This window comes from Acanthochromis polyacanthus, chromosome 12 (assembly GCF_021347895.1).
Source record: "Acanthochromis polyacanthus isolate Apoly-LR-REF ecotype Palm Island chromosome 12, KAUST_Apoly_ChrSc, whole genome shotgun sequence".
Taxonomy (NCBI): Eukaryota; Metazoa; Chordata; class Actinopteri; family Pomacentridae; genus Acanthochromis; species Acanthochromis polyacanthus.
This window is the reverse complement of record NC_067124.1, coordinates 21,998,424-22,120,319: the sequence shown is the minus strand read 5'-3', so window position 1 is coordinate 22,120,319 and position 121,896 is coordinate 21,998,424. Positions and strand designations below refer to the sequence as shown.

General features: G+C 40.4%; 4 protein-coding genes and 2 long non-coding RNA genes across 7 annotated transcripts; 4 read left to right on the top strand and 2 right to left on the bottom strand.

Moving 5' to 3' along the window:
• Nucleotides 1-253: 253 nt before the first annotated feature.
• Nucleotides 254-33,927, bottom strand: LOC110958794 (protein argonaute-3). Of its 2 annotated transcripts, none has more exons than XM_022205490.2 (19): nucleotides 33,136-33,927; nucleotides 20,962-21,133; nucleotides 20,563-20,683; nucleotides 20,184-20,392; nucleotides 19,264-19,400; nucleotides 17,075-17,209; nucleotides 16,767-16,854; nucleotides 15,969-16,116; nucleotides 15,596-15,715; nucleotides 13,812-13,955; nucleotides 12,180-12,313; nucleotides 11,403-11,587; nucleotides 10,880-11,039; nucleotides 10,608-10,698; nucleotides 10,196-10,390; nucleotides 9,568-9,702; nucleotides 8,859-8,960; nucleotides 8,134-8,333; nucleotides 254-7,985 (listed from the first exon to the last, which is right to left on the bottom strand). In XM_022205490.2, the coding sequence occupies exons 1-19, from the start codon at nucleotides 33,152-33,154 to the stop codon at nucleotides 7,877-7,879; spliced, it is 2,604 nt and encodes an 867-aa protein (XP_022061182.1). In that variant the 5' UTR covers nucleotides 33,155-33,927; the 3' UTR covers nucleotides 254-7,876. The 2 variants fall into 2 exon arrangements, with proteins under 2 accessions (XP_022061182.1, XP_022061183.1); XM_022205491.2 differs by having other exon boundaries at nucleotides 13,833-13,955.
• A 335-nt stretch (nucleotides 33,928-34,262) lies between these two features.
• On the bottom strand, nucleotides 34,263-53,757 carry ago1 (argonaute RISC component 1). Its single transcript, XM_022205494.2, has 19 exons — nucleotides 53,730-53,757; nucleotides 49,574-49,760; nucleotides 46,995-47,115; nucleotides 45,785-45,966; nucleotides 45,070-45,206; nucleotides 44,598-44,732; nucleotides 44,363-44,450; nucleotides 42,851-42,998; nucleotides 42,547-42,666; nucleotides 42,297-42,419; nucleotides 42,030-42,163; nucleotides 41,535-41,719; nucleotides 41,262-41,421; nucleotides 40,644-40,734; nucleotides 38,602-38,796; nucleotides 38,287-38,421; nucleotides 38,075-38,176; nucleotides 37,705-37,904; nucleotides 34,263-36,966 (listed from the first exon to the last, which is right to left on the bottom strand). Exons 2-19 carry the CDS (start codon nucleotides 49,753-49,755, stop codon nucleotides 36,858-36,860), a joined length of 2,547 nt encoding a protein of 848 aa, XP_022061186.2. The 5' UTR covers nucleotides 49,756-49,760; nucleotides 53,730-53,757; the 3' UTR covers nucleotides 34,263-36,857.
• Nucleotides 53,758-57,195: 3,438 nt separating this feature from the next.
• Nucleotides 57,196-63,825, top strand: dhdds (dehydrodolichyl diphosphate synthase). Its single transcript, XM_051956928.1, is given in 10 exon segments — nucleotides 57,196-57,297; nucleotides 57,634-57,714; nucleotides 58,787-58,840; nucleotides 58,842-58,904; nucleotides 58,996-59,138; nucleotides 61,058-61,174; nucleotides 61,288-61,389; nucleotides 61,521-61,635; nucleotides 62,325-62,432; nucleotides 63,089-63,825. Coding segments are annotated over 9 exon segments (1,008 nt in total). The 5' UTR covers nucleotides 57,196-57,297; nucleotides 57,634-57,651; the 3' UTR covers nucleotides 63,332-63,825.
• A 1,598-nt stretch (nucleotides 63,826-65,423) lies between these two features.
• LOC110951619 (uncharacterized) lies at nucleotides 65,424-69,020 on the top strand. The gene is made up of 6 exons (XR_002595757.2): nucleotides 65,424-65,617; nucleotides 66,915-66,929; nucleotides 67,169-67,195; nucleotides 67,568-67,615; nucleotides 67,804-67,860; nucleotides 68,375-69,020. It is a non-coding gene; the product is annotated as an uncharacterized LOC110951619 (long non-coding RNA).
• A 6,983-nt stretch (nucleotides 69,021-76,003) lies between these two features.
• Nucleotides 76,004-82,445, top strand: LOC127536468 (uncharacterized). Its single transcript, XR_007945461.1, has 3 exons — nucleotides 76,004-76,576; nucleotides 79,517-79,615; nucleotides 81,313-82,445. It is a non-coding gene; the product is annotated as an uncharacterized LOC127536468 (long non-coding RNA).
• A 17,651-nt stretch (nucleotides 82,446-100,096) lies between these two features.
• On the top strand, nucleotides 100,097-104,512 carry LOC110948435 (uncharacterized protein C1orf232). Its single transcript, XM_022190368.2, has 4 exons — nucleotides 100,097-100,486; nucleotides 102,128-102,205; nucleotides 102,423-102,529; nucleotides 103,538-104,512. The coding sequence occupies exons 1-4, from the start codon at nucleotides 100,406-100,408 to the stop codon at nucleotides 103,908-103,910; spliced, it is 639 nt and encodes a 212-aa protein (XP_022046060.1). The 5' UTR covers nucleotides 100,097-100,405; the 3' UTR covers nucleotides 103,911-104,512.
• The last annotated feature ends 17,384 nt before the right edge of the window (nucleotides 104,513-121,896 follow it).

The window sequence follows — 121,896 nt, the reverse complement described above, 5'->3', positions numbered from 1 at the left end:
AGAGCGACCCATTCTTTCACAAATGTTTGTAAAAGCAGTTTGCATGCCCAGGTGCTTGGTTTTATACACCTGTGGCCATGGAAGTGATTGGAACACCTGATTCTGATTATTTGGATGGGCGAGCGAATACTTTTGGCAATACAGTGTATGTGGTGGTACTATTTGGTTGCATAACATGAAATATTTCTTGCAACTTTTTTCATCTTTTTTTTTTACACCAAATATTGTACTTCAAACACTGAGACAACTCCGATAAAGCAAAGCATTTTATTGCAAGTATTAGTCAAAGATGCACTTCAAACTGAAGCAAAGCAACACTAAAGGGCCAAAAACCTATAAGAGAGAGTTACAAAAGAAAGAGACATTTAAAACTGAAAGGAATAGAGCTGTTGGTACAACAGAGCCTTTGCAAAACACAGAGACTGAGACATGGATCATCTGGTGGTGAAGGTTCACTGTTCAATGTATACATCTGTTTGCTGGTGCCTCACTCAGAGGTATCAGAGTCCAAGATCTTCAGATTGAAATAAGACTGACACAGGAGTGATGCTACATTGACAATACGATTATTTGAACAGAGTACAATGAAGTGTTTTCAAATCCTTGGCCGCTGTCAAATATCTGTCTTCAAAACCATTATGTGTATACATGAACCGGCATCAGGAGCCTAATCTCTTCTGCAATATTTGGTTTGAGGTCGTTTGGAATGCAAATGACATGAAAACAGGTTAAACATCTGATAGCCGTGGGAGTAAACGTTACAGTAAACATGTATGAAACCAAAAAATGATTCAGTTTAAAGGACAGAGGGTCTACTAGCTTTGGAACAGGATTGACAACACTCAAAAGGTCCATGTCTCTGATCCTCTGATGGGGTGAGGGACAACCAACAGAAATTTTAAAAAAAGAAAAAAAAAAAACAACAGTTCATCACAACACAGTTCATCCTTGGTTCATTATACAGGCACAGGTCTCTGAAATCCAGCACGCTGGGGAACCTCCTGGTTCTAGTCAGGCCTGGGTCAAAAAGTATCTGAAAATACTGTTCTTTGGATACGCCATCAACGACAATACGATGATAACCAATTTACACAAAACACAGGCAAGTGTGTAAAAGTCAAATTAGCATATTCACAATTTCTAAGAAGATATCTGCATTGTCCTGAGGCAGTAGGCACTGCTCATCGGGTTCAAACAAATGCCAAGAATTCTTTCCAGATACCATTTGACCCTGACCTGGTTTCTGTTCTGACATCAGTACAAATGAGATGGAGCAATTCTCAAAAACTTACACTTCGTTTCGTACGTCAGAGTTCACTAAGTTCTGTTAGTGGTTTACATGGGAAGTGAGAAGAGATGAGGATGCCGGTTGGGGAATCAGGCAGATCAAGTACGTAGGCTAGTTTTCTTGGTAGGCCGCCCAACACAGGCATTGCAAAGTCACATAGATTTCTGACAACTATTTAAGAACGCACTTAAGGCTGAGGCATGTCTTTTCTTATGGAATGAGACCTGTTCCTGCTGTAAAATACTCTGGCACAAGAAGAAAAAAAAAAAAAACTTGACAGGAGACAATTAGAAGAAGGAAGCAACGCCTACACACTAAAATTTTTCACCATAATCCAAAGAATTTTGCCTTTCCAACGTCTTTTCTTCTTTCCCCTGCCGTGTTTTTTTTTTCACTTTCAAAAATGTTATATTCTACACTCTTCCACTTGCCCTTTACTGGCTCGGGGAATTTACATGGCTAACGTACCAATTAGCAGCTTGGGATGAAAAGTCAGCTATTCGACACTCAAGTCAGTGTGGTTCAGAAATGGTTCCCTTCGTCAGAGATGAGCTGCAACATGTGGGGGTTGGCGTTTGGCCTTCTCAGGTTTTAAAAGAAGAGTGGAGGCTAAAGAATATCAAGGAAAGGAGGAGGGAGAGTCGACCTGTGGATATTAACCAGCGCCCGACACACCGCGCTCTGCCACAAGTCAAGTCCGCCTCCCCTCTTTCCTCCACCTCGCACCCCCCTCCATATTGTTGTGCTTGCGTGTCTAGGAGGATAAGGCGTCAACATGGAGGGGGAGGGGCTAAAAAAGGCCTCTTCCTCCTGGCTCCGCCCCCACCATGCTGCAAAAATGATGCGGAGACTCCAGCCGCTTTAAACGCACTCTCAATAAATACACCATAAAATATTCCGCATATATATATTTCATATATATATTCAAAGAACAACACATTTAAATAGGACAACAAAATAAAAGTCGGCTCAAGAACAACTTTTCAAAGTCGGATAAGTGTTAAGACAAAACAGAATATTTTTTACAGTTATACTTATTTTGACTCTAAAATAGTTACTGTATAAGAATATCGCAATCAGGCATTACTCAAGCATTATATGTCATAATAAAAGCAATCTGCAGTTTTCTTTCATGTAGTATAACATATGCAGCATACCAAGGTAAGTGAGGTGCAGTGTTTTTTGAGATTTCTTGTAATAGAAAGATTTCACCCCCTGGACTGAAAAGGTACCCACAGAACTACAGACCGTCCTCGGTTCTCAGTCAACACCCTACCGGCTCACAACAAGGATACTGCTGGGCACACATTCCCTCCATCAGGGACAAGACACATGGCAGGGCATTGCACTAGGATGAAAGAATGCCATGGGCTGCTACTAGGGCTGGGCATCGTGAGAAAAGTCTGAATACTGACACTGGCTCTGTTAGTTTCATGTCTGTACCTGCTGTAAAATGACACTCGGATGAAAGCGCACTTCACTACGCGACAGATTAAAGTATTTTCCGCCATTCAGGCTTTTTTCTTTTGCTTTTCTTAGTGAAAAAAAAAAACTAAATGCCATATTCGTCAGTGCAAAAATCTACTGATGTAAAAAGTTGTGGGCTGCCTTTTCTTCAAAAACTTGCGGCGCCTTATTGATGCCAAAAAAACCCACAAAAAACTGGGAGATGAATGGTGTTTTGACACCCAGCCCTAGCTGTAACAAAGTGTGGAGTGGCAGTTCCAGGGAGAATACCGCCACCCGAGAGCAGACTGACTCAACCGAGCCAACAACAAAGTCACAAGAGCATGAGGCACACTTTTAATGACAGACTGCTTTGTTTGGTAACACACATCCCTTCGATTCCTCGTTTACGCTGAGGCTTTGGATCCTCTCCTCCTCCCAGACAAGAGGACGAAGAGGACTGGAGGGACAGAGATTGAAACCTCTTGGCTATGTGTCTGAGCGAGAGTGGCAGTCTCTAAAGTGCTGTGCTATGTTTGTCATTCGTGGGCTGGGCTGTGTCACACCACGCTAGTGTCAGCTATGACCCCCAACCACCCCTTCCCCGACCCCCCGCCAACCCACCCAAATGCACATTCCACTGTACCAACAACACCATTGGTCCAAGACACTAAATGCACTAGGAAGCAAGAGCTCAACCACAGCCATATACTTGGCATAATGTTCTATTTCTATGTAGGCTTAATGTCTAAATACACGAAACACAAGTTTGCATTGCCGTCTCTAAAAAACAAACATGTACAATGAGAGAGTGTGTGTGTGTGTGTGTGTGAGTGAGTGTGTGTAAAATGCAGCTATTCCCGCATTGCAATGTGTTTTTTGAAAAGGAGATTCTATTTCTTTGATTTTACATTTTATCTTTCAATTTACAGCACCATCGAGAGGAAAGGCACTTTCTTTCTGTGGACTTTTTTGTTTCTCACGTCATTGCTACTTTCCACTGCAAATAGAGACCAACCAAAATCAGGGACATTGATCGATTACTCAAAATGGAATTACACCTTCACTTCCATTGAAAAGTGGAGACGCTGACCTGTAGGGGTTAACTAATTCTTCGCAAGACAGTTTGAAGATTTTAGGTAACATGTTTTTTTCCTCATCAAGCTGCGAGCTCTGCGTACCTTTATATGTGAAACAAATCTAAAATTTGAAATGAAATGGGGAGGGCAAACAAGAGTTTTCACCCGCGGTGTCTGTTGAGGAATAATTGGACGAATAAATATTGTCTTGGTATCCCATCGAGTGTTCGCTTCCACAGGCCCAAAATGGTCTTGCTCATGTTGGGTTACTTCTCTACAAGCTAATATTTGCAAAGCAGAGCTGATGGCATTTCAAATGCAAGCAAGGCAAACACATCTGCTATGTAAACATGTGTTCAACTGCCCTCAGGGGTGGAGTTCACACACAACCTGTACATCGATTACACACAGCAGAGATATAGTGAGTCAATCATCCTCCCCATCCCCGTCAAACACGTTCAACTTTCGACATAACCTGCCACATAATGCTTTCATTCCTTCTAAAACACACACACACACACTTGAATGAATCACACTATATCCCACTATTTTGTCCTTCAGCTCTAACCTTTCTTAAACCTCCCAGGGGGATTGGGAGAAATTGTACTGCCATGGAATGTAGTCCTCTGGCACAGGGGAGTAAATGTTTGGGAGTGAAGGGGGGGGGAGCAAAAATAAGATTACAGGCTTTGTCACACCACAGATTTACTCAGAGGCCAACTCTTTGTATTTGTGTGCACACAAAGTGGCTCGAATAAGGAGACCCGGTCTGAGGAAAGCAGCAGAGGCTGCAATCTGACGTAAATCCCCCAAGGCTTTAACACAAAGGAATGGAGAACTACTACCCCTTGTTATGTTATTCTTTGATCACACATGACTTTGAAATGAATCACCAAGACTTTCAAAACCACTTGCCCGTTTCTTTTCACTCTCCCTCTTGATAAGGAGCAGGCATCAGCACCAGTTGAAGGAAACCCGAGAACATTCAAGAGCAGAGGCTCAATATATCCACCGATCTACTCTACCGTTGTCACAATGGGGTTGTAATGTCTTAATACGAAGGCTTTCAGAGCACAGTACGTTAATCTTTTTTCTCCTCAAAGACAAACATCCAATTGTATGAACATCTACAAATAAAGGAGAGAAATAAGCATTCAGCATCTTGCGAGTTTTTTTTCCAAACATCAAAGCAAGAGGTGGTTTGAGTCCACATCCCTATCAATAACAGTATGACAGTCCAAACACACATCACTAGTTTGAACAACCCCACCACTGTTCACACATACACTATACGTTATACAGTGACACAGGAACAAGTCAACAGTCTATTGCAATAATAAAACTTTGTTATACCTTTTTAACCATTACTTATCATGATACATTTATTACTAAGATTAATAATTAGACTACATTTTTTTTCTGTTAGCAAAAATAAGTGGTGTGCATTACATAATTTAAAATGTACAAATATACTTTCGATCTGGCTTTTTAAAAAAGGCTTTCAGATACTAGTGAAATCATGAAGGCTCAAACCCACTGGCTTCCACGCTGGAAGGCTAGCCTGTGAAAGGCAGTCAAATGCAACAGCAGAGGCAGGACCCTACATTATACCTCGTCTGCCATTGTACCATTTACAAGTTCTCCATGCTGATCTAACCCACATGAAATCATAAACCTATACCTCCCTTCACCAACCGTAGCAGTGGATCCTTCTCCTGTCCTTCAGAGTGAGGTTAACCGTTTTTTTTTTTTCCTACCATACCCATCTGCCCATACACAGTCTCATATAGAGGTTCAGCTTCAAATTCTATTTCAGACAGAGTAGCACCACGCTTGTGTTCAGTCCCGAAACACATGCTTCTTTTAGTGCAGATAACTTTTTAAAAACACCCCCCGAACAAGCTTCAGGCCTTCAGCGGATGAGAGGAGCTACATGACGACAGTAATCCAGAAACACGATTCACATCAACAGTCGGCTGGACATCTGTAGCAAATGTCGGTCATCCACTCGACTCCTCGACTCTGTTCTGAAGCCAGTCCCAACTTTGGGCCAGCTACACGGGCAGGAGCTACACTTGGTCTTGGACTAAGGATTTCCATTGAAAGAAAAATGTTATTGAAAGAATTAGTTCATGACAAGTGTGGTTCCATGCCCATGAATCTGGCCCATTAGTTCCAAACACACTGTAGCAGCTGGATCCACGTCTGGTGAATATTAAGCAAAAAGACAACTTTGGCCTGCTTTGCTTGAACGCTGCTCCGAAGCAAAGCCAACAGCTAACACTGCTGTATAGGCAAATACAATAAATATATTGATCTTAGGTTGATTTGAATGAGATGTATAGAAAAGTCAGTAGACGGTTGTTGAGAAGAATAAGAGGCATCGGGTGAAACTTTCTTGCTTCAAACTATCTTATGCTGTCCATTCGTTGGAATATGCTTTTTGATCATTTTTACTCCGCTGAAATAGGATCCCTATAATAAGTCAAGCAGCTTTTGACCATTATATACTTAACTTCCACCAGGCACTTGAATACTACCTCTTTATGGCCTTTGTACTCCGCTTTGCTGCTGTCAGGTGAAAAGCTTTGTTATTCTTAATTCTTAAGAAAATCAGCCTTTGAAGCAAACTGATGATCAGGAATTCTGAAGTCATGCCCACTGATCAAAAAGTATTCTCAAACCACAGAGGCGCATAAAATCCTTCAGTTCAAGTAAAAACAAGAAAAATCACCTAAACTGCAGTTGCACCATTTTTGCCCAACAGCAAGGGCAAACTCATAAAACATGCTGATCAATCGACTCACAGAGGAGCAACACATGAAAGGGTCTTGCAAACGTTACTCCTTTCGAGGACACGTGCTTCCAAATGAAAGATGTAACTGTACTTTCGAGTCGTCTAAGTCCCCTAAAATTCACTTCCCTTCGTTCAATGGATTATTGCACTAGAGGAAACCATCAACATAATCTCTATTTACCCGCCATCTCGAGCTCAAGAGGGAAATGCAAAATAAAGCACTGAGGGAAATGAATGCACGACGATTACTAAGGTTAAAAACAAAAGCTTATGTGATTAAGTAATTTTTAAAAGTTAGAATTGTAAAATGTTTGACATAATATAGAAGAAACGTAACAACCAGAATCAAACAACAGTGTTATACTTTAAATAAAATCCATAGATGGCTGCAATTCAGCAATTGATATATCAGCCAATATAAACTGCCCCGGTTCAAATGTGACAGCTAACCGTGAGAAGTAAATCAAAACTGATCCGAAGTCTTACATGACAACAACTACATGCTGTGACTTTTAGGGGCATTTATACCTCGTCGCCAACAGGTGGCAGTGTGCTCAAAAGAACATGTAGCTCCATACAAGTAACCGGTGATACCACACACTAGGGGAAAGTGACAGAACAAGAGTGGAAACAAGAGGGGAAAATAAAAGTGGCAACTGGGAGGACGCTCTGGTCCATGAAACTAGAATCCAAAATAAACCCAACACCTCTAGATAACACCAGAGAGTTAGAGTTTAATTGGTGCGAATCAACGACAAACTACAGTAAAACTGACAGAATGTAAAAGTGCTGCTGCTCAAACTGACTTGAGGTACTAGAGATGGCAAAGGAGCAGATTAATAGACTATCACGAAAGACTGTGCCGAAGGAAACGTAAAAAGAAAAACAAAAACATCCACTAGGTCACAAGAAGACAAACAGGGAAGAACAGATAGGAGGGGCAATGAAAAGGGGGCCTGATAAGGGTGGAAATAAACTAGTTGGCTGGTTTAATATTGCATAATAGTGCTGAGTTTCTGTCTTGTTTGTTTTTAAAGCAGCGTTTGCATCCTCAGTCCAGTGTGGGGATGCCCCCTCCCCTCCCCTCCCTCCTCCCTGCTTTCCTCTGCACAGTGTCAGGTCCGGATTGACTAGGCATGTTGGGGGGCGGGGTGGGACTTGCACCTATGAGGACTCCTTGACTGGCAAGCCAGGCGTGCATGGTTGTGTCTGTGTGTTTTCATGTGTGTGTGAAGGGTGGCAATGGTCGGGGAGGGGAGGTGGAGCTCAGGCGAAGTACATGGTCCTCAGGGTGTCGTGGTGAATCTGAACAGCTTTGGCCAGCGCCTGGGGGTCCCGACCGTTACTCTGACCAGACACATGGCTGCCCTCAGCGCTGCAGAATGAAGACGATAGAAGCAGTTACGAAACAAACACTAAACGATAATGGCGAGCACGCAAAAAAAAAAAAAAAAAAGAAGTGGATAGATTCTGCGAGTAAAACAAGAAAAACTTCGCCTAATCTATCGTTTCGCTCTTCTCACCTGTCATGTTCTTTGTCCACCAGATGGTAGCGTGCACGGAAGGCCACCAGGTGGGCATAGTAGGCTGGCGCAGGGATGGAGACTGAGCGGGTACAGCGCACGTAGGTGTGGCACAACTGGTAGGTGAGCAGCTGGAACTCATCGGCGGTAAAACAATTGTCGTCCCACAGGACATGGTAGTGGGAGGGTCGACTGGTGCCCTGAGAGTAGGGAATTAAAAGACACATTTGAATGGCGATTAGATTCAAGTTTAAGAGTGAATAGGCCACTGCAATTTCTAACATAGTCAGTGGGAATTTGTTTTGGTGGGTTCACATAAAATGTAAAAAAAACATGGAAACAACAGGAGATCACAAAACTACACTGAACTGATAAAAACATAAAATGACCACAGTCAAACAATTAAACCTTTGCCTAAAAATACAATAACCAGATGCCATCAGCTATGGTGTACATCACTGTAAATACACCTTATCAGTATCTTACAAACAATAATTGCAACAGCATAATGATAATTTAGGAGTTAAAGATGAGTTCGTCAGAATCTAATTTGAAATAATTTTCTCATGCGAGTGCTTTATTCTTAAATCCTGTCCATTAGTTATATTAAAATAATTCACAGTCCTGCAAAAGCAAACAGTCTTTAGGTGTTAAGATTTAAGGTGTGGTGAAATAGGCTGAAAAAGGCAGAATTCTGGGTAGAGAAGATAAGAGTTTGATCAGACCTGTATTCCAGCGTGACTGCAGAGGTAAAAGTCAAACTCGTAGGGGTGCGTGATGTCCGTATCCACGGTAGTACCAGCAGGAATGTTTCCACTACGTCCAACCTGACAAAGCAAAATGAACGTCACTCTCTGCTAATGCCTCCGACTTCTTTTTTCTTTCATTTTTTACCATTGAAACAAAAACGATTAAAACAAAAAGTGGAAGATGTCCGTCAGAGGCAGGAAAAAGCAGCGGTGAGCAAAGCTTTTAAAGCATTAAGTGATGTCAGGGAGTAAAAATTCTAATTATTAAAAAAATTACTAGTTGATAGAGTGACCCAGGCAAAGGTTCACCAAGTGCCTCCCAATCAACCAATTAAAAGTCTAATACCCCAGAGAGCCTAATGCTCCGTGAGAGAGTGCTTGCACTGAAAATCAGGTTGTTACCGGCTGGGTCTTACTCTGGGGGGCCTTGAGTGCCACTCCAGAGCTCTTAGTGTGCATTGGGCCCTAATGCTTTAATCGAATGTAATTACAGGGGTTAAGAGGGTGAACAGTCCGATTGACAACAAAAGGTAATTAAAGAGGCCCATTTTCAGTACTTCATGTGCTAAAACAGAGCATAAAACAGAATATGGACTAACATATAACACACTGGACTGACTTCAATGGGGCCCATTACTGTGTCATAGCGTGTATGAGGTGGCGTTTGTGCGTGTTGGGGACTCACTCTCTCGTTGCGGTCGGCACAGAAGAGGCGTGTATGGTGGCGTTTTTGCACAACAATGTAAGTGATGCCTGGCTGGTACTCCTTCTCCAGGCTGATACAGGCCTCACGGATGGCCAGCAGCTCATAATACAGCACCTGAAGAAGAAAAAGAAAAATTCTGCTTGAAGAAGACCCTATAAACTATTTCTTCCATACACTTTACAGTATAATCTTGTGTCCTTATTCATGTCAATTTAGTTTCATGTTGTACTGTCATGTGGCTGACATGGCTCTTTAAACTGTAGGCCTATTAGTCAATCAGTAGCAAAAATAACTTAATAGTTCAAATACAGGGTAATGCAGGAGTATTGTCTGCCACTGTAAAAAACATTTCCCATTGTCATCTCCGATTTAAATGAGTTTTTGAATATGCTTGTACATTTTTAGTCAGCAAAAAAGCAACCAAACTACCCAAATGTATCATCTCTGTCTAAAATATCTAGATTATGACTCAGAGTCAGAAAACAGAGTAAAGACAATCGAGTAATCGCTAAAAAATGCAAAAATGTCGCAAACACTACGGAATTTTGGCTGGTGTCTGATATTTAACTAACTAAAACTGCCTCTCTTAGTAAAACTTTAAGCTGACCTGTCTGAACTGGCCTTCTGAAACTCCATCCCTGTAGAAAATGATCCTGGTGGGCTTGTAGCGGGTCGACTTATAGAACTGGATGAGCAATTCCCGCACCATGGAGGCCAGGTCCTGGATAACCTCCTGCCTGGGCCTCTGGACTCGCACAGTGGCACAATACCTGCTGGGGTGGGCGTCCATACTCCCTACCACCTGGAAGAGAAGAGCGAGGGGCAAAAACGGAGTCAGTAAAGAGCAATGATAATAGGTGACAGAAAAGATTAGAGGAGGAAGAGGAAAACAAAAAAAAAAAGAAAAATCTCATTAAAATCCCAATCAAGAGTGAAGGGGAACGACATCAGGACAAAACTTATAAGATCATAAATTCAACAAACAGAAGAGGTGAGGTTGAAATATAGAATAAACTAACTGCTGCAATTGAAGGCTTCTTCCCATCTCCAGCTGGCGGATGAGTAACATCTGCTCCCAAGAAGATAACTGGCTGCTGAAATACTGATGGCCTGTAAATTGAAAAACATAGCAAAGACATTAGTTACAACACACTGCATAACAATGTACATAATGTCATATAACCAACGTCTTATTAAGACTCTTAAACAAACTGAACAATTCACTGAATTTCAAACAAGCATTACTAGATATGGATGTGACATATGTGATGAGAGAGAGAGCATGGCTTACCGTTGGTGAGGCACCAGGATGTTGTTGATGCCTCCCAGCTTTACGTTGATCTTGAGGCAGAGGTTGGAGAGGGTCTGAGGTGACGTTTTCACCACGTTCTTAACCTGAACACACTGAGTTGCCATGCCCAAGAGGGTGTCTCCCACACGCTTTACCTCCGCTATAGGTGGTTAAAAGATGTGAGCAAAAAGAGTGATCATTAAAAAAATAATAACCCAAACTGTTTTGCAACTTTATTTATTTTTAAAACAGTTGTATAGATCTTATGATATTGTTGTAAAATTCTAGCACTTAATATGGAAAGTTTTCCTTTTGATTTAAAACGTCACAGTCTAATGAAAATACACAAATATAATAAACAACTGAAGCAGATTGTATTTCTCCCATACTGAGTGCAGTGCTCCCTTCACTGAAACACTGAAGAAGAGTAAATTGCATTCAGTCCCAGAACAGCATTAGTGTCTTAGACAGAAATGTATCTCTCTACTCCAAGATATTATGTGTTTCCAAGCAGTTTTCTAACCGTAGACTGGAGTCTTTCCCGGCAGGATGACGATGATGAGCTGAAGTCCGGCGTAGGTGTTTTTCAGGTGTCTGAACATGGGCTCCACGCTGTCCGCTCCCTGGGCGTATTTACAGAAGCATGGCTGGCCCTGGATGGGCATCCCAGCGTCCTTAGAGATTTTACGAAGCTGGTCTGTGAAACCCCTACATGAGGAATGAGAGAGAGCAAAGGGTGAACAAGACTTCCATTTGGAAAGTCTTGGGGTTGAGAAATCCTGGCTGAGTACTTAAAATTCCAGCTTGAATAGTTGTACTGGCACTGCATTTACCCACGCGGCTGTCAGAATCCTTTCTGATTCATTTTTGACATTACCAGGTATTTAGGGTTTCGAAATTACAGATGCTACAGATGAAAATTTATTTTTTCATGTAATATCAAGTGGTAAAATTAAGATAACACACAATGAAAAAGTCAGGCTTCATGTAGCAATAACAACACCCTGAAGGATGATGCCATTCTATTTGTTGCTATTTTGATAAGAAAATATGAATTCATGCAAATTTGCAGTTCAGGAGACAACAACAAACAATGAATAATAACCAAATGAGCTCATCTCTAATATCTAGGCAGCTTAACAAGAAAGTCAGAAAAGACAGGATTTGAAGAACATATATATATATATATATATATATATATATCATAAATGATCATCACTGCAAGCTCTGTGGCAAAATAATCTACAAAAAGGAGTTTTAAAACCCCACAGAAAAAAAGTATATTAGCAAAGGATCTCACTTGAGGATTTCTTCCCGACACTGCCTCTGTGTGGCGAAGCAGGCAATGGCCCACATCTTGATCTCCACCCCAGTGTGGAACTGCTTTCCCCTCATGTCCCACACCCCGTGGCTGGGTGTGGCTACAGTGCGGTTCTGAAACAACATCGCAGTCTCAACACATGTACTCATGATTATATGGGCAAACACTCACTTTCACACTGTCCACACAGACTCACACTTGACCAAGTAGACTAACAAATGTTCGCACGACCACACACACACATAACACTGTCTGAGTGTTACTAACAACATGCACCTTTCATTCACTCCATGCCTGCACACAAATTCACGCTTTGACATAAAATCACTCCAAGAAACATGCATATGTAAAAAGGTTTAAATGTCAACAGAACATTTTACTTCAACATCAAATAACAACAAATGTAAGATATCATTAACAACAGTAGGAATATAATGTTTTAACGTGATCATTTAATGTATTTGAAAAGCTAGTGTGATGCAGTATTTTCAAGAGTACAGATAATGTAGTTTGGTGTGTGTATCACAAGCAGCACCAGGTGCACTGTGTCATATTTCTCTGTAATACACACACCCAAATGTACAGGTGTGTCTCCTCAAAGAAGATAAACAGACAGATGTTAATCAATACTGGAGTTCAGTCTCAATAAGCTGCTCATTTGTTCATTTTTTTGAAAACCTCTTAAATTCAATCTCAAGCAGTTGTTGGCAATGTTTTTGGCTCTATCTTCAGGACCAGCTGTATGCCAATGAGGACGGGCATATTCTGGTGGCCAACTACTGCAACTCTCCTCGCGTTGGTGCGTACCTGGATTACGACAACAGGCATCTCAGTATCTATGGAGAAAAGCCTGTCTACCCTTTTTTTCAGCCCAGGGAAGAATGACCCAAGCAGCAGGCTGCAAACATGCTACTACTATTGAGAGGGCTGTTAAATTTTGCTAGTGAAGACTAAACACATGGCAGTGTTTTCAGATTTGCTCACTGGCAAGGCTTTATCTTGAAGTTCAGGCTGGAGTGGTGGGGTGATGTCAACCCACGGAGCCATGTAGTGTACGCATTAGAGCAGTTACTTGTTGGTCGTACTGGTTTTAGAAAATAAAGTTTACATTGAATAAGAAGTACCAGGGGTATTGCCAGACTGAAGTGAAATTTGGTATTTTTCAACGTAGACACACTTGAATATTGCGGCAGGGGGTTTGGAGAGGTGCTCTTCTGTCTCCATCCCTGTTTTGACCAGGTTGCAGATGCCCCAGATGCTCTTGTTGTGTAGAACATGTACAGCTCATTTCCTGTTAGCTTGTGAGAAGCTTGCCAATCAAGAATTGGATATTTTCATTGCATTCCAAATAATCCTTGTGGTAGATGGACACATTTTTTTAATGTCCTAACTGTCACCTCTTTCCCCCCCCAAAAGAACACTTTTTTTTAAGGTGGAAGCAAAGGCAGCACTATTGAGACTCAACCACAGAAGCCAAACAGACTGACACCATGAAGTACAAACAGAAGCCAATGAGTTAGTTCCCCCAAAGAGACAGTGGAATAAAGGCTGCGGAAGGGGAGAGCGTGTCAGACAAACAGAGAGAATGGGCGTGATTTAAAGGAAGGGTACCATAAAGTGCTCTGTGCTCACCCTGCCGCCGTACTGCAGCATGGGGGCGGGTAGCACTCGCCCCGTCACGTGGGCCATCTCGTCGCGCACTTTGAACTGGAATTCCTGCACAAAAGGGTCTGCCTCATAGTTGGCACTGCGCACCTGCAGGGAAAAAAGGGGTGAGAGAATTAGGCACAGGTTCAGGCAGAGGACTGTTATGGCAGCATGACCAAAAGACAGTGCAGAAGTGTAAGTATAGTTTACGGCCAAGCATGCCTTAAGTCTCTGCTACCTACGCACTCGTTTGTGGTTTATTTTATTTGAAGGAATAGCTCCTCATTTTACTTATTTGCTTTCCTGCCACAAGTAACAATAGAACACCACTCTCATGTTTGTCCATGAACTGTAAGTTTAAATACAGCAGATGAGTGGAAAGAAGTGAAAATAGCTGGCTGCGTTCAATCTGAAAGGAACAAAACTGTAACAATGTTTACTGCTTAAGAATATAAAATAAATGGTATAAAAATGCCATGGTAGGTTTCAGACATGTTGAATTGTAGGGGTGAGCACATTAGTCCAACGTGACTTCAAGCATACAGAGCACAAGATCAGCTTAACTGGCACAACATCCAGATCTATTACAGATTTCATTGTGTGGTTCTCACAGACACAGCTTATCTGCTTGTGCTGTCCTTTCATGACTTTCAGTCTCTGCTATTCCACCCACATTTCCCTGTCAGTTTCAAGTAATGGTGCTTGTAAATGAAAACACCAGCACAGTGATTTCCTGTATGCTAGCCCAGTCTTTTTGCTCCAGAGTGAACAGATAAGGATGGTTTATTAAGGCAAAAACAGGTATTAAATGTGCTTTGCTAATCTGATGGGGGCCAGAGACAGCGAGTTTACAGTTTGTCAGTCTGTCCATAAACAAAAGGATGCAGACGCTGCAGCAGCTTCACATTAAACCCATTACGGCTGTGGCATGTTGTTGACCCGAAGTCGGTCTGCACTATAATTGCCAAACGCTATGAAGAAGCATGCCGACATGCCTCTGTTAACAACATAAAATGAGAATGTGGGTGAGGTGATTATAAAACCAGCAATTTGATATAAAGATAAGCAGTACAGCAACCAACACAACACGGCCAAAGTGTTGACAAGCTGAGTAACATCTCAGTTGTATAGAATTGTTACTCAGTACAGTTAACATATTTGATAAGGTCCATAATTTTAGACTAGATAACCTGTGTATATTATATTTCTGTTTACTAGGACATTCTATCCCTGAATTCTGCATTCTTGGTGGCATTATGTCTTAAACTGCATCCTCATGCGATGTACCGGGCTTTGCAAAAGTTCTGTTACACTTGTTGAGACATTCACGAAAATGAACACAAAGATTTTCTGGTGCAATAAGATAAAACTTCTGGGTGGCCACATTTCTGATTAATATTATCATTAACACATATATTGAAATATTTGGAAAATAAAAAATTATCTTATTGCACCAAAAAAAATCTTTGTGTTCATTTTGCAAGTGTAACAGAACTTTTGCAAAGCCCGGTATATATAAAATATATTTTAAATGAACAATTTGATCAATTTTAAAGTGCATATTCATTCAAAAATAAATGTTAAACATGTGAGCAAATTAATATCAGTACTGTATATTTAGAATAAGAAACTGGTGAAAGAATTTTTGAACTTAACTAACCAATATCTTTTATTTTTATTTTAGTATTTAAACACTGTTTGCAGTAGCAATAGGAGCCCTTGCTTTCAAACATGTGTCCAGTACTCACCAGCCTGCTGATCTCCTCCTGTCGGTCAGGTGCAGAACGAGCTGTGGCTTTGATCATCGTGGAGGTCTGATTATCTGTCAGCTTCTTAATGCACCGTTGACCAGCTACAATGTTACACACCTGAAAGGAAGCAAAAGCCAAAGCTTGAACATATTTTTTTTCTGTATTATTTTAGTACTTGTTTAGCCAGAAAATGATTTCTTGTGCACACTTGAGCTCTTTCTACAGCTGCTCGGCATCTATTTATAGAGCCGATACAGAAGCACACCTGCTAGCTGCCCAACAGACCATACACTGCAGATTTAATCATGCTCGACATATGGTTAATGTCAGCCACCATAACTGAATGGAATAGCATCTTGTTGTCTCTCACCTCCAGAGGCAGGTAGGTGTGCTTTTGCTCCTGGCCCACCTGTAGACAGGGCAAATGTGGGTACTTGAGCTGCAGGTTGTACTTCTCCCTGAAGTACTGGGCTACAGTACGCTCTACAGTCTGACCGTTTTCCAACTGTAGTGGGAACCTGCAGAGGAAAAAAAAAAAAAACATGTCAAATCTACAGATCACTTTAAGGCAATTTTTTTGTTTCTAATTTCTGTATTTTAATCTGCTTCATGTGTGAGAATATAAAATCTCCAGATGGAAAGTGGTGATGCAAGCTGTTTGTTTTATAATGCAAACCTACGCAAATGTTTAGCATCTCTTACATAACATAAGTTTGCTGACTTGGATATGCTTCAAGTATAACTACATTCGTCAGGAATATATACATATGAGGTCAGAACTTTGTATTGCATGACACGCAATCAGACCAGGGGCAAAAGCAAAGGATTAGGATGATGAACAATGGTTTTTAAGTCATTTTTTTATGTGATAACTGGATCACTTAATGATAGTTAAAAGGTTATTTGTCTAAATACAAGTGTAGCCATACCACATGGCACAATTCTACTTTGAAAGACTGAGCAGCAACAACCACACAGCTACGCCACTAATGGATGACTAATGTTGACTGCATGGTTGTCAGGTGAGTCAGCCATTATCTGGTGTGTTTGGTAGTGAATTGGTGATCGCATCCTCTTTGGTGCGCGTTCCCTCCCCCCACCTCCCAATCCCATCCGCACACTTCGCCCAGAGTCTCCGGTTCCCTCGCCCGCCTGGAGGCTGACTCACGTTTGATGGCTGGCAGGCCGACGGGTCACGTTGCAGACACGGTACTTCCTCCGCATGGTTCCACAGTGCGTCACCTCCACCTTCAAACCTGGTGAATAATATAAAGTGTCGGAGTAGCGTTAACAATGTCTTCGTGTGTGTGTGTGTGTGTGTGTGTGTGTGTGTGTGTGTGTGAGGGAGAGAATGGCTGTGAAATGCTCTCTTTCTGTTCTTGCTCAAACCGTTTCCATGCCCACACACACACTTTCACACATCTGATTGAACCCTGTTTTTCTTATCCAGGCACCACCTTATGACAAACGCGTCACCTTTGATTTCTTTGGTGAATTTGACCCGGTGCGAGTCTGTGAGAGGACGAGGCTGCTCATCAATGTTGTGGATATCCAGCACTTCACACATGAACTGGATGACTGGCTGGGCTTTGTAGAAGGCGGTGGCAGACACTGCAAGGCAAAACATAAACACCAGTCATTAAGGACAATTTCACAGGAAAAACTGACCGCTGCTGCGAGACACAAAGGTGACGCAAGAATACCAGATGAGTTTTAACACAGGGACAGAATGTATGCTGTTGAATGAAAGTCTAAGAGGTATATTCCATGTGTGCGTAGTAAGACCACAATGTTATATATATGTAGCAGAAAACCTGACTGAATAGAGGAAGTGCAAGTCATGCAGCAGGAGATGTGAAGATTCTCAAATTTTCAAAAATGGGCAGGATCTGTTTTTTCTGATACAATGCTTTCTCATTAAATTGAAAGATTGAAGCACCAGATGACAAAGCAGGGCACGCAACATCAAAGAGACATTAAAGGTTAGAGGAAAAAGGTATGACAATATGGAGCAAGAAAATCCAAAACTGGTCATAGACAGACAAGGAGAGTGCAGTAATGAGGTTGGGGAAATTGATGACGAGTACCCCAGCTCAGCTGCTGTGACGTAAACAAAAATTCTCTGAAATCATTGCAAGCGCACATCTGAGTGATTCCATAACAAGAAGGCAGACTGCACTGTAGATGCAGTGTCTATGTGAGGCATGAGAGTCTTTCATCACAGACAGGAAGTGACGCTACTCCTCATTGTGTTCCCCACGCATTGCGGTTTCATTTCTGTGCGTGTAAAACTGTCTGAGTCACTCATGTAAATGCAACATTTAAAAGGTTTCGTTTCTTCGTAATTACAATTGTTTGATATACACGCTTTTCATTATCCATGATACAGAGTGTGGGAGGCAGTGTTTGTTGCCTTCATGCTAAAGCATTTAAATAGGTTCACTATTCTGCTTTGCCAGCACACAATGCCGTACTGAAAGCTTTGCAAACAGTTGGAGTTCTGGTTTGTTGATGGAGAGCAGACGAGAGACTTCAGGCAGCAGTAGGATTTCCAAAGGACGAGAGGGCGGGAAAATAAGACAAAGAAAATCTGAGAGTAGCGAGGCAAAGACTCAAAAAGAGACAGAGGCTTCAAGCACTTGCAGAAAAACAAAAGCCATCTCAAGGAAATACTCCACACAGCTACCCTCCTGACCTCAGCAACACCCACCAGTCTCCCTCATACAAATACGCACACATACACAAGCTGCCCCCGGTCTCCACAGCAACAAACCAGTCAGTTCCCATCCAGCAATGAACCCACCTTCCTCTGTGTTCCTTAAACACACTCTCTCTCTCACACACACATACTTTCTCTCTCTCTTGTCAGCAGCTCAGGCTTGGTCTCTAACAGCTTCTTGCAGCGTGCATATGGCAAAACACATTCTCAACCACCTCTACTCTCATATATTTCCCATCAATAATAACAGTTTGAAATTGTAGTGCACTATGTCAGGTTACCAAATCAGAGTTCTCCTGTTGCTGAAGCTAGAGACACTTGCCAAACAAGGTCTTGAACTCTTCTCCTCAAAAAATAAACCAGTTCCCATCCAGCAGAACTCACTCAGTTCTGACAAATAAAAACAAAAGGCAATTATATCTGAGAGTTCACTCTTTAGTCCACAGAAGGAGTGCTGCTTCTTAAAATTACTTGGTGCCCCAGCACACCACCAAAACCAAAACCTGGATAGTCCTGCAGATCCAATGACACAGTCTGACTGGCAATATCAGGTTAGATTTCTGTTAAATACAGCTATTGCATTTCTTCTAGTAAAACATCTCCGTAAGTAAATTGATCACATGCAAATCTCTAAAAATAGTCTGCATCATGGCGGCTCCATGTCATGGCAATCTATCTGTTTAATTATTAAAATCTCATTTCCCCAGCTGCGACAGAGGAACAGCAAAATCAATTTCTGTGTGACTGTACACAAGACGACGTTTTTATTTTCAGTTTATAAAACAAAGATTGGATTACAAAGGAAACTTTGGGAATTCTGTGCATATTGGAATACTTCTCAAAATGGATACCTTTATTTACATCATATATCTCCGTATTTCTTACAGTGTTCGGCAATAAGCGGCTAAAAATGAATGCAAGGTAAACAGCGGAGTTTGCTCCTCACCATCAATGTTAAGCATCATCTTCCACATGGCTGGGCGCACAGACTGGTGGAAGCCAAACCAAACCTCTCTCCCACCTCCCAGAGGATGGTCATAGCCCTCCGGAGCTGAGAAGAAGGACCGACCTACTGGAGTGTACCTAGATAGAGGAAAAAATAGTAAATAGTAGTAAGGTGCAAAGAGGTTTAAGTAAGAAGGTGCAAGCGCATAAAGGGTACAGAGGATGACAGGAGACGTATGATTAATTGACGCATCCTGGACTGAGAATGCAGGTCAGTGAGTCTGTGTTTACAGCTGCTCTTAAACAGTAGAAACTACATCAGTGAAATGAGAGGGAGGCGGCACTGCCTGGATCCATCACATTCTCATTACTCTGTCCAAAAGACACATTACCTGTTATAAAATAGGCAACATTTTTCTTAGCAAATCCTACATAGACAATGTGTCAAACGCGACAATGTGAGCTCCCAGCTCCTGTGAGCAGTGCTAAATGAAAGGTGTCGACATAACCGCTTTTTAATAATGCTGTGTGAGAGAGATTTTCATTAAAGCTCTGGCAATATTGCGTTCAACTTGCTGAACCTGAAGAAACAGATATTGAGGGGAAGGTATTACGGCGCATTGTGAGAGTCCATGTAAGCTGGGTTTGATTTCCGCTGGGGTAAGAGTGCTGATATTGGTGCCACTAACACAACACAAATATTTACTATGAGCATCGGAGGAATCCATTTTACAATGTGTTTGATTTTTTCATCTTTTGACTTAATGTTTGGTGACTGAAGATGGAGGTGGGGAAATTCAGGAAGTATGAATAGGATGTTGAAGAAAGCTCATTCTTTAATAGTATGTGCTAATGATTTACAGATAAAACAAAGATCTCTTTAAGGTCCTGGCTTTCATCAAAAGTAGCTCAGCAGCTCACTTCATGGAGGGCAGGTGTCGCAGCACAACGTCTACTGCGTGTACAGGGTTGGTGCTGATGGGCTTGTCCAACTCAAGGGGCTCAGGCATGCTGCGTCCAGTCAGCACCTCATGGAGCATGTGCCAGCTGACCAGAGACACAAACTTGATGGAAACTTTGAAAGGTCGATCTTTCCCTCCCTCACCAGGTAGTGTGACATCCAGGTCCACCTGTGGGACAAAATAGGAAGAATATAGATGATGTCATGTGCTGGCAGAAATACAGTATTTTTCACTTAAAGGTAATAATGAACAGTTGTGAATATGTCTGTGTGCATGTACATGGTTTACATTAAAAGAAATGTTCATTCAGTTAATTTGTGTCTTTGTTTCCATCTCACCCCCGTCGGCGCCACAGGCAGTGGGTTGGCTGTGTACAGACTTTTCTTTCCATCGTAGACTGGCCTGCGATCCCCAAAGATTGTCACCTTGAAGTGCTGCACCATTGAGTCAACCACCTCCCTGGAACAACAACATGGAACTGATTTTCATTTGGATTGTATCTTAGGAAATACTGACATGTTTTCAGAAAGAATGTTTAAGCTGTCAAATCATCAACCTATTCATGATCCATGTATCAAAGGTCTAATGTGCTGATCAACTGTTAATTATCCTTTAACGAGCCACTGAACTCTTCTGTTGTCTTGGACTGCAAGCTGCTCACTATTAGATATCGCCTACATCTAATGTAATGTAAATATTAGAGATTTTACAGATAGCAGCAACAGGATCCATCCCACCTGTTGACTCGCCGTGGGCACTTGTCAGGCTTGATGTCCACCTCGTAGAGGTAGACATCCATCTTGGGGATCTCCACCTGGAAGCAGTTGGCCAGCAGCTTGATTGGCTTCCCCATGGTGCCATAGCCAGGCCGCCGAGGCATGGAGAACAGGGACTGGGCCCCAACGGCTCCTAAGAGAAGAGCAAGAAGGGGAGGATAAATAAAAGAACATTTTGTGTAGCGCCGACTCAGGTCCCTTAAGATGAGGATGTGTGAATAAATACATGCAATGAGCAGTTAAGGAAATGTAATAATAAATAAAGCTAAGAACACTGATCAGCATACTGAATGATATCAGAGCACCACAGACACAGTATATACATGTTTAATGGTGTCTTCTTCATTTTATACTTCTACTTTCCGTTCCAGCATTTCTTACTGTTTAAATATATATGTTACAATATCCTAACTCAGCAGGTATTACAATTTTACACTCAAATATGATGAAAAAAAAAGAGCCAAGGCCTATAGCCAAAAAAAGAAAGTGAATCCTTCATGACTTAAAAGGGTACTGTACCGTTTCAGTTTTTAAAATTCTCAGTCAGTGCTTTGTTGGTGCTGGTTTTAACATAGTATGACAAGGTTCGAGTGTCTGATGGTAGATAGAAATAAACATTAAAACTTCAAATGTCAAGATAAGGTGGTGTATAGGGGAGACCCCAAAAATAAACACATCTGACTGACATTTGTAACATCATACAATGCAAACACTAAGTGCACTCTTTAAGAATCCATACTGTCACATATCCACGTAACATTGACTGCAAACTTGACCTGTTTTTTTGGGAGAAGTACAGAGATGATACAGATGTATCAAGGGGGAATGTCAGTTTAAAAATGAGTAATGGTCATGATCAGAAAAAATACACACACACACACACACACACACACACACACACACACACACACACACACACACACACACACACACACGCTTTGTAATGTGCTCGGGCGCAAGTAAACAACATTTAAAATATTTGCCACATCTGAAACAGGAAGTGCATGAATCGCCAAATAAAGTAGTCTTGATTGCAATAAAACTAATTTATGAAAGAAGAAAAATGTTGATAATAAAACAATTCTGATCCAAATAATGGTATAAACATCTTCATAGACAAATACAGAAAAAAAAAAAAAGATTTTCCATGAAAATGTGGTACAAATAAAAATTGCATTTTGTGATGTAAAATTTTCAGATGATGCAGTCTCCAATAGGATTTTACAATTCAAGAACAAGCAGGAAAAATATGATGCAAATGCTTAAAAAAATAAAAATAAACCACTGCACAGTTGCTCTTGGAACTGCTTGCTGCAATATAAGACAACACCACTAATGAACGGTAGTTTTCTAGCACTGACACAACAGAAAATGCACTAGAAAATCTACTTTCATATGACACATTGGTTCTACTAAAACTGTGGCACTGCAAATGCACTCATACAAAGACCAAGAGATGCTTTAGACGTGAGTCACTTTGATCCAGAAACAGTGAGCTCTGTTCAACTTAATGTGTCACACTCATGTCAGAGCTATTTTTGGGTCTGCTTAGGCTTGCCTTCCACATCACACTTGAGAAAACAAACGGTTTTGCTGACCTGCCAATACAGTGTTTGGATTAAATTCATGATGCTATCGTGCATTCTGGAGCAGCTGCTTTTACACAAAAACCCCAGTGAGACTTACTTGCTTGAATGGCTTGTGTTTCTTTGTTTATGCCCCCTTCCCAACCCGCATGGCCTTTTTTTTCCAGCTTCATTTTCAGTCTATCAAAAAAAAAAAAAGTTCCTAATGTGTCATTGATAAATGAGAGTCATGCTTTAGTGTGATTCATCACCGGTTTGACTCATAGGCCCACATGTGTGGGTGATTCTGGGGTTGAGCACCCTGCTGAAAGGAAGTTTAAAAAAAAAAAAAAAAAAAACTCCCCACAACTAAACAGAATCCGTCTGCGACATTTTCACAGACAACATGGGCTTGTTTATTTACAGCTGGGCTTTGGAAGTTAGTGCTTTCTGTCCTGCTCCATTTTTCGGTTACTCCTCTGGTGGGCTGTGGACGGTGAAGGCCCCTTGTTTGAAATAGCCAGCTTGGATAAAATGCTGAAAAGAGAGGAAAGTCTGGAATTCCTGCCACGGCTGTCACTCTCACACAAAACCATGGGCACACAAACTTTGTAATGGTAATTCCCTTGGGGCCCTCGGTGAAACTTGTGAGGTACGTCCAATTTCACACATACCAGTGACAAAGAGAAGGAAGACTTATATGACGGTAAGTCTTCATTAAAGCTACAGAAAAGGGGTGTCTACCACAGATTAATAGGAGTCCAAATTCAGTGCATTTCAGGGCAGGGCTCACTCAAGACACTCTTGACACAAACTACAAGAGGGTCTTCATTACTAAGAGGATATTTTTCTGTGCCAAGATGGTCCTGGGGAAGTTGGCGAGTAGGAGAAGGATAGCAGGGAGTGGCAGGATTATAGAGCGGGCAGAGTTGGTGTTTTCCAACTTTCATCTGCCTCTTGGAACTGGCTTCCATTCAGTGTGAGTCAGAGAAGCACCACAGGAAGAGAAACACACATGTGAGCATCCTGCTTCTGGATTCTGCAGTGGACGAACTACAGTAAAAAATGATGGAGTCGTACAGCAAAGATAGAAAAAGAAAGAAGAAAACACACTCACACACCAGGAGTAAAGTACTGGAATTCCACCCACTATTCCACACACTTAGTTTTGTTTCAGTATGAAAACCACACAGAGACATACAGTAATTTGTAGCTGTGGTGACGTACAGAAATACCGGAAGAATGGGCTTTTATTTCCCATATTACACTGACAGTTAGTATTTCTGGCATTCTACGCAAACACAGGCACATGCATTTCTGGATGTTTTTCAAATCAGAGACAAACTAACAAGCTTCCACTTTCAAATAAACAAATTATTACTGACACAGAAACAGCAATCTTCGAGGCCAAACCTCCAAAAAAGTGCCCCATTGCACCAGCTAATCCAACACCTGCAGTTACTCCTGTGTGTGCTGATGGTTGCAATCTGACAAGATGCAAACAGGCATCAAAACAAACGAGATGTACAGCTCTAATCAAAACACCAGCATTGTCACTGTGGTATTTGGCTCGTCCTGCCTCTGCATTCTTTAGCTTCCTGCAAATCTTGCTGATGAAATCTTGGGATATTTGGGTTTCCTGTGTTAGGATGGTTACTGAGAGACAATAAATGTCTTTAAGAATCAGTTCTCCATTTGGTGAGAAGGAAAAGATTTTTGCTTTTATGGAATATAGTTGGATTTGCTTTTTGATAGTGACTATCAAAAAACTGCAGCTTAAGAAAACTCACAGCATCCATCTACTCTGATTACTGCTTACTGATGGGACATTGTAACATCATGCACATAGCAAGCAACATGCTGAGAAAAATCCAACAGGCATGTGACACAGATGGGTTTTCCAGGATTTTCTGAATAGCCAACCTGACCCTGATCATTCAGCCACGCATCAGATACCTTCCCCACAATCAGCTTTTCTTCCTTTACAGACAAAACAGTCATCAGCAGGTTCAGGTTCAAGTTACACACAGGTACCCGTAAAGGTAAGAGACACAAAGGCAGCTTATTTAGTAATTACTGAAAACTGAATATTCAAGACACAAAAGCAATGTTATAATATGACGACTAAGACCTTGACAGTCGAAATGATCACTCTCCAGGCTTGGTATGCTATACAACTATAAAGACGCAAGCATGCCAACAAGAGTTTACATAAACATACAAATTCTGCAAAACCAGACACAAAATGCCAATCAGGACCAAGACTGAGAAGCAATGACTCCGACTGCTGATGGATGACGTGTTATATTTGCCTGTGACAAATAGTGAAACTGCAACTGTAAATCCATAGATTACATTTTTATTGATTCTCTGCCTAGTCAACATAAGAGTGCAAGGAAATTTCCCCATGTTGATGCACTGCGTGTGAGCGTGTGTGTGTGCACTTTTAGATAATTACAGGAAGGACATGCCTTAACAAACAGAAGAGAATAGATTTAATCCTCCCCCTGTCTATCAGTATGTTCTCATTTCTTGAGCCTGTACATCCACATAATAAAAGCTGGCAAAAAGCCTGAAAATATTTCTGTGACCACAGTCAAAATGACTCCATTAGTGTATTTTGGTGAAACTGCAAAAACCCTAAAAACTGTAGAAATGTGTGGATGAGCAGTGCCATTGAAACTCTGGATCTAATGCATCCTGCTGCAAGAGAAGTTTAAGCACCCCCGTTACCCTTTATAGTGGGAGAAATAATTTGTTCTATAACCTCAGTGTAGTGATGGATTATTACTTTTTATTTACTGCCAATGAAAAAGATACCCAGAGGAAATGTAGACGTGTCATTAACAAAGCAATTATCAACAAGCGAAATGCAGTCACAGGTTAAGCAGTATGAAGCTGTTTGCAATAAAACTGTGTGAATGTTACAAATCATTTGCATGTTTCTTCTTGTTTTCAGAGATAATATTCATAAAGTAAATTAATTTAAATTATTGGAAAAATATAGATTGAAAGAAGATAACATATTTGAAGGTTGCCAATATTCTATTTGAAAGTAACATCTAAAATCTGTGTATTAATATGATGCAACACTGCAGGCTCCTGGATGGCTCTTATTGGTCGAAAGAACAGCCGCTGTGTTCAGCTGTAATTGGTATAATTTACACTGTATTCCAAAAGTAATATTGTGTCATGGCATGAATACGACACGAAACCTCAACCTATGCTTCCTGCAACATAATTCACTTTTATGCTGTTCATGAACATGCCACATACACTCCACTTTGCTGTGTGGCACTTCTGTGGTCGGATGGTCATACTTCATTTGTACATACACCTCTTATGAAAGGTGGCCAATCTGTTTCAAACAAGTCAGCTGTTCTTGGTGCCTTTTGCACATATACAACATACCAGTGAAGACTAAAATGCTTTCCTGGTGTCACTGGTCCTTAGAATAAACCTGAGACTCAGCATTTTTCTGAACATGTTCAATATGATCCTCATCCACTGCTGGCTGTGTGCTTTCAACACAATATTACAAGTATTTTGAAATTATCAGCCTTTCATGAGTAATTATATTAGGGCAACTAGACACACATTCATATTCAAATCCATGTTATGTGCAACCGGTGACAATAAATAGGTTGCTTTGAAGGTTACTTTGTATCAGTGGAAAATGAGTGGCACAGAGAAGGGTAAATCTTAGCTTTATCAACTGTAAACAAAGCTGAGTGATACCTTTCAGAAAGAGAGGTATCAGTGCTATGCTGCATTGTTATAGTGCACATGGACCAGTAAGTCAAATAACCTTTATACAACACACCAAGAATTAACATGCCTTTCTTAGCATCTGCGTATTTTGCAGAAACATCCCAGCAATGTGAACTCATTCCACTCCGCTGCTTTGCAACACAACACAGTCACACTGTACACAGTGGGCTAGGAGCCAGAATAACTGGATGGTGAGAAGCTAGGCTGACATCCAGTCCCTGCTAACCCCCTCAGCCACATCCCCCCCAGTACACAAACGTCCACGCTGCTAACGAGTCCACATGTCCACACAGGCCCACACACCAACACACTCATATACACACACAATACAGCTGTTGTGTTTCTAATCCAGAGAGGCCTGAGCTGTGGGAACAGGGCGAGTGCTCAGCGACCAGGCACAATGGCGTCAGTCACAGCAGGCAGGAGCGAGAAACATACACTCACAGCCATGCACAGAAAGACTGATAGCTGGCGAGGGATGATTGATGCACGTCACACACTCGCAATCGGGGCTCCTTCCTCCAGTTCCCTAGCCTAGCCGCGCTAGACCCATGTTCTGAAGACACAAGGGTCTAGGCACGCTCGACAGGGAGGGAGGCGGGCTAAAAGGTTGTCTATCAAATCACTCTGCAGCAATTGGGTAGGTATACAACCAATCAGCGCAACGAATAGGCTCCTAGAGTGCCGGAAATCGGAGGATGCGGTAGTTCGGTGAAGCCTTATTTATACAGTCAATGGGTGAAGCTCAAGTATATTACAGACATGTTAACAGAAAGATTATTCAGAGTCGGTGCTAATGGAGCTCAACGACTGTTGTCGTTTTTGTTGTCGACCCTGGCAGAGAATTAAATTCGTTGCCGTGGGTTGTCTAGCGCGGCTAGGCTAGTTGTTTCCGGTTGTTTCTGTCAGAATCGTCATGCCTCTGTCGTCACTTAGTTACGCCCGCCTTCTGACTCTACACTTCATGGTGATTGGTCCGGCCAGTTTTAGGAGCATCCAACCTGGAGCCTTATGGAGGGTAACTAGACCCACCCTGGCAGAGAATTAAATTCGTTGCCGTGGGTTGTCTAGCGTGGCTAGGCTACCGGTTCCCCTCTTCAACCTCGAGCGTGTTGCATCTGGCACCCGAGAGAATCACCGCCACTCTCTACCACGGATAAACACCAGCAGGTCACCACACACCGACAGCCTGAGGAAGGCCTGGTCAGTCACAACAACATTCAAAAATGTAGAACTACCCCTCAAGACAAACCTGAACCAGAATGAGAGCGAAGGAGTACACAGAGACATCACAGAAAATATTTCGGGAAACATGCGGGTGGGGGATTTGGAGGGGGATAAGAGTCATCTGTAGTGAGAAGCCAGTTTTGACTCACTGGTAAGAGAGAAGGCCCAACTGTCATACTGACACAGACATGGATGGATACACCCGCACACACACACACACTCATACATACATACATACATTCATACACACAAAGTGCTAGCTCTGTTAAACTGAGCAGGAGGTTTTATTCGTCCAGGTTAAATGGAGCTTTCTGTCTTGCTACTCCAACCTGAGTGGAACAGTGGACAGCAGCCAGGGCTTGTTGACTTAGAATGTTGACTTGGGCAGGATGGCTGCTCTGTCTCTCTGCGGGTTTACATGCACTCTAATAAATTAATTAGAATCAAAACAAGACAACACTCGATGCCATGTCAATACCTTAATAAGAACATCTTACTTGCATCGAACATGAGTCGGTTTCACCAAATCAGAGAAACTGAAATTTAGCAGTCAGGATAGTTTCATGTATTTACAGAAGTTTAAGATGATATGCTTCAGACAGATGAGACACACCCCCAATATAACAAAGTGAACTTTTATCTGTCATAACCCTAAAAATAAGCATCAACAATCTTTCCAGAAACAGCATACAGTTTTCACTTGGACTGCTTTCCACATTGGAAAATATAATCCCATAGTTAGTTTATTATAATTTGTTATCTAAATTGTTTTTCTAGCACACAGTGTATTACTTATTCAAAGCATATACGTATGTTTTTAGTGATTCCTAATTGAGTAGGAACAAAGTGGCATCAGAGACAAACAAGACGCTGTGTGAAGAAAACGTCACATAAGTAAGGAAGCAACTTACTCTCTGGCTTAAAATTTGATAAAATTGACAAATATAAGAACTGTTCTTATTGTATAAATGAAGTTCACTCGTCATTCTGCCAAAGTGACAGCTATTCGGGACGAATCAACTGACAGATGGATGAGCAGAGAATCACGAGCCTCTTAAACGATTCCCTCTGGTTTTTGTTTGTTGCTCTGTATCCTAAACATAAGAGCAAAACCATGCCGATATTTTTTATTACATCAGCTGAAAGACATGTAAATCCACCACTTCTGTTGCATACAAACAAACCTCTCACTTACTTGATTAGACCTTTAAATGTGTGAAAGTTCAGTTGCTGTTGAACTCTTATTGACATTTATCTTATTGAGACTGCATGGAATAATGAAGAGAGAGTGAGTCTCAACACAAAACACACAGAGATCTTCAGACTTCCCCATCCTGGTCCCCATCGTCCTGTCCATAACCTCCCCTGAAAATGAGCCCCTTGCAGCTCCCCCAAAAAACAGATCTTAGGAAGGGGGAAAGCAGAGGGAGGAGGAAGTGGAAAAGAACCGTGGTCTGGCTGTTCTGGCTTCTAATCTCTGTGACACATCACATCCTCCAGCCTTCCTCCTCCTCCTCCTCCTCCTCACAGTCCACTATATCTCCCTTCTTCCACACACATATGCTCCATCCCTTCACTTTTCCCTCCGTCTGCCTTGTAGGAGTTTGCTGTGAGCCTGTCAGTCAACAGAGCTGCTTCCCAGTCTACTACACTGGCACACGATTAAAACTCATTATTCACCTTGAAAATATATATTCTATGCAAGGCCAAACGACTCAAATTACAATGTTAAAAAAAAATGTGTTTTTAGCTTATTTGGAGGTTGCACTTGTTGATTTTTACATTGTTCCAGTTGCATGAAGCAATCATGAGACTGTTAGGTGGAAGCAGCCCCCCCCCCCCCCCCCTTTCTATTTAATAAATGTCAGAAATTAGAAGTAGAACACTGAGAATGATTATATATGAGCAGAGGCTAAAGATCAAGCCGAATGTTAGATTTCGTGCCATTTTGAAATTTACTGTTTAAGAGATGAACTGAAGCTTTGTCATCTAAACCATTTGTAAACACTACAGAAATTAAAGATTAAAAGCTTTACCTGAAAAATCTTGAAGCAGCTGTAATAATTAAACATACACACAATTAAGCAGTTAAGAACATCCTGCTTTTTTGCTCCTCTTGTCATAAAGAATGGCATTAAAGCTTTAAATCAACTCTTCTAAAAAACAAAAAAATAAAAATTACTAAATAGCCACATTTTTTTTAAATCATCACAGTACACACTTGCAATACTAAAAGATGACGTCACGCGGTCCCCTGCAGATTCTGTTCTGATTTCTAACGCTTGTTTAGCTAAAATACTACTGCCAATGCCAGATCTTATGCCAATTATGACATATGGTCTGAATGAAACATAAATAAATTAAAAAGAATGAATAGAAATGTTTTGTTACTTCTTCCATCACTACAATAAAATAAATGGTAAACTTCCCTCTCACGCAATGAGCCTAAAGAGCAATGCCAAACTGCCTTCTCCATAGAAACCAACAACAATATGCCAATGGCCAGCCTTATGGGTGGCTGGAGTTGCAGAGGTGGGGGCTGGCTATTGTCAGCAGCCTGTTTGAATGAACTAAGTATTATGAGGAGAGACTACAAATCAAGTACTAAGCCCTCCCTCAAAGCCGACCCCACTGTCTGACCAAAATCCACAGAGAATCGGCCTACAAGGAGAACGACAGGGAAGGCAGAATTTCCCACTGGGGCACAGAGAAGGAAGCAGAGGCAGTAACCAAGGAAAGGAGCAGGGGGTGGTGGTAACTGTCTTTGAATCCAAAAAAGAGCGGGAAACACGGGAGTGGGAAAGAAAAAGGGGGGTACGGGATGGGGAGGCAAACTGGCAGAGGAGCAAGAACGCGACTTTGACAGAACAAACAAACAGCAAAGCTAATTTCAGATGTTTCCAAAAATACCTCAAAGACCCGTTTCTCATGAAACAATAGTTCAATTTCTCTTAAGCGGTGTGTTAATGGACAGCAAAACCCACCTCCACCAGGGCAGCTTTTCATACTGAGCTGAGTCATCTCCAGCCAACTCCAATCCCACCTGCTAACAAAGTGTAGCGTGACAGGTGGGGGATCCCCCCCGTCGCTCTACTGTATTTGCCACCTCATTGTCTTCCAGTAAACAACATCTCTCAATATGTCAAATATGTTTATGTGTACAGCTGTCACCATCATCATTAGGGGTTTTTATGACAACACGACCTCTTGTATATTAAACTGTCACAGGTCACTCATTTCACTATACTCAGCTGGGACAGGAACACCTTAATATGAGCAACAATGTTACTGTGTTCATTTGCTTTTTTGTAGATTTATGAGAGTGTTAATCTGAGAATATTAAGAAATCCTAGTAAGCACATTTAGCCATCTTTGACAGAATTTCCAGGCCTTATGCTAAGCTAAAAGACTGCAAGCTGATGCACAGCAATGAGAGTTCACATCAGCTCACAGCAAGAAAAGGAACCTTAAAACAACCGCATGTATGTCAAAACTCTATGAAAGAAAAATGTATTTTTAGGTTATGTTAAAGACGAAGCTGTAACAAGGTTAAGTCCATAACTGGACTATTCTGACTAGTTCTGACTTAGCAACTCAGCCATAATGTAACATCACATCAGTATCAAGTGACAAACTGTCTGTGAGCATACTGTGGGGTTAACACATCAAAATGGATTGGATTTGCTTAAGACTCGAAAGCCTTCCACTCATTATATCCATAGTGTTAAGCTCCCCAAAGCCTTGGTTTCCAAGCCACATGTGCTGCTGCTCAGACCAGTGCTGGGGGAGAAGAGTGACTGTCGGTTTGTTCGTGGGCCATGCAATCAATTTGCATTTTCTCACACAAGTCTACAGGCCACTGACTGACTGATGGAGGACCTCCTTTTAATCATTCACTCAGGCATACAGCTCAGTGACTAGCCCATAGCGGTTAGTGATATGTGAATGTGAACCAACACTACACAAACAATATCAATAGCCTGCAGCCACAAAATTATACAACAAAACTTGCCTCTGTATGACTGTATAAATGCATTAATGTCGTCAAAAGTGAGAGTATCAATCACACTCCGTAACACACTTAATGTAAAGCTGCCTAGTAGTATACATGGCATGAAATTGCACTTGCTGAGTTCAGAGTACTGTGAGCAAATATCACTCATGGCAAGTTTCCAGGCCTGTTTTATGGCATTAACACTGTATCAGAACCTAGAGAGCTATGGTGGTGGCAGAGAAGTTGAGTTTCTCAAAAGAAGAGGTAAAATAAGGGTAATCAAATACTAAAATAGCTACAGAGAAAAACCTAATCACAAAATACTATTTACTGTTGCTGCTGTGCGTTACAAGGGGGAAGAGTCGGCCAACAAGGCCACATTAAATGTTTGAGCAAACAGCCACTTGCAGAAACTTCAAAGATAACAAACTTGTCATTTGTCCCATGACAACACACCAAATTTAATCTTGTTTAGAGAACATACTGTGATAGACATTACTGTAGGTGCTTGGTTGCTGGGAAAACACCTTGCAGTCCCTTATGTTGCCAATGCTGGGAAGAGTCCCACCTGAGAGGAGGCGAGATACTAATAAGACAGTCGGCAGCAGAGAGGGCTGTCCTCTCGAGGACGAGGGGGTGGGTGAGAAACCAACTGCTGTATCATGTGTCACTGGAGTACCAAGGATTCAGTTTATGGTCTCATAAGTGGAACGCTTCCGTTACAGCTGAGACAAAGCCAGGTGGTTCAGACTGTTTAACTGCCACTATGACCAAGAAAGAGACAGTTTACTGGGCATGGGCTGGGTGGCAACATGTATCACAAGGCTTAAATTTACAAGATAACATGAGGTCACTGCTGCAGAAAATTGGGCAGTTTTCTCGTTTTTTAAACTCAGACTGGTATGCAGTTGAAAAATGTAAGCTAAACCTCTCAGCTTTAACTCACAGCTACAACCAAGGCCTATCTACTTACTCATTAAGAGTGACACAAGTGAACAGCACTGGCTTCATTTTATTCAAAACAGGTCAACTAGCAGTGGAAGATGATTGCTACTAAATATGACCTACATCTGGGGTCAGTTTTTGACCAAGACCCAGGAGACTTGAGGACTGAGGTTTCCTACTCTTACAGGTTCTCAGGTGACTAGCAAGTTTGAGACACAAGTTGTAGAGGAATACCAGGCTTACTGCATCTTCACCAGTTGTTTAGTGAACCCCACACGCCTGGATGAAGATGATGAGTGAGAGAAAACCATCTCCTCCTGATAAGCATCCTTAAGGGATGTCTCATAAACTGATATTTTATCTTTGAGTTCCAATTGAGGATGGCATGTCTGCTGATTTTCAATGAAATCATTTCAGTCGTGACGCATGTTTAGGCAAAAAAATAGAGCAGAAGAAAACTCCCAGGACCAAGCTGAACACCCTCACTACAAGCAGTGAAGCACAACTCAAGCCCACATCCCGGTGTTTCATTACACTGAGGTTAACTCATAACATTACATTTCTCAGCGAGCCTAACTTCCACTCAACAGTCTACTGTAAAGCTACCAACGAGTTCATGAGAGGAAAAATTACCTGTAGTTCCGATTTCCATTCATGAGGTCCCTGCCCGGTTCACTTCCCGGATCACAGTTGTCAAACGTTTGGGACTCTTCCTCCGTTCAATCCGGTGTCTCCTTCGGCAGTGCACCGCCTCTGCAGCGCTCAGTGGCCGACTGTCCTGGTGTCTGCTAGCTCCCCTCCCTGCGTACTGTCAGAGGGGACCCTTCGGTACGGTCGTTTCGCCGGCCGAGGGGTCTTCGACGTCCCCGCAAGCCGCCGTTTGCACACGGTCAACGTATCCAATCGGATTTCACTGCCACGGCGAAAGCTACTGGTTGCTCAACGCGACGCTGTGGCAGTAAAAACCTGCTAGTTAGCTAAGTTAGCTCGCTAGCCAGGCATAGGAAAGTGCCTCGAACGGACGAGAGGAGCTGTCAGGATATCATCACAGCGGGGTCATTGAGTCCGAATGAATACCTTCCGATATATGAACATTAAAAGAGACGACATAAATTCGTATCTTCGGCACAGCGAGCGTTCAGGGGGGAGCTACTGTAATTAGCTAGCTGGCTAGCTAGGCTTGTTGGATAGTTGGAATTCTGACAGACGACGGCTACTTTTATCGCGTTAAAAACAGCTGTTGACACGGCCCCCTTTCCCAAGCACCATATTCCAACGACGTCGTCTTCTGTAGTTTGTGTCCAGTTGCCAAAAAAAGCTGTCAACGCCGCGCTGTATCCGCCGATAAGTGTCAAGATTTTCAGGCTGCTTGACAGATCAACTCTGCAGGTCTTCGGCAAGCCAGCTAAATATGGTGAAGTTGCCTTTCTGACACCGACAGGAAGAGGTGGGCTCTGTGTCACCAGACGTCAGAACAATTGACTCCGCCTTCACCCAAAGGTAACCCTACGTTTATGAATAAATCAGTGGATGAGATGTAGTTTTTGTAGCTCATCATGCATCAGAATCTATGAATTATTAGCGAGGTTAGATTTTAGGCAGAAAGCTTAGGGCTGCATCTCCTCTGTTGTAATGTAAAACAAAAAAACCTAGGTAGACTCCATTGTTTCTTCTGTTCTGGCTTTTCTGTTTAGTGTAAAGTAAAATCTAAGTAAATATTACAGTGGTGCTGATACAAGCAAGAAAAATCACAACAGGAGTAATAAAAAACCATTTTATTTTCTTTAAAAAATAACCCTCCCCAACAGAGTTCCCATACTATCACATACAGAGCCAAAATAGTATGCTTCCATGTCCTTTCATTCAAATCTATTGGGAAGTGCTATGACAAGGACTGTTCTTGATCAGTGGCTTCAATATTGCTTAGTCAGACCGTGAGGCTGTGTGGAAAGGAGTGGACTCTCCAGTGTCCACATGATACATTTCCAGGGTGACTGCCATTTCGTCTCCCCCCTTTGCAAGGTGCTTTGTGGCTTCAGTGAGTGAAGAACTGCATCTGGTTTCAGTGGTGCTGGGAAATGCCCCCAGACTGATTTTTTTTCTTCTTTTAAGCACAGAACGAGGGGTAGAACACTGGCCCCGACTGTGAAAGGCCCGACAACTGGTGGGCCAAAATACATAACAGGTTAATATTATATATTTATATATACAAATCACCTTGGACACAATGAAGGATCAGTAAAACGGTGTACAAAGGCATTTGATTATGCAAGTTCATAAACATGATTTAAAAATCAAACTCATCTCATCTTTTGATCCCTTTCAACTCAAAGGGGCTCTGACCATCAGACAAGATTTGAGGCGCTTAAAGGGCAACTGAGGTGGAATTTTGAGACCGTCTCCACAGTGCCCTCTTGAGGATACACTCTGACACTAGTCACAATATTCATAATAATAATAATGACAAAAGAAAAAGCAGTCTTTGTAACCATTACACAATCGAGGCAAAACGACTGACAGGCAGTGGTGAGCGCAAGGCTCCTACCTCTAAGAAAAAACAGAGTAAGGTGGCTCAGAATATCCAGTCGTAAAACATAATTACATGCATTTTTTCATAAATCCAGAAAGTGACTAGATGTAAAGGCAGGGCATGTTAAGTAATAGTAATAGAGGCCCACCCTGTCCAATGTAGCAATCCCCTATCTGTGCCGCCCATGCACACAGAGCACCAATAGGGATTGGCTAACACAAGCTAGGGGATTGGGATAGGGGATGCTGCAGGTTTGTGATGCTAAATGTTAGAATAGACAGCAAGGATAGAAGGTGATGATGGGAAGGCGGATGAGTTAGTTTGGCTTGAAGGGAAATAAGGGGACAAGTGCATTTAAACAGGTTTGTCTCGACATGCTAAGAAAGAGACAGAGAGGGCAGAGATGTGTGCTTCTGCTATGCAGGCTACGGGTTGTAAATGCCTGCAGAGGGAAGAGCTTTGTCTAGAAACGGAACAAGTGTAGGATAGGTGTGTGTATATGTCTGCAAAGAATTGCGTGTGTGGGAGTGTGGAGTGCACGGCGTGGCGTCATCTCCACCGATGCATGTTGGAATGTGCAGAATGATCAGAGGAAGGTCAATCGCTGAATGCGAATTCAGCTTTGCAGCACTTAAGTGATCACAGACTATTTGCCTGCTTTCAAATCTACAGAAATAGTGTTGACCTTGCCTATTGCCTTTGTTCTGAAAGCTATGCATGTGTGGGTGTGAAAACTTCAAAGTAGTCTATCTCAAGCCTCACCAAAGACAAGTTTCACCATCTTGAAGTAAAATAAAATCAATAAGTAAATAAAAGAAAAGTGCCTCGTAAATCCTAAAAGAGCAATGTATACAGAAGTAAAAGATTATCTTCCTGTTTAAGTGCCCCTTTTCCATTGGTTGGCATCACTTTTGGCTGGTTAATAATGCTGGTTTAGGTGCATGGGGTGCAAGTATATTTGATACACTCTATGCAAATGGTCCCTCTACTGTTATGCTAAGTTCGCCTCTATAGGCTAAATCTCTAAGGGACTGGCCAACCAGCACAGAGAGTGCGGCAGGACCTCTCTCCAATATCTACGATATGCTACACCTGCTCTTTCTGTCTCTGCTAATATAAAGACCAGAGGGCTAGCCTCACATGTACTAACAAACTCTTTATGTGCAGGACTGGTGGCACCTACATGCTAACACTAAGTGCTAATGTACCATACCTCAGACTCCTCAAGGCTGTTTAAAAAAATAACATTATTCAAAAACATTAAAAACATGAATGTAGTTCATGACAATAAAATGATACATGTAAGTGTGCGTGCCCAGTACCACCCTTCTGGAGGATCCCCATACTAAGGAGCTTGGAACACTGGCATCCGGCATTCGGATGGGTAGAGAGGCAGCATCGTGGTGGCAGTTAAAAAAGTTGATTTTTTTTCTTCTTATCGCCTATTTTTCTCCCATCCGTATTGCATACTTACATACATAGGAGTGTGAAGGTAGCATACAATACAATTACATAATAATAATATCCACGTTTTAAAAATTCAACATAAAAAGAGCAATAGTCCCGGTAAAGTAAAAACAACAAAATGACAATAATAATAATATTCATAACCTTTTGAGTGCATGAGGCTGTAGAGTCTGCCTGTCTTTTACAGGAGAAGGGCCTTATGTTTGTTGGATTTGTGTGGCTGACTGGCAGGTCTGTGGAGTATGTGTAGTGGGCAGTCATTGGGAGTAAGGGATGGGGATGAGGTGGTGGTGGGTCATCGGCCCACTCAGGTAGAAATGAGGTGGGAGGGAGCGATGGTGGTGAAGGTTGGTGGAGCTCAGGCGAAGTACATGGTCCTCAGAGTGTCGTGGTGAATCTGAACAGCCTTGGCCAGCGCCTGGGGATCCCGACCGTTACTCTGGCCAGACACATGGCTGCCTTCTCCACTGTAGAGTGATGACAGGAAGAGGAGCAAAGATCAATTACACTTCAAAAGTGTTCATTAGAATAAAGTCACCAGTAGCACTGTTTATCAGATAGTAGTAGCAACACTAATGCACTTTAGGTTTGACAGATACACTGCCCATCCAAAAAAAAAAGTGGTACACACTAATATTTCATTGGAGCGCCTTTAACTCTGAGAACGACACATGTTCTGCCCTTATTTGTTCCTCGAAGATCACTGTTCACCGCTATCTTTCAGGTTGTAAATGCATTGGATGGTTCGTCACTCGATTTTAGTAGTTTCAGAAATCTCCTTAGTTGTTTTCTTTGCTTGATGCAGGCCAAAAATTTGATTCTTCTGAAACAGATTCACATCTTTTCTTCTAACATGGTTGTTTAAGAAATGAGAAGCTCCACACTGCATCAGCTGGGGTTAAATAAGTTGTTGCCTGCTGAAACATATTCATCACTGCAGTAATTATCCAATGAAAGGCTCTTACCTATTTGCTTAGTTAAATCCAAGTGGCGACTTTTATTTGGACAGGCAGTGTATGTGATAAGGAAAAGTAAATAGTTTGCAAATATTTCACTGCTTCTAAAACAAAATCATGTCTATGCAATGCTAAAAATTTACAAAATTCTCCAACTGTTGCGGGTAATGCGAATTTTTAGAGGCAAAATACAGTCACAAGCTATCAGACTTACAAAGCTTGTTTTGCATCTCTCATAGCCACACTAACCTGTCATGTTCTTTGTCTACCAGATGGTAGCGGGCACGGAAGGCCACAAGACGGGCATAGTAGGCTGGCGCAGGGATGGAGACTGAGCGGGTACAACGCACGTAAGTGTGGCACAACTGGTAGGTGAGGATCTGCAACTCATCAGCCGTGAAACGATTGTCGTCCCATAAGACGTAGTAATGTGATGGCCGGCTGGTACCCTGGCAACAGAGAAGAAACAAAAAATAGATGCAAATCGTGTACAAAAAAATGAAAAAAAAATCAGGTGCAAGTAAATTAACTAAAGGGTCAGGCTAAAAGGGATTCATTTTTATCAAAGTTTAATCAGTGTATTTAGAGCACCAATTCATTTTATTTCTGTTATCAATACCTGTATGCCTGCATGGCTGCACAGGTAAAAGTCAAACTCAAAGGGGTGAGTGATGCTGGTGTCCACTGTAGTCCCTGCAGGAATATTCCCACTCTTCCCAATCTGTCAAATGAAGCAGGAAGATCATCAATAAATACATGAAACAGGTAAGCAAATGAGAAAAGAGAACTAATAAGAAAAACAAAAATGAAGAGCAAAAATCAGAAACTCACCCTTTCAGACTTATCAGCGCAGAAGAGGCGTGTGTGGTGGCGTTTCTGGACAACAATGTAAGTGATACCTGGCTGATAGTCTTTTTCCAACTTAATGCAAGCGTCTCTGATGGCCAGGAGCTCATAGTGCAGAATCTACACATCAAAGATGCATTATTTAGCTCTGAAGTTGAAAAATGCTGTAAAGTGTTTCACTAATAAGCTTACTCTTTCATTGTGCTAGGTTAAACAACAGAAAAATCACACATTTTTTTTAAATTTACTACTGCAACCTTTTTTTTTTTTTTTTTTTTTTTAAAAACCCATCTCATTTACCTGAGGCAACTGTCCTTCAGGAACTCCATCTCTGTAGAAAATGATCCTGGTGGGCTTGAAGCGGGTCGACTTGTAGAACTGAATTAGCAGTTCACGCACCATGTAAGATAAATCTTCGATGATTTCTTGCCTGGGTCTCTGGACGCGCACTGTGGCACAGTATCTGCTGGGATGGGCGTCCATACTGCCTACCACCTGGAAGAGGCAGCAGTAAAAGAATGAGGGTTCAATATCAAGCTGTCAGCGTGATTTGATTCCCACTGAGAAAACTAGGGGTATTTATAAGGCACTTTATCTAGCATATAGCACGATGGAGAAACTATTAAAATCCTGTTAGTAGGTTGGACCTACCTATTTTACTTAGCAGGATTTTTTACGGATTTGAAAAACTGTGCAGCTGTAGTATAGTGTTCGTGTTCTCCAAATATAAAAAAAATTAAATAATAATGATATGAGGAAGCATAATAAGCCGTAAAACATGCTGCCAAGAAAAGAGCATAACATTCAAAAACGCATTAAACGGTCTGTTGTGTAGCGTTCATTCTGCTACCGTCTCGTTAGCCTTTTGCAGATATGACTCATTTTTCCCCAATGTATTTAATAGAACACTAGCATCCCATAAAGGCTGCATCTGGGAAGTGTGGCAAGCTCAACATCAACCTTTTATTTTTCTTCCCTCAGACCCTTAGACACTGCGCTCATCATTTTTCGACCAGTTTTCTCCTCAGTCCGGATGATCAAGATGGACCCACTCTCCTCTCCTCTCCGTGTGTGACTCAATCATATGTCATAATTGCTAGGCAACAACACAACCAACCACAGCCGAGATGAGGTCAAGGGCGGATGAGAGTTGACGTCATTTCCTTTTTGAATGTGAGTCAGTGATGAGCCATTTCTTTCCCTTTATCCCTCAATAACTACTCTTTTACTACTTTTTTCCTTTGCTCGGCTTCATTTATTGTCCAAATGTAAATAAAACGTCAAACCGGACTTGCATGATGGAGTGAGTTTGGGTGTTTATCATTCATTTAAATGCTTCAGATAAGTTACATGTCAGGGTTTTAAAATTCTGATCAGCCTCAACTCTTACATTACAGTTAACACATTCTAAATCAATTGGTAAGTGACAGGAGTGGCCAGAACATACAAAGCACTCCTTAAAGTTACAAATTAGGGCAGCAACTAATGATGCTTTTAACTATTACACAAAATACCAATTATTTTTTCACTCAATTTTGTTAATGATTGCTTAATCTAAGAAAATAGCTTAAAGAATTTCAAATGTCAGACCCAAATTACCACAGCTCTACATCCAAAACCATAACAGTAGCAGTATTTACGTTGTATTTATGTCACATTGTTCTCACTAAATACCCACACGAGCTGAATAGGATTGTTTTTACTCTGTTGAAAATAACTTATCATTTGTGTTACTGATTTTAAGCTCTTTTTCCTCAAATATACTATTTATGGCTGCGGTAATCTTCTTTTACCAGCATTACTGTGCGCCATAGCCACCCAGCGCCACTGTAACCAAGCAACCACTACTATGTGTGTTTGTTTGTCTATGACATCTTGAGGTCATCTGCATAACTTACATGCCCTTGCTGTTTTTGATTTGCCTACAAAAGGAGTGCCTTCGCCACCATGGCACCTGGACTTCCTTCAGAGGACATCGGAAGAATTTTGGTCAACAAGTGCCTTAAACCACCCTCACCTCTTGAAATAGAAAGTCTGATTTTTCAAACAAGAAATTTGAGCCTCAGAACACTTACATTTACTCTCAAATAACCCACACTTTGCTTTGATTATGGAAGGATTCAGTTAGTCGGTAAAAACTAATAATGAGAAATGCTGTTCAAAAGTTACCAGTCAGAAGCGCTCCATTGTTTCCCACACACCGTTCTAACCTGTACGCCCTGATCTGACAGGTGGCCAAGCTTTGTGTGACACAATGTAGTTACTCATTCCCTTCCTTTTCCTCAGATTGTGCTCAAGGTCAGCATGTGTTGTTTAACGAAGGTGTTATTTCTCAGACTTACAGCAGTAATGGAGGGCTTCTTGCCATCTCCAGCAGGGGGGTGTGTGACGTCTGCTCCCAGGAAGATAACCGGCTGCTGAAACACCGCTGACCTGAGAGAGCAAAAGGAGGAGGAGGAAATGCAAATTACACTTGCTCATCGACACAGCGTGGGGTTGCTTTTGAAGAGTTATATTGTAATGGCATACTGAAATGCTGAGATAGGTCAATGTATCATCCAGCAGGACTTTGTTCACTTTAAGTACTTAAAACTTTTAAGGAGACAAAATGAAAAAAAATATTCAAATTGAAACATTTACACCCTGAGTGTTACTATTGCAGGAGTCGATCCTACTTACAAATTCACACATTTTATCCAATGTATGTGTATAATTTTGAATATAGTGTAATTCTTATAATTGAAAAGTGACATTATAGGGATATTTGCATTCAAAGTTTAGTCAAGAGCAAAGGCCTGTGGTAAAGCCTTATACAAACAGATCACAACCAGGGTTGAACACTTGCGACTACTAAGCTTTTCATTGTTGTTCTTCTGCGAGATCGATCAAATATCGATCATCTAAAAGATAACAGCCTGAACATGTACAGCTAATTCAGAACAGCTCAAACTGAAGCTTACCGTTGGTGAGGTACCAGGATGTTGTTGATGCCTCCCAGCTTCACATTAATCTTGAGACAGAGGTTGGACAGAGTCTGAGGTGATGTTTTCACCACATTCTTCACCTGGACACACTGTGTGGCCATTCCAAGCAGAGTGTCTCCCACACGCTTCACCTCCGCTAAAGGGGAAAATTTGGAAATTAGACATGGAGTATATCCTGATGCCTAAAGACTTAAAATACAGCTTTTCGATAATCTCTTTCAATAAAAGAACAGCGACCATAAAAAATACCATAGACAGGAGTTTTCCCTGGCAGGATGACGATGATGAGCTGAAGTCCAGAGTAGGTGTTCTTCAGGTGTCTGAACATGGGCTCCACGCTGTCCGCTCCCTGGGCGTATTTACAGAAGCATGGCTGGCCCTGAATTGGCATCCCAGCATCCTTAGAGATTTTACGCAGCTGGTCTGTGAAGTTCCTGAGATGAAACCAGAGTATAGTTGGGAAAACTGTAGCAAATAAATATAAGGCAGGCTAAGGTTTTTAACATTTTTGATGTCCGTCTTCACGAAATATTCCAAAAAAAATATACGGTAAGATTTCATTTAGAAGTTAAAAATTCTCCTTGGTGAGATTAATACAAGCTGGCTGAACAGTGTGGTGGAGTCATTTTTTCCTGCTGCCAAACAGCTAAATTAAAAGTGGATTTTATGGCTTGCATATATCTAATGCAGTGAAATGTAATCCCCCTTAAAAAAATTCCACCGCTACTAGTCATTATGACTTACTTGAGCACCTCTTCTCGGCACTGTTTCTGTGGAGCAAAGCAGGCAATAGCCCACACTTTGATCTCAATGCCATTATAAAACTGCTTCCCCCTCATGTCCCACACTCCCTGGTTGGGGGTAGCTATGGCACGGTTCTGTAGAAGAGAGGAACAGAGGAGAGAAAGTTCAAGTCAAAGGAGGTCAGCTATTCAGCCAAACTGCTACTGCGTGGGAAAACGTGCAACTGAAAGGCTGCATTCTGGCTACGATAAAGTCAGTTTTCTTTACCCGTCCTCCATACTGCAGGATCGGGGCAGGCAGCACCCTGCCCGTCACCTCAGCCATGTCATCTTTCACCTTGATCCCAAACTCTTGGATGTACGGGTCCAAGTTGAAGTTGGCATTCTTCATCTGGGGAGAGTGGAGGATATGTATCTTATCTCACTGCCTCTAAAGGATATTACACATAACTGAGTCACACTGTATATTCCTGTATCAGTTGTGTGGCCTCTATCCAGCAGTCTTCCCTATAACTCACCAGCCTGCTGATCTCCTCTTGTCTGTCAGGTGCGGAGCGAGCAGTGGCTTTGATCATCGTGGAGGTCTGATTATCTGTCAGTTTCTTGATGCATCGTTGACCAGCTACAATGTTACACACCTGGAATGAGCAAATCCAAGGTGACTAGAGGTGTAAACGATGGTTCTTTACATAAATTAATCCTGAATTCATCTCATAGTTTTAAAGTCTGTGCACATAATATTGGTGGATATGAATGCACTCTTTTGTTTAAGACTTAAAAAGGCCAATTCTGATACTGTGTTACAGTTGAACACTTCCTCACCTCCAGGGGCAGGTAGGTGTGCTTCTGCTCCTGCCCCACCTGTAGACAGGGTAGGTGGGGGTATTTGAGCTGCAAGTTGTACTTCTGCTTGAAGTACTGGGCCACTGTACATTCTACTGTCTGGCCACTTTCAAGCTGGAGGGGAAACCTGGTAGTAAAAAGATTAGGAACATGAGTTTTATGTCATTGTTCTCACAATGTATCATCGGCCAGCTAATGGAGGTTCTAACTGATTTTAATCAGAGTTTAGCCCTGCAGTTATGTAATTCATTACAACAGCTTCCTCGCTGGACTACCAGCCTTAAAAAGGCAAATATTACAGCTGTGCTGATATATTTAAATACCCTTTACTGAACACGTAAAGGATATATAAAGTATCCAAAGGTCTAAAAATGGCAGTAGGATAAAATAAAATATTATTGGTTATATCTTGACAACAAGACACGATTGGGTAACTCAAGTCTGAGTCACAACGGCTGGGAAAACTGGTTGAGATACAGAAATAAACAACTGAAATAAAGGGTCCTCTGCAAAACTATTACATGTTAGAGGTTCACAATGAGCTGTTCAATTAAACTGTCAGGAAAAAAAAACCGCTATGACTGTAACAGCACTACAAAACAGCCCATTTACGAAATACCAAACAGCAACTCGCCTCGAAACATCTGGAATACAGTTATCTGGCTAGGGGAGACCAAAACTGAGCTTTATGATTGCCAGCCATAAATGCTGCTTGGATTGGAGTCAGCAAGGCCTCTGATAAAAAGTGCACTACTCCTATTTTGAAGAATATAGAAACTTATGAGAAGAACTATAAATTGACAAAATATGCACAATAAAGAGGCATGTTTGTGCTGACTTCAAACCAAACCTTCAATCTGTCAGAATTTTTTTCCTTTCAGAACAATAAACTGTTTACTTTGGATCAAACATTAAAAAAATATTTGTTGATGCAAATATCAGGAGGGACTTTTCTTACTTTAGAATCGGGTATTTTTTACTATCGGAATTTTAACAGTTCCTTTTGAGGAACTCTGGAAGTTTACCTGCATTAAAACTGCAGGAATTAGAGCTTAATTTAGTTCCCCAAGAAGAGTTTGACACTTTTCAAAGAGGGGAGATGAAGAGAAATACAAAGACAGAGCTCAAGAAGACCATCAAGTTAAACTGAGGTGTTTTCAGTTTAATCAACGAAATAGAAGATCACATTTCAGAAACCACTATAGTTTTTGAATACATCAGAACTACAAAAGAGAACACACAAAGAGGAGTATAATTCCTGGTTCAGTTTCCAGATTTTCTTTTTGTGCCTCTTAGCACCTGGAACTATCTGAAACAGCCAAAGGGAAAATCAGACTGGCAAAGTAGCTATTCATATCTCCATAGATTATTCTCACACATAGTCAATTTTGGCATACGTGTAGATGTACAAAAAAATACATCTGAGTGTTATCTTTGAGGGAAAAACATTAAATGATTGCAATGTGAGATGATGTCGACAGTCATACTTACGTTTGGTGGCTGGCAGGACGTCTGGTGACATTGCATACGCGATACTTTCTCTTCATTTGGCCACAGTGGGTCACCTCCACCTTCAGGCCTGCAAGCATTACAAAGAATTCACATCTTTTAACACAGACACTGGAAAACTGACAAAATAGACAAAATCAAAGTAAATAAAAAGCCTCACAGGAAATTAAAGGTAAAGGGGAAGTGTCAATAGAAAATGGCAGTAACTCATGCCTACCTTTAATCTCCTTGGTGAAGCGGACCCTTTGCGAGTCAGTGAGAGTCTTGGGCTGCTCATCAATGTTACGAATATCCAAAACTTCACACATGAACTCAATTACAGGCTGGGCTTTGTAGAAGGCCGTTGCAGACACTAGAGGGAGACAGAGAGCAGCAATAACTTCATAAACATCACAGGGGAACACGAGTGCAAGAACATTACAACTTATAGGACCCGTTGTCACCATCTTTTGTTTATCCATCGTTAAAATGGTGATACAAACAGCTAAAGGAAGAAAAGTAGGTGCTTAGATTAATAACATAACATTTATAGGTCACTGATGATTTTTATTTCTCTTTTGTCACAGAGCAGTTTCTACTTTCAACATTTTTGTCGCAGTGTTTCTGTGGAGTCATGCAATGTCAGTAAACACCACTGAGATCACAGACTGATTACACACTCTCTGGTGACATTGTCTTCAGTGACTCACCATCAATGTTAAGCATCATCTTCCACATGGCAGGACGCACAGACTGGTGGAAGCCAAACCAGACTTCCCTTCCCCCACCCAGTGGGTGGTAGTATCCTTCAGGTGGGGAGAAAAATGATCGGCCCACTGGAGTGTACCTAATTGGGGCGGGTGGGGAAGTGGAAATGATGAATGTGCAAATTCACTGCATGACCTCAGCATGAGTTCATGTCCAGTAAAGTTCTTGTTTCAGAATAAGTCAACCTCAACCAGAAGACAAAAATCTGAGGTATATATGGAACAGTGCTAGACTTTTTCTGGATGGATGTTTTCTAAAAAACGAAAATGTCGGATTAATTACAACGTAACTGGCTTTTTAAAACTTCCTCCAAGTCCTCAAGCTACTTATCATTATTCTGTTGCTCAGTATTGTTCAGTGAAATCTTTCACACAGGTCTCAGCTAACAAGGATCTTTTGTTTGGCGACTCTGACACCTGGAGGTATTGCAATGCATAATGCAAGTGAAAGGACAAACTTAACTTTGCTAAGCTGCAAGGTTAGAATGTAAACAAACAATGAAATTAACAAAATAATGACCAGTCTGATTTTAAGATGCACGTGGATGTAATTTATAGAAATAGTTGATTACCTAACTGAACAGAGCATTTGACAGGACTAGGAGTGTAGTTCGAGCGTCTATGTGTATTTGTGTAATTCACAGAGACTACACTGCACCTCATAGAGGCCAAGTGGCGCATGGCCACATCCAGGGCTTGAACTGAATCGAGGGGAACCTGCAGCCGGCCACTGACTAGAGTCTCCTGCAGCAGGCGCCATGACACTTTGGCCAGCCAACGGATGGACACCTTGAAGATTCGATCCTTGCCCTCACCAGGGATAGTTACCTCAAAATCCACCTGGAGTGACAGAAGACCGTAAGAACAGAAAGCAGAGAGAAAGAATTTAAAACAGAAGCTAAATATAGATGGACATTAAGCAAGAAAAATAAATGTTACTGCTGTGTATGCTGTCTACAGATTTATGAAAAGGATTCCAGAAAGGTAAATTACACCACTTTACATAACTGACAACTAACATCAGAAGAACTCATGAGCATGCATGGTTTTGTTTTGCTAAAGTTTGAGCTTCCATATCAGTTTATAGGACTCTATGCAGTGGTACTTTAATGTGAATCCTTAAACAAATAAATGGACTTACACTGATTTTCTGTCTAGCCAAGAGACAGACAAGAACATTTTAAAATGCTCTCAAACGTTCACGGGTAATGTGAAGCATCACTAAGCAGCCAGTTAGCTTAGCAATAAACAAAAGAACAGGGTAAATATCTTTTAAAAAAATGACCAACTGCAGCTTAACAGAGGGTAATGTGCTTAACTATTTGTTGGACAACCAGCAGAGACTCCTTTAGACAGAAGAGTGTATCCCCATTTCCAGTATTTACGCTACACCAAGTTATCTGGTTGTTGGCTGTGGCCCTGCTATTTACTGGACAGCTGTAGTAGTGCTATTGATATTCAGAACTCTCTTCAGGAGAGCAAATAATCACATTTCCCTTTATTTCTCACCATTTCTTTAAGAACAGAATTAAAAAGCAGATCTCATCATTCTCAAATACTAACACATTAAAACCACACATCTCCAACCAGATAATAGGAAAGTAAATCACAAGATCATTTAATCCATCAGTCGATCCGGATCGTGGATCATTACACATCTACCAGACTTTAAGTGTAGGTGCCATTATTTTTATTTCACGATGAAGACATTTGTGCTTTACAGCAGATGAGAAGTAGTGTTTGCTTTTAAGCAGAATTTAAATAACTTTGTGAGCAGGGCTTAAGAGTTTATTGATCCCTGAGGAGAAATTAGTTGGCAACTGTGGCACGGTGTAACAATGTAACCCTAAACCACAGCAAACATTTACCTTCTCACTCCCGATAGGAAGTGCTAGCACTGTATAGATGTTCTTCTTTCCATCATAGACTGGCTTTCTGTCGCCAAAGAGCTGGGGCTTGAAATGTTGCACCATGTACTCCACCACCTCCCTGTAGGAAGCAGCAAACACAACATAGGTATAATACAGAACGTAACACGGAACATAAACAGAAAGAAAACTCAGTCTGCCAGTTAAATCCATTGCTTCATTAAGATTTCCTATTGAGATCGACAGGGATGTTTCTCGAGATGATAGAATATTGATCACGCAGGATACAGCTGGTGGATGCAATATCTCTTGGTCACAGGGGCAGAGGCAAGGACAAAACGAGTGGTGGTGGGTCACCTTTCAATTCACGATGCCTTGGCCTTCATTTAAGTGTGGGGGATGAGGAGCTGTTCTGAAAAGGAAAGGTCAAAAGGGCTTGACCTTTGCATGCTTTCTTGGACCCATTGTTCCAAACCTCAAAATCAAAAGGAGTTGAAGCTCAAAGACCCTCTCTGAATGTTTGCACGTGCAGTTTTTTGGGGGATTCTTTAGAATTTCACGTTTTCGGAAGTCTGCAGCAATCTAATTACAAATATGACCTCATTGATTTGCTTTTTCTTAATGTTTCTATTCACAACCTTGTTAATTAAGAAGGCAACAAAGCTAAAGGACTCTCCTAAAGCATTCTCTAAACATCCTCTGCTGGGATTCTTGAGGATTTTAATGATATTTTTTTCTGTCAAAAACAAAATGATAAGAGGACACTAGTTTTGGATAAGGCATGTTGTGGTAGATGAAAAATATATAGTCGGATTGTCATTGACTATAGAATTTTTCTTCAGGAGATGCATAAAATATATGAATTAATTCAATAATATCCATCTTTTGTAGATTTAAAGACACATTCTCTCCATTTCATATCCTATATATCTTCAGCTATGAGATAATCATCATTTATCCCGTCGACTGAGGCCATTTGTAAGCCGCACTGGGCCTTCAGAGCTCATGGACTTGGCTAGTGCCAAATGACTGACAATAAACAGAAGAAGCCTATATATTATATGTCCTCATCTAGCCAGCCCCTGATACACAACTCTACACATACGACAACCATGGAACATGACAGCCAATCATATCACGCTGACAGACAACATATAGACACAAGCGTGACACCATTCCAGTGTTAGATCAAAAGCAGAGAAAGCTGAGCAAAAAGGAAAAATGACATTCATGCCTTCTTGAAAGGATGAATTGCCCTGGATCAAACACGAAGAAACACATGTACCGTATGGCATGTTGCCAGTTACCCTCAAAGGCAAAAAAAAAAATATATATATATATATATATATATATATTTTTTTTTTTTTTTTTTTTTTTTTTAAAAGGAACTGGCTCTGTGGGGAGCCATGATTGAAGTCTGCGAGACAGACAGCACATGTCCCAGTTGAATTTAGAAATGTATTTTTTTTATTGCTTGGATTAAAATAGCAAAAGTAACAAATCATGAACATGGCAGTTCTTTTTTGTTTTAAAAATTTGCTACAGCTGAAAAATGGTTGGGGCCAGTCAGACTGTTTCACACAGATGAGCTAATACTGAAGCTCGTAAACTTTCCGACGCTTATTCTGTGTAATACGTTGCTATGTAGTTAGCTCAGAAAGCACCTTACAGTATGTTTACTCTATGCGGTAATATGCTTATGGCCCCTCTCAAATGAGTGATGACATCTTGATTTTCAAACAACCATTCAGATTTGACCTGCATCAGACAGCACATCACTCAGCAGCTCAGTTCAAGTGCTTCTCCATAGTATAAACACCACCCAAGGTGAAAGGGTCAGTTAGGACGGATCCATTTTTGACTTTACCATCTGTTCAGAAGTCACTGATGCACAGCTACTTTAGAGAGAGGAGATTACCTACTGACCTTCATATAGACATGATGCTAAAGTTTTACTTGATTCTGCACCGATACAAAAACATTTCACACATCGTTAACTGTCCTTAAAGGCCTAAGATTGAGTCATACTTAATAACAAAATAACCTTCCATTATAAAGCACAGCGTGGAATATGATATTAAGTTGAGAAAATACACACTTTGCTGAGTATGTCTGACACAGGCCACAAGGTATGAGTTATTTTAGCTATCTGAGCAATTCATCACTTACATAATATCTACTTACACTGCATCACAACTCAGTATTTTTTCTTCTACACAAGTTCCTAAGATACGTCTCAGAAAGACATGCTCGCAAATTTAGGAGCCCTACTTTGGCTGCAGAATTTTTAAAAAAATATTTTCTCCACACAAGAACACAATAATCAACCTATAAAACTTAGGACGTTACAAAGAATTTCACTTTTCATGGATAAAGTAGCTGTAATCGCTGCCTCCTGTAAGACTGACAACACAGTGATTACTGGTTGGGCTTCCCTTATCCTATTTCATACTGGACCACACAGCAGACACTTCAGCTGCCTGTTTTCTACAAATACAAGCCCCACTGCCACAAGTTACATCCACAAAATTACTGACTGACTAAAAATACAATCACAGTTGGTGCATGTTTTTTTTTACCTGTTGACTCGTCGTGGGCACTTGTCAGGCTTGATGTCCACCTCATAGTGATAGACATCCATCTTTGGGATCTCCACCTCAAAGTAGTTGGCCAGCAGCTTGATGGGCTTGCCCACGGTACCCATGCCTGGCCGGCGAGGGGCATGGAATACCTGCTGCAAGGGTGGGGGGAAGACCCCCATGGGCACTGGACAGACAGCGAGTAGGGAGCCATCGACAAGGACAGGTAACAGAAGGAAGGAAATCCAGAGCAAAGAGTGTTGGAATGCAGAAAGTGAACATACACAAAGCAACAAGGATGGAAAAAGAAGAAGTCACAGCAACGGGACGGTGCAAGCAAAGCGGGCACACCGGAAATAAAGAACAGTTAAATGAGGAGGTGGCAGAGGAAGCGGTTGTGAACAGCAAAAGACAGGGCAATGAGGGCGAGAAAAGTGGGCATAAGCCAGGAAGGAAGCGTAGGCAGGAGCACAAAAGGACATGATAAGTGGCCACAAGAGTTGGTTACAGAGACAGGAAGGGAGGGAGAGAGAAGACAGGAAGAAAAGCAGCAATGTAAAGGAAAAAGTTTAGCAAACAGCAAAAGCAACAGATTGTGTATTTGGGTCCAGGGTATGAGAGAATTTTGTTATGGAATTAGCATTGACAAGCCATAAAGAACAGGAGTAGTAATCAGATTAGGCCAAATGAGGATGGACAAGGAAGAAAAAGGGGAGGACAGAAAGAGTGTAGCAGAGAATAAAAAGAATAAATTAGCAAAAATGCCTTTTGAAGTAGAGAAGTATCTAATTATCACATGAACTTCAGTTTTGTGGCTACACAAATTAACGCCAATTTTGATAATAAAAGCATTGTTTGAGTGAAAGTGACAAACTTCTGCTGGTTACAGCTTTTACAATTCAAGATTGACAAGCCTGTTTCTGTTGTTAATTCAATATTTGGATCGTTGATCTATGGAACAAGAATGTGAGAATGTATAACGACATTTCCATACATGTTTTACAGTACATATATCAAGCAGTTTAGCATTGAAACAGGAAAAATGAAAATATCAGCTAGTAATAGGCCGTAAATAATTTACTGATCATGGGGGAAATAAACTGAGAATCAAATCATCACGTCGCAAGAACAAAAATGCCTGACATTCTTATTTGAGCTTCTCAGATTGTATAATTTTCTGCTTCTCTACAATCACATATATTGTTAAACTGAATATCTCATGGTCTTGTACCATATATATATATGGCCAGCAGCTTGATGGTCACGGGTTTAGCACTTTCAAAATAAGTCGGATGTCCTTTATGATAGTTTATGTTTGGCACTGTTTTGCAAAATCCAGGCCAACAGAGGCAGCATTTCCCAAACTACACTCATCATGCTGCTTTGGCCCACTCATTAGTAACTATCGATGCTAGTACTAGTTTCACATCTTAAAAGTAAAGATCTGATTGAGTCAGAAGATCTGTTACAGAGGGGATCCTATGGGTGCTAGATGTGAGGCGAGCTGTGACTTATGCCTGAGAGGGGCCCACTGCCTTAACCTCTGGGTCCCCAGAGAACAGCCCTCCTCCACCACAACAAAGACCCCAGCTGCCCTGCTCCTCCGTCTCTCTCTCACACACACACATACACACACAAATACATGGGTGTACGACAGAGGGAGCGCCCTTGGTACGATGAACACACTCATACTCACAAACATAGAGGGCCCCCCTCTACATTCCCAGCCTCACCATGGAGACACCACGGCAACACAGCATTGTCATGGATATCAGGGGACCTGTGTGTGTGTGTGTAGGGCTGTTGCAGGAGATGGGAGGAGGCCGGGTGCCACTGTGACCATGCTGGAGAGACCTTGGCCTTTTTGGTCCTGCAATGAGCCTGTTCCCACATCAGGCCAGGCGCCAGTGTATCCTAATCTGGAAAAGCTCTGCTTTAAATAGCTGCTATGGAAATCCTTGGGTTAAACATACCACTCAATCATATGTTCACTAAGCCTTCAGAAAATGCTAAACTGACAGGAATAGCCATAACCACAGAAAGATGCTCTGCTTAACAAGGTGTATTCGTGTGTGTGTGTGTGTGTGTGTGTGTGTGTGTGTGTGTGTGTGTGTGTGTGTGTGTATCGATGTGTGTAATCACACATCACTAAATACATCTGACAAAAGCCATAAACACAGACATCAGGCATGTGGTGACCACTCATACTCTATGTGCAAGAAAACATGTATGCGTGTAAATGTGTGAGCATCTAGACTAGAGGGTGTGTGTTGTGATTGTTGCACAGTCACACACAATGACACACACTTCGCCCTCATGCCAGTGAAGGCAGATGGTGAGAAGCAGAGCCCAGCGCTCTCACATATCCCAACACAATAGCAGTCTTTCCCGGGCGGTAATACTGAAGCTGAGCTTCAGAGCTGCATCACAACATGAAGATGCTCACTACTTACTGTCTTTACAATGACGCAACGATAACACCAAGTCACATGGGAACGTTTATTTTAAAAATACATCAGGGATGACAAGTTTGTGTTTTTTTTCCCCCCCATTTTGTTTTGGTGATTAAAGCCCAGTTAGCAAACTTTCCTATTTCCCAACTTTTGGTCAGCTTCTTAGGGCAATAATTTTTACGCCTTTTTTTTTTTTTTTAAATAACAGAACTAGACTTTCATTTTATATTCAAATTTGAGTACATGGCTTGTAAGGAATTAAATAATGAATTTGAGGATTATAGCAGGTCTCCTATGTTGCTAGTGATAAAAGTGCTACTAAGACTAAATGCACACTGAAATTAAACTAAAACAGAACAATGACTCTTTAAAATTTCACATTGTGGAACAGTATTGGATGTTATACTAGGAGACCCCATCACTCATCACGACAAGCCAAGAACACAAATGAGAAGGAATTATGCATTAATCGCTTTGGCCAAACTAGTTGTATCTCTGAAAACTTGGCCGTTGACCATGAGCTAAACATGGCAATCAGATCAATCTTGGAAAATAGCACACTGAATCATCTCACTTCAAACACAAAAGGAAGACTTTGAATTGAGGGGCCCTCAGGGCCCTTCCCCATCCCAAAAAATTAAAAACAAGCCTATTCAACTGAATTCAAGGTCCACAATCTAGAATGACGATGTGATTTTTAAATCTCAGACCTACTTGGGCCAAATAAAGCCAGCCTACAGACAACCAAAGATGAGTTTAGGGTTTACAACACTACCTCCTTAGGAAAAGACAAAATTCTATGTGAAAACTTTGGCTTACAAAAAGTCAAGACATTCAAGTTGGAACAATAATGCCAAGGTTCAAGGTTTTCCACACCAAGTGAACTTCAGACCTGGGCATAAAATCCAAACACTGTCTTGTTTGTGCTTTGGTCAGTATGCTTCCACACCTTAGTGTTAACCAAGAAAACTACCAAATATAGATAAAGTCTGGCACTGAATGCATTGGCTGTAAGTCTGACACAGAAGCGTGCAGAGAAAAACCACAATATATAAATTGCAATGCACTGCAGATGCTTTCTGCTGTCCAAATCTTAAAACAGGTTCTGTCAACTCCAATGGCAAAATGTGCAGATATCACAATTGAGGATTATTTTTGGATTCACATAAATAATCATATACTGATCTCTGCAGAATGCGTAGGCCTGAGGTGCCTGATGATATGTGCATGTAGCAGTAGTGTTAAACACTCTTTAGACAACCTTAACACTGGGACAACCATCCCATCAGTGAAGGGAGGCTGGTCTGCTGTGAGAGAGCGTGCGGGGAGCAGCCAGCTGCTGCTGCTTGAAGCGGGCTTCACCTCGTCCCTCCTCACCCGAGATTCCACGACCTCCCTGCCCCCGCGCATGGCTGTGGATATTGTCAACGCTCCAAAAGGTTGTCTATAGCTATAAATCTGGATAAATAATAACATTTCTACAAACTGTGTGCACTGAGACAGGGAATCTGCTCTATCGTCACTCTCCTCCTTGTCTAAACGTTGCGATGCAACGGACAGGGCTGACACCAGCCTCCTTGTACATCTCCCTGGCGCTAAGGCCAGGCAACGGTGCCCCGTTTTCATCTGCAGTCAATATTTGCAGCCATAACGGTATCTGAAAAAATAGCATTTTATCACGCAAGCAGTAAAAATGAACCTACCAGCGCCAGACGGTCCCGGCTCATCCCATTCACTAGCCGGCGGGTACAAGCTTAGCTACTCCGGGGTGCTGTGGCCAACCGCCGGCCCCTTCAGGGTGGAAGCGTCTCAGACTTCCAGCCCCCTCCTCTCGGCGTGTATCTCTTTCCCTTCTCGGTGACCCCCGCCCCTGCCCCTACCAGAACCCCCCCCAGACCCGCAGAGGAGTTGAGGGCTAACGGCGATAGCTCCCAGTTGCTTGGTCTGCCCCGTTGACCCTGGAGCTAGTTAGCGGCAGAGCATGGAGGGCGATACCGTCGGATTTCTAACGCTGTCCCTCGGCGGCGCAGCGTGCTCTCTGCAAGCGCTGTATTTGCCGATTGTCCGCGGCGATGTGATTTCTTGACGGTCTGTTGTGCTTCCTGCTCACCGTTCAAGCAGGATTCTCCAGCGGAACACAAAAAGGCCAGCCCCTCACCCCCCCAAAAACCTGAAACTTCTTCTTTGCATTAAAAAAAGTGCAAAGAACTGTTGATGAACTTGCTGTCACACCCCAGAGGCCCGAAAACGGAATTACACTGCAGATATGCAAATATCTGTCAGGGTGGCTGTTAACAGTTTTTTTGTTTAAAATAAGATGACTTACCCAGGAACCGTAAGCAAAAATTGTTGAAATTTAGTATATTTAAAGTTGTGCATATATCGTTGTAATGGTTTATTTTCATAGCAAGTTACTATAAGGTCTGTATTTTAAATTTTAATTTTTTCTGAAAAAATTCAATTTCGACTTAAAGTTTAGGCCATTTCATGCGCATTGGGTACATGTTGCTGCAAATATTTAATTTTAGATTTAAAACTTATTTCATCTTGAGTTCTGAACATTGTGGTGGACTCTTTTCTGTCCTTTCTTTACTGTACTAAAAGATTTGATAATTATGATTATTTATTTTCAGTGAGTCTTTATCAACACTTTAGTGAATTTCCATGTTTTGCTACCTGTAAATTAATTAATCAAACTTCTGTTTCTTGACCTACACTATGCACTTTGCAGCCTTTGCACTCAGGGGCTGTCAATTAGCTACTCATCCTCAACTTTCATCTCTCTTTCATTCCTGTTTCTTTCTCCATCTGCTTGTTCCTGTGAGGTCATTTCCAAAAAGCACAGTCTCTCTTTTGTTATCCCGTGATACTGGGATAATGCCTCCCCTGGCTCAAAAAACAGCAACAAAAACTGTGGTCAGACATCAAACCCTGATGGCTGAGAGCTTTCGCCTGGTTCCTAAAATACATCAGAAGTCATTTGGTATTTAGATAACAGCTTTTAACCTTGCTTCTTACTTTTATGTAGTCATGCTAAACTCTGGTACTGTAAAGACAAGCAGAAAGAAAAAAAAATTAAAATCAATTAGTTGATTTTAAAGATTAAATATTTTCTGTAATTGCTCAGTTTTTTTGGATTCATTATCATAAAACTGAGAAACTAATAATTGCTGTATACAGTTTAAAAATGCTGATCATGTTTCTGAGTCCAAATGAACATCATTAAATTCTTTTTGTCTGAAAACATACAATCCATCCATCCATTCTCTATTACACTGCTTTAACTCCTAGGGTGCAGACAACCTACCCACTGACCTGGCGAAGCAGGACACCCAGGACAGTCACCAGTCTCACAGCTGCAATGCAAAACAGTATTAGCAAAAATAAGTGTAAAATAGCTGCCAATAGCTGCCATATTAGGTGCATTGAATGACATGAGGTAGTTATAATATAACAGAGGTTCAGGACCCTTATGCTTTCGGGTAGAAACTGTCTCTGAATCGGTTTGCCCTTGCAGTGATTGACCTGTACCACCTGCCTTACAGTAACAGATTAAACAATGTGTCCTGGGTAAGAGTCCTGATTATTTTTCCTGCCTTTCGGAGGCAATGGGAGTGCAGCTCTTCAAGTGTGAGAGGCAGTCTGTATTTTGGGCCATGTCAATGATCCTATGCAGTGAGGCCCTCTGAGCGCACAGACAGTACACCAGGATGCTCTCGATGGTGCATCTGTAGAAAGACACCAGCAGTCTCTGGGAGATGTTGTTCTTCCTGAGCACCCTCAGGAAGTGCAGTCTCTGCTGGGCCTTCTTCAGTAGCTCAGAGGTTTTCACAGTCCAGGTCAGGTCCTTCTCTAAGTGGACTCCCAGAAAGCCGAAGTCCTCTACCCTCTCCACACAGTCCCCGTTGATGATCAGAGGTGGAATGTCTGTTTTAGTCCTCCGAAAGTCGATGATGAGCTCCTTGGTCTTGGCTGAGTTGAGGAGCAGGTTGTTGTCTCTGCATCACCCAGTCAGCTGCTACAATTCAGCCCAGTATGCGGACTCATCCCCCCAGAGATGAGCCCCACAACTGTGTCGTTGGCGAACTGATGATGGTGTTACTAGGTGCGTAGAGTACAGTCCGATGTGAAGAGGGTGTAGAGCAGAGGCTCAGCAAGCAGCCCTGGGGGAGTCAATGCTGAGGCTGATGGTCCCAGATGTGTGGTCTCCCACCCTCTACCTCTGCCTGCGGTCCGACAGGAAGCTGTAATCCACATGCAGATGGAATGTGGAAGTCCAAGGTCTCCCAGTTTACCCACCAGTTTGTGAGGAAGGACGGTGTTAAACACAGAGCTGTAATCCAAAAAGAGCACCCGCGTGTATGTCCCCTGCTGCTCCAATTAAATTTAACTTTTACCTGTAATGATTTTAAGAGCCAGCAGGTGTCAGTGTGGAGCGACACAGTTGGGACGTCAGGATCCAGGGGGCGCGCCGCAGCACTTCTGACGCTCATCCATTCGTCACTGATTGACAGGTACAGATACCTGACGATGACAGTAAAGATCTATTCTGATGGGCGATTTTTCATATAATAATCATGTTTAATTTTTTGCACCAATGCAACTATGATAATTTGTTTTTTGCACAAATTGATCTGACTTCCCCACGTTTGGCCTGGATTGTATTTAAATATATACAAGTACAGCTCGAATTAGGTACCTGCTACCGGCTACCTACAGCTGGAATTAGGGTACCTGCTACCGCTACTGCAGGACTGATGTACCTGCACTGCATTTATTTGTTGTTCAACGGAAATGGGTATCCCGCAAGCCAGTGTTCTTCTAAATGCTGTACTTCCTGCTTCTGTGTTGTATGTTGTCTTTTTTGTTGTTGATGTGACTGCAGCGCTTTTGCCCAAGACAAATTTCCCTAGGGACAATAAAGTTTATCTATTCTATTCTATTCTAATCCAAGTGATTTTCAATCCATGTGTTTACTTGTAATAGAGTTTTGTCCATGTGTTATTTTACTTTTACTCCAGCAAATGTTGCGAAGATTATACCCTTACTATGAAAGATTTTGTCCACTCTATCAGTTATTCTATTTAATCAAATAATCAAATCAAATAATGTGTCTGCAGCGACCATCCTCATGTTTTGAAAATCTGCTAACCGCTGACAGGAAGTCGTCACCGTGCGGCGACGTCACTTGACTCTAATGCGGAAGAGGTCGTCATCGTAAAAGCTGTGAGTTGGAAGGTCTGTGAAATGTGATAAAATCATTGCAATTTTGTGAGTAGAACAGCTTGTGCTTCCATTTTGAATGAATGTAGTAATTTCTAACAAGAGTTTGTGTTTTCTGGGCGATGTGTGACAGGGTTTGTGCTTTTTTAGCCTCATAGCAGTTTAGTTCATTGCATGTCTCGTGAGCCCGGCTGCATTTAACGGTGGAATCCATCACTCGCTGCTTGTCAAATGATATCTTTCTAAAAATGGAATGTTAATATTATACTCTCACAAACTGCCGGTTGCATAAACAGCAACTCGGGATTTTTTTCTGCAAACTGTGTCGGTTATAAGTGCAGAGTCGCGAACCTGTTTTAAGTATTATTAATTACCTATTTCCAGCTCGCTTGAAGCCTGAAAATGTCGTGGATAAAAGAAGGTGACTTAAACCTGCTTGAAAAGATTTCTGCCAATGTCCTAAAGGTAAGCCAGTGTCTGTAACAAAATAGCGCTCTGTTTAGCCTCAGTTTGTGCCTCTATTTACTGCTATTTACATTACAGTCACTGATCTTCATCAGTTTAAACCGAAAGAAAGGAAACCCTACATTAATTACTTCATAAGCAGTTCTGGAGATATTACCTGAACCCTTAATGACTTTTCGAACCATTTGCAAAATAACAAATCTCTGAAATTATACCAACTTAGTACTGGAACTTATTCATTTTTTTTCAATCTGTATGCCATGTCTGTGTTGATATATGTAATAACATTATTCACATACAACATTGTTGTTTGTATGTCTCATCTGTCGTCAAAACAAGCAGATGTCATTTCCAGCTACCTAGATAGGAAATATAGTTGAAATGTGATTTGTTTGTTTTCTATCCGATTGCAGACAGAATGTTTTTCTTATCCAGACAGTTTCAAGAGCCAGAAAATCATCTACAGAGTGTGGTTAACACGTTTCTGGGATTTGAAACAATCTAATTTTCTGACAACTGGCTTCATTTGATTGGAAATACATTTGATTCACAAACTGATGATGCTCTCCAATCGATGAATCATTTGGACAAGAAAATGCCATAAATAATGCAAATGCCCATCACAATTTCCCTGAGCTCTCAGCTTCCAAATTACTTGTTCTGAGCGGAAAATGGTTCAAAACACCAAATGTATATGATCAATTTTTTGTAGAGCTTTCAACTGCATCTCACAGTTGTCATCAATGGTTTGAGATGTCTCATTTTCTGCTTTCATCTGTGATGAAGACAAATGATGCGCTTGAAATGTCTGGGGGAAAAGCTGAGTGGGCAGTTATTGTGTGAAGATTCTTTCAACTACTATTTCTAACATCAAGGAACAAACTTTCCAAATGTGTGAGGTTAAAATATCAGATGGTTTAGCAATCTTCACTTTAGAATCAGACATGTTAGTCTTTTGAATTGGGTTAACCTATTATAATCTGTTGATTTCAATTACATTTTCTGCCTTTCAACTAAATTTTTTCTCAGTCACATCGCTTTTGGGTCCCTTGTTTTGCATTTCGTCTACCAGGCAGGACCCATGCCTAAGCATGTGGCCTTCATCATGGATGGTAATCGACGCTTTGGCACGTAAGAAAAACATGGAACGCCAGGAAGGACATATGCAAGGCTTCAACAAGCTGGCAGAAGTGAGTTTGCATTTAGAATCAAAGAAACCACTGCCATCTGGGTGTAAATAACCTGCTCATTAATATCTATCCATTGTCTCTGCCACATCAGACACTACGCTGGTGCAAACATCTGAACATCCCAGAGGTGACGGTGTACGCCTTCAGCATTGAGAACTTTAAACGCACTAAAGAAGAAGTGGATGGACTGATGGAGCTGGCCAAGCAAAAATTTGAGAGGCTGTTGGAAGAACGGTGAGTTTCAGTTTGAGCTTTCCACCTTGCTGTTGCATGTGGTGCAAGTCACATGTCATATGATACATCATATGAATCACAGCTTCCTTAAAATAAAGTTGAGCGTAACAAAATGCAGCCCTCAAGCACAGCTGCATAGTTGAATAGTTGTCTTTTCAAGACTGAAACTTAAGTTTCAGTTTTAGTGTTCTTCAGACAGATAATGAGTAGCCAATCTTTACAAGGATTTTTGAACACCATCTGTCAAATGCTGCCAGCCAGTGGCAGCATTTGACAGTGAACTTTGGAGTTCACTGTCAATGTTTCAATGTCAGTATGGTCGGATTTCAAAACATCCACAGGGATCTGGCTGGAAATGTTGAAACCTCTTTGGGTGCAGCTGGACACAACAGCGGTTTACAACACTGACACAGAAACACTTATTGCTGCATTGGGCATTGAGTAAGATAGACTACGGACTGATGGCCAAGAGGAAGAAAGGCTGACCTATAAATAGGAGCGCATAATGTCAATTATTTCCATTGCTATTTTGGCTTCTACGGACTTCGTTTTGCCATCTCAGTATGCCAGAATATAAAGTTTACACCTGTGGGTTTTGCATTAAATTGCACACTAGCTCTGGTCTTGAGCTGTGTGCATTTGCCAAATACTTTCAAACCAGTTAACAGCTGCCACAGTTGAATTTTAAAGCAAATGTGGAAGGGTTTTAATCCACAGTTCCACAAAGACCAAGAGACTTTTTCTGACATTGCAACGTATTTCTCCATGCTTTTCTACAAGCAGGAATATTTTCTAGATGACATATCTTTCCTTTTGGGACATTAACTTATGGTCATCTATCTAGTAGTAGCTTGTTAGCTAACCAGCCATTTAATGCTCCTCATTAGTCTGTGAATGGTTCCAACAGGACCATGTAACTAAGTTTAGTACTTCAAATGCTTGCATTTGAGGCAGTTTTAAAAATATAGTTTTGTCTAGAAAATATATTATGTGACAATATTTTAAATGCACCAGTGTGGCATATTGTGAATAATCTTATTTAGTCCTTATGCTAATAACATTTATGACACTGATCTATGTTTTTATAATGCTGATCAAACTGTCTAACAGCCCTTGCTACAGAATAATGATGATGCTGCCACCACCACAAGAAATCACACTTCCCAGATAGCAAACTATGGGTGAATCAATGTTGAATCTATGTTGAGACCTAACGTCGAAATTATACAGAAAGTGCAAGGTTGATAAAATGTTGAGTCAACGTTTGCTTACGTAGATTACATGTTTGCAAACATAGATTCAACATTAGTTAAACATTGACCTGTCAAACATTTTAATTAAACCAAAATACAATGTAGATTCAATGGTACCTTTTAAACACAAACTTCAATGTTGACAAAATGTTGTTGAATCAACGTTGATCCAACCATCAGTCTTCAACCGTAACCACAATTCAACCTTCTTAACCCTACTTCAACATTGATTTAACATCTTTTGCTATCTGGGTAAAGTGTGATTTATGGTTGAAAAGCAAACGTTGACTCAACATTTTATCAACCTTGCGCTTTCTGTATAATTTCGACGTTAGGTCTCAACATACATTCAACATTGATTCACCCATAGTTTGCTATCTGGGTTATCACTCCTTCTGATAAACCATGATTAGTGTTAGTAAAATAAACACCTGCACATGACAAGCCACTTTTAAGCGAGACACTGCACAACAGACTGTTCCAGGGAAAGGGTATAGAGTGGAAATTCCTATGTGTTGGCACCTTTGTCTCTCGACGGGAAATGTAGACAGACACGTTTCGGCAGTCATGCATAAAATTGAGTAATCTTTCTGTACGCCATGTTTGTCTGAATACTTTTCTTTTTTCTGTCTTGTCCTCTAAATGCCATTTTACTCTGCCCTTTAGGGACAGTCTGGAGAAGCATGGTGTTTGTATCCGGGTCTTGGGTGACTTGAATATGCTGCCGCTTGATCTACAGGAGCTCATTGCCAAAGCCGTAGTCACAACCAGGGCTCACAATAAGTATGTCCAATAATTTATGCTCCTATTAGCCTCATCATTAGTGATTTAACTACCATACGTTGTTATATTATACATTGTAAGGGACCTCAAGAGCGCAAATTCTTGTTTTGTAGATGTTTTCTCAACGTGTGCTTTGCCTACACATCGAGATATGAGATCACCAATGCGGTCAGGGAAATGGCTTGGGGAGTGGAGCAGGGTCTAATCAAAGCAAGGTAAGTGATAGACAAGACAGCTGTGAAAAAAAAAATCCAGTTAATATTAAATAACCTGCTGAATAATTTATAGAAACATAACCTGAGGAGGCATTGCTCTCTCATTCTGTCCATATTTCTGTGATGCTCAGTGATGTTTCAGAGTCATTGCTAAGTGAGTGCCTGTACAGCAATAACTCTCCCAATCCTGATCTGCTCATCCGCACCTCAGGAGAAGTGCGCCTCAGTGACTTCCTTCTTTGGCAGGTGAGGAATGGGAATGGTTGTTTGAAAAACTAACCGCATTTGTAGACAGGAATTGTTTCTTTCTAATGCTCCTACATCACATTAAGATTGAAGTAATACATTTACAAACTTGCTTCAGTGTTTAGTCATTGTTACAAGTTTGGGGAAAGAATTCTTTTTTTTAATTCAAGCCCAGTGCCATGTAAACCTAGCAGTTAAACTTGTATTTCAGGTTATGTTTCCCAAGCTATTTACCTCCGAGCACTATTTTCAACAGAGATGTCAGTTCATGTAGACTCGAAAACTGTTGATGCTGGAAAAAATCAAATCTGTAATTTATGTGTCATTACGTTTATCTATGCTTTGTCTGTAGCAGTGATTAAAGATAAGAGATGACCATGTGGTTTTACCAACAAAAATTTGACTACAACAACTTATTCATGCCAGTTAAATTGACTCAATTGCTTTAATGTAGCTAAAAAAACAGTATATCTTTCTCATTAATAACGACCATTAATGGTTAGATCTTAAGCTTTGTCTGAGAAACACCATATTTCTAAGTTGCTGTGTCCCTCTAACAGTCAATTATTACCTCCAGTTTAGGTGGTATAATTTCAGGCAGACAGTATTGGACCAGTTGACTATATTGCGTATAATGCGAACTGTAAAAGCTTCACTTGAAAGACTTGTATTGATTTTCATTTCTGCAGACTTCCCACTCCTGTTTAGTGTTTCAGTCCGTTCTGTGGCCGGAGTACTCATTCTGGAACCTGTGTGAAGCCATTCTACAGTATCAGTTAAATCACAAATCCATCCAGGTAAGGCTTCGGTCATAACAGTTTTTTTTTTTGTCATCCACAATGTGTGAATCGGCAGTGGAAAGGGTGTACAAATCAAGAACATCTTAGACTCACAGTAGCTTTGTATAAATACAGATCTTGAGAAGCTCATAGTGATTGCTGTTTGAGGTCCTTTCAAATGAATTCATTCAATTTTGAGACTCGAGTGTTAAAAAGCAATATTTTGACGATTGTCTCCTCAGTCAGTGTTAGTGAGGACCCTCACGCTCCTGTGTAGCAAATGCAGTTCACTTGTGTTCGCCATATGTCAACATATGAACACAGTATGTGATTTTTTTTTAGGTCTGCCTTTGTCCTTTATTAAATGTTTGCATTGTCTATAAGGGGTGTATTAGAAGTTCAGACAGCCAGCACGAAAGCAGCAGTCTGAGTATCTGAAAAGCACATAATAAAATAATAATGACTAGTATTGAACCCAGTCAGATGAATTTGTTTAGCTACTCTAAGTATTACTTTGTTGACATATAATTCATACTGTGTGTTGAGTTTGGGGATATATGAATTTGATTACACGTCTACAATACGGTAAAAAACAACTTCAGATTTGAACTGGGGAATTGAAGCAACTCCTATCTATATGTACCAAATCTGAGTTCTGATGTGTTGCATTACAGAAAGCCAGAGAGCTCCATCGAGAGCATCAGGCTCTGCAGCAGCTGGAGGCAGATCGCGCCTGTGTAGCAGAGCACCTGCAGCATCATGGGAATGGAAAGCCTGCCGATGCCCAGAGAAGACAAGAGGCACTGCTGCACTACACCGCCTGCCGGGAAGACCGAGTTCAGGACTTCCTGGAAGCCCTGAAGCACAAGAGAGACTCTTTCTATAGTGACTTATGCAGTGAACCTGTCTTGGCCTAGGGGAGCTTGGAAGAACAAATCCTCTGTTGAAGTGGTGATGAAACCTCTTCCGTCTTCTTCCCAAAAGGGCTTCTGTGGAAATGGGAAGAGCAAGCAGTGACTGCGAGTGGGTTCATTTTGTTACTGATTTGTACAGGACGAGAGGGTAATTTTACCCCTATGGGGCTGTAGAGTAATTGTGATATTTATGATTGTAGATTTAAGAAGTCTAACATGTGGAAATGTCTGGTCAAGATGCAGTTAAATAATGGTGTAAACTGTGTGTCAAATGCATGCCGTTTATCGGAAGGTGAATTTAAATGAGCATTAACTACGGGGTCCTGTTTTTGGAAATGTCTCCAAACAGTCATCCATAGAACTCAGTGCAGTGTTGCATTTTTGTTGAGGCTTGAAAGAAGTGTTGTTTGTTGAGTGTGGTCTTGATGACATAACTATATTTTGACCAGCATTCTTTAACATAATAAAGTGATTACTGTATGTCCGATATGATTAAATGATGTGTGGCTCACTGTTTGTATTTACATACTACATATCTAAGTTATTGCTGCCATCTGGCTCTTATTATATTGATAGTTAATGCCTTAACTTGTGCTCCAAAGAAATTATGATATTCACAAGTTCTGGCTTGCTGATGTACAAGTATCAGGGCAAACCAAATGACTGTATTTGATTCAGATTCATGGGATCTTTCTGCAACAGGACAAAACATTCATTTCTACTGCTAACTGTTTTTTTTTTTTTTTAAGTATTGCACATCTTCACTAATAGACCACTTGTTAGACATTTATTGTTTATGGTAAAATAATGTTTATAATTACCATTTTGGTCACATTATGACTTAGCGATGCAGCACGAACCAGGAAATAATCATTTTTTCGATTAAGTTTGATGGGTTTTCATCAATTTGAAAAACAGAAGAAGTTACATTCATGTCAACTCTCCGTCTGTTGCCCAGAAATACAACATCACTGATGAAAAGGACAAAAACACACCAAGCTTCGCATAAAATATAAATAAGATATAACAGGCGTGACAAGAACAAGCATAAGCATTCATTTTAGAAGGAAAAAATGTGTGTGGGGGTGAGTCTTACTTGAACAAAGCAACAGACAGCCTGAAAGTAAAAGGAATAGTGCCAATCTTTGCAGACATATCCAGACTAACAGGTCTGTCATGAAATATAAAAAGGGTGCACAATTCTTGCAAAAATACTCAATCTTTAATTTCCAAGGCCAAATGCAAGGTGTCTTAAATCAAATGACTAGTTTTTCATCTTTGAGCGTTTCTCAGTAGGCAAGACTAATGAACAAAACAAGTGGTTGTCTTTGAGAAGGAATTTTAAGTATCCTGCATCACTTGAACAGTGACAGAAAAAAGCATTAAGATACATTTGATCAAAGAAGCAACACTATGATATGAAAAGTAAAAGTTCTGCATTAAAATTTACTTAAAGTATCAGAAGTCAAGAATCTTATTATATATTTATCAATTATATATTACTGCAATAACTTTACTAATGCATTGACATGTAAGCAACATTTCAATATCGTCTAGGTATGTCTAATTTTAACTATTCCATGTGCTGTTGGGTAGCTAACATTCATAAAGATTATACAAACACAAACATACAAACCAGTTTTGTGTGGAAATAGTAAGACGTAATTGTATTGCAGAGGAGTACAAAGTACACTATTGCTCTCTAAAATGGAGAGGCGCAGAAGGATAAGTTAATACTCAAGTAAAGTAAAAGTACAGGAAAATTGTCCAATTTGTACTTGAGTAACCCCGTGCATTTCTGCTTGTTGTGCTATACAAATAGCATGTGTACTTAAATATTTAGTCATGGTTAGGTTTGTTTGCACAACATGTCCACTTTATACCTTAAACAATGTGAGAAGTGCAGTAAAATCGAGCTGCCATTGCCTTTATCTACATTTGCTCGACTACCACCTGAACAGAAAGTGTCGCTACAGCGCCTCCGTCTGGCTCTTCTGGGGATTTCTGTAAGCCGCTTCCTACCCTCTTCAACAAATGGGCGGGCCATAGAGTCACATGACACGTGTGCGTCCAATGACAAACGTCGAAGTAGAAAACTGGTTCGAACCGGTTTCGATCTTATATTTCAGTGTATAAACTACAAAAACATTCGTTTGCATTATACATTCGCCATTTTAGACTGCGACGGGTCGGTTGTTATCTGTTATCTCTTCGATAAAAGCCCGTTTAACGGCTGTATTTTTGTGAATTTTCTGGTCCTTTGTAACCAACAACATGGGCAAAGCGAAGGTAAGCTTTTTATTTAGTTTTTTTTTCAGTCTGCGCATTTGCTTCGTGCTGGTTACTTAAGGTGAACGTTAGGCTGCGTTTGATATTTCTGCATCAGAGGAACGTCATCATCCTTAACAAACGGTCGAGCAATGGCGGCACGATAGTGGAGGTCTATGCAAGCATCTTCCCATTCGTCGAAAATAAAAGTGCTTATTTTTAATTTTCTTATAAAATATCCCTAAACGATTAGACACGACGATAACGTTCATATTCGCAATTTGTCACCCAAACTCTATGCTCTGTCAAGTGCAACCGTTTGACATGGCGCTGTGAAAAATTTCTAACATCGTCTGTCTTTTCCCTCTGTGGAAGTAGGCAGGGCAAAAATATTGACAGGTTAAAACGCAGCAGCAGCAAACTTTCCAATACACGCTGTAAATGTTTCTGTAGCCAGCACGTCCGCGCCGGTACATCATTAATTATTATAGTCATCTAACGGTAATGCTACGTGATTATTTAGAGACCAAAATAGGCTCCAGCACAACCTGCAAAAATGAGGAAGGAGTGGGGGAGGGGAGGTGCCCATCATGATTTGTTTGTCTGTTTTGAATAAGAAAAATCGGGCTTGTGCCAGCATGTGAAATCTAAGCACTCTTAGTACTTCGTCACCTACGTTGATTTGACCAACAATAGACGTAAATAAACTCTGCTCGCGTTGCTGTCTATAAGTGCGTATCAGACATGTACAATACGATTTTTTTTAAAAGCAATTTTTCTAAATTATGAACATTTTGTTGCATTAGGATTAATTTAAATTTGCGTGTAGTCTGTTGCTGAGTGCGGTCTTGTTAAAATACATTTTAAACATACAAAAAGGTAAATTATTTTAAAAAATAAAAAAATCGACTAAATCTGTACAGAAATGTAATGACAGTTTCCGTGTATCTTCTGCAGGCTTGCGTTTAGCTGCAGTTATTGTGCAGCTACAGATTAGCAAAGTAATAATCTTATCAGTTCCCCAACAGCTGTCTGTCCGCGCGCAGTGATACAAAACAAAGGAAGCTGTCAGGGCGCCAAGACGGTGTCATGGTGACAGGACAGCCCGAATTCGAATTCAAATATGCGCGGGAAGGTCTTTGTGAATTTCAAAATCAGCAACAGTGAACGAGGCTCTAAATTTATTTTTAGATACTGGTAGTACATTTTGTCTTCTGGTGCAACTGCAATTAATTTCATTTTATTGTGCTGTTTGAGTTATGAACAATTTTTTTCAAAAAGTTTAATATTGTGGTTTTTTTTGTTCTTTCTCTTTCAGAGTGAGGCCTCTGAGGTTTGTCAATAATAACCCATTTTTATATTATTCCTATTTTATTGATGCTATTGTCTTGCAAAAACATTGTACAACTGTGTCTTTTTTATTGTAATGAAATGTTTTTATTTACAGTTGGTATTTAATTTTGATGAAAGCTGTCTGGCATTGTCTAGTCCTGTAAATATTGAACTTACCTAATGCAAACTAGTCTAGTCTGTAATTTTACTGATGTTTTTGTTCCTGCTCCATTTTAATAGGCAAGAAGATCTGCACGACTGGCATCGGTAAGTTCCTTAGAAATACAATTAAGTAGCCTATTTTAAACAATTTCAGTTTTACTATATGTTTGCTCTTGTTTTTTATCCACGAGTAGGTTGCTTCCTGTTAACAATTTTCCATAAAAAATAACTTTTAACTAGTTTAAACTGAAATATTTGTACAGTGTCACCTGTATATTTGAGTGTACAATTGACCATTTTGTATTTATGTAAAATCTTTTAATCTAAGTATTATTATTTGTGATATCACTAGGCGATATAACATATTGCCAATCTATTGTGGTTACAGTAAAATGTGAGAATATGTTTTTCACAGTACCATTCTCTATTATTGTGTTATCTATTGTCACAAGTTTAACTGTATTTCTTCATGTTTAGCTGAAAACAAATAAACCACCAGTGGAGGTGAAGAAGAGAACCGTGAAGGTATGAAACTTATCTGTTAGCTGTATGTCACATGTGAAACCGATTTGGTTCCTTGAAAGGAAATGAATTTACCCTCTCTCATGAGCAAAAGGGGAAACCCCTTTGGCCCACATGGTTTGATCTATTTGACATGTGAGTCACCGTCCTGAGAGCTCTAATCAGTGTGTCATTATCATTTTATTTTGCAGAAGCCGTCCAAAGCAAAGAAGGAAAAACCAGCTGAGAATGGGAACACCAAGAATGAGGTTTGTTACTTTAATGAGAAAGAGCTTCCTCCACAGCGGTTTCACAATATACATGTTATTTTTGCAAGTAAGTTATGTTGTGCTTTTTTTAAACTTCATCCAAATGCTTCAGCATTTCATTTTTGAGCACAAAAGTAAAAAGATAAACTAACACAAAAAAAAACAAACGACTGCAATCTGTCAAAATAATGTGAAGGAAAATTAGCAAAACTACATCTTGAATATGGTTTCAGGAGTCTAAAGTGTTGGTTTCTTGGTGCATTTATCCCTGTCAATCATAAAGAAATACTTGTCTTTGCAATTTGCCACCTATTACATGGTTTACAGTAGTAAAGTTTGTAACTTTTTGTCTTTACTTGGTATTATAAGGAGTAAAACTTGCAGCTACCCAGCAAAAATGAAAAGACAGGGAGAAAATGGAAGCATAATGATCACAGTGGACAAGAATGTACTGTCACGTGGCCAAAACAAGCAATGCACATAACGTGGCTGCTGTCGTACTTTCTCTTCCCAGGAGCCAAAGGCCGACGCCGCTGAAGCCAAATGAACGGTTGATGTGCTCACTCTGTCTACTTGGTGATTGTACAGTTTTAAATAAGTATTTTTTACCAAGTTTTATATTACAAATGTCATTTATAGGTTTTTGTTTTTGGCTTGCACTTGATGTAACAAAACTGTTTTCAGTCATATCCATTGTATATCCATTTTAAAATCCGTCCATATCCCGTAGACGTGGCATTCTTAGTTTGTCTAATCAAGTTGTTTTTTTATTTTAAACTGCTGAATAATAGACACTTTCCAACAAGTTGGATTTTGAATCTAATTTTAAACATTATGAGGCAGCTAAAGCATATTAAAATTTGCAGGAGAATAGGAGCTTTGGCTTTTATCTCCTTGTATTTTGATGTTGAACTAATAAAAGAATTGCTTACCAAATGTTTTGAAACACTGTATGTTGACATGAAAACTAGTCAGTTAAAATGAGACAGAAAAATCCTGTCATTAGGTCAAACTTTTAATAGACCCCAAAAACATGTTTGATGTGAACCTGTCATCTGATGAAAAGTTCTGTTAAGTTATGTTTCTGTTTGGAGAAAAGAAAGCTTTTCTGACTTCAATGGCTGATCTAAATGTTCTTGAATAAAACTTTTCAAAATGTTCTTTTGGGGTTATTCTTTTTTTCTCAATGTTGTGAGGCAGTGATCTTGAATGGTGATGTTCAATCATCTGCAGGCTCTATCTTGACAGAACACATTGTTTAGATGGCTGTTTATAATTACATCATATTTATAATAATATTTTAGGAATGTCTCCATCCCACCAGATGTTTTACTTGGACAAAAGTAACAACACCATAGTTTAAATATGTTACAAGTATGTCCTGCAGCAAAAACGTTTTAAAAGTGAAGTATATATAAATAGGCCTTTTTATGCTTTAACGTATACTTGGAAGTAATAATAAGTACACATTTGAATTTGATCCAGTCAAGTTGGAGCTATTTTAATTACTAAATATAGTAATATTGTAAATACATTATTCTCCTTAAAGTATATATTTTTATTTTAAATGTTTTTCAAGGTATGTTCAAGAGAATTATGAGAAAGCAACTGTAGAACTACAAAATCTATTAAAACAAGCTGAAATGACCTGAGTTTTTCACGTTTCAAGGAAATGTGTAATACGTTTAGCATCTTTTACAAGTCGCATCAACAATCACATTGCAATAGTTCTCTCTCAAATGAATAGATGGAAGTAGAAGGCTGTAGCAATACTTGATACTTAAAAGCTGTATTTTAAAACAATAGTTTAATTTTTGTAGTTGCATCACATAACTGACTAAAACAAACCAGCATTAGTTATTCCAATTCAAAACATCACTGAGGTAAATACACAGGCTCTTAAAATGAAGTTAGATCAGAAAACGTTCTAGAAGATATTAATAAAATATTAGCATATTTTGAGTTTGAGTAAATTCATATTCAACAGTATAATACTGTGTATCTCTCAGTGTAATTCAGGACATGAAAACACGATCATGGGGGAGACTGCTAACTTCAAAGTTGTCCAAGAGACAATCATCACCCCAGTTTTTTTTCCAAGAAGAAGATGAGAAAACATTCACTCTAAGAATACAGACAAGCTAAAGGCTGTTTTCAAAGCAGCCTCAGAAACATCTTTATGCCACACCACACTGATGTATTTATTGGAGGTAAAGGAGTCACAACCTCATCCATCCATCCACTAGACAAAGCTTAATTCTCATTGGAGTCATAGGGGGGAGCTGGACTTAGGGTGAAGGCAACACATAGAGGCAAATAATCACACTCACATTCACACTGATATGGACAATTTCGAATCACCAACTAACCTGAGTATGTTTATGGACTGTGGGAGGAAGTCAGAGTACCCGGAGAAAGCCCAGAAAGATCTGCAGAAAGTTCCCACGGCAGGATACAAACCAGAGATCTTCTAGGTACAAGGCAACAGTGCTAATCACTGAGGCAATGTACAGTCCACATCTAAGCGTTGAGTGTATAGATCCACATACTTTTCATAACCCGAACCATTGCGTATTGTAAATCCTTTTTTTTTTATTGGGCTCAGGAATAATTTGAGGTACTGGATCTCTGATTTTCATGACCTAAAAGCCTTGGACTATTTCAGCTGAGTGTAATAAACATACAAAAGTTTAACTTTTTGAACTAAACTATTACAAAAGTCTACTTTTTGAGATATGCTAGTATGAATTTGCACAAAGTTGAAACATGTTACTTAGTTCCCACCTGTGGAAATCCTCAGCAGCGTCTTTTCTCCACAGCACCAGTAGAGTGCAGTGCAGCATCACCATAGAGGGGTGAGACAGATATCTTTGTTCCAGCTGGGGGCTCTCTCTACTTTAACTTCTCCATCCCAGGAAAGTGGGTCAAATATGACGCGTCTCTGTTTGCAAACATCCCCGAGGACCATGTTCACATCTATAGTTTATGGGTGTGTTTCTCCTGCTGTAAATGCCCATAAAGTTAAAGCAGGGGCAATAAAGTTTAAATAAGGGTAAAATGTAACTTTTTTTAACTGTCTTTTCTTTTTCTTTTCTTTTGTTAAATGACTAAGCATCTCCCTTTATAATAAACAGTAAAGACAGTTCCAAAATGTCTACATTTGACTGTATTTCAGAGTAACTTTCATCCTCATTATCATGGTTATCATTCATGAAAATATTATCATTTTTACATTATTCATGTTAAGAAAAAAAGAAAAAAGCTGCAACCATTTCCCCCTCTTAGATTTAAGTTTCCAATATACAGAGAGGTGTACTTCATTAGTTTTTAATTTCCTGTGTCGTGCCTGTATTATTTCCCGTCAGTATTTTATTGTGCCTGCATCATAGCATAAATCAATCGGACAGCGGGCATGCTAAAAGCACAAGGAAAATGAAAAGAAAATGAGAGGTCCATTACTTCCCACAGAGGCAGCAGTTAATAAAGCAGTTCCACCACGAGGTCCATATCAAGCGAACCGGCTGTCAGTCCGTATTTTTACCTTTGAGGACTTCTCACTGATACTTCCTAGCCATGGAGTCCTGCAACGCAACAGCTAAGATCCTCAAGACAGTTTAGGGGCGAATAAGGAAAATTCTTAGGCGTATATTCATTTGATTTATCTGAGACTGAAGAAAACTAACAACACATCGAAACGCAGAGGTGTACTCGCCCTTGCTGCATGAAACTGAACCATATATAACCTATCCTCATAATTTTGAAGGTTTTATCACACAAGTGACATTTTACATCATGAGCAATCTATGACTGAGTGTATTTTGGCATATTATACAGCTGACGGTCACCATTAAGACTAGAAATGCGCTATAGATGTGTTTCTTTATTGAGTTTTCTTGATCTTTATGCAAGATTAAATCAGGAATGTGTTTTTTTTTATGTTATCCTTTCCCACCGACTGCAACTTTTGCATCGTGGCTGATCATTTAGTAGAGGAAATGCTAATAAAGCTTTTTCACTGCATAGTAGAAAATAGCTCCTTTTTAATTTTAACTGTTTCTTTGTCAATAATTAGGATTTTTGTCAGGACACAGTGTTTTAATGGCACATGACAAATGTTTTAGAAAAATGTATTTTTGCCTGTAATGGCACTCCACATTCCTCATGTGATAAAGAATGGGTTAAAGGTGATAAGTAATGCATGTCAGAGGAGCATGGGGGGCTGCAATGCAACAGTTAAGATATTCAAGTCAATCCATAGGCACGTACAATAACTGCAGGTACCAATTCTTAGGGGTATATTCATTAGATCAATCTCAGACTGAAGAAAACTAACAACACAATAAAACACATGGATGTATTTTCCCTGCTTTTTCTCCTTAATGAGAAATGAATTGTTAAAGACTCACGAAGCCAGATTAGAGTGCTGCAGTCAGAGCTGCTTCTTGTTAGCTCCAGCTGAACAGATTAGCTATCTCAAAAGAAAACAAGATAACTTATCTTAAAACAAACAGTGACCACTTGGCGCTTGGCAAGACTATTTATATTTGATGACAGTAATAGGATTTAGTCTACCCAAACCATCACCACATCCATGCGTTTCCTTATATTGCAGAGAACTGAATCTGTTGAGCGTTCATTTGGGTAAGGTAATGCCACCCAGTGTGTCTTTGATGTTGTCAATCTGCTCTTGGTTTCATCATTTGTCTCTGGAGGATTAATGTGACATTTTCAAGCAGAAAAATCTTTTTTCCTGTGCAAATATACAACTTCAGGGTTGTTCATGTGAAAAGAATGAAAGCTTTAGAAGAGCTACTGAATTGAACACTGTGGTAAGATTGTTTAGTAAGCTTCCAATATGCTAAAAAATAAAAGAAAAAATTGTGTTTTGTGGTAGTTCTAAACTAGGGGGATGTTTACTTCTGCCATTTCTCCCTCACATAGTTAGTTAGTCTCCCAGAATTTGTGCTATGTGACACCGATCTAACCAACAGTCGACCAACCGTGACAGTTTCAGCTGTCAATCTGAGACATGTTCTTCTTGGAGGGGGTGGAACAGCAGCAGCTCTTTGGTTTTCAGAGCAAAACAATCCTTTTGGAAGAGCCCTAAAGACACACGTAAAACAGTCATGATGAAATGCACCATCTTTGCTGTGTTTTGAGCTGAAACACTGTGATGTGAGACAATCAATCTGCTGAAAAGGGGTACGATATGGGACCTTTAAGATCAATAATGGACCTTGAATCTAAACCTACATCATCTGTTTTTCTTCTCAGCAGTTTGAAGACTTGTCGCTCATATCAGCCTAAAGGCTGCAGTTGTAATAAGTTGCTTTTGAGCCAACATCGACAAGAAGTCCTTAAAAGGCTGAGAAAAGAAATGGAAATTGGAATGTGACAACTGTGAAATCTGCATGTGCCGAGGAAGGTTTTGTGATATAATCAAAACAAACTACTGGCGGCTGCAGTGGGAAATAAATTTTCAATTGTTTAGTACAAATTTTTGGAAATTTTTCTTACATGGAGTAAAAAAAAATCTGCAGGATAAATTCCACAGTGCATTCTTAAAATAGTAACAACAGCAACAAAAATCCAGCAACATTTCATAGAGAGCGGCCAAACCAAGTCACCCAGAAGACTACTTTTAACTCCAAGAGTTACTTTGTTAGTAATCCATTGTGACTATTTCTATTTGTTGATTTGCTTTTTAACCCTAAACATTCCCTTAAAAGTGACACACACGACAGATGTCACGTGTGCTTTTCGAAATTTACTACCACAAATCTACAGAGACAAAGAAAAAATGTTCCTGCACGAGCGCACATGAAGTGGACGAGTCCATTCGTCATGAACGTGGGGGTCCATGTATCTCACATACATGCTGGCATGTCTGGGTCTGTGTGTGCCACACCCCTTATCCCTATAGCACATGTCCCGGTTTCCTATAAAGACTTTCTGAACATCATCCAAACGCAGCCTGACCGTCCCCGAACCTTCATCGGAACCCGGCGCATCTGCAGGTAAGCAGCATCCGCTTTTCATCTGAACTTTTAAAGGCGGAAAACGTGGAAACCGGCGAGGAAGAAGCGTGATCAGCCGGTTTTGCGCCTGTTTTTTTTTTTTTTTTTAAAGAAAACGCGTATCTCTCTGTGGTGAAAGTTGCTGTTTGTCACTTTTTATTCTTTCTTTTGCAACATAAAACAAATGTGTTATTTTTCCGCCACGCGTTAACAAGCACGGGTTGTTCTGCTGAACGAGTGGGTGTGTTTTTTCCATTTGAAAACAGTATTTGTCATCAGCTGATTCTGATTGAGATCCTCTTAGTGTTGCAGAAATGTAAAGAAATTGTCAAAACTGCTTGCATTGAGCTGATTCTGTTCTGAAATAAGTCAGTAATGAGGAAATAAGACTTAATTGTATAGTAGTAGTAAGGTGGCAACCATGTGGCTTTTGTAATTAGAATTTAAAGGGGAAGGCATCTGAAAAACAAACAGCTGCGTGCTGCCTTTAGAGTTTATAAGAAAAAAAACCTAGTAACTGCATTAAGTGACATTTTCCATATTAAGCAGTTTATGATTTGAGTTTATTTCTCACTTTATGCAGCTGACTGGGTCCAAATTAAGACTAGAGCTGTGCTATGGATGCTTTTCTTTGTTCGGTTTTCTTGAACCAGTTGCATGCCAGGTGAAATCAGATTTTTTTTTTTTTTTTTGGTTTTCTTTTCAACCAACTGCAACTTTTTCATTGTGGTTGCTCATTTAGAAGGAAAACGCTAAAACAATTATTAAATGCCTCATAGGAAACTCAAGCTTTTCAAATTTAACCTATTTTTAAAATGATCTGTAATTTGGATTTTTGTAGTGACAACAGTTAAAAACACTTTTGTTGTCTTTTCAGATAAAATCTTGCACATATGAAAACTCATTTTCACTTTATAATGCTCCATTATGTGATTTTTTATTTTATTTTATTTTTTATTTTTTATTAGATTTTTATTGCACCCTGGAGCCTATCTGCCCCTTTTCCTTGCAGACTTCTTGTGGGCACAGCAGCTCTTCTGCACGTTTTGTACTCTGACAACACAGGGCACTCTGGATATCTTCTTTTACAGTGTTTTCCTGGAAGTTATTAGTTTGTGCGTGATGTGAAAAGATACGCTAGGATGCAGATGACTTTTTAGTCTTGAGGAGGGAATTTTTAAATATGCATTTACTTCTTGGTGTCAGTGGAGGACATGGGAATGGAATCGAGGCCTCTCTGTTTGTGCTCATGTGTTGTCACCCAAAACTCTCAGCATTTGACTTGATTTCACTTGAAAGCCAAGAAAGTTAACTTTCACAGGTTGGATTTCCACCTTCTTCACCTTTTGGTCACTTTTCTCTCCGTTAATAAGATTTGCGCTCAAGTGTCAGCTTAGTGGGTGGATTTTAACAGTAGGGGGGCAAATGGATAAACTTAATGCAAATATATAAACTTGAGGCACTTTTAGAATTCACAAACCTTTTTCTTAAAAAAAGAAAAAACAAAACTCTTTGTTTCTGAATCTTCCATGTTACATCATCATAACTGGAAACCAAAATGGAAGTGGCGTCATGTTACACCTTGAGTACATTGATTACTACTGGAAAAAATGATTCGTATGATCCCACTGAGCTTGAAGTTTCCCTAAATTATCCTGCTCTCTTGCTTCACTGTGTATTTGATTCCTGTTTCTACTTGTCGCCACACCGAAGACCATATTCAACCCCAGGGTGCTTTTAGAGGAGCAGTGGCACACATTTCATGGTATCCAGAGCTTACAATAACAATAAAAAGGCCTTCTAATTCTTTTTAAATGGTTACACTGGAATCAAAACTTGGCTTGTGCATAACTTTTAATTGTTTTAGTGTTAATCAATTAGCTTAAAATTAAAAAGTGAGTGTAAAGTGATTATGTTTCGATGGATGCTACATACTAAAAATAAGATGCCACATTGGTTCAGCATTGCATTGTTTTTTTTCACATAAATCCTGCATGACAGTTTGGCACCTTTAGTTCTTGACAAGTATTTACAATGTTTGTTGTTTTGTGCTTGTGACTAGTAATGGGTAGTGTGTTGTTTTGTTTTTTTTGTTTTTTTTTTTGCATTTATGATCTTTGGTGTTCATGGTTTCATGTTCTTTTAAAAGCCAGCAGGTGTAGTAGGGTTCTGTGCAGCAGGATCACATCACGAAACCTTCAGCAAAGCCACACTGTTGACACTGAGCAACCATGACAGACAGGACGACATTCCGATGTCATGAATATGGAGGATGTGTAGATGGTGTGGTCTAGTGTTGTGTGGAGAAACTGCTGCTGACTAAACAGATTAGTGAGGATTTAATGCTGCAAGGTTTTTACTTGGTCGATATTCTGATCCGGTTGCGGATGCCTACAGCTTTCACACAGCTGTAATCCACGCTCGCTCGCAGTGGATCCGCTGCTGCAGGGAGCTCCAGCGAGGAGGGAAATGTGACACAAGGAGGCGGGTCTTACAGAGGAAGAAAAGGAGTGCTGAGTGAATTTCATTGGCTGTTTGGAGTAGAGTACACGGTGTACCCAGTTAATGTCTATGACCCCGGTGTATTTGTGATGCTAATTTTCATTGACATCCTTCAGATTTTCTTAACCATCTCTGCAGGGGAGATGAAATTACTTAATTCAACCTCTGTGTTTTTCATGGCCTCTAATAATGGAAAGGTGAGACTTTTTTTCCTCTTGTTGTATAGCATATTTTTCCTACAAATTAGGCTGAGCTCGGTTTTGCCAGTTTGGAAACGAGTCCAAGAAAACGAAGCATCAAATGATCAGTTTAATCTACCACAAAGCCTCTGATCCTCAATGCAGCTGGTGTTTTTTTTTTTTTTTAGATGTCACAAGTGATACACAAATGAGAAACACCCTTTTTCATGTTTGGCTTAAGACAAACCTGAATAGTTTACAGGTGATTCACTTGGACTCCAGCCAGTGTAGGTAGTGAACCACTCCTAAATACTGAGTCAGCTGAGAAATCAGCTGCCAGTGTCCCATTTAAAGCATTTGAAATCCGATGAGCAAGTGTGCCGAAGTGCTTGTTTTAATAAAAAAAAAAAACTCCAGCTAGCAATTTAAAAACAAATCCAAAGATAAAGATGACACACTTCTGATTAATTATTATACTTTTTTTTGTTTGTTTTAACATCATTCTAGTTCATGGTCAAATTTGAAGCAGCAGATGGATCAGATATAAAAATCTATATTTAGTATGTACCAACCTTGAAGCGCCACATCCTCCAACTTCTGTAGTACAACTCAGGAGCATCTTTTAATCGATCCACCTTTCATGGTAAATGCTAAACATAAAGGATCCTGAAATGATTATGTGAGGTCCATGAATTCTCGGTTTTTAAAATGAACTCTTTAAAAGCATTTATCGCAGTTTTGGTGGGCTTTCATTGTATTATAGGCCATCTAAAAATGGTTTGCATTGTGTCCTCTCTGGTTTGAATCGCAGCTGCTCAGTGTAACATAATGCAGGTGTTTGACTTGTAGAAAACCAACCATTAGACTTTCAACTGATCGTAGAAGCTGAAAGATCCTCAGGTAGTTGTTGTAGTATCACCCCCCCCCCCCCCCCCCTTTTTTTTTTTATAGCCTCTACAAATTCTGAAATGCAGGCTAATCTTGACTTTTCTAAGTCTAAAGTCAATTGACCATTACTGTCAGAACATTGCTGCTGATTACTTGCTGAGAGTCATATATTCAGCTTGACTCTTTGAAACACACTGCTGTTAAGACTTCCAATAATGAGCTTAGTTTGTTGTATGTCCTTGTTGGTGAGGGTCGCTTGCCAGATTTTTGTAGTGAGTGGGTTCAAGGAGCAACCTATAATATCCATCCATACAAATCTCTTAGCTTGTGGTTGACCCATTTTGTACTTAAGTTGAATTATTTTAAGTAAAAAGCTTTTAAACACCAAGTTCAGGCCCTGTGGAGCTCATATAATCTGGGAATTCAGATTGCGTGATTGTAAACATTTCCTTGTTTCACTTTTCAATGGAATGGAAATGGATTGTATAACACAAGCAGCCAGTGAAGGGGTTTTAAAACGCAAAATTAGAATCTGTGTTACAAAAATGAACTCATTGTTCCAGGATAATAGTCCGTAGTGCTGTCAGGTTCATCGTGACGTTCAGTGACATTTACTTTCTGCCCTAGTTTAAGATTAAATGGACGCATCAGCCTCGTTACGCAACCCCGTCACTGACATGCAAGCTCAGAATGTACAGTCCTGCTGTGCTTTTGTTTTTCTATTGTTCCTAATTTACCTTTTGTTGACTAAATGAGCAAATCATCTCCGACAGTGTGTGGTTTTTGGAATGGGTGTGTTTTGGGAAAGCAGCCCGCTGAGAGTAATGCATTTCGACAGCGGTGTGTATGCGTTGGAAAGTGGGCGTGTTTGGTCGGTGAGCCTGCAAATCTGGTTGGGTGAGAGCGGGGCTGTATAAAAAGGTGGAGCACAGCGCAGAGGCTCTCTCTCAGTAGTTCAAGTTCATCCCTGTTTGGCATCTGTTAGGATTTTGAGCGTGGCTGGGAACGAGAAGGTCCATCTGACCAGTTGGACTGACTTTTTTTAAAACCTTTTTTTTTTTTTTTTGGAAGGTGAGAAATCCAAAACTGGTTTCACAACTAACTTTTGATGGAAGCAGCGACTTTAAAGGCTTGGGTAAAAATCGTTTGTCTCGTAAGGGGTGTGACTCCAACCAGGCAGATGTGTTAATGCTTCACGTATGTTTTACCTTATTCATCATCCTCCTCACCTTTCCTGGAGCCTTCATCACAAACTGTTTTTTATTTATTTTTTTTTTTTTAAACGATGCAAACACTTCGAGTTTGTGTTGTAATGCATCTTTTTGTCCCGTTCTGCTGGGTTGCTTTTTTAGAATGAAATTATACCTACCTTCTCCCATCCTTGCACCTGAATAAGATCCACTTTTTTAAAATGTAAAGTCTTGGTTTCACTCCATCTGTTCCTTCTCTCTGGTAATTTTTGCTTTTAAATCTTGGTTGGACAGACGGCTATCCCTCTCCATCCTCTTCTTTGATTTTCTTCCTCAACTATTCATGTCCAGTTATGTAAAGCAGCCGTGTCTTAATCGGTTACATGTGTGAATGAATGAAATTGTCTTTGTCTTTGCTGCGTCAGTTTATGGCGCAGCATGAATAGACGCTCTGTTGATTTGGCCCAGATCTAGTTCAAACATGATCATTTAATAACGGGGGCTGAGTTGGGGGCATTCCTGGCAAAAAAAAAAGCATGAAATCAGAAGAAACTGCTTCATAAAGGACACATCTCATATGATTCCAGCTGCAAAAAATTGGACTATAGGGTTACTCTGCACGGCATTCAAGCTAGATTTGCACACAGCGAAGTTTGGTGCCATGGCTTAAGGCGAGGGCTCATCCTTCCTCATGCTTGGATCAGATGGTCTTGATTTATTTGCAAGCCAGCAGCAGTGTTCGCCTCCTCTTTTTGGCAGTTATATTTTCTTTTGAAGTTCAGATGACTGATTTTATCTGATGTGCTTGTTAAAGTTGAGTAATGCCTCGATTTACAAGTCTTAAATGGTGCATTTATTTTTCCTTGTTGTCTTGAACCAGCCCGGCTCTTCCGTTGGTTTTGACCCATCTCACAACACATCAGCAGACATGATCATCAGACTGGGCAGACTGACACCTGGATACTTCCGCCTCCTCCAGGTATGTGCTGTTTCAGCCTTTGTTCTAGCTACTTCTAATGAGCAAAATGGATGCCAGGTGCATCTACTGGTACGTTATCTCTAATCGCCACCCGGCCATCTGTAGGAGTAATGTAGACTTTAAAATCTAGCTTGAATAACCACTTCTGCAAGATGCTTAAAGGCCTCACTGTTGCTTTTTGTGAATTGCATTTTCCCTGTCATCTTTTCCATCACTAAGGTCTTGATTCTTTGCGTATATTTCCACCAGTTGTGCTGATTTGAGACGAGGGGCTTGGTACTGTTGTGTAACCCGCGATCTGCTTTCATCACCAGCTTAATTAGGGGTGACACTAAGCATTGTAATATCATTTCCTCTCAACTTTTTTGTTCAGTCAGCCGTCACCGTAATCCACACATTGGTAGTGGCCATCCATATGTCTCGTCCATTGTCTAAAGTCTTTGTTCACTTATTTACACTAATTCAGAAACAAAGACTGCCCCCTTGTGTGACTTTACAGTGACTCAAATGTTTAACAGACCGGAGAAAAGTGCCTGGCTGTTGCATAAGATCTGGCACATTGGCTGGACAGGAAATTTGCTTTGTTAATACAGAGTAATTGTAGTGGAGATTGTAAAACTACCAAGGGCCGCTTGATTGCAGTTTTCTGCTTAGCATGTCAAGACGGGCAGCTTTTCTGACACATTTCCTCAGAAGTTTGAATCACTCCAGAAAATGGCTAACTTGGCATGAACTAAGGATGCAGAGACTGGCACAGTAGCACAACAGTAATTCTGCTTTTTTCTTTTTTCTTTTTTTTTTTTGGGTGTGGATTGTTAAGATACCAAGACCTAATGTGTAGTTGGATTTTAAATGAAGGCAGTTTCTAATTTCTTCCAAATTGTGCTCCTGAAAAATATCCTGAGATAAAATCAGTTCACCTAAACCACATGCTAACTCCAGTGTTGGCCAAGGCGATGAGTATCTGATGAACTCCTGCAAAAGCAAGTCCCAGAACTTTAAAATTATGTTTTTGTAAATGTTTTCTTGTTGGCCACAATAGTTGTAACATAAAATCATTACCATCAAGTGTTGTGAAAATGTTCTCTTAAAGTTCTACAGTTGGCTCTGAAAATGCAAATGAAAATTTTATATTATTTTCACATTTTGCTAACAAATGTAGGTCACTCTGTTGCCATTGCCAGAGGTGAGATCTTACCTAGCTTTGTGTTTAATGAAGGCATTTTGCAGTGAAGTCAGCTGTCTCAGATGCCTGAACTTTTAAAATCCTGACGTTCTTCTCTTGTTGCCTCAGGACTTTCAGGGATCATAGATGGCAGATGGGGCTATGCATTTGGATCTAATGTAGGCAGCGCTTCTATTAAAGTTGTTTGATTTCCACACAGTTTGCTCTTTATAGCCAGCATTGAGAACAGGACATTGTTCCCCCCCCCCCCCCCACCACTAAAATCTCTTCCCCTCTTAAATCTTTAATCATCGTTCTTGCCAAAGGTTTGGTCACATGGCACTGTGCTGTGGAACTGAAGCTGCAGAAAGAAGAAGCCTCTTAGGACTAAATATTTTGTGACTGTTTGCTTGTTGACCGGTTTAACCAATCACGGTTGAGCATCTCTGTTGACAGCAAGCAAATTTTCAGTGTGCCATTGTTTCCACTGTTGGCTGACCTCCGACCTTTTTGCTTGCTTTTGTCTGTGCAGAGGCAAGTAGCAGGTGAGGTGCAGACACAGCCACAGGACCGGGCCGTCAACCAGATCGCTATGATGCTGGCCATCATGGGCCTGAGTTTGTCCTACTACAGTGCCAAACAGATGACGGATAAGGTCCAAGCCCAGCCTGCACCCTGAAGTGATTTGAAACACTCCGATCGTGGAGACGATGGATGAACCAGTGAGAAGTGAAGGAGGTGGAGCGAGGAAGCAGAAGTGGAGGCGTAGCAGCGTCCCTCTGGATTCAGCACTTTTCTCACCTCACAGTCATACTCGCACTCGGACACTGAATTTGTGGGATCCCTCAATCACCATCCAAAAAGCTTTCATAACTGCAATTAAGTGTTGTCTATATGTTCTGTCACTAGGACCTTCAGGGATTTGTGGGGGTGACTCACTCTGGGTCATGGATAGAACAGATTTTCTTTAATAGACTGGTTCGGGTGGGTGATCAATGCTAGCTAACTGGGTCTGAACTTTAGTCATTACAATGGTACATGCTTGCAAGATGCCATTTTCTAAATTATATAAAGGAAAAGAAACTGTGAAAAATGCAAATGGAGTTAAATTACATGCACAGTAATGCATATTTAAGGGATGGCAGACTGCAATTGAGATGTACCTTGTAACGAAGTGACGGCAGGCCCAGAAAACAGTAAAAGGGGATTAAAAGTTAGCTCAACCCTTTTCTTTTTTCTTTTTCCTTCAGCAAGACAATCTTGCAGAGCCTTCTGAACAGGTTAGGAGCTGTATTTAACAATATATAAGAATATACACATGTGAACTGTACCTGTCGGGTGTCTGCGATTCAGTCAATATTTGCACAGAACTGCAGGGTTATTTTTGAATATTACAATGGATTTGCAAAGGGACTTATTCACTTTTTTTTTCTCTTGTGATTTCACTGTTAACATTTAATGTTGAAGTCCTATATGTGCAACTACCATAAGCACCCTGGTTAAGAACCTTTTCCTGCAGTATGTTAATGCAGACATTTAACTTTACTGAATTGCATGGGTGTGACCTTTTAATCAATTCATGTGTCTGTCTGGTTTTTATTGATGAGTGAATGTATTACTTTATTTTGTATGATTTAATAAAGCTGTGAATATTTTTGAAAGATATGTACAGTTGATGGTATTTGAGTTATTGAAAGCTAACTCATAATTTGAGTAGAAACGATCTGGGTTGGGTTTAAAACCGTCCTGACGTTGGCGCTGAGAGCTGCACAGCTATAGTACTCCCTGCATCAGAGAATCTACGGTGTCATTTGCACGCAACAGGATGTGGTCGGCCTGTTGCACACGTTATGCTTCCCTTTAAATGAGGCAGCTTTTTTTTCCCCCATCTGCTTGTGTGCCCTCTTCACATGCAAGCCCAAATTGATAGTGAAATTGCAAAAATGTGGTTGTGCAGGGATGACTTTGATTGAGTGTCTGAGTTGGAAGCTCATGCATTTGAGCATAGATGGATCTTAGTGGCGGTAGGCATGTTGGGAATGAAAACCAAGGTGTGAGGAGAACATATTCTAATATTTCAGTTCCAAGTAGACAGTTTTCTGATGTCTTCTTTACTAAATCTTGGATTGTACAGTTCGTGTGCTTCACGGAAAACAAAAGATGGAAGGTTGACTGGTTTAAATGCTCCATATTGCCACATAGATTTATTTTTCATCAATTGCACACTGATAAGTCAAGCGTGGCAGAACTCGACATATTGGTCGTACAAAACGAACATTTTGGGGCTTAATTTGCATCTTCCACTGCAACACACAAAACAGGTTTGAGGCAGATTGGCGACTGTTGTTCTGCACGTTCTCCCCTTCTCTTACAGGGTGTTGAGGTTAGAAAGTGCGCATGTCTGCTCCCAGACTGATGTGATGCACTGGGACAGGCCGAGACCTCGTTGGGCGCCACGTGCCCCTCTGCCCACGCCACAAGCTCCTCCCCTTCGCCCTCCCCATCCCTTCCCCCTCGCACATCACTGGGCAAAAATCTCACTTTGGCATCTCAGTGCTGTAGCATCAGGACACAACCCCTAACGGAGGGCGCCTATTGGTTAACCGGCGATGCGTCACCAAAATCGGCCTGATTCTGAGCCGCAGATACAAAAGGATGGGGATAAGGTCATTGGTAGGGAATGTGGATGGGAGGATCGTTGCATGGGACGAAAGCAGGCGCTTTCAGTCCCTTTGTTTTGATAACTAACAAGTTTAGAGAAGCTTCACTTAGAGAAGTGGCTCTCAAAAGTCAAAACCGAATTAAGTTATGTGGATGAGGTGGCTTTGAAGATGTTCTTGTGGTCAAGGAAGCTCTTTGTGAAACAGTTTGGTGGAATTTAAAGCTGCAGGTACACCAAGAAACTCTCAACAGGACAGTAAAGCTCAGTCTCAGATGAATGTCACCTTTTTTTTTTTTATCCCAACACTGAGTCACAATCTGTGAGAAGAGCAATAAAATAAATATGATCAACAAAACTCTTTTGTATGTCAGGAGACTTTGTTGCTCTTCTTTGCATAACATTGTATGTAAATAATGACCTTATTCCAAAGAGAACAGTGCAATAATGAAGAAATATTGTTCTGGATGATGTTTGTATGATGGGATGTGCATTGATTTTTCTATCAGAAAGTACTGTATGTGGTCTAGCTCATGAAGAAAGTGTGGGAGAAGAATCTTTTCTGTTTTGTTGCTGCTTTTTGTTTTAAATAAAAGTTTTATACGAAGTGTTTTATACGAAGTGTATGTGTGTCTAACTACTTATTCTACAGCCAATCATCACATTTATGTTTGACTAAGAGGTGTCCTTTATTCTCGTGCTGCTCGCTTTCCTTTAAACCACTCATTGCACTTTATCAATACATTTTTCATGTCAAGTGATATAAATCATCCACAGCAACAATAGAACTATAGTACATTCTCTCATTTTCATTTGAGGGCTTTTTTTTTTTTTCCTTTTTGTAATTATTGCACACCAAAACAGCTCTCAAGCCCACTTAATGCTTGTTTTCCCTCAGGTAAATAAAGCTTCCACCACTTTGCACCTTTTAAATGCAATGAATTACAGATTATTTTAATCCTCACCCCCAATGGATGACTTAGCAGGTGCTTCTGTGTCTCTGCCTATATTATTGTAAAGTACATTTTTAATGCCTAGCCCTGTTTGTTTTTCTCTCTGCAGTGCTCGGGGCTCTCTTAAGACCTTAATCTAAATATAGAGGTAATAATGTAACACCGGGGATTTCTTCTCCTTGATATTGAAAATAAATGCATTTGTCCACTCCAATAAGCTATGAAGCCATAGGCCCACCCTACTGGCAGCTAAACACTGAATAAAGATGATGCATAGCTGTAATTAATATCCATGGCAGTATGTTGCTGTCATTAAGATGCACCCATGATGCACCATATAGATTTCTTCTGTGTTCAAACATCTTGTGCAGGTGTCCTAAGGTCACCAAATGTAAAAACACAAGCAGATCGTGGTGCTCCCTCTGTGCGCAGATCACATCAGGTCACATTTTAGCATCCCTGGCATAGTCAGGCTGAGGAGGTGGCGGCATGCACGTGCCTGGCTGGAGCGTGTGCTGGATGGGGTTCACTCTGGGGTGGCCTCTGCCTGGGGAGCCACTGTTGTGACTGGCGTCCACAACGTGCCGACTGCAGAGAACACTGTGTCTCTGAGATGGCAGACTCTCCGGCCCTGCAGCACAATCAGCAGCATCCATTTTTATCTGTTGCCACATCAAAGCTTATAAATCTTAAAATAAAACATTTTCAGTTATTGAATATCTCCCTAGTAATAAAAGGCCTATTTTTGTAGTTATCATGAAATTTAGTCATTATATGAATCACTTGGGGTGCATAAAAAGTAATTTAAAAAAAATGTGAAGTTGCAGTTTACTCAGCAGCAGTTATGTGTTTGTATCTCTGGCCTTTAACCTATCAGGTCAGTGATGTAGGGCGTCATGTTCTGTGTCTTAATCGTGCAGTGATTTTTTTTTTCTCCCTGCGGCTCCCTTTTCATTGGGATTTGCAATAAAGCTGCTTATCTCTGTATTCAAAGGCTGTTTGTTTCTCTATTTATGGACTGAAAGATTTTTTTCCCACAGGTTCCATCATCATTTTGTATCATGACTGTTTGCTGATATCTTCCCTTCAGGACAAACAGAACAAGTATCAACAGTTATAGATACGATTATTATTTGATCGGTTAAACTCTTTTCGAAGGCGTGGATTTCAATCTTTTGCTCACTTGGACCACATCTGTCCAGTAGTAAATTCTCACCTTAATTGCAGGATAAATGTAACTGGAAAAGGAGACAACATTTTAAAGAAAGCGAGAAGAAAGCAACTGATAAACTTTATCCATCAGCAATATCAGCAAGTTTACTTTCAAGACTTGAACATAATAATAATTAATATGCCAAGTACAATTGTCACACTTAAAGACAACTTAGTGAATCGCTAATGCAGCGAACAGTAAATACACCCAACAAAAACATAAACGCAACACTTTTGTTTTTGCTCCCATTTTTTATGAGATGAACTCAAAGATCTAAAACTTTTTCCACATACACAATATCACCATTTCTCTGAAATATTGTTCACAAATCTGTGATAGTGAGCACTTCTCCTTTGCTGACATAATCCATCCCACCTCACAGGTGTGACATATTAAGATGCTGATTAGACACCATGATTAGTGCACAGGTGTGCCTTAGACTGCCCACAATAAAAGGTCACTCTGAAAGGTGCAGTTTTATCACACAGCACAATGCCACAGATGTGGCAGCGATGAGGGAACATGCAATTGGCATGCTGACAGCAGGAATGTCAACCAGAGCTGTTACTCGTGTATTGAATGTTCATTTCTCTACCATAAGCCGTCTCCAAAGGCGTTTCAGAGAATTTGGCAGTACATCCAACCAGCCTCACAACCGCAGATCACGTGTAACCACACCAGCCCAGGACCTCCACATCCAGCATGTTCACCTTCAAGATGGTCTGAGACCAGCCACTCGGACAGCTGCTGAAACAATCGGTTTGCATAACCAAAGAATTTCTGCACAAACTGTCAGAAACCGTCTCAGGGAAGCTCATCTGCATGCTCATCGTCCTCATCGGGGTCTCAACCTGACTCCAGTTCGTCGTCGTAACCGACTTGAGTGGGCAAATGCTCACATTCGATGGCGTCTGACACATTGGAGAGGTGTTCTCTTCACGGATGAATCCCGGTTCACACTGTTCAGGGCAGATGCCAGACAGCGTGTGTGGCAATATGCTACGATATTCTAAAGCAATCCAAAAAATAACACAAAAAGCTAGTTCACTTGGTAGAAATTATGCTCCTTACATAGATTTTGAATTCACAGCAAAAAGAAAAAAGTAATTAAAGAAAAAAGTAATTTCTGCACCAAACTGCTGACACAGTCACAATGCATACTAACAACTGGTGTTATGTTAATGGTTAAGTACAGGAGATACTGCATTTGTTGTTGCTTTGCTTCTTTACATCATGTTAGTGCTGAACAAAAGGTTTTTGTTGTTGGTTCAGCTGTTTTACACTTTCTTTTTTTGACCTGCTGACCCTTTGTTCATGTGTTTTTCTTATTTGTATCGTTCTGGTGAATAGGGACTCTTTCCTATCCCACAAACGAGGTGACTGAATTGGTTTCTTTGCTTTTGCATCAGAACCTTTGTTCCTGCCTTGATTTTTGGGAACATACATATGATGGTGATTCTCAATTAAACAAAAAAGTGGTTTCACCCAAACATTTTTGACATCATATATCATTCATTAACCAAAAAACAATATTGCAGGGTTCTGCACATTATTACATTGCTTAAAAAGTTTGAGTTTTGCTTCAAACCTCATCAAAGGGTGTTGTGTTGTAGTTTTAATCTTAAAGCCACATCTGTTTTATAACTCAACCTAAAATTACTTCATGTTCATATCCCAAATACTGTTGATTTTCTTCCATCAAGTCCATAGCTTTTTCATATATGCTGCTTCACAACAAAACACATGGGGTGCAGGGAGTAATTTGCAGAACCTGCTGTGTAACTTAAATGGAAATCACTGAATGAGGAACCAGTGACTTCTTAGACCACAAATATCTGATGCTGACACACAAGTTCGTGTCTGCACTGTCATGACATAACATGATTTGACAATCACCGCTGGACGATGTTGCTGAGAATCTTAATCATAGTTTAGCATGTGAGCTCTTTTTTTCTTGCATCCAGTCTGGAAATGTCAATTTTCTCATAAGAAGTGAACAAATTTTTTAATTTGTTATGACAGTTTTAAAGGTTTCCAATGTAATTCAAGTTATTTGAAGAAGTAACATACAGTACATTAAATGACATCTAGCGGTTTACCAACAGGTAGCAAAATGGTGGAAAAACTTGGACAGAAGCTGTCTGTGAGCATTCAGTCTGACCTCAGACTGTTCCTTTTGTTAATCAAAATCCACAGCCTGAGAATGTTGTTTTACTCCCTGCATGGTTTTGATGGGCAAAGGTTTTTTGCTGAGCCCCTGCCTGAGAAGAGCAGGGACACTGAGCTGCTGATTTCCTGTCTGAATTGGTGGGGAATGTTTGTGAGAACACCAGCGGCTGTGAGAGCCAGAGCTGTAAATAGGCAGTGGTTTGAGAATTATAGACTCTCAGTCCCACTCTTGTAAATGCTGTATACTGTCATCGTCGCCCTCTGAGAGCTATTTCTGTCATACAAATGTTTGCAGAGTAGGCAAGTTTCTTTCAGGATGTTTTGCTATTCTCTTACTTTTTCCTAGTTGTGTTTCTCTTCTTAGCCTCTAAGTTACAGCGCTGCCCATCCAAATGATTGTCCTTCTGGGAGATCAGATCACCTTTCCCAGTTACATGTCATGATGAGGCTCTGACATATATCATCCCAAGGACATGCTGTTGGGCCACTTTTTTAGCCTACTTTTAGACTGTAAACTGGATCTTACATAAGTTGTAGGGCAGCACTTACATACACCTTTCTCATTCTTCAATCTTGTACTTGGTGACTGCTCCCTACTCTTAGCCATACGAAGCAGCTCTTCTCCAGCTCTTCTCCATCTCTTGATTGATACTAATAATGTTAATTGAGTGCAACTCAAATAAAACGTTTTCATTGTCTATCCTATCAAAAAGAGATAAATACTTTGCCTTATCTTGAAGAAAACCTGCCTTTCAGGCAAAATAAAACCACTAGCAAACGTGTCACTTGAATGAAACCTTAATGAAGCAGCACACTTTCCAGGAAAAGCTCAGAAGCTCAGATGTTTGACAGTTCATGCAACAATTAGGTGATTATTTATTTGTTATTTAATTACATGAGTGTTTAGCATGTTGTGTAGCTTTGGGCATCTATATTAGAAACCAAAACTATGTAAGAAAGGCAGTTATGGGGGAAATCCAAATGTTCCAGTGCAGGTCATTTATGGCACATTAATGGGCTAAATGTTTTGCTTGGTGCTATTTGGAAAGTAATTTCTCACTAACTCTCTGTCTCTGCCTAGACTTTCACAGTAGAGTGAGGAATCTGAACCAGCATCTTATCATATGCAGACAAGACATGGGGTATCTAAGCTTTAGATACTATGTTTAGATACTTCAGTATAACCTTTGACATGTTCTAGATTTAATCACATAATGCCCCAGAGTCATACATTGCTGGGCTTCCAGCTGCTGAGTCAGGGTAAAGGAAGATTTACACCTTCCACTGACTCCGTTACATAACTATTAATGTATTTTTCCTGTGTCAGCTGCTTATACCTGCACCCTTATGGGCTTTAATCTATGCGCTTACATGCTGGTGTGTGTGTTCACTGTACATAGAAAATTCAGAGAAAACGTGTAACTTGGCTTATGTTAAACAAATGCCTTGTTTGCTGCCCCGCATGTTGATCGTGTCCAAATAAAAGGCACGCTGCTCTGTTTAGTATGTCCATGCACACATCTTTCACCATTAACTTCTCTGTCACTGCTCTATCATGCCAAATTTGATATTGTTGCAGTTGCACAAGTATCTGTTCCAGAGGTCCACACCCAAGAGTGCAAAGAGAATTCACAGTGGAGTGATAGCTGTTTCTTTCTGATCCTCTCGGCCCTCCAAATCCCTCCATCTAATCTTACCCCGGCAGCAGTCAGCTTCTCTTTTTCACTGATACGAATCAGGACAGTGCAGGTTAATTTTGGAGAGAGCATTTGAAGACAGGTGGACAGGCATGGATATCTGAGAGGCTCCGCTTTGCAAGAGGCTCTATGGAGGCATGTGGTGCTTCATATGGATGCTGGTCGTAAATTCTACGACTGCTTCCAGCCGAAACCTCCAGGACACTCACCAGCAGTGAATTTACAGCCACTGCAGACTGTTGTTTGTTCCAGATCAAAGAGACTCTTCATTGGTCAAAAGAGCTGTCTGTGAATTCATATTTTAAAGTCATATCTCCAGGATTGGTGAGGATGAGAGGAACCAGCTCCATAATGATCGTAACAGTTGATGCCGTAAAGTTGGATAGGAGGTTGTGGTCGGTCATTTGGCCCTATTCCATAACAAGATTCATGGCACCGTCACGTGTACGGATCATGTTTGCTTGCTAAGGTGCTCTCATATGATCCAGCTGTATGAGTAAATGTACTGCATGAAAAACTGTGCTCATACACATGCTTGAATGTTTTTCAGAGCCAACTGTGAGAACTCAACATCACAACGTTTGTATTGTTTGGAGATCTAAGATGTCCAAAGCAACCAATCTGTGGTGTCTTCCTGCTTACCATATGCACTTCCGAGAGCTCTTCACTTGATTATTAAAAGGTCCGTGTGTATGGAGCCATGTGTATTTCCCTCTCAGACATCTGTATTAATGTCTGATTCTATCAAATCTGTACATCAGCATAGTTTTAAAACTCCCACTGTGTAACTGTGTGTTTGCTTTTGTCTTGGTGGAGAACTCTAAATTCCTGTTGAGCGAAACAGCGAGCCTGCTGTTGGAGAACTGCCTCCAAGCCATGCAGTAAAAACCTGGCTGTAACCACTTCCCAGCCGGTTTGAGCAGGTTACATCCAGAGTGTATGGACCAGCATGCAACCACATATACAACCCGAGAAAGGGGTTGGGATCTGAACAGGGAGCACCATGAAATTAGCTCCTTTGTGTCCTTAGGGTATCTTCAGATGTGATTATGCAAACCAGTGAATGTGCACACAGGTAAATGCAAAAATGGGAAAGTAAAAACAAGTTTCATGGGTATCCTGTTTTACCAGCAAAATGTACTTTAAACATGCGACAAATTAGTAGTTGTGCAATAAAATAGTCCCTGTCAGTGTTCTACTATTGCTGGAGTAATAGTACTACTGCATATTGCGGCATTTTACTGCTGTAACTAATAAGGGAACACTTAATCCTTCAACTTTTCACAAACATCGAAAATCACCAAATATGGAGATGCATGATTTTCACTGGTCAGGAAGGGAAGGACATATTGTAATCTGAAAAGGAACTAAAACAAATGTAGCCGAGTAAAAAGGACAACATTTGCCCCTGGGATGAAGGGAAGTAGAAATATAAAACTGCATAAAATGGAAAAACCCAAGCGATATAGTCCAAGCACATTAGATTCATATTTAATTACAGCACACAATGAATTCCGCGCGATTTCGGAACAAGATTTGCTTTCTGGCATCCTGAGATTTGGATACAGACCACAACAAAGAGCGATCGCCAAATAATGTGGAGGTTTTCATTCACTTCTCATCTCTAGTATGTTGTGGGACACTCATTGAGACTATCTGAGCCGGTCAGTGTGGGGAAAAAAGCACGTTAGGGTGGACTTTGACGCGGGGGTGGGGGCGGCGGCAAGTTTCCCCATACTTTTCGCTAGCTGAGCTGCTAGCTGAGCTGTTAAGCTGCCTGCCTGGCTAAATACTGGAGCTATGTCGAAAATTAATTACTCCATCACTCACATGTGTGAAATGACATATGAAAACAGACCCCAGGTTGAAAAAAAACAAAGTTCCCCTTTAAATGGTTTTGAAGGAATGGTTGCACATTAAACAACTCTGACATTCTCATGAAAGGAGGAAGGACAACCAAAAAAGTCTGTGCAACAGCAACTCACAACAAAGACTTAGTGTTGCACTTCACAGTAACTGGGGCATTGTGTGCATGAAAACCTTATGAAAAAACAACTGGGCTCATTCAGCCCGATCTCACGAGGATTCGTGAAACTGTTACGTAAATTTTTGTTTCGGTTTCGTGCGCACCAACACGATTTCGTCATGTTTTTCGTGCCGCTCACCACGAAATGCGCACCAATGTATTTTAAACGGCGGACTTTTCGTGCCACCCAGAACGTATTTCAAATGAATGTGTGTATTATATTTTTAATGTAAAACCATGGCGAATCCAACGCTATATTTTGCATGACATCGTCCCTAACCATAACCCTAACCATAACCTAACCATAACCTAACCATAACCCTCACCATTACCCGGTGGTACACTTACCAATTAGCATAGGAATTTCAAGAATGTCCGGCGGCCGGCGGCCGCAAACGCGATCACACAAGCAGTATACGCCGATGGACAGCTTAGATCGTCATGAATCCGCTGGTATAAACCACTTTCAGCTGTGATTACCACAGCGGGTTTCGTTGTGAGCAACACGAAAAACATTTCGTGGTGAGCGGCACGAAAAACATGACGAAATCGTGTTGGTGCGCACGAAAAAGAAACAAAAAATTTACGTAACAGTTTCACGAATCCCCGTGAGACCGTGTTGGCTCATTTATGTTGAGTTTGGATAGGCTGGTGTAGAGATATGAGCCATAGATTCAAGGTCAGAATCTAGGTTTGTTTGTGTTATATATTGTGCTCCATGAAGTTTCCACTGACTCTACACTTCCTTTACTCCTATCATGAGTGAATACAGTTAGACTAAGGTGTGAATTCTCCAATAATAGTCCATTAATGGGCCTTTAGAGTTGCATTGCCGAGGGTGAGTCTGCCAGTAAGCACACAGTTCACTATGAAACCTAACCGCAAACCCTACTTCTGTAATTATCGCTTGCACAGGCAGAAAGAAAAAGAAGTACATTTTAAGAGTAATTCTGGGAGCTTCAGTAAAAACAAACTGGACTTCTCTTTTACGTTCTTCACAATCCAAGAATCTTCTTCAGTTCTCTCTTGAATAAGAGGTGAAACGCCATGAAAAATCACAAGAGAAGTCCAGTTGCTTTTCACTGAAGCTCCAAAGGTGTGACCTGGAAGACTGAATATCTACACAGATATTTGTTTGAAGAGCTAAATGAATCACAGAGTTAATTTAAGAAGTGCATTCAGAAGTATCCTTTCATTTCTCATGCTGTATCCACAAGCAAAAGGCCTTCAGCACAAATCTCCAGATAGACATGTGTGAATGCAGTAATCTGTTTTGTTAGGTTGCGAAAATACAAGAAAAAAAGCAGTGACTAATGACCTTGAGAATTCTTATGTAAACCCCGAGCCTGATGCCAAGATGAAGATGGAAACACGTCAACAGTGAAAGTCTGTTTTGGAAGCCGAGTGGGGGTTTGATTGGGCATTTGATTGTGTGTTACACAACTGTTGGCACGACAGGAAACAACTGCGCTGAAACCTAAACGTCTGCAGGGTCTTGTAAAACATCACATCAACATAAAAGAATACGTGTAAGCAATCGGGCTTATGCAAGGGGTGCATCATTGCTTATGTCACTTGTATGTGTGTGTCAAAACAACAGTGAACACATACATGCAGACATATGTATGGATCTCTTTTATATATATTATGGAGCAAAGTTCTACTAATTTAACCTTTTCTAGAAGCTCTATGTCCATTATTTGTCTTACAGATGACTTTATCAAGCTCTACTTTCCACCACAATGCTTGAAACTCTTTCGGTTTCTGATTAGTTCGTGGAATTTTATGCGTTTTTGTCAGGGCTATGTTTGGATTGTTTAGAATATAAACTAACACAGCTCATCTCACTGTACCAACCAACAAACCATGTGACATGTTACATTTACATTTAGCCTTGCTTTCATTTGCATAAAGAAATTTCATTTGTTTAAACAAAAAAATGCATATTATATTTATTGGGGTTTATTTCTTGGAGTGTGGAGCACTTTGTCCACTAATTACAGAGTCGTGCAGTTTGATCACCAAAACCCCAGCAAGACACTGAACTCCAAGTTGCTCCAAATGACAGCCAAGCACCTTGTATTGCAGCTTTGCCCTCACTGTTGTGTGAGTGTTCATGAACGGGGAACATTGTAAACACTGAATACTGCTACAGTAGAAATCCACAATAGAAGTGCTGACCATTTAACATGAACTCAAAACCTTCAGACAGTTAACTTAGCTTAGTACCTGGAAAACAGTTGCAACAAAATATTCTTGCCTGAAAAATGATCCTGCACCTAACATCCATAAAACTACACTTATTCTCATGAATGAACTGGTAATAAGTGGCGAGAGGTAGGGGATGATTAGGTTGACCTAGCATTAGGTCAATTCAATCCGAGTTGCCAAAGAGCTTTCCAACAGAGGAATAAGATTAATGTTACAAATTTACCAAACAATTCTAAATATTAAGGTCCACAACATATTATCTAAATTAAGTGAGGAAGAGCCTACATAATGGAAACTTCAGTGGAGGTTTGGAAACAAGAAAAAGTAGGAAAATGTGGCTCTTTCCCAACAAAATCCACCTAACAGCATTTCTAAGGTCACAAATGAACTAGTCCAGTCTTGCTAGCTTACTAAAGCTGAAGTCAAAAACCCACATTTTGCTGGTATGTGCTTGATTATTTCTTGTCAAAGATGAGTTCCCAGGTGACAAGCAGGAACAATGCAGGAATTGCATTAAACAAATGAGACATAGGGGAAAATAAAGTATTTCTCACAATGTCAGACTATTCATATAACGGACTGTGTTACATGAAGGCCCAACAGCTGTCCTACAATCTGACAAACAGACCTGCATACCGACATGTCACAGCATCAAGCAACTGATCAACACACTTGTGGCTTAAAAGTTAATCTGTTTTTAAGTTGCGTCTTTAGAATCAGATGTACCTTGGCCTTCAACACTGCAGCATATAACTCAGCTTTTTCTGAAACTAGACTCAGCAGAGTTTGTAGAGCAAAGAGCAGCAGGGTTTCCTCGTTCAACACATGGCTCCTTCTAGGTTTGCAGCCCAGCAGATTTTCAGCTTCACGTCTATTTTTATCGTGGAAACATTCTGACTGGTGAGCAAATACATTGCCAGCTATATGAAGCCACACACACACAAGTACACACAAGAAGGTGGAATTTTAAAGTTAAAACCGAGTCACAGCAGGAGGTTGAACCACAGTCTGTGGACACATAGCAGGGAGGTGACAGGACGCTCTATATGGGGGGCTGGATGGAAGGACGAGCACAGATGTGAGTCGATGGTTGCGACTCCAAATTAGCGATGAGTCTGAGTTTACCTGTACTGACCTCTGAGTATTTCCTGCGGCGCATGTTCAGTACACATTACTGATGGCTCAGCTGTATTTGAGTAGCAATAAGCAGTGGTATTTAGGTACTATTTAAAACAACTTACTGTTCCATTTGGAAGCTGTAGTTACTACGGAAAACAATATTTTACACACAAAAGCATGAATAAACTTATGAAAAAATGGTACATTGTTGACCCATTACCATACAAATGAGTTAATATTTGTTTTATTCTGACAAATGAAGCCATAGATTTATCAGTAGAAGGTAACTACACACCTTTACACTTTGCACTTTACTTGAGGATTTCCCTTTTTTGCTGTTCAAAAGATTTCAGAGAAAATTTGCAACTTTGCTGCAATTTTAATTACTAGTTACTTTGTATGCTCAAATTTTAAACTGAAGATTAAAACAGAAGATAAAGCACACTTATTGAGAATAAAGCTCAAAGTATTCAAAATTAAAATTAGTTTCACCTTGTGCTGTGTCAACATTAAAATGCCTTTTTCAAGATCACTTATTGGTTCTATTAAAGTTCACATATAAAATATATAACCACCCTAAGAAAGGTGAATTTGCTGTATCATTAGAGTTTTAACTTTCATATTTACAAGTAATGCTGATGTACTTTCATTTTTTCCCTGTTTTTTACACTTTGGTTGCTACTTTTACTAACGCATTTTTTCAATGATGTTTAGATACCGATACTCTAGCAAAAATATATTGTGGGACTTGAATTGCGTTGTATTTCGTATATTTTTCACAAGTTTTTTACTACTTTTTTAATATGACTAAATATTCCTGAGAAATTGCTTAGTAAAAATTCACATTTCCATGCATATTTTAGCAGAATTTAGCAAAATTTGTGCTTATGTTATTCTTACAAAAGGACCGAGGAGCTTGAAGCTCATTTTGCTGAATATTTTGTGCGTGTTTGACTCTTTATTTGACAATCCTTTGGTTCATCTAATCATGTTCTTCCAGTTGTGTTTCTGGCTGCTGATGTGGACTTATTGACAATCTGTTCCAGGGACAGATCAGCTGAGGCTACCACCCTGTCAGTGCTTCATCCTGTGCTGGTAGGAAGTCTGCTTGGACAAAAGAGGTTCATCTAGAGCGCTCCAGCCATCACTTTGTTTTAATGAAACCAAAACCTGACTTCATGTCTGTTGGCTGTGATCGCTGGGATGACAAAGTAATCTCCACACTCTCATGACAGCTACACACCTCCCATGCTTGTCCATTCGAGTGATTTAGGATACTGCTGTCTGTCCTCCAATGCTCTGCAGGCATTGACTTCTAAGATGGCTTTAAAGGACCCTGCATGTTGACACGGAGGCACATGAACATGTTTCTAGGTGTAATATATGTGTACACTGTGTTCTGTACATTTTGTTCCACATCTCTCTAGAAACACACTAGCACTGGATGGCTTTACTGTCTCCCCCTAGTGGTCAAAAACGGATGCAATGTAATAACACTTGGAAGAAAGGGTTCATCTCATGCACCACTTGATACATAGACTTGGGGACCTGCTGACATTGACAATGTATTTTGAAGGAAAGAATCTATTTGTATATTTCCACATAGTCGCATGTGAAACCGATTTTTCAAAATGTTCTGTTTTGCCTGCTGCTTGTGAGCAATGAGCTGCAATCAGACCAGTCCCCAGCTAACATTCATGGTACAGGGCGCTTTAAAGCATGAGGAGACCAGGTCCAGTATCTGTGGAGCCACATCCTGTGGAGGGGGACGAACTAAATGGCAAATATGCACATTTTCAAATTTTCAAGCACATTATCACTTTTATATTATTAAATGTGTTCGTTTTTTCAGATAGAAGACAAACCACTTCTCTCCAGTTAGGCTGTTTATTTTGTAAATATCAGTGTCTCAAAAGAATCTTGTAAAAGTACCTTGAACACAACATTTTATTCAGTCTAGTATTGGGTGATAGGTCATAGATATAAACATCTAATTCAAATATTGAAATGTGATTGGCCAAAGGTGAGGATTAACCATGGTTTAGACTGAGTTATCCCTTTAGTTGGTGCACAGATATGTCCATATCTCTTGGCACATGATTCATCCAGTCCCCAGGAGCCGCACACTGCGAAAAGAGCTCTCCTGCAAACTTTTTCCTGCTTTCTACCAGTCAGTATTATTCCATTGTTAGCTGAGATGTGATGCAGCCATTAGTGGTATCTCATAGGGAGGATGCAGGTGTCCCTTAGGGAGGATTATGATGGTTTTCTCCCTCAAACAACTTTGAGTTAGCAGTTTCAGTAAAATTAGTTGTTATATTATAAGAAAATAGGAATGTGCCGTGTATCAAGGCCAGAACTCTGCCTTTGTTAGTGCGTGTGCATGTGTAGAAGAAGAAACATTTTTATTTGTAAGCGGCTGTAACTTCCCAGCCTGACCTGTCTGCGTCCATCAGAGCTTGGAGTTGGTGCTTAGCTCCATCTCTTCCCTTTTAAAGGTCAAGCACAACTCACGGATTCATTAAACATTAAATGGTTATTATTAGCAATATTATAACACTCATATGTAATATCAACTTCAGTGTTCAGTTAGAAGTGCCTTTGTGAGATAAAATATCCTAACAATATACATAAAGACTATCAGGACATAAATGGCTTTGAAAGAAAGACCTTTGACCTTAACAGTGGCACAACTTTGTTGGACACTGCAAATAAATATATGTGTTGACTTGTGTAGTAATAATAATAAAAAAAATTTCAATCCGAAAGAAGCAGAAAATCAAAGCAAACCAACCATTAATAACAGTTTAGATTCAGCAGCTCAATGCAAAAAATAAATAAATAAATTCAAACTACCATGTACAGAAGACAATCAATAAAATCCTTTTTTTCCCTCATAGCAAATCTGTTGCACTTTCACATCTGCCTATGGTGTAAATGTTGATATTATATTTAATCCTTAGTTGTTTAGATTGTAACATCATTCCTATTCTACACAACTACACACCAGTATTGATGTGGTAGAATCACATCCATGATCTCCTTAGAAATAAAGGAAATTACCGCTTCCTCCTGGTGCCCAGAACAGATGTTTAAAACTGGAACGGACTCTTGAGCCATCTAGTGGTAATCTAAGGCTAGTAGTGTGTACTCTGGAGAACAGATAAGTAGGAGAGGAAATAATCCATCCATCCATTCTCTATACACCGCTTTATCCTCACTAGGGTCACAGGGGTGCTGGAGCCTATCTCAGCTGACTCGGGCGAAGGCAGGGGACACCCTGGACAGGTCGCCAGTCTGTCGCAGAGTTACATATACAGACAAACAATCACACTCACATTCACACCTACAGGCAATTTAGAGTAATCAATTAACCTCAGCATGTTTTTGGACTGTGGGAGGAAGCCGGAGTGCCCGGAGACCCACGCATGCACAGGGAGAACATGCAAACTCCATCCAGAAAGATCCCAGGCCCACCCCGGGATTTGAACTGGGGATCTTGCTGCAAGGCGAAAGTGCTAACCACTACGTCACTGTGCAGCCGACATTTTATTTCATGAGCTTATCAAATTATTTTGTAAGGTAAACCATTTTTCTGTAAATTATAAAAACTAGATAAAAATTTAAAGTAAGTAAAGATAAATGTAGTACAGCAAAATAAAAACATCGATCTTTCTTTCTTAAATACATTGGGGTACAATTGTATCAAACATCATAATAAAATGCCAGTTGCTGAAAACCATATTTAAGCACAGCATACAGGCAGATGTAGAATCTGGCCTCTGAAAGTTCATTTCAGGGAAAAATCTCACTTGTCACTGTTTAACCCTATGGAGTAAACTGTCACCTGCAGTGAGAACGATGAAAACAGAACTTGTTCTTATACTAATCTGAATAAATTCAGATAAAGAGAGACCATGCTAATCAGGCTCATCTCACCGCAAATGTAAACGCTTTCCAAGATCTTTTATTTTTTTCAGTTTTAAAATACTCACAGATTCACTGGTACTAGAATAGATTCACTATATAATCTAAAAAGAGATATGTAGGTCATCAACCAGGCCGTGCAGCCTCTGTAGCAATCCCCTGCCTCTGCGTGGTGCGTTAGCTCTGATAAATACTTGGGTGTGACCTTTCCAGTCTGAAACCTGAGCTCCTCCAGCCACAACCAAACTGGCTGCAACTCAAACAACCAACATGCGTCAGTCTGTGTGTAGACGTGCCGTCCACAGGCCTGCATTCATAATGCATGTTACTCTTATAGATCTGTCCCACCCTACAGCTTCATTACCGTCGAACTATGTTTTGTAATCAAAACCTGGAACAGGAGAACTATAGAACCCTTAGATTGAATTTCTCTTATGTATAATCAAGATTATGATCAATTTAACAAGCAGGAAGTGATATGTTACAATCTGTTGGGTGTATTCCTGCAATAAAAACAGATGATTGGTGTCAGTTTAGTCATAAATAATGGTTTATCTCAGATATTAGGAGCCACACGAGCAAAAGCCAGCGTATATCTGTTGTTGTGAGTGGCTGGTGAATCCTATCAGTCATCAGAGCTTTATGCATCTCTCTTTATCTACATGACACTAGCCAGGCCTCTCAGGTTACCAAGTTACCAGTCACACACAAAAGAAATTTGCAGCACACCTGAAGCTCATCTGTGTTTGACTGACATGCTGTAGCAGCCAATGGGAGAACAGAGGGGAGGATATCAGGGAAGTAACCAGGTAGCAGAGGAAGATGGGTGGGTTTGGATGTGAAAGGATATAAAAGGTGAGTTTCCATAAATAAACTAACTACAACTCAGGTCAGATTACAAGTGATTAATGCAGAATTTTTACAAAAAATCCCTCCTTTGCACTATTATGTCCACTAAAGAAGACTGACCTCGTAAAGAAGGGGTCATCTTCAAGTTTGAAAACAATAAACACAAACTTGCACACCACACAGAGCTCCTGTAGTTTAAAAATCACCAAAATAAGCTTGTATTCTGAACAATAAACATGCTAAAAATGTGAAGATGAACTTGTGTGTGCGTGTGCAGGGTTACAGGAGCCAACCTGCCAACGCTGGCTGACAATGAACCTCTGGCTCTGGACCCTCTAAAATATAAATGAGGAAATCCACACCTGTTTCCAGGTAACCAAGGCAGGGATTCTGAACCGTGACGCTAAATGTTAATGTGTGTGTGTGTGTGTGTGTGTGTGTGTGTGTGTGTGTGTGTGTGTGTGTGTGTGTGTACACCTGCGTGGGTGCATGCACAAGCTGCACAACTTCCTAGCTGTACTTGTTCAGACTCTCTGTGAGGACGAAAGCAGCTGTCAACCCCTTTGGCTTGACGAGGCAGACACAATCTGAGCAGCAGAAGCAGCATGAAAAAGCTCGGGCCTCAGTTCTGAACAAGTTCCCTGCATTTGCAATCTGCTGTTGAACGCTGCGCATGGAAACGGGTGCAAGTCGGCCTAACTGAGACGAGCTGAGGCTGGAAGCGGAGACTCGGTGGAGGGTGGACCACAGAGGAATAAGAGGTCTTCACAGGTCTGAGCGCTGAGCATCTATTTGTGCAATCATGAATCCAATGTGGAAGGTTTACAAAAGCAAAGTGATGAAGACTCTCAACCCTGAGTATGAGGAGGACACTGCTGAAGAGGTACAGGACTCGCACCTTTCTGCATGTTTGTTCGTCTTAGTGATTTATACTTTAAAGTGTCAGAAAGATGGTGCAATATGAGCACGTTGACGTGGTTGTTGGCACCGAAGTCAGAAAGTCAGCAGGTTTTGTTTTGCTGATCATATCTTATTCATCACCGGGTCAGATGAGCTTCCAGGGCTGTTTTGTCGTTGCTGCAATGGGAACTTTCAGACAGAAGTTAGATCTGAAAATGACTTCCTCTTGTGGATTTTTGCAAATATAACTCTGCAAATTATTAACATGTGAAACTGTTTTTCTACACCACCCTACAAAATGACATGCATCACATTTCATTTTTAATTGCATTTTATTTATTAGATGCTGGAAGTTGCTTCATTTGACAGGAAGCTGCTAGCATAGTATATACTCACAGCAATCGTAAAACAGTTTGTAACTGGAATCGCAGTGTAGTGGTGCAAAATTGACACATTTCTCATGTACTGTACTTTAGTATAATTTTCAAGTACATCACTCATACTTTCAACATATTTCAGAGGAAAATATTGCATCTTTTTCTTCATTCCTTTTATCTAAACACCAGGGTTTCTCTTTAAATTAAGGATCTTGACCTGAAAGCACATTTTTAAAGACTAAACCTTGGATTCCTGACATTTATGGCTTATGTTAAAGCAGCATCTAGTCGAGGAATCGTATCATATTTTAGATCTCTTCATTCTAGATAACTTCATTTGTTCTTCTTTGTTCCTCTGTTAATCATCTCGTGATCTCCCACATTTATCTTGTGACCAGTTGTAGGGCTTGGAACCACTGGACAAAAGTATAAAGTAGTTAAAATTAGCTCCACCTGTACCCACTCCAACAGTAAAATGGTACTTATACATTGTATCACTGATGGTAATTCTCCTTGAATATGATTTTGGATGCAGGGTTTTGCTTGTAACGGAGTACTTTTATGTTGCTGTGTTGGATGCTTCTACCTAAATAATACATCTGAGCACTTTTTCCACCCCTAATGTTCACGGCCCCACTGCACCACCACTACTCTATCTAGGATTTGGTGCTGGTGAAACAGACAGTGTTGCGTTGACCCAGATCTCTGGAGAGCTGAGAAACTCGATCCTGCACAGGAGCTGAACAAACGGATTAGTTGGCCTTCTACTGACTGACTGACAAGGGGACCAGACAGATAGCCAGGTCCTCGGGGCGCATTCAGATCTGCCAGCTGACAGCTCCTGAATGCGCTCTCTCGCAGCGCCTGGGCATGTGCAAGGACAACAGGGAATACTGTGACGGATATGCAGAGGTGTCATCACTGCTATTTGAGTCGCCACGCATTTGTAAAATAGACAGCCAAAGTGCTTCCTCATGTCATAACATACACCAGTGTGGAAATATTATTGAAAAGAAAATGCATGATAAAAAAAACAACAACAATCCCACAATCTATGTATTCAGTCCTTTTGATGTGCATATTTTTGGGTCTTGTCCTGGGTTTTCCACAGGTTGCAGTATCCACAAAATGCACTAGATGGCGACGGATGTGCACAAATCCTTTTGATCTGCCCTATCTGAGGCAGTATGTTGTAAATTGATTCAGGATGTTGCTGTATGGAAAGGTGAATTTTGCCGCTGTTGCAGGTCACAGAGGTGGAGAATGACATGAGTCCAGTTCAGGAGGACGAGGGACCCACTGCTGTCTCCCAACTGGCAAGAAAAGTAGGTGAACAGTCACAGCTGCTGCATGACTTTTAGGGTGTTTTATATCTCAATTATAATAATAACTGCTATTAAATGAATTTTAACACTTGAAAAATATCATGAAAGCTAGTGAATCTCCTTTACAAGTATCAGAGAAGTATATTATTCAAGGGATCCTTTGAAAGCACTGAATGCAACCCTGCTTTGACCTTTGACTGTGTGTGTGTGTGTCCAGATGCAGGGGGCTGGGACTAAAAGCTGGAACAGACTATCAGCTCTCTTCAACAAAGACGATGAGCATCAGCTTCTAGAGGAGACTGAGAGCCCACCGGTCGCTGACCAGTGAGTGGAAATCTTTCTCTTTTGTTGACATCTGTCTTGTTTTCGTCCTGATGGTCGGATTTCATTCCTGCACTTAAAACCTGCCGTGAGGTTTGTGTTGGTGAAACAGAGCTGGTCTGTGGAAGTATACTACTATATGCTGTTTATAGTTTCAAACTTAAATCACAATTGTAGGGAATTTTGGTATTTATCAGATTGGAGTTTTAATCATACTACACTTAATGGCTAAATAGTCTAACTATAGCTTCATATGTGTGAAGGCCTGATGGTTGTATCAAGCTTCACATCTAATTCTTGGCAAGAATATGCACAAGTGTATTTCATAAACTGCAAAAAGTCAAAATTTCCCCAAGTCTGTTTGTCTTATTTTTAGTCAAAACGTCTCATCCCACTTTATTTAAGATAAATTCACTCAACAAGTGATATTTCAGCAAGATGGAAGGACTTGTTTTAAGACAATGCATCTTAAATATCTCGTTAAGTCAAACAATCTTGAAATTATCTTGTTTTGAGTTGTATTTTACAAGAAAACTCAATAAGTTTAATACATCTCAAATTAGGAGGTTACATGAAAGCAAAAATCTATTTTTGAGAAAAAAACTGCCGTTTTTTTTTTTTTTAACATATCCGACTTCTTTTAAGACACCTGAGCTTGACAATCTGGTAAAATACAGCTTAAAATAAGTTTTCCCAGCTAATTTTAAGATCTCATTTTTCTAAATATCATATCTTATTTCAAGAAATCTTACAATGCCATTTTTCACTTGTTCTTTTGGCAGATTTTTTTTTACTTATTTCAAGGTAAAAGTTCCCTGATTAAAGTTTTTGTTGTTTTGAGAGGGGCATTTTTTTCCAGTGTAAGCTGTCGGTTTATCTCGGATCTGTTTAGTTACCAGTCAGTATGACTAATATGTAAAGCACTGGAGTAAAATCTACAGTCAGACAACAGTAAGTTGACAAATGGTGAACCCAAAGCCAAAGCAGCCACTGCTTCCTTTGAATTCTCAGTCCACTTGCAGTGAAGCCGGAGGAGCCTCCTCCTCGACCCACCAGGCGCTCAGGATTCTGGGATAGCTTCGCCACCAACTGGGCTGCCAAGAAGCAGGCGGAGGCTGCTGCAGCCGCCGCCGCTGCCACAAACGAAGCGGCAGAGCAGAGTGAGGAAGGGGTGACGGAGGCTGGAGGGGAGGAGAACCAGGATGGGCAGGTCACTGAGGGAGAGGTGAGTGAAGAAGGAGGAGGAGGAGGAGGAAGGAGCAACAACAGCTTCTCAAAGTATGTCTCGCTGGGAGGAGGCAGTGAGGACGCATCCTTCAAGTGGAACTTTGTTACCAGCAAGCTGGCAGAGCTGAAGACCAAGAGTGCGACCAAGACCAACTAGCTGCCTGGGAAGAAGAAACTAAGAGGATATCAACAGCATGATGAAAGAAGGGGTTATAGGTGGAGGAGGATGGAGGAAGTTTACACAGGATGTACTGTAACTAAACTAGCCAGCTATTGTAGAAGTCCCCTTTTATCAGATACTGAACTGCTGGCTACAGAAATGTCTGAATTTTTCAAAGTTTACTTCCCTTTGACTCTGCTTAAGTTCCATTGTTGTGTTTGTGTTCAGTTTTTAAGAGTAAAAATCAGTTATAATATGCACACTAGCAAGTTTTAAGTAACATTGAACCCTCCCATGACCCTGTCCTGGGTCATACCTAGAGATACAATGTTAGATCCTGGACCAAAGATTGAGAAACTGAAGACTATCGCTTCACAAAGGGGACTTCTAAAATTGCTTGAACTAAAAGAGTTACTCTGGTTGATGAAATTCTTATTCTTGCCTTGGAGATGAAGTGGGGGTGCTATGCACATCTGCCTATAGTTGTCTCTTTACCATCTTAAAGGGGAACTTCATTTTTTTTTAAACCTGGGGTCTGATATGTCATTTCATACATGTGAGTGATGGAGTAATGAATTTTCGACATAGCTCCAGTATTTAGCGAGGCAGGCAGCTTAGCAGCTCAGCTAGCAGCTGAGCTAGCGACTAGTATGGGGCAACTTGCCCCCCTGCGTCAGAGTCTGCCCTAACGTGCTTTTTTCCCCACACTGACCGGCTCGGATAGTCTCAACGAGTGTCCCACAACATACTAGAGATGAGAAGTGAATGAAAACCTCCACATTACCTGGCGATCGCTCTTTGTTGTGGTCTGTATCCAAATCTCAGGACGCTAGAAAGCAAATCTCGTTCAGAAATCGTGCGGTTTTGGCACGTTGTGGGACACTCGTTGAGACTATCCGAGCCGGTCAGTGTGGGGAAAAAAGCACGTTAGGGCAGACTTTGACGCAGAGGGGCAAGTTGCCCCATACTATTCGCTAGCTGAGCTGCTAGCTGAGCAGCTAAGTTGCCTGCCAGGCTAAATACTGGAGCTATGTCGAAAATTCATTTCTCCATCACTCACATGTATGAAAAGACATATGAAAACAGACCCCAGGTTGAAAAAACCGAAGTTCCCCTTTAAGACACAGAGCCAACAGTAAAACCAGTAACCAGTATGGTAGAAGTAACAGCAGATTTATCATTTCACCAGCCTGGTGTAGGAAACACACGGCAGTCTTCTACTGAGGGTAGTATGGAGAGATCTACTTGCCCAAAGTGCTTCTTAAACCGTGAAAATGGGCCTTCACACCTGTCAGCACACTTGATCTAATCTGTAGTTTAGCAAGAAACTGGATTTAGAGATTAAACTCATGATAGCTGGATTAGGTGAGGATTATGTCACTTAACCTGTTCAGAGGGCAGGAGACTACAGTCAGGAGATTTGGCAGTGAAAAGTAACTATTACATAATATTCTGCAAGCATTTATTTAAAAAAAAAAAAATCCTCCGACATCAGGAATGTAATATGTGCTGCACAATTATAGTAAACGTATACAATATGAATGTGTGTTTTTGGTGAGATAATGTCACGTTCTCTGACATGAAGACTTTTGTGACTGAGACTAAAATGTGCAAAGTGTGACTTTTTGGCATTACTAATTATGCAACTTGAAAAAAAAACATGGCTTATTATGACATTATATTCTGTTTTGCCCTTGTATGTTTTATTCTGATTTGTTTCTGGTGTACTATAATAAAGACTATTGCACTGACAGTCAGACAAAGCAGTGCGAAATAACTACAATACAAACACACTTTGTCTTTATTTTGTTTGGAGGTGCTTTAGACACTTGAAGAGAAAGTAATCACTGTCAGTTTTTACAGCTTGGCTCCATTTGTTCAGCAACAAAGGAGCCACTGTTTTAGTACAGATGAAGCTATTGACAAGTAATTTGAGTAATAAACATGGACATGAAAACAGCCTTTCTGATGTAGGACTGATTAGCATCACAACTGAATGATTCTGACCTACATACATCTGTCCTACAAAACCTTTGCCATGGGGCTTTTTTCTCTTTAACAAACTGTTTAGAAATAACCTCATTCTGATTTCAACATATGATTGAAAAATACAGGGAAACACTACTTCCCTGTGTCTGTAAATAACCTTTTTATTGTTAAAAAAAGAAAAAAGAAGAAGCTTTAAACAGCTGTTGTTTAAAACAAAACAAACTAAAACAGTGATGCTGTCACCCAACAAGCCAGAGTTTCCTTTGGATTTCCTATGCAAGCACTGGGGAGGAAACAAAACAAACAAAAACCTTTAACGGGTAGAGAAAAAAAACCCATCTCTGCTTCAACTGGTTGAGGTGAGAGTGGGGATGCATAGTATTAGATTTTTGCTAGAATCAAATACACCAGCATCTTTCAACTTTGCTGATTGCAGAGGCCAATATAGTATGCATTCATTTTTTAAAGTTACTTCTAGAGAACATCAGGTCTCAGCTGTCGTAGAATTAATATAATATTGCCGAAATAAAATTCCTCCGTCTTGCATGTAAATTTCTTCCTTTTTTTCTTTTTACAAACAAACTTTTAGCCAGAAAGGTGCTATCTGCATGTAAGTGTTGATTGTGGGCCAATGTTTTATTTTATAGCCTTTATTTGCTGAAACTGATGGTGGCACAGGTATCATTGTGTATCCATAATGATGTTAAAAGTTTTCTTTATTGCACATTTTAAAGTTGAAGCTTTTTATGTCTTGTATAAATAGTCAACAATGATGCACAATTTCACGTCAATACCATCATATTTGATTTATTATTATTTTCGGATGGAATATTTCTAAAATAACAGCCAAAAAGTGCACAGGAGCATGTGTAATGCATGTCTTCTGCTTGCATTCCTGCTACCTGCCAGTTCTTCATCTGCTTGACAAATAGCTGATTGAGAGATAAGAGAGAAAAGTGGAGCGTGAAACAAGTTTCTAGCAAACACAACAGCCCTTTACCTCAGTTTTGGGCCTATTCATTTAGATTTTTGTCTGAGGTTGTTGGTAGTCCTGCAGTTAGTTTGACTGTGAGTCATCATCGTGTGGGCTCTCAAATCCACTTTGTCTGAGTGTGAATTCACACTTTGCCCTAGAATGTTTTATTTTTAAATTTTGGTTTTGTAATCCAAAATTCCTCCTGTGACCAGCAGGGGGCTCCCTTCACTTCTAAACTGTTTCAACATGTCTCCTCTAGTCACCCCTTTTTGTACTGCCCTCACCTCTCTCACATACCCTCCAATCCCATCTTTCATGTGAAATTCAACAAACTGATTCCATCTCCTGTCAAAAATGCTTCAATCTTCCCCTCATCTCCTGTTTCCTACTTCTCTTTAATTTCCTGTTTTCTTTTTCTTACACCCATTTCCTCTCCTACTGGTGCCATGTTTCCTCAGATACAATGCAGCTTCCTTTTCAATTTAGGGATCTTTGTTGACATTTCCATTTTAACTTGACAATAGACTCCAATAAAATGTGAAAATTACGTGAGCAAATGCCCTCAAAACTCAGACAGACGACTTTTTATAACTGACCGGCCTCCATTATTTTCATGTGTTCCTAGTGTCAGTCAGATTTCAGGCTGTCATCCTGAATCCAGTGAAACTCAGTGAGTCTCAGTTGTTCCGTTCAGACTTCCACAGTTCCTCAGTCATAACAGATCTCACCCCACTCACAAGCCAACAGTGATTTTTATGTAACTTACTAATAAAATAAGCTCAGAAGGGAAATTATTTTTGGAGGCTTAGGGGTGGGGTGATGGATCCTGCTGACTATTTGATGTTTCGAGGTCTACATTGCAGATCTATGACACCAAGTCAGTAATGCTCAGTGGAAATGAGGTTTGTAGAGCATGAAAGCATCAGAAACGGTGATGGCTGGCACTTTGCGCAGGGCTGAGACAGTAGGGGGGAGAAAGCGCAGACAGACAAAGCTGGATGAGCTAGATGTCTGGTAGTTTCATTTTTAACGCATCTCAGGGAGCTTTAAAACACTGAGCTGCTAATAGCACTGCAATATCTTTATTGGATCATAAGCAGAAGCTGAAATCATTAGTTCTGTTTTAATCAAAGGAGATATTTTGGAAAGAAAGCTATTAACTTATCTTGGGTGCTTCCTAGGTTTTTCCACCAAAAGCTCCCCTATACTCCTACTACGTTGCCCACTAAATCACTGTTGCTATTTCTTCTTCAGCCAGTCGTTAAAACACATTGTAACTGGTTCATCACTGTAAGAATGTCGCCACAGAAACTAGATTTAAAACTCTGGCATACTCCAAAATATGCACGGATTTACCAGATTTGATAGGTTTATTCAGTATTGCGTTCCAACATTCTTACTTTAAAGCCCCATAAGACCAACTGATATTTTTGACCACTAGGAGGCAGCAGAATAGGGCATAAACCAAACCATGACATAGTAACTAAGCTGAACGGTAGTGTCTACAGATATGGACCCGTATCTGTAGCCCACAGGCTACGGATACGGCACTTTCCATTTGCCAGACAGATACGGACCCGCACGCGGTTCTCACGAGTCAAGAAGCTGCTAACCACTGCAAACTGTTGAAAGGTAAGCAAAAGTTAGGGTTAGTGTTAGGGTCAGGTTTAGGGTCCGTACCTGTAGTACCGATGCTACGGGTCCGTACCTCCAGCGTCTACCGGGAGTCACGTGACCAGATCTCGCGTATCTGATTGGCAAATGGAAAGTACAGGTCCGTACCTCTAGCAACTACCAAGCTGAACAGCTGGCCTGACGAAAGATATCTCAAAAGATCTTTTCATTTTAGCTCTGTTTTTAATCTCAATATGCTACCGCTAACGCTACCTGCTAAATGCTTATACAAATATATCCACTGGAGCGGTTTTATTTGTATATTTTCTGTATATATACGCCCCTAAATCTCCTTGTCTTTTCACACTAACTTCATGTAAATGAAAAAAAACACCTTTCAAAGAGCATCTTCATCATCTTAAAATTCATTTATCACTGCCAAACAGGGTTTATAGTCAGCCTTAATTTTGTGTTTAGTGTTTAATCTAAAGTTCCCTCCAGATACTTAATACATTCTAACAGGCACTTTCACTTACCTAGTTTTTACTGCTTATGGGAGATTCTGTAATGATGTGTATAAACTTTTATTACAATTCAAAGATGTAGTTGAACTGTCTTGATTACCAACTTATTATCTCTATTTGAGGAATCTTCCATACAAAAACATGTCTATCTGTAGGCTTTTATGTATTAGGTAGGCTTCACTAGACTGCTTGAAATTACCTCTCAGGTCAATATTTTTTTAGTCATAATGAGAGTTGAACGACTTGACTAATGTTAAGACATCTTATCAAGTAGAATCCACTTCTTATCATTGCAGCCAAATTTGCTTGTTTTTGCAGTGAATGCCGGCTCACTGACATGACTTACTTGGATAATTAATGGAAGTGAGCCATTTCTAATTCCACCCTCAGTTTCACTACACTTCAACAAGTCAAAGTGTTCGCAGTCTTCTGCTACATTACATTCTTTTGGCCGATACAAAGTAACTTGTATCTTCTCTTCAAACAAGTACGTCAGGAACAATTTTAAGATTTAGCGTTGAGAGCACTTTGATAAGTGAGGAGAAGCCAGAGAACGAACAACCAAACCATAAATCCAACTCTCTCAGATGGCTCCCACAGTGTTAAACTCTTTTATCACTTGAAGTCTTGTTGAACAGGTGTGTGGCTGCTCCATTCTCTCTGTCTCTCTTTGGCCTTTGCCATTTGGTTCACTTTTGGCTCACGGAGCACCGCAAACATTTACCCAGCCATCCCACACAAAGACATAATTCAGACAAAGTATTTTCTCTTTTCCACTGATCAACAACGCTGACTAAACTGCTTCACACCTTGCCCTGGGCTCCGTTCCAAACACTGTGATTACTTCAGACAAAAGCGACCCACAAAGATGCATGAGCCTGTGGTAATTGCTACACAAAGCCCACAATGCTTTTCCCTCTCGCTGCTGGCTCATCGGGACAGAAGATGGTTAGAGAAAATAACAAGTTAACCCCTTTTATATCCAAGATAGTCTTTTGTGGTGGGATTACCTTTATAATTATGATGATTTATGCTGTTAATCCATGGTAATTAAGAACAAAAGTTAATGCTAGAAAGGTGTAGATGCTCTGAATGGAACTTTTATATACACTTCTCAGCTGGTGAGCTTGGAATAAGCTTAGAAACACAATAAGAAAATTAAAATTAGATTTTCATTATATGTAGATGTTTGCTCAATCCTCTGAGGGAAATTTGGTTTTCCACAAGCGTATTTCTTTATGGATTTGGTATGCTAAAGAAATTTTAAAATGGCATCAACATGAGGGCAGTGGAACTATTTTAAAGATGTATGCAATTCAGTATGATGACTTTGGGACAAACTACCATGTGATTATGTTGTAAGCTGTTGGCTATCCATTGTCTACCCCTTTATGACCCATCTTGGCCAACTCTAGTCATAAATTATGCAGCCAAAGTGGCCGGACTGTGCCGAATTTAGGGACGTTTGTCTTCAAGATTACAGCTCAATGTTTCGAGGTTGTTAAGATTATAAAATGGGGTTAGTCAGTGGGAAATATGCGTAAAAATGGTGCCTCCAGGTCTTGTTTTCTGATTGGCTGCTTGTTTTGTCTGTAAAATCTGAGATCAGAGGTTAGTCTGGGGGGAGACGTACAGGTGAAATTATGGAACGGGGCTGTAAAAGCTACCAGACAGACATGTCTGGTAGCACTCAGGTATGACGACGTTGTGGCGGGCGTCTCAACAGACGCTGTGACTCACACACTCCAGCAGCAGCCCCATCTGGAAAACCAACCTGCGGGAGAAAGATGTGCTCACAAAAACACTGTCTGAGCTCATTTAGCAACTTACCTACATCTGCCACACCTCCTTGAGGCGAGAATGTGGCAACTTGTCTGAAGAAAACACATAAGCATATACAGTCTAGTCTGAAAATACAAGAGCAGAGGGATGAACTTTCTATTGTTTTGTCTCCCTTTAATGGATGAATATGTTTGAAATGACAAGTCTACGAATTTAAAAAGACCAGAGTTTGTGTTCATTCACACTGAGTGAACAGAATAGTGCCTGATTACAGGTCCAGCACAGTAACAAATCATCATCACCACAAGGTGCAAAACCTTAGGAACCAATCCTGTTATCTTTGAGGGTGGGGCTCTCAGTATCGTTGTTCTTTAAATTTGTTTTTTAATGAATGTACAGCTGAATTACTCTGATGTTACAACCTGCCACTGTGTAACTAGAGCATTTTTATAACAGAGTCATAGTTGAGCTTGGAGTTGGGTTTAAATAAAGATCAGGGCTTCACAGATCTGCACATTCTGGAGGAAGCAGCAGTGCAGAGTTACATTTAAGTATTTTTGAGGCATCTGGGGATTATTTTCATTCTAAATATATAACATCTGATTAAATCTTGTCCATTTTTTAAACGTAGAGAAAAAAAGCACTTACTGTTTAAACATGCGTCCTCTAAACAACAGAATAGGCATAAAAACAAAATATGCACTAGACTGGAATGGCAGATGGACAGTGTGGTCATAAATCAGACATCACAGCGACTGTGTCCACTACTTGCATCATGTAGCGCTGATATAACACATGGAGCCAGTGAGGTTGTTGATGCTGGCTTGTTGAATGTTGTACAACTCTTCCTGAAAGGTTGGTGATAATTTGGGAGACAGGACCATGTTGTTGGACACACTGATAGGCATTCAAGTGCCTGACGACAACCCTAACTGACAGAATGCTGACAGCAGTTCATATCTGTCTCTTGCCAGCAACAGCATTGTATCATTTAAAAAAAAAGAATAACGCTTGATAGTCTTTGGTGTAAGGAGTCTCTATATACTGGTCACACTATCTTTAAACTCATACCTGACTTGGGTATGGATTCACCCTTTTCTCATCAGAATAATAAAAATCCAATACTCAACCTTTTTCTGACAACGTAATTTAGAAAAGAAGACCATTTGCACGCTGTATTTATATTTTCGTTCAGCTTATGTAACTACACAGAGAGCTCGTAGAGGTGTACTCAGTGTTCAGAGAGGGACTTTGAAGGTTTTCTGTGGAGTTTTGACTGCTCGCAGAACTATGGAGCAACATTTTTGAAAGTGATCCTCCTTTATTTTAATAAAGAAACACACAAAAAAGTCAAGGAAAAAGACTGCAAACAAGCAAACACTAACATAAATTCAGATTTATTCTTTTTTTTTTTTTCCAAAAATCAGCTTCGGAGATGTCTTTAGACAAAGTTAAATGCACAAAGCATTGTGAACATGACGATAAATCTGGATATAAAGTGTCCCCAAAGCCATTCTTGTAATAATCTTTTCTGTTACTTGATTGTCAATCATTGGTTAATCTCATTTCAGTAACTATCCCACATCCAGCTCTCTCTTATTTCTAATAGTTTTACCATAAAATCAGATCTAGCAGCACGCAATATAAAATGTCCTCAGAGGCTACAGTAATTACATGAATGTCCCAAGAGTAATGTGGACTCGATCTTACAGAATTACTGCACAGGAGTCATTTTCATTTGTAAGACTGTGAAAGATTTAGCTGTACCTTCGTACCAGACACCGTTCTGAGAGTTTTATCAGCTAAAAGCAGCAGGTCCACCAAACAAACGTGAAGGCTAAGCAGTTTGCAGTGTTAATCTTGACTGTTTGCCGTGTGTCTGCAGAGATAAGAAGCAGGCGACTTGGTTTTTGATGAAAGTCCAACTCTCTGCGGGGTTATTATGACCTGTGTCTCGCAACCTGTTAATCCTCAAGTGACAATGTGTGGATGAGTGAGACATAATATTAGTGTGTTATTTTTAAAAGCTGTTTCTGAATTTTTCATTAAATGTTTGCCCCTTAATATTCGGAAAGAGGATATTCATACCTGGAAATGTTGCTATTTAACAATAAGTATCTTTCAAAACACTGTTGCAAAGTGCTTTAGAGACAAAAAAAAGATAAAAAGTTAAAGCGTCTGAGCACCACAATCAAAAAGAATCCAGCAAATATTAGTACAGCAAATGAAATTGAATAAAATTAGACAAATGCAATAAATCAAGCTTAAAAATGTGAAATAAACTAATTAGAAATACAAGTTTTAAGAAATGCTCTAAGAGACATTGCAGCTGCGACATGTAAAAAGCTCAAAACTGCTCATAAGAACAGCATAAATAATAAATAAATAGCAGCAAAATCAGAGTCTCTTTTGCCTTTTAGAGTGGTGGTAATTTTTTAACAGGCCTCTGCAGCTCTTGGGTTTATAATGTTTTTTAAAAGGCAGGAAGGTGAATTATTTAGACAACCCCAATCTTCTGTCCCTCACCTCACATTAAGGAAGTTCTCACAGGATGTTTCATCCCAGTAATCTACGGGCTCAATCTCGACTTTGTAATGTCGTGCCTCTTTAGGAGCGGATTTGGGACCCTCTTAGAAAAGAAAACCTGCCTCCTACCCCCTTCTGTTTCGCAGTAGAGGAGTAATCTCTCGGCTAAGCCACCCCCTGGCCACACCACAACCCACAAAAACACACAAACACACACACACACAAACACACACACATGCACACACACACACACACATGCCGTGCCACCCATCTATCTGTATCTCTGTTGAAATCTGACCACCCATCTCCGAATGTAGGTCTCTGTCTGCTGCAAATAGATTGATTTTTCTGCCGTCACCCACACTCTCTAACAAGAGCTCAGCGCTTAAAGGATTGCCCTTCGACCACAAATCAATACGTGTTCAGTCGATATCTGTGTTTTTTTCTCGATTCATTTTTGTATTTGTGGCTTCTATTGATTATTTTCACGTAAGAGCAGCCACCTACCGGGAAGAGTGCTGAGCCCATAGAACATGAGCTCTGGTATTCCTACACATGACACAGAAAATAAAACTGAGCAGCTGAGATGTTTCTGACTCTGAAATTATAGTTTGTGGAGTTATTTTTAAGAGAACAATATACTTAGGGGGGGGCTACAGTTCATGTGTCATTCTGTTTTAGAAAGTCGGATCGTCACGCTGTTGTTAAAGATGACTGGTCGTCGCGGTCACTCGCGCAATAAAAGTTTTGGTTTGTGTGATGTCTTTGTATTGTATATCGGAGCATTGTTGTTGGTGGAATGCAAATCGATTCTTTAGAGGTCCACAGAGTCTCTGTCAGGCTCAAGTTACTGTTTCTACAGCTGTTCAGGGTTGTTGTTCTTTGCTTTTGCTCCCGACCTGCAGCTACAACCTCTAAGCCTAAACACACACACACACGCACACACACACACACACACACACACACACACACACACACACACACACACACACACACACACACACACACACACACACACACACACGCACATGGACACACACACAGCTCACCGTGAGAACCAGCCGACTCCAGCAAGACAGTGAGGGGGTCAAAATTGATCCTTTTTAAAGTTTGAAAATGTGGGGAAGAAAACTATATTTTCACAGCAAAACTTCTGATTTCCACATTTTCAACATTTTTGGGAAATTTTTGAATTTTTTTTGGGTGGAAAAAAAGAAATGTTAAAAATGTTTCTTAAGAACATTCACACAAAAAAATCAACCAAAATCCAGCGAATTTCGCTGGATTTTGGTTGATTTTTTTTGTGTGAATGTTCTTAAAGAAAATATTAGAAGATTTACTGATATATATGTAATCACTTTAGATATTTTTAGGATGTTTTTGGGAGATTTTAACTAATTTTTGGAAAATATTTACAAACATTTTCTTGCAAAATTTAAGGGATTTTAAAAAAAAACTTTTAAGGAATTATTGGGATTTTTCTTCCTGAAGGTTTTGCAATTTTCAGCAATTTGGGAATTTTTTGCTGAATTTTTGCATTTTTTTCAGACAAGGACGCAATATTTTTTGGTGCCACAAATGAGGACAAAAGGAGGGTTGAGTTTGCAATTTGGATCGAAAAAGCCATTGTCAAATCATGTAACACTTTCTTGTAACTTTCCAAAATAGACTTTCCAAAAATAAAAGCAGCAATCTTAATCTTCAAATAAACAGATCTCGCCTCATCTGGCTCTCTACTGCCAGATGAGGTAACATTACTGTGACTGAGGCTATGATCCATGGATGAAATTATGTGACAGTTTTTATATTTATAGTATCATAAACTGGGTGTCTGTGGCGACATTTCTGCGCAAAATCACAAATTACACACAGCCAATGACTCACACTCAGTCCCCCAGCTGATCTGCCACAGAAGGAAGAAAAAACACAACAGACTCACTCTTAAACCCAGCTGTGTGTAAAGACCGTGTTGTGCCTCGTTTCAGAAGGCACTACTCCTTTTCTGTTTTCGCGTGTGGTGACCTACAATTGTCACGCAGGTGGGGTCCAGGTGCTGACTGCCAGGCAACGCTGTTTATAGAACGAAATGGAGATTGTCACTTTGAGCCAACTTTACACAGCGGCTGATGACTGCAGGCATCTAGAAATATTCGTTCCTTCATTTCATTTAACCTTTAGTTGAACTTGGAGTGCATTGAAATATACCGACCTTATACAATGTAGCTGAGAAGAAAAAAAGATGTACGCACATAATTAAAGCATGTTAAAATCATGTGAATCAACTAGAATAATATAAAATAAAATGAGAAACTTGAATAGCCCTAAATATGAGTCTTCTGTGACAGCTGTGTCTGCACTGAAAGCTAATTTTATGCTTACTAAGTGTAACTTTCAACTCAGAAAATCAGTACAACAATCACAAGTACAAAATGATGTCATCAGCGTAAAACTGTAGATTACAACCAGTTTTAGAGGAAAAAATGTAATCTGGAGCCACATGCTTCTTCTTGCTCCTCAAATTAATACAAATCTTCAATATCTATTTCCTCATCTGACATCATTTTTCCAGGTAAATGTGAAACCGCTGGAGGCAGATAATATTAGTGGGAATCAATAGCCCCAAACAAAAAGTATTCACTCCTGTAAAAATAAATGTTGTGCTTTTATACTCAGTTGCTGTTCATATGATACAAACAAGATGTATGGTTTTAATCAATTAACTTTAAAGTGATGGGCAGGCAGATTTGTAATTTTCAAACTGAATCTGGCTAGCTGTTCCAGCTGTGTCCCACTAATTGGCTGCTTTCCTCATATTTACTCTACAAATATTACAGTGGTATCAGTCTTCCCCTTTAACACTGAACAAATAGGCTAATAAGCTTATTTCAACTATTCCTTTCAGGCTTTTTATGTCTCATTTTAATTTTTCATCCTGCACACAGTAACTTCTTTCACAAGAGCAACACAATGAAAGTTACATTTTTAATTCAAAGTAGACAAAGGAAAGAGAAAACCTCTCGTTTCTCCACTACATCAGGAACTGCCTTCAGTCCAATCATGCATCCGTGCAAAGCAAATCGAGCCTGGGGGAACCAGTGGCCCGTAACGGAACAAGCTTTGTCGGAAATTACACATTGATGCACAGCTGGAGATTTCACTGCTCCTGTTTCTCATCATGTGCGATCAGTGCAGGTATGGAGACATGCTGGGTTCAGAACACACATCTATTCACAGCTATACAAGCCCATATGGCTCGTCTTACGCCCCTCTCTTCCTTGGCTGCTGCAGGGGCCATGCACACTCCCATCCAGCCTGTCATCAAGATGTCATTAAAGCCCACTCCGTCTCTCCTTTGGCTGGTCAGTCTTTGCCCCCCTCCCCTTCTCCTTCCAAATAGAAATTCCTGCGCCCTTTTTGCATGGTGCTTCTCCTCTCAGTCGTTGTCCTCCTTCTGTCCATCTCTATTCCTGACATGGGAATCTGGGGTGTCGCAGGCTGTCTGGGTGCAGAGGTGGGGAGGGAGGCGGCGCTACTTGATCAGGAGTTGATGGAGGCTGTCAGGAGGCAGAGCTATTGTGGGACAGTTGGCATTTACGAGGACTTGTTTGTGTGGATGTGACTAATTCACATGTACACCATATCAATCATTCAAGCGCAACCGTGTCGTGTTTATGCACACATGACAAATTGTAACATGTACACACGTGGACAAAATTGTTGGTACCCCTCAGTTAAAGAAGGAAAAACCCACAATTCTCAATGAAATCACTTGAAACTCACAAAAGAAACAATAAATAAAAATTTATTAAAAATTAAATAATCAAAAACAGCCATTACTTTTGAATTGTTGATTAACATAATTATTTAAAAAAACAAACTAATGAAACAGGCCTGGACAAAAATGATGGTACCTCTATAAAAGATTGAAAACTATTTGACCAGAGTGACATGATTAACTCAGGTGTGTCATTTAATTGACATCACAGGTGTTTCCAAACTCATAATCAGTCAGTCTGCCTATTTAAAAGGAGACAAGTAGTCACCCTGCTGTTTGGTGAAAAGGTGTGTACCACACTGAACATGGACAACAGAAAGCGAAGGAGAGAATTGTCCCAGGACATCCGAAAAAAATGATAGACAAACATGTTAAAGGTAAAGGCTATAAGACCATCTCTAAACAGCTTGAAGTTCCTGTGACAACAGTGGCTCATATTATTCAGAAGTTCAAGACCCACGGAACAGTAGCCAACCTCCCTGGACGTGGCCGCAAGAGGAAAATTGATGACAAATTGAAGAGACGGATCGTTCGAATTGTATCCAAAGAGCCCAGAGCAACCTCCAAAGAAATTAAAGGTGAACTCCAAGGCCAAGGTACATCAGTGTCAGATCGCACCATTCGTCGTTGTTTGAGCCAAAGTGGACTTCATGGGAGACGACCAAGGAGGACACCGCTGCTGAAAAAAACTCATAAAAAAGCCAGACTGGAATTTGCAAAAATGCATGTTGACAAGCCACAAAGCTTCTGGGAGAATGTCCTTTGGACAGATGAGACCAAACTGGAGCTTTTTGGTAAGGCACATCAACTCTATGTTCAGAGACTCAAAAACCAAGCATACGAAGAAAAGAACACTGTCCCTACGGTGAAACATGGAGGAGGCTCAGTAATGTTTTGGGGCTGCTTTGCTGCATCTGGCACAGGGTGTCTTGAAAGTGTGCAAGGTACGATGAAATCTGAAGACTATCAAGGCATTCTGGAGAGAAATGTGCTGCCTAGTGTCAGAAAGCTTGGTCTCAGTCGCAGGTCATGGGTCTTCCAACAGGACAACGATCCAAAACACACAGCCAAAAACACCCAAGAATGGCTGAGAGAAAAGCGTTGGACTATTCTAAAGTGGCCTTCTATGAGCCCAGATCTGAATCCCATTGAACATATGTGGAAGGAGCTGAAACATGCCATTTGGAGAAGACACCCATCAAACCTGAGACAACTGGAGCTGTTTGCTCATGAGGAGTGGGCCAAAATACCTGTTGACAGCTGCAGAACGCTCATTGACAAATACAGAAATCGTTTAATTGCAGTGATTGCCTCAAAAGGTTGTGCAACAAAATATTAAGTTATGGGTACCATCATTTTTGTCCAGCCCTATTTCATTAGTTTGTTTTTTTTAATAATTATGTTAATCAACAATTCAAAAGTGATGGCTGATTTTGATTATTTAATTTTCAATAAATTTTTATTTATTGTTACTTTTGTGAGTTTCAAGTGATTTCAGTGAGAATTGTGGGTTTTTCCTTCTTTAACTGAGGGGTACCAACAATTTTGTCCACGTGTGTATGTAACATGACGATGATAAAATGCTTATTCAGTGTGTAATCAATTTTTATACACATTTTTTAAAGCAGTGATTTTGAGTTCCTACAGTTATGAGTATATGCTACTAATGTGAAACAGCAGACATGTAATGTATCAGATAATATATTTTAAATTTACACACAGAACTTTATTATTTGATTCTGTTGAAGCACTCCATCCACTTTGGTTTCTCAGAGCAGTTTTACAGGATTATCTGAAAATAACAAATTAAATTCTGAAGCTTGATCACTGAAGTGTGACCATGTTTGGATCAAAAAGAAAGATATTCAAACTATTCTCAGATGTGGAATCAGTTTCTCATCTAATCTAACGCATCTCTTTCCCGTCATTAATTCTGATGCCAAGTGAACCCAAATAATCTTCTTGTCTCTTGTCTGTCTCCATTGCTATTTCAATTAAGAGTTTTACTAAGGGGAGTAAGAAGTTCATCTCACTTTAAGAGCATCTTTCACCTTTTATCTCTCTACCACTCAGTGCCCAGCGTGACACATCGGGCTCTGAGTGAAAGACGATTACAGCAACCTTGATCCGTTCGTTCAACACCTACGGAGACAGGAGGATCTTCTTTAATGCAGCGAGTAATTGCTGCTTTTGAGGACCTCTACATGTGACTGACTGACACACTAATTGGCCAGTTAGACACCTGGATCGCTCACGTGTCCACAGGAGGAGACACTAAGTCATGGGGCATGACCCAGATGCAAAAAATGGGTGTCAGATACATGTACCGTATCATGTTTATGGCCAAATCAATTTAGATTCAGCTGTGGCCTTCACTCACACGGTCTGAAGGTGTTTCAGAGGTTTGTGTATTGAAGTTAAACATCACAGCCACAAAATGTGTAATTTAGATAGGATTACTGTTAATTAGTAGGACTATGTCTTTAATCCTGCAGAATCCTGTTGTTATTTCTAACGCTAATGACTGATATCAGTTGTGCATTCCTGCTTTTGTGGATTACATTTCCAGCTGAATACTAATTAATGATTACAAAAAATGCATGTACTTTACATAACTGAGATATTCTGCAGTATCTACGTCAGCGTGGTGCATTCCTCGCTGTGCACAAGAATTCAGAATCCTGGCAAGAAGTCATGAGAGCTGATGCTGATGGACTGAAGAATGTAATTAGAGGAAACAGACTGCATTAGATCACATTAGACCTCACCAGGTCAACAGGCAGTTCTCATGTAATTTGTTGAGAGATGGTTTGTCTTCAAGTCTCTCATCTGCCAGTTAGTATCAGCATTGTGGATGATAACTTTCTAAAGTAGTTACTACAGTGAAGAATTTAACCTTGCATTGAATATTATGTCGTCACTTCCAAAAACATGGTTGTAATTTCCCATTTAAAGCCTTTTATCTTGATTTACATTAAGGTAATATTACTTGTAATTTGTGCAAATGGACTTTTTTAAAACTGCAAACGAAGTACAAGATGGTACTTCTCTTACTATTAGCGGTTTTATTCCACTTTTAACATTTTCAATGCTACACGCAGACAGTACTATAATTATAAGCTGATAAAAAAATCAGACAATTGTGATAATGTTGGGTTTTAGGATGAAATTAATGATCCCAGCAATAATGTTTAAAACAAATTAAAAATGCCATGACATAATGACAGAGAGGAAGAACTGCAAAACTAGCAAAAATTACCATTCAAGCATTACAAACCAATGGGATGTCACCAATACTGCAAATGACTGACAGCTGTTCTCCTCGATGGGATCCTGCAATTAGATCCCACAGAGGATGATATGTCAGGTGGGGATCCTCTGTGGTTTCTGAGGGCTGTCACTGGCTGAATCCTCAGGGGAGGTCCTGCCCAGCGTGGCGCCATGCTGATGGGCCTTCCCTCGCCCTGGCAACCAGACTGGGGTTAAATTAGGAAAGGCTAACCCAAGAGCTGTGGTGGAGACGAGGGCGAGGTCAAGCGCTCTGGTCTGCTTTGATGATGGTGGAGGCTGGAGAGCACAGCACAGACAGACGCTCTTCATCTGGAGCCGACACACCACGGACGGGTAGAGTGCTGCCGATCGCTAATGTTGGTCCTGTTGGGTACACGCACTTGAAGAGGAGAACTTTGTGCATGTAGCTGAGAGGAATAGCAATCTCACCACTTATTCTCATCTGTCGCAACGGTTAGCAGCATTTTTTACTGTCCTTTCCTTTACATGAGCCCTGCTCAATGAGAAATGCATGTGAGATGGAGTTCCTTGTAATTGGCAACTGGCTGTTCGACATAAACTCAAACAAGCAGCAATTTTCCAGTCCTAGTTGAACTTCCACTAGCATACCTAGCTTTGGATTATCAAGCTTTGGATTTGTACACAAAGAAATACTGTGGAGTCTGTTTTATCACCATTTGAAACCTAAAAACACAACAGAAAAACAATAAAAGATGGATAGTCACCAAGGGTTACTGTGAAACCCTAACATGACCTGAAAGAGAAATGTCCAAGTAGGCTTTGACAAAGTGTTAAAGCCAAAATGCTTCTATACAGTAGTGCAGACTAGCATGAGAAGTTCTGTCTTGTTTACTATGGAACCCCTCAAATATAAAAAATACCCCAACTTGAACAACAAAAGCACAGCTGTCCAATAAAGTAAAGGCGACAATAAGGCAAAAAATGTAATGAACAATGATAGGGTTTGTTGTGCTGTTGATGCCAATGTTTACGTGGAGAAGACAAGGACATCAAGAACCCAGAAAAGATGATACTTGTCTTATCTCTCCGTGTTCAGCTCATCAGTGTTAAGAATCTGCAGTAGGAACTTTGTATACCCTAAAACCAGCCCTGAAAGGGGTTCTACAGGAACAGTTCCTGTGGCTGGAACATGTTCAACAGTTCAGGCCTATGAGGGCCTGAACTGACAACACAATCAACAGTTGCTGGTTAGAAGTAAGAGATCTGCTTGTATTGTCTTCTGTGCAAAAATAATGGTAACTAAGTAGAAAGGGTTATTGTCAATTGTGCTGAGCTGGTAAAACATGCTGTGTAGAAAGGTAGTGTCTACGGATACGGGTCCGTATCCGTAGCCCACAGGCTACGGGTACGGCACTTTCCATTTGCCAGACAGATACGGACCCGTATGTGAGTCTCGCGAGTCAAGAAGCTGCTAACCACTGCAAACTGTTGAAAGGTAAGCAAAGGTTAAGGTTAGGGTTAGTGTTAGGGTCAGGTTTAGGGTCC

Bases quoted from the DNA above. Each gene is read 5' to 3' on its own strand.
- LOC110958794 (XM_022205490.2), bottom strand. The intron at 11,588-12,179 runs GTGAGATCCTTT...TTCCTCATGTAG, and splicing joins TGTCGGGAAGAAATCCTCAA to GGGTTTCACAGACCAGCTTC. The intron at 8,334-8,858 runs GTCTGATCAAAC...CCCTACTCTCAG, and splicing joins GCAGTCACGCTGGAATACAG to GGCACCAGTCGACCCTCCCA.
- ago1 (XM_022205494.2), bottom strand. From the start codon at position 49,755: ATGGGGGTCTTCCCCCCACCCTTGCAGCAGGTATTCCATGCCCCTCGC. The intron at 44,451-44,597 runs GTAGGCATGAGT...TAATGCTTGCAG, and splicing joins CTTCACCAAGGAGATTAAAG to GCCTGAAGGTGGAGGTGACC. The intron at 38,177-38,286 runs GTGAGTTTCTGA...TTCATTTGACAG, and splicing joins GCGCTGATAAGTCTGAAAGG to ATTGGGAAGAGTGGGAATAT.
- LOC110948435 (XM_022190368.2), top strand. From the start codon at position 100,406: ATGAATCCAATGTGGAAGGTTTACAAAAGCAAAGTGATGAAGACTCTC. The intron at 102,206-102,422 runs GTAGGTGAACAG...GTGTGTGTCCAG, and splicing joins TCTCCCAACTGGCAAGAAAA to ATGCAGGGGGCTGGGACTAA. The intron at 102,530-103,537 runs GTGAGTGGAAAT...TTGAATTCTCAG, and splicing joins AGCCCACCGGTCGCTGACCA to TCCACTTGCAGTGAAGCCGG.